The 118,245-nt window shown below is 36.8% G+C and overlaps 3 protein-coding genes and 1 long non-coding RNA gene across 15 annotated transcripts; 3 read left to right on the top strand and 1 right to left on the bottom strand.

Moving 5' to 3' along the window:
* Nucleotides 1–387: 387 nt before the first annotated feature.
* On the top strand, nt 388–17,503 carry ggt1b (gamma-glutamyltransferase 1b). The gene is made up of 13 exons (XM_051911233.1): nt 388–539; nt 2,329–2,505; nt 3,480–3,610; nt 5,400–5,489; nt 5,784–5,976; nt 6,164–6,324; nt 9,070–9,219; nt 11,671–11,807; nt 13,209–13,396; nt 15,478–15,605; nt 16,205–16,317; nt 16,408–16,521; nt 17,047–17,503. The coding sequence occupies exons 2-13, from the start codon at nt 2,333–2,335 to the stop codon at nt 17,191–17,193; spliced, it is 1,725 nt and encodes a 574-aa protein (XP_051767193.1). The 5' UTR covers nt 388–539; nt 2,329–2,332; the 3' UTR covers nt 17,194–17,503.
* A 3,729-nt stretch (nt 17,504–21,232) lies between these two features.
* On the top strand, nt 21,233–22,955 carry LOC127521285 (uncharacterized). The gene is made up of 2 exons (XR_007932318.1): nt 21,233–21,532; nt 22,009–22,955. It is a non-coding gene; the product is annotated as an uncharacterized LOC127521285 (long non-coding RNA).
* A 1,243-nt stretch (nt 22,956–24,198) lies between these two features.
* Nucleotides 24,199–51,878, bottom strand: ggt5b (gamma-glutamyltransferase 5b). The gene is made up of 12 exons (XM_051910455.1): nt 51,656–51,878; nt 34,881–35,008; nt 33,374–33,469; nt 30,920–31,130; nt 30,041–30,201; nt 29,766–29,912; nt 29,543–29,676; nt 28,928–29,109; nt 26,887–26,978; nt 26,677–26,789; nt 26,001–26,111; nt 24,199–25,803 (listed from the first exon to the last, which is right to left on the bottom strand). Exons 1-12 carry the CDS (start codon nt 51,814–51,816, stop codon nt 25,657–25,659), a joined length of 1,683 nt encoding a protein of 560 aa, XP_051766415.1. The 5' UTR covers nt 51,817–51,878; the 3' UTR covers nt 24,199–25,656.
* Nucleotides 51,879–78,881: 27,003 nt separating this feature from the next.
* cabp1b (calcium binding protein 1b) lies at nt 78,882–117,913 on the top strand. Of its 12 annotated transcripts, none has more exons than XM_051910463.1 (11): nt 81,052–81,189; nt 94,004–94,064; nt 97,108–97,144; nt 98,016–98,187; nt 106,127–106,289; nt 108,861–108,891; nt 109,997–110,140; nt 110,243–110,352; nt 112,120–112,194; nt 112,285–112,357; nt 113,764–114,885. In XM_051910463.1, the coding sequence occupies exons 5-11, from the start codon at nt 106,227–106,229 to the stop codon at nt 114,018–114,020; spliced, it is 753 nt and encodes a 250-aa protein (XP_051766423.1). In that variant the 5' UTR covers nt 81,052–81,189; nt 94,004–94,064; nt 97,108–97,144; nt 98,016–98,187; nt 106,127–106,226; the 3' UTR covers nt 114,021–114,885. The 12 variants fall into 12 exon arrangements, with proteins under 12 accessions (XP_051766417.1, XP_051766416.1, XP_051766419.1 ...); XM_051910467.1 differs by lacking the exon at nt 113,764–114,885 and adding an exon at nt 116,838–117,913 and having other exon boundaries at nt 81,064–81,189; nt 106,127–106,285; XM_051910462.1 differs by lacking the exon at nt 94,004–94,064 and having other exon boundaries at nt 81,079–81,189; nt 97,271–98,187.
* Nucleotides 117,914–118,245: the final 332 nt, after the last annotated feature.

The raw sequence follows: 118,245 nt of genomic DNA, 5'->3' as shown, positions 1-118,245 counted from the left end.
CCTATAACTTGAACAAACGTTCTATTAACGCTTTGAGGGAACCTTCCCAGAATGTTCTGAGAACATTCCCTGTTAGCTGGGATTTTGAATATAGTCCTAATTGTGTTTTTGATGTCTACATTATGTAGAACACCGATGTGGTGACTGACTAAACTTAATATAGTTAATCATTTACTAGACCTAGGCAAATCTAATAGAACATGAACAGCTTAACCATTCAAAGATTAAAGGTGTGAATACAAGTGACAGAGTAACAAAAAGCCACCTGTAGTCGTGAAACATTTGCAAAGGTTTTTTGCAAAGGTTTTGCAATTGTTTTTTTTTCAGTCTGCATGAATTTACAATCACCACAACTGTTGACCTTTTCACCAGTGTCAATAAAACAATTATGGATGATTTCACAGGGTGATTTGGTTAAAGTTTGATGTTCATGATAGTTAGACATTGAGAGCCAGAGGTTCACAGCGTTGGCTCCGTCAGCCTGAGGAAAGGAGGCTCATTCTATAGGAGACTCTACAAGAGGCCTGTGAAGTCTACAGGTAGGTGATACTCCATATACTCAAATCACAATGTACATTAAACTCATCAGTTATGAATTTAATTGAATCATCATGAGAGCTTCAACTATTTTCTCACACAAAGCAAAGCATTTTTGTATAAAAAATATTAACAGCATCCTTACTGTTGTGTCTTTTATGTTGGTACACACACTTAACTCAGAGGATCGTAATTTTTACTCTTTTGTTGCGATTTGTAGGAGGAAATAACACAATCTCTTGCTCTTTTCTCTGTGTGTGAGAAAATTCTAGTCTCTTGTGTGGTGGGTTTAATTTTGTTGGCTGCAGGCACTGCAGGTTTCTCTGAGATGTGCTGCAGTTCGTTCCCACACACAGCACAGTCTGACAGGATTTAATGTGGACAGTAGCAGAGCTTTGAAACTATGAAAAGGCGCTTTTCTGAGGAGGATTTCACTTCATACAAGCCATTTTTTATTCCAAGTTTTCAAATAATAAATGTATGAAATTTTGCTGCCTTTGGCAGGCATACATAAAGCTACATTAAGCAACAAAATGTAGAATACGAAAGAGCCAGGATGCATTTTGTAATTCTTTATATAGTACTCATTTTTTGAATCAGGGGTTGATTTACACTGGGAACCAAATAAGCATGTGTACAAATTATCGACTGAACAATTCATTACATTTTTAATATAAAAACTATACTAGAAATAGAATCAATGGAGAATCATGATTAGCTACAATTTCCTCTGAGGAATACTAACAGAGAACAATTTATTGCATGCTTTTTGAATGCATAATTGTTGCAAATATGTCTTGACTATGTATTTAGCAAGAAAGCAGAAAATGTTAGTAAGTGTATTCAATCCCCAGCTGTAAGATATGCTTTCTTATTAACTTCCTCGTATATGCATATGACAGTTATTACTGTTATACAAGTAATACCTCAGTCTTGAGGTAATAGAAGAAAATTATTGGTCAGTATTTTAAATCTTTAACACACTCTGTCAACTTGGATAATTTAGAAATTTCATCTGATCAAATAAATATATAATAAATATATAACTGAGTATCATCGGCATAACAGTAGAGACTAGATTTCTAATAAAATTACCAAGAGGCAGCATATATATTGAAAAAAGCAGAGGTCCTAAAACAGACCCTTGTGGCACTCCATCATTTACTGATGTTAACTTGGATAATTCCCTGTTTAAATAAACAAAATGGTAACAGTCAGATAGGTACGATCTAATGCCTGTCCCTGAATATCAGTGTAATTTTGTACTCGATCTAAGAGGATATCATGATCTACAGTGTCAAACACAGCACTAAGATCAAGTAAAACTAGTATTGAGATGCAGCCTTGGTCAGAAGCTAAGTCATTTGTAAGTCTGTAATGGGCCCTGAATCCTGACTGAAATTTTTCATATGCATTTGACAGTGATTACTGTATTTCTGCTTTATGAATTATGATGTGTTACATAACAGTTAGAGGCGGTTAAAGGGCACCTTTAAGCATAACTTACATTATATAATCATTGATTGCAAAAGTTAATATGACCAGGTCATGGTTATATGAGAATGCACATGATGTTATCTTATCTGTTCTCTGGGATAGTTAGTTCATGGTTTGTTTCAAATTAGCAGTTAAAACTAATCTAATCTGTTTAAAATCAGTAATTCACGTTCAGTTTGACTTGATGATGTTTGTCAAATCCATAGTTTCAGAACTCTTTGATTGCTTGCAGATAAGGTGATTTAAAAACATAAACAAGCAGTTTAACTAGACACATGTTGATGCATGTTGCAGGAAAATGGTGCAGAAGTCTACTGTGCTGGGCCTCACATTGCTGCTGCTGGCTGCAGTTGGCACGTTTTTGGCCGTATTCTTTTCCGTTCAAGGAAAGAAAGTCTCTCCTGAACCTGAAACTGGTTACTTCAAGGCAGCGGTGGCAGCAGATGCTGGGACATGCTCAGAGATCGGCAGGTTTGAGATCTGTTCTCCTTAAATGCACATTCACTTTTTGCCATCTATGAATCTTGAAGCTGAAACAAAATTAATTCATTAAAATCTCATCAGAAATTATATTACTGTATAAAACAGCAAAGGCCATATGAGGAGCACACTGTAAATATGTTTGGTTTGTTAACCTAAAAATGAACCTGTTTTATTTACGCCAGAGATTTTATTAGCTGAATCATCAACAATATATCCTCACTCACACCAACAAAAGTTATTTTCAAAGTCGGCATTAAACAGACGCTGGAATAGTCTTTTCTACACTATTGTGATGTACATCTGATTGAAACAGCTTCTCGAACAAGAAAAAAATTAGGGTGGGACTTGATTTTGTCCATTGGGAATTGATTGAGTCATTGGATGGTTTAGGTTTGCTATTGGTCGATCTCATGTGAGTGACAGGTTGCCCCTGCCCTCACGCCAGTTAACAATCTACTTGATTTAGATCTAAATTCTATTAAGTTCTATGTAAGTGAATCGAAGCACACTGATGAACATCATTTTAAAGGTCACATCAGGTAGAAAGAGATCCTTAAGATAGGCTACTAACTGCACATTTGTACTTTTTATGTTATGGAAAACTAGTTTTCTTGGACAATTTCTGACATAACTTTTATTGCAAACTAGTGCTGTCAAACGATTAATCGTGATTAATCGCATCCAAAATAAAAGTTTGTGTTTACATAATATATGTGTGTGTGTACTGTGTATATTTGTTATGTATATATAAATACTCACACATGCATGGATATATATAACAAAAATATATATTATATTTATATATAAAATATAAATAAAATTGTCGACGCACATTTTTTCACTTTTCTTGAAATATTTTTTGTGGCATTTGTCAGCAAACACTTTTTTTTGTTGTCGCATTTTGATTTAAAATGATCATACCCAGGTTTGCATGCCAAATGCCCTCTCTGTGTGCACTCCAGGGACATCCTGAAGAGAGGTGGTTCCGCTGTAGATTCTGCCATCGCTGCTCTGCTGTGCGTGGGATTGATGAATGCCCACAGCATGGGCATCGGAGGAGGGCTCTTCTTCACTATTTATGATGCCAAAACAGGTATGCAGCCACCATTACCTGTCTGATTCAACCTGACACATCAGTCTGCAGTGTCTGTGTATATGAAGAATTCATGTGCATGTTTTCTTTAAAGATCTAATTTTATTACTATTATATTTATTAGTGCTGTCAAAATGAACGCGTTAATGCGATTAATTTTTTTTCTTCAGTTTATCGCGTTAAAATATTTAACGCAATTAACGCAGCATCCGTTTTTCCCGTCATTCTTTAGCTAGCATATTAGCTATATGATGATGCTATCATTCACATTCAAGTGATATTAAACCATTCAAGCACGATAAGAGGCAAAACTGGCGGACAGACACGACTTGAGTTCTCTTTCGCGCTTGAACGGACAAAAAAACAAAACAAATAAAATTATGCCAAAATGCCAGGGTTTTTTTTCCCCGAGTATCCTCATAAGTACAGTCTTAAAGTCAAATAAAGTCTTAAATAAACGTAAAGAGTTGTGAGAAAATAGGATGCAGATCCACATCATGTGTGGCAGGTCTTAAAGTGACAGTAGGGTAATAAACTTGCTACAGTCTTCCATTAATGTTAAAGGATTAGTCCACTTTCAAATAAAAATTTCCTGATAATTTACTCACCCCCATGTCATCCAAGATGTCCATGTCCTTCTTTCTTCAGTCGAAAAGAAATTAAGGTTTTTAATGAAAACATTCCAGGATTTTTCTCCTTATAGTGGATTTCAATGGTCTCCAAACGGTTGAAGGTCAAAATTACAGTTTCAGTGCAGCTTCAAAGGGCTTTAAACGATACCAGACGAGGAATAAGGGTCTTATCTAGTGAAACGATCGGTCATTTTCTTAAAAAAAAAAATCAACATCGAGCATGTCAACATTTGTCTCTGTGTCATTGCGTCATGTCTGTAAACGAGTCCCAGCTAGTAGGCTATATCACATGTGAGACAGATCATTTATAGCCTTTTCTCACAGCAGCTGCAATTAAACTTATCATTTTGATGGCGGATTGTATGGTATGACAAATTAATGTTAGTGATAAGATCTACACAGGTAACGCTAATACACACTAAATACACATAGTCACGCAATGCTGATGTTGTTAACATTAACAATTTGAGAACAAAGTATAACAATAATAATAATTTGCTTGGTTTGACGTTTTATGAGCTAAGCGATCGTTAGATTTAATCACCTTTGGCAGCGCAATTTACTATAATGCTTTTTTCCCCTCAGCTGGTCAGAACAAAAGTGGCAGACATGTTACTTGTTCAGATGACATTTTCCGGTAAAAATTCTTATTTTGGTCATACTTCCAAGACCAAAGTACAGTATCCACACTGATGTGGTGATTGACAGCAAACATCAGATTCATCCATGCTGGGGAGTCGCACCGAGGCACAATGCACTTAAAGATAATAATTCCGCAAACAACTGCAATTGCAGGTTTCAAACAGAGATGGCAACAAAGAGGCAAGACTACGGACTGCAGCTTTAATTAAAGAACAAAAGAAAAAAGAAAATCACTCACTGCTCTTAACTCTTAACTTATTTCCTACCTGTTAAATCAAATATTTAAAATATACTGCTTTTATGTTGTTTCTACATTAATTTGGAGATTAAATGTGAAATCATTACAATATAAAAATATATTTAAAACTTTGTTAGGTTTGATTAATCGCGATTCATTACAGAAAAATGTGTGATTAATTAGTTAATTTGTTAATCGATTGACAGCACTAATATGTATGGGAGTGTATGTATGTATATATATATATATATATATTTAATTATTTATTTATTTGCAGGAAAAGTCGAAACCATCAATGCACGTGAGACAGCCCCTGCAAATGCAACCAGAGACATGTTTGGAAACAGTACAGACCTTTCCCAGAAAGGTAGTCATTAACTACATTACATAAACCGAGGAAATCATTGTTGAAACAGGATTCTCATGATGACTGGCCTTGTGATACGGTGCCAGCATGGAGAGATAAGCGTCAAAAACTATCAACTATAAACTGTATCTCAGTACAGTGTGCACATGGACATGTCACAACAACATACTGTCATCAAGTGCATTTGGTGATATTTTTTATATAGTCTGGAAATGCTGCATTTTTATTACTCAGCTTGAATTTTTCATATCTTTCAAATAAATTTCTTATCTTTCTAATAAAAATCATCTACAGGTGGTTTGTCCGTCGCTGTTCCTGGAGAGATTCGGGGGTATGAGATGGCCCATAAACGGCATGGCAAGCTTCCATGGAGAGATCTGTTTTTACCAAGCATAGAACTGGCCAGGAACGGCTTTCCTGTTGGCAGCGCACTGGCCGGTGCCATTAGATCAAACAGAAATACCATTATGAATGATAAGATGTTATGGTAAGCACAAATGGATATTATCAACCAAGATATTTACCATACAAAAAAATCTATCCATATTTTTTTTAGCCCTTTTAACAAGGTGCACTAAATAATTTTTCTTTTTATATAATGTAATGTGTGATATGTGATATCTACTTTTATACACTAGCTTTATAAATTTTCTGCGGACTGTTTGGTTTCTTAGTTCCGTGTTCTGCGATTCCACTGGAAACATCCTGCAGGAAAATGACACCATCACCTTTACAAAACTGGCAGACACTTACGAGGTCATAGCAGAGAATGGGCCAGATGCGTTCTACAACGGATCGCTCGCTGAGAACCTTGTGAGGGACATCCAAGCTGCAGGTTTTTTTTATTCGCCCATATGTCTGTCTATCCATTATTTGGAATCACCAGCTCATAAAAAATCTGGACCAGTGTTGGGGAAAGTTACTTTTAAAAGTAATGCATTACAATATTGTGTTACTCTCTTAAAAAGTAACTAATTGTGTTACTCAGTTACTTTTTATGGGAAAATGAAGTAACTTGCATTACTTATTTGAAAAAGTAACTCAGATATTTTGTTGTAAATTTAAAAGTAATGTGTTACTTCACTCGTTACTTGAAAAAAAGTAATCTGATTACATAAACTTGCGTTACTGATCTGGACAATAGACTAAATCGAAATTGTAGTTCAAATGGTGCTTTTCCACTGCATGGTATGGCTCTGTATGGGTCACTTTAAATAATACCACCTCGGGTGAGGTTCCAAGCGAGCCGTACTGATACTAAAATATGACGTTTAAACACTGCAGATCACTGATTGGTCAGAGAGAATCGTCACTACTAGGGCTGCACGATTTATCGCAATTAAACCGCACGCGATGTGGCAAAGGCTGCAATTATTTTATGCGCAGCTTGTCAGAGCTGTAGGGCTCTGTGATCAGTAGTAAATGCTTCTCCATCTGAAAGCCAGAGGGCGCTCTTGCGCAGAAACTCCAAATATGCCCTGCCGCAGAAGAAGATAACACGCGTCATATCGCTTTAGCTGAATAAACAGAAGATTGATTAAACATGACTAATAAACACACGACTGCCTTATTCTGTGTAACATCATCTCACAGAAGGACGCTCAACTGTCGTTATGAAGTGAGTGTGGAGTAAAAACATGTTATTAAATGTTGTCTTTTGTTGGGCAAGATGTTAATAAATGCTTCTCATGTCTGGAAAGATGTTTGTGTTGCTTTTTCAAATGTACATTATAAGTGACTCAAACTCGTAGTGCTTTCAGATGGATTAGCATTTGGAGCCATACTTCATTGACAAGCTGTGCATAAAAAAAATCAATCACAGCCTTTGCGGTTTCATAATCACACTAAGAATCGCGTTTAAGCGATAATCGCGTTTAAGTTCAATGTTATTTCTCGTATATCCTGCGATAAATCGAGCAGCCCTAGTCACTACCAGCATCATTGGATTTGTGACACGAGACACCAAACCAAACGGCAGTAGAGGCAGCACAACTATAACGATAAGTCTATAATCTCACCCACTTTGAAGCGGTACTAAACTGCAGTGGAAAAGCAAACCGAGCCAAAGTAAAGCGAGCCTAGCTGAGCCGTGCCGTGCCGAGCCGAATTGAGTCGTACCACGCAGTGGAAAAGGGTCCATGGAAATCTGTAAAATATGTAAACAGAAAGAAATAAAAATCAAAACTGCATTCAAAAGCAACAGTTTTTTTTATGCACACACTGCATAAATACAATTTAAATAATGTCAGTTTAAAATATATATTTACTCACTAGAACTTTTAATGTTTTGAAAGGATTTCTGAAGGACTGGAGTAATGGCTGCTGAAATATATTCAAATAGAAAACAGTATTTTAAATTGCAATAATATTATTGTTTTTACAGTATTTTTGATCAAATAAAAGTACAGCCTTGGTGAGCATAAGACTTCTTTCAAAAACATGAAAAAAATCTTCATTATTCCAAACATTTGACCGGTAATCAAACACTGCATTAATGGGTCTGTAAAAATGAAATTGCATTATCATATTTGGAGGACTGAAAACCCCTGATTTAGCCAACACAAAAGAAGTTTCTTGAAGTCTCAAGCCCTAATCCAACTCAAAATTCGATTGGTTGACTAAAATGTTGATCCAGGAATACATTCTGCACTGTAAAAAAAATGATTGTAATTTTAACTGTAAAAAATGCGACAGTAAAAACCTGTTAATTGGTTAACAGTAAGTTCCCATACTATATACGGAGAAAAACATTTCATGTAATTTTACAGTAAATAAGTACTAATTTAATAATAATAATAAAAATTTACAGTGAAAAACCGTAAACTGACATTCCCACAATTCCCTGTGTGACACCTCACATTTGATGTTTTTTTAATAATTATGTATCTTAGTTTTTTGTTATCAGTTATCTATTTGGCTTTTATGTTAAATCTTATGTTGTTAAACGAATGTTTATTGCATTATTTGAGTGTCATGTGTGTTACCATGATGGTGTTTTGTATTTGTGTGCATGACTCAGCTTCTATATATTAGTATGTAAATCAGCTTGTGGAAAAACTACTTGTGCTGAACTTTGATTCATCACGTGGTTTTCCCTTTACTACCACTATTATTATGGTGGTTGTCATTATATGTAAAATGTACAAAACAGATTTTAGTAGCAGCAGAAAAGAACTGTTGGATTACAGAATTATTCTGGCAAACACAGCTGCCAGTTTTATTTTGTAAAAATTATGTTTTTTTTTTTGTTTGTTTTTTTACAGTGTGCTATAATAAACCACATTAAGCATAGAGCCACATCTTTCATTTCATGTCAGATGTACTTGACTGCCCATATTAGTGTTTTAAAGATGCTAAGCAGTTTCTAAGCTTCTGTTGTGACTGAGGTGTTGTGGTTCATTGATTTCCAAATATTTTACAACCCACTAATTCCTGCAGTGCTGCCAATAGTCCACCCAGGCAGAGGTGTTGAAGGATGACACACAATTGGTTATTAATGACTAAATCAATAACTCAGTAGGTTTGATAAGTTGCTTAGAATCATGCGTCATATGGACGTCTGTGTCGTTGTGTTTTGCAGAGGGGATTATTACTCTGGAGGACTTGAGAGATTACAAGCCCTTGCTGGATGAAAACCCCCCCAGCGCTACCGTGGGTGAATTCACAATGGTGGCACCAAACGCTCCTGCCAGTGGCCCAGTCCTCACATTGATGCTCAACATCCTGAGCGGTAGGTGCAGAGTTTAACCACTGGACAGTCCCGGGCACTGTTTTTTTTTTTGTGCTTGAAATTGGAACATTTAATGTATAGACTACAATTTAAATAACACAGCCTAAACTAGGGTGTTTTTTAGTTGTATTTACTAAGCATAAATTTGCATCACAGAAATTTGGATTCCTGACAGCAACATAGTGTGGGACCAGATCCGGCCCACATTTGGTCCGTGTGTAATCCACATGTACCAGATGTGGACCGGATCTGGGCCGCACTATGTTACTGTATGGGTATCTACATACACAGCGTCACTATGTTGTTCTTCTTCTAAATCGTTGGTGTTTTTAGAGGCAGTTTGAATTAAATCTGTTCATCATATAAAGCGATTGTGTCTCTTCAGAAAATTTGGACTATACCACTCAATTCATATGGATTAGTTTTATGATCTTTTTTATGAACTTTTTGAAGCGTCAAATAACTAGTTGCGTAGCTGTCAATGGAGGGACAGAAATCGCTCAGATTTCATTAAAAATATCTTCATTTGTGTTCCGAAGATGAACGAAAATCTTACAGGTTTGGAACGACATGATGACAAAATTTTCATTTTTGGGTGAACTTTAAGTTTTATTTTAATTTTTAGCTTTTATTTTATTTCAGGTAACGAAAGTTTTTTTTTTATGGTTTTAGTTTCAGTTTTATAGTTCTAACTACTAACCCTGCTCACAACTGCAACTTTATATGTCACAGTGTGACTTTATATCTTACAATGTGAACTATTTTTACTCTGAGGCAGAAACAAGCTTCCATATAACCAATGTGGACCAGCATGAAAATTCACGCCGGTCTAATCTGGTCTTTTTAGTGGCGAGAGGAAGCATCCAATTGATACTGATTATACAATGACCATTAGTCAATCTTTAATGTTCTTAACCATGTCCTCATGTGGAACGGTGTCAGGGGAGGATGAGACTTCAGAACTTCCTAACTTTTTTTTTTGCCATTAGCTATTAAAATCCCTCCACCCTTCACTCCACCATGCCTGTCCTCCTGTCTCCCACACCAACACTAACGTGGGCTGTTTGCCACTAATTGGACACAAACCAAGCATGGAAAAATCTATGCAGTCAGCGTGTTCCGACCCTTTCCTTGGGGTTCCTCCAGCAGGGGATACTCTGAAGCAGCCTGTCATCTGAGATTCATCAGCTTTGCTTTCTTGCGGCGAGCTGGACATTCTCCACGGCTCTGTGTCTTGGTCTTTTTCAAACACCCACTCCGTAGCTTTACTGATGAGATACTTAGTCATTAAGTTGCTGCCAGACAGGGCAAGGCTGTCGATAAACACTGTTAGCACTTGTTTTTTTCACAATGTTGCTTTATTTATTCAGAAGTTATGAAACATCTTCCAAGCCGAAACTCTCATAATTGTTCAATTATTTCAAACAGACGTGTCTGGCATGAATGGCCGAGACAATTTGAGATGTTTTCAGACAGTAAAACTGGGTCAGTTGTCCAACATTAAAATAATAGTTGACCTAAAAATGAAAATCATGTCATCATTTACTCACTCTCATGTCATTTTCTAACCCATTTGACTTACTTTCTTTTGTGGAACACGTAATGAGATGTTTTGAAGAAAGTTCAGCAGAATTAAAGGGGTCCTATTATGCTTTTTTACATTTTCAACTTTCTGTAGTGTGTATGTTGCTGTTTGAACATGAAAAATGAAAAGTTACAAAGAACACAGTCTCCCCAAAGGGAGTTATTCTGTATCTGATATCTGGGCTGTTAAAACTCCCTAAAATGCCTTGATTGTAGTCTTGAGTTTTCCTCTGGGAATGAACACATCACAATATCCCTCATTTCAATATTCCCCCCCAAAACATACTCAAAAAAGGGGCAAAGCCTGGTTGAGTTAGTTAGTAGTCTGTTGAAACTCGCTGTTATGGTAAGAGGTGTGACATTTTCGAAACATGCTCGAAGCAGTTGACCAATCACAACACACTGGTGCAGCAGACCAGTCAGAGCACACTGTGCTTTTCGGAAGGAGGGGCTTCATAGAGACAGGAACTAAACAGAGCGTTACTGACAGACTGGGAAGAGAGGTGCTGCAACAATGTAAAATATTTGAAAAACAATGTGTTTTTTTTTTTAACATCTCGTAGACCCCAAAAACAAAATAAGGGCATAATAGGTCCCCTTTAAGAACTGAAATTTTCCATCTCATTTGTGCTTCTGCATATTCAGATTTGATAAGAAGAACACAACAGTTACATTTGACTTTCTTGACATCACAATAAAAAATATACCAATCATTTCTTCGCATAAATCTATCATCAGGCTTCTGAAGACCTTTCTATGGCAGCCATCTTGATGATTGGCAGTTCTAGCCATTCATATGACAGCAGTTTATCATGGTTGAGCAATCAATGTAGTGAATCTAACTGAGCTCTCATTCTCTTTCCTCAGGTTACAACTTTAGTCCAGACAGTGTCTCCACCACTGAAAATAAAATCCTCACCTATCATCGCATAGTCGAGGCCTTCCGGTTTGCGTATGCAAAAAGGAGCGTCTTGGGGGATCCACAATTTCTCAACATCTCTGATGTAAGTTATGAACTATGAAAGTTGTTCATTGTTGTTTTTTGGTTGCTTCAAAAAACAGAACTTTCTGTCATCATTTAGTGGTTCCAAACCTGTATATGTTTTCATTTTTAATTTTAGTTAAAGTTTTAGTAATTTCATTTGGTGTTTTCGCATTATTTCAATTACCGAAAATCATTTTTAATAGTTTTAGTTGTAATTAAAGGGTTAGTTCACCCAAAAATGAAAATAATGTCATTTATTACTCACCCTCATGCCGTTCCACACCCGTAAGACCTTTGTTAATCTTCGGAACACAAATTAAGATATTTTTGTTGAAATCCGATGGCTCCGTGAGGCCTGCATAGCCAGCAATGACACTTCCTCTCTCAAGATCCATTAATGTACTAAAAACATATTTAAATCAGTTCACGTGAGTACAGTGGTTCAATATTAATATTATAAAGCGACGAGAATATTTTTGGTGCACCAAAAAAACAAAATAACTTATATAGTGATGGCCGATTTCAAAACACTGCTTCATGAAGCTTCGGAGCGTTATGAATCAGCGTGTCGAATCAGCGGTTCGGAGCGCCAAAGTCACTTGATTTCAGCAGTTTGGCAGTTTGACATGCGATCCGAATCATGATTCGACACGCTGATTCATAACGCTCCGAAGCTTCCTGAAGCAGTGTTTTGAAATTGGCCATCATTATATAAGTTGTTATTTTGTTTTTTTTTGGCGCACCAAAAATATTCTCGTCGCTTTATAATATTAATATTGAACCACTGTACTCACATGAACTGATTTAAATATGTTTTTAGTACATTAATGGATCTTGAGAGAGGAAATGTCATTGCTGGCTATGCAGGCCTCGCTGAGCCATCGGGTTTCAACAAAAATATCTTAATTTGTGTTCCGAAGATGAACGAAGGTCTTACGGGTGTGGAACGGCATGAGGGTGAGTAATGACATTATTTTCATTTTTGGGTGAACTAACCCTTTAACCATAACAACACTGTTTTGGACTGGATCGATATTAATTTAGTTCTTTAAAATATCTAGGTTTTTAAATTACTTGATGACAGAAATTGTATTGTTGGGGTAACTGTTGTATTTAAGTTGCAGAATATCTCTAAACCAAAATGTATGATTTTAATGTAATAATTCTCACATGTATCTTCAGCAGCTGTTCAGGTTGACACAGATGGCATTGGCATATGTTAGCCTCTCTCGTTGTGATCAAAGCCTTTATTGAAACCGACATGCTGTATCTCACACTAATCACAGAGCATGAAAATAGTGCACTATTGAACGGCTCATTGTGCGTTCACTCTTTTGATCAGCTGTTCTTTCAAGCTGTAGATTATTGTGCCGCCAGCAGGGCCGCAATAATGATCTGTGATCCTCTTTCTCTCTGGCAGTTCATCCAGAACATTACCTCGAAGGGCTATGCTGACATGATACTCCAGAAGATCACAGATAATACCACTCAGCAAGAGAGCTACTATGAACCCGAGTTCTACCTTCCCAACAATCACGGCACGTCGCACGTGTCAGCAGTGGCAGAAGACGGCAGCGCGGTCGCCGCCACCAGCACCATCAACCTATAGTGAGCATTTGCCTTTTTTCTTTGCCAAGCAGATGTTTTCTCCAACATAGGCATCAAAAATTCAGTCATTATTTAGCTACAATTTACAATTTTACAATTTCAGGGGAATTATCCTATGATTGGCTTACTTAAAGTGCTCCTATTATGCTAGTGACTTTCCAGGTTACTCAGGAAGCTCCCATTTTAGGTTCCTAATTTTGTTTAGGATGTCTTCTACAATAGGTTGACATGCATCCAAGGTCAAAAAACACTTTAATTTTCTCATTGTATACATTGCAGCATCAGCTCTTTTCTCAGTGCCTGAAACCATTAAGTAAAGGATTCTGTCTCTCTAAACCCCTCCTTTCTGAGAGCCTACTCTGCTCTGATTGGTCATATGGCCCAGTCTGTTGAGATTGGTCTACCTCTTACAGTGCGTGTCGGAAACTAAAAGCCTTTTACCATTTCTGAATTTTGGCTCAGAAGGCTTCTTCAGCGCTTGTATACAGTTATACGAACAGTAAAAATGGTGTTGGTTTTACCGTGTTAATCTGAGCCCGAGTCCTCATCCATTGGAAGTGCATGCAAAGTGGAGTGCAGAAAATTTGCCGTGCAGAAAACAGCGTCTTCTCGGCGTGTCGACAACATGAAGTCTTCCAGGCCTCAGAACTACAAATCTTGAGGGTGATTCAAAGTAGATGTTGTTTGTGGGCAGCCAATGAAGACCATTTGGGCTGACATTATGCAAATTTGTTACAAAACGTAGGTTTGTGCAGAAAGTAATACTGTCTTTATACTCGTTTCAGACAGTTCAGAATCTTTTTTTTTTTTTTTTTTGGGAGACAATGGCTGCGTCCTAAAGCTTAGACAGCTGACCTGTTGCCTCGCTGCCCTATCAGGCAATGATTTTGCAGGCAACAAGGTATCTCACAAAACTGATTTCGGACAGGCTTCTGAGGTAGCATAACGGGTTACTGATCTACAGCAAAAAAGAGAGATCTTTGGTGATAATTAATCGAATGTTTAATTACTACAATAGTAATTACTAGAAATTAGGAATGCACAGATACAGATACCAGTATCGGTATCGGGCCGATACCAAGCTCATGTACTTGTACTCGTACTCGTAAAAATACCCCCGATACCAAAGACCGATACCTCACGTGACGTAACTGACAGAATTTTCCCACACAGAGACACCGGCGGCAGCAGCAGAAACAGTGTCAGCCTCAGAGGTGTGGAAATACTTCAAATTAATGATGATAACACACACATTGTGAACTGCATGCTTTCAATCACAATTCGTTATCGATTAATGAAGGCGGGATAGGCGGAATCGCGCTGAATGACACAGACCAGAAGCGCGCTCTCTCTCTTTCTTGCGCACGATCCCAGTTCTCTCAGACAGCGCGCGATCAGTTCTCCTCGCGCCTGAATGGTCAAATGCACAAATAGTTGTCAAAATGTCCATCGTGTGGAGTATCTCACGTAAATACAGTAGGTTATGGCTTAAGTGGACGTAAACATTTGGGTGAAAACCAAGAGAGAGAGAGAGAGAGAAATTAATAAATGTATAGGCATCGGTATCGGCGAGTACTATTAAAAAGTATCGGTACTTGTACTCTGTCCTTAAAAAATGGTATCGGTGCATCCCTACTAGAAATGACATCAAAAGTGGAAAATGTTGGTAAAAAACGTACATTTACGCACAAACTGACCACCAACCACAACTTTCAGATGCCATATTTATTTTTTAGCTCAATTGTCATCAAATGGAATGCATAGAATTGTGGGATTTCAAAGGCAGCGAAGGACACATCTATACTGCCTTCAAAAATTGATCAGATGAAGGTATCTCAGGAGAAAGGAAGTGAAGCTAACATTGGATTTGGATGTGCCTTGAAGCCTTCCTACCTTGGAATGTATCCTCTGAAGGCAGCATTTTTAAGATTTCGGATGCAGCCAATAACTCACTTTATCATGTACTTTGATCTTTAAAACTTTGCCGACCTTTTACATTCATAAACAGCTAAAGGTAATATACAAAAAAGCTGGGATAATCACTTTTAATATTTGTAAATGGCATCTTTCTTTTCTCCCAGTTTTGGCTCCAAGTTTATGTCAAATTCGACAGGAATTTTACTAAACAACGAGATGGATGACTTCAGTTCTCCCTTGATCACCAACAACTTTGGAGTTCCTCCATCTCCCAACAACTTCATTGTCCCACGTGAGAAAACATGATCACAGCCATTGGCAATAGCCTACTACCATACTACTCATACAGTTTGCATTGCACTTTACAGTCTTAATATCATTACTGGTGGTAAAATCACTGTAAAACGTGACTTACAGATTCTATAAAAGCAACAATATGATAAAAGAAACCACACTAGTTAGAGTAAAAATTGTTGTGTGTTATATCTCACCTTTGACTAATATAGTATTCAAAATTACTACTCTAAATGGACTACAAAATTAATACCTAAATATTGTTTGAATATTAAATAAATAATTTTAAATAGTATTTAATACAATAAATATTTTAAATGTAAATAATTTAATATATAAATATAATAATAATTATAACAATAATAATTTTGATCTTTTGAACTCGTTTGAATGTCATGAATGAGATGTTACAATAATAATATTATTTTAACATCTTTTTCTTGACTTATACAAACAAGTTTAAAAGATCAACATTTTACCTTTCCATTTTGCTGTGTTAAATAATATTTTTACAAATATTAAGCGCTATTTCAAACACAGCCATGAACTTTAGTGAAGATTTTGTTTTAATTGTTTGATAACCCTGTTGCTTCTCAGATAAAAGGCCCATGTCTTCTATGTGTCCCGCCATCCTGCTAGACAAATACAATAAAGTTAAAATGGTAGTTGGAGCCTCTGGAGGAACAAAGATCACCACAGCAGTGGCCCAGGTGCATTTTCATTTTATTGTAGTCCAGAAAGTTGTGCTGGACATAGTTCAAACCTTATCACCTCATGCATAACTGACATCTTCTGCGCAGGTGATCCTAAATGCACTTTTCTTCGAATATGACCTGAAGAAAGCGATAGAAGACCCAAGAATTCATAATCAACTCAGTCCAAACACCACGCAGGTAGAGCCTGACTTTGACAAGGTTAGTGAAGTAATACAGGTGTCATTCTAACAATATGATAAGAAATTGCTGAGGTCATGTACAACACACCTCTCATCTGTGCTGTAGGCAGTGCTGAATAGTAACTGATTCTATGTAATCTGGATTACGTAATCAGATTCCAAAAATAAAGTACTTGTAATTAGAAAAGTGTATACAGTTCAGAATACACCTTTTTATTGATTTAAAGGGTTACATATTATTCACACTGTAAATTGTCCCTATTTTTTCTTTTTTTTTTCTCTTTTAAATTTTACTTTCTAAAAAAGACTACCACTTACAGTACAGTGAACGTCCGTTTTGCAGTAGCTCTGTATATTTCTGTAGGTGTGTTTTTGAGTGTAACCACTTATCATTGGTCACATTCTACCCCAAAATGTAATTTTTGTAACAGCAATTTCTTTCAGTGTTGGACTGAAATATATCCCATATATTTTCTTGATATTTTCTTTGGTTGTTCTGAATTCACATGTTGTTTTGGCTAAGCACAACCCACTCAACCCACAGGCCATTTTGGAGGGTCTTGCCCAGAAGAACCATGTTACGGAGGTGTTGGCGTCCACAGGCGCAGTGGTTCAAGCCGTAGTGCGGTACAGTGCTGGCCTCAGCGCTGAGTCAGACCCCCGTAAGGGAGGATATGCAGCTGGGTACTGACATCCGACTCAGCGATTCAAGTCTCCAGGCCAGCTGGAGGCAATCGAGATGCTACTTCAAGACTGCACGGACACTTTCCCACTATGCTGCTCTGAAACAACCAAGTGCCTCCATCAGAGATCCAACAGGCGAATCAGCTCTGGACAAACAAAAGCTCTGTCAGTGTTGATCTCTGCACACTCCACATTCAGTCAATGAGGAGTAAAACACATTCAAATACTGCTGGCTGTTTCTTCCGATGACATCCATACAACACAATCTGTACTGACCATGGTATTTATTTCTGCAAATAAACGTGTTGTGATGCTGATTATGAGCTATTTTGCGTGTCTTCTGTCTGTACTGAGATTTAAATCCAGGCAAGAGAACATTTTTGCAAGACTTAGCGGGAGTGTCTCAGGGGAGGAAGTTTTAATCAAGCTTGTAATAAGAGCTGAAGCATGAACAAGAGTTGAAATACTCGTTTTAATGTCCCACGAGTATGTGGTCCTACCCACAGGCACCGGCCCAACATCAAGCAGCATCATTTATGCTGAAGTTGTGGGGGACAGAGAAAAATCACATAAACAGCCCTTAATTAAACTTTCAAACTTTGGTTGTACTGAACTTTAAGAAAGACCGAGGTAAAATGTGTCGCACTCTTTAATCTAACAAATTGTACATCATTTGTCACGCTAAAATATTTCAAAAAGGCCGAAATACAGCTGCCTGGCTTAGAGATGCACATCAGAAAAATGAGTGACATTTTTAATCTGACATGTAAAGAAATTTTCTACATGGCAGATCAAATAATGTAATGTAATTATTTGGCTAACGATTTACCATGAATTATTAATTGCCATTTATTTTGTCCTAAAATGGTAGCCTATCTGTGGTAAAAAGTGACTGAATTAAACATGAGCTCAGAATACAAGCTAATCATGGTGCATCATTATGCGTTGTGGGATTTTCTGGAAAAATGCTTAAAGGGTTATTTCACCCAAAAATGAAAATTCTGTCATTAATTACTCATCCTCATGTCATTCCAAACCTGTAAGACTTTGGTTCTTCTTCGGAAAACAAATGAAGATCTTTTTGATGAAATCTGAGAGCTTTCTGTCCATCCATTGACAGCCTACACAACAACCACTTTAAAGCCCCAGAATGGTAGTAAAGACAAAGTAATCCATGTGACCAGTGGTTTAACCTCAATTTTATGAAGTGACGCGAATGCTTTGTTTGCGCATGTGTCCTGGGTAATAATAATAACATAATTTACTACCTTATTTACAAAATATTAATCTCCAATTTACGTTCACGAGAGCACCATGAAGCATGTCTGACATTGTTGCGTGAATGCGCGTTGCAGATCAATATTTTGTAAATAAAAAGGTAAATGATGGGGTTTTTTTCCCCCCCAAACAAAGCACTCGCATCGCTTCATAAAACTGAGGATAAACCACTGGAGTCACATCGATTACTTTGTCTTTATTACCTTTTCTGTGGCTTTAAAGTGGTAGTTGTGTAGCTGTCAATGGAGGGACAGAAAGCTCTCAGACTTCATTAAAATATCTTCATATGTGTTCCGAAGATGAACGAATATCTTGTGTTTGGAACGACACGAGGGTCAGTAAATGATGACAGAATTTTCATTTTTGGGCGAACTAACCCTTTCAAAAAGTAAAATGCTACAAAAATGTAGAACATGTGCCCTTGAAGTGTTTTGAAAATAAGTGTACCTGCAGATGCTAATGGTTAGGTTAACCAGTTTCTCATGCTAATAGCATCCAGTCGCTAATATTACTAACTAATACCAAATCAATAATTGGTACACATCTTTCTTGTTTACAGCCATCAGACGCTAAAACACCTGAGATTTTGTGACCTATTTATCACAGTAACTCCCAGTTTTGAGGTCAGAAGCAGGATAATTCAGCCCCTGCGTTAGGAAAGCTGATTTGCACTTTACACAGAAGTTCAAAGCTTGTCGCTATTATAGCAGTTCATATCATAGCTGTTATGAAAGGTCATGTTGTGAAGTCTATTTAGATCTTGTTTTCATAGAGCAAACTCTACGCAAGTGCACAGACATGTTTTGAGCGCAGTCCCTGCCTCTTCATTTGCCAATATTTTAGCATTGTCTTGTGTTTTTCGGGGGCGTTTGTTCCCGTCGGGTGGCTTTGAGAGCTGTCGGTTCGTGCTGGTTGGAAAAGGTCAGGCTCTTTCACTGTTCCCGGCTCTCCCATAGGGGCTGACAATAAAGCCCGGTCACATGGCACTCGTCACTACAGCGACACCACAATTTACCCCAGATCACTACCCAGACTTTTAGTCTAATTTTTGAGGTGGAACACAGTTTGAAACTTTACAACCCTAGACGGTAGGTTCAGACATTGGTCTGCTAATGATTTTATGGCAGTTGAGGACAGCTGGTATCTGCTGCATTCACATCCAGACAACAAATTGCTAGTTATGGCAGATAATATTGATTTTAAAGGTTGTTCACCTGTTAAGAGGAGACATCCTTTTGAAATGAATGAGTACACTAAAAACCAAGCAGCTTTCTGAACCTGTTGCGAAATCTTTCACCTCGCACAAAATTCCAGATTGTGTTGATTCCTAAAATAAATATATTTAGCTGGGGAAAATTAATGTGAGAATAAACATGACCACACCTGGGTCCAAAATCAAATACTTCATTACTATATAGTATGCAAAAAACAGTACGCCAGGAGAGTAGTATGTCCAAATACATAGTGTTCAAAAAACAGTATAGGCGAAAAGTAACCGGAGGACCTAATACTCCCGCTGAGATTTTAAAGTGTGCATTCGATGGACATTTTACTATCCCATGAGGCCATGGGAGAGGATTTGTGAATGTCGGTGAAGCGACCCAACTGATGCTGTAGGTCACATGACAGTGACGACATGGCGGATGTAGTAGGCTACATCCAAATTTCATACATACAGGTGCTGGTCATATAATTAGAATATCATCAAAAAGTTGATTTATTTCACTAATTCCATTCAGAAAGTGAAACTTGTATATTATATTCATTCATTACACACAGACTGATATATTTCAAATGTTTATTTCTTTTAATTTTGATGATTATAACTGACAACTAAGGAAAATCCCAAATTCAGTATCTCAGAAAATTAGAATATCACTTAAGACCAATACAAAGAAAGGATTTTTAGAAATCTTGGCCAACTGAAAAGTATGAACATGAAAAGTATGAGCACGTACAGCACTCAATACTTAGTTGGGGCTCCTTTTGCCTGAATTACTGCAGCAATGCGGCGTGGCATGGAGTCGATCAGTCTGTGGCACTGCTCAGGTGTTATAAGAGCCCAGGTTGCTCTGATAGTGGCCTTCAGCTCTTCTGCATTGTTGGGTCTGGCATATCGCATCTTCCTCTTCACAATACCCCATAGATTTTCTATGGGGTTAAGGTCAGGCGAGTTTGCTGGCCAATTAAGAACAGGGATACCATGGTCCTTAAACCAAGTACTGGTAGCTTTGGCACTGTGTGCAGGTGCCAAGTCCTGTTGGAAAATGAAATCTGCATCTCCATAAAGTTGGTCAGCAGCAGGAAGCATGAAGTGCTTTAAAACTTCCTGGTATACGGCTGCGTTGACCTTGGACCTCAGAAAACACAGTGGACCAACACCAGCAGATGACATGGCACCCCAAACCATCACTGACTGTGGAAACTTTACACTGGACCTCAAGCAACGTGGATTGTGTGCCTCTCCTCTCTTCCTCCAGACTCTGGGACCCTGATTTCCAAAGGAAATGCAAAATTTACTTTCATCAGAGAACATAACTTTGGACCACTCAGCAGCAGTCCAGCTGTCTGTTGTTCAAGAGTGGCTTGACACAAGGAATGCGACAGCTGGAACCCATGTCTTGCATACATCTGTGCGTAGTGGTTCTTGAAGCACTGGCTCCAGCTGCAGTCCACTCTTTGTGAATCTCCCCCACATTTTTGAATGGGTTTTGTTTCACAATCCTCTCCAGGGTGCGGTTATCCCTATTGCTTGTACACTTTGTAACCCCCTAGAGTTTTACGCAGTGTTATACAAGTTCAGTGCAGTACTGTAGTTTTCCTGTAGGGGCCACTGTATGATCTGGTTAATAGAGACGTAAAGATTAGGAGAAGGAGACTGATCGTAGCTGGTACGCACGAGGTGATTTAGCGCTGCATTTGAAATATTATAATTATAACTTCACAAAAGTACTTTTCTGATGTTTAAATGTGTAAACTTTTCATATAAATTGCAGTATGTTCATGGGTTTCAAAAGGAAATCGAATTCACATTGATGTTGATTGAGAAGTTATTTCTGCGAACTCTGGTGAGTTTCTGCGTTAACAGAAATGTTAAGTTGATGTGTTTTAAACTGATTTAATGATAAGAAAAACAAAAGTGTATATATGTTAGTGTATGAAAAAAAACAGTCAGAGTTAAAAGATGTTTATTGAAAATGGTTTTGTATTTCAATACACCTTTTGCAAACGAAGATCAGGGAAACAGATAGATTTTATTCCTGTTAAATGTATTTTATGATGTTCCCTGTGTATATGGAGGAAAAGATGATTTAGATGTGAAAAGTGAGTATTTTGAGATGCAGATGATCAACCTGCGTGTTAAACAGAGATGTATTCGTGCGTTTATTGTGCTCACGTTTCTTGATGTTAAATTGCTAAGCTAACACATGTGAGTGAAGCCTGTGAGTAATGCTTCTGACGATTTATTTACTCATATGGAGGTTGTGACAAGCTAATGTGAATCTTAAGAGATATTAACTCTGAATTGTGTTGTTTTGTGTAGACTGTTTTTTTGTTGTTGCCCGATTCCATCCGGTGACCTGATCAACTGTGAGCTTATGTGAGCTATGGCTAGCCAGACCCTGTGATTCTGTGAAGGCCTTACTGTTTACGTTCAACTCGAACCTGTCTTCATCGAGGGATTCTTTCCAATTACAGCTAAGCTGTCATTTTACACACACTACCCGGGTAGTAGGGAAAAGAAGGCCTTATACATACATTCGTTTTATACCACTCACCAACTTGCGAAGGAACCAGGAGGACTTTTGGACATTTTCTTTTCTTTACTTTATTTTCTTCTTTCTCGGACCTTTTATGCACAACCTGGACTAAATATCGAATTTTTCCCATTCCAGCAGTGTTGTGTTGGGACGATACAGCAAAGTATTAACTTGTTTCTTCTATTATTTTTTTTTTTCTGTTTATATGTGCAATAAATGTGCTGGCTGTTACCTGCTTCATACCATTTGGCCCAAATTTCATTTTTATCCTCCCAAGAGTCGAACCTAGCCCTATACCTATTCAGAGTAATATAACATAGTGTTATACTGACAATTGTTGCCGTGTTACAACTTTTTTCTACCACATCTTTTCCTTCCCTTCACCTCTCTATTAATGTGCTTGGACACAGAGCTCTGTGAACAGCCAGCCTCTTTTGCAATGACCTTTTGTGTCTTGCCCTCCTTGTGCAAGGTGTCAATGGTCGTCTTTTGGACAACTGTCAAGTCAGCAGTCTTCCCCATGATTGTGTAGCCTACAGAACTAGACTGAGAGACCATTTAAAGGCCTTTGCAGGTGTTTTGAGTTAATTAGCTGATTAGAGTGTGGCACCAGGTGTCTTCAATCTTGAACCTTTTCACAATATTCTAATTTTCTGAGATACTAAATTTGGGATTTTCCTTAGTTGTCAGTTATAATCATCAAAATTAAAATAAATAAACATTTGAAATATATCAGTCTGTGTGTAATGAATGAATATAATATACAAGTTTCACTTTTTGAATGGAATTAGTGAAATAAATCAACTTTTTGATGATATTCCAATTATATGACCAGCACCTGTACTGCACACAGTCATACTATATAGAATGTACTTTTTTTAATGGTCATGGAGCAAGTTCCAAAACAAATGTATAGGCCTACCTATACAGTATGCCATTTCGGATGCAAGGCTTAACATTATCAAACCTGTTGTGATGTCATGACTTGACATATGCCGACCCATGTGCTTAACTGGTTGGGGGGAAATTATGTCACATTGGTAAATATTACTATTTAGTTAGGCCTATTAAATGCCATTCGGTCACTTTCATAGACCTAGATGCCATATTGAATTGAATGAAGATTAAAACGATGCTGTGAGGGATAGACTTACAAAACTGGTTTATGGTGTAGGCTACCTACTGAATTATTTTATTCATTTTTTTAGGAAAGACATTTCGTCAGCTGATCAATCGATATGAATCAATCGCTATGATGTTAACCATTCATTGAATGCACTGACTGTAGGCTATCTCTCACAGCCTCGTTGTCAAAAATAAAATATAGTGCTAGTATGGCTGGATTAATAAAAACCTATTAAACTAACACTATGTATATTTGAGCATATGAAAATAAAGTTTACGTCGTTTAATTGTGCATATATATTGTAAATAACGGATTTTATTGACCGTGTATTAAAAAGTAGACTTTACGCAGTCGCAGGCAAGCTCCCAAAGCGAAATCTCCAGAATATGCGCAGGGTTTTTTCCCACGCCAGTGGACACGTAGGCCTACCATATGGTCACAGAAGGTAGGAAACGCTCACAAGAAACACAATTATGGCAGAACTGTGCAAGAAACTAAAATTGAGGTAAGAATTTTGATTCGTGATTAAACCGAAAAAAGCACAAGAAGAGGAACGAATTCATCCCTCTGTTTGCTTCCTGCCCTACAGGTGCGTGAACGAGGATTATTTGCATGTTTTAATAATGCATATCTTCTTCCCTTCGAGGGAAAGCCGTTTGCATTCAGCTCACTGTGAACACACATAAAACTGAATTTAATCACATTACGCTTTGTGGACTATAACGTCTCCCGTGTTCATGATTTATGCACGGTCTCATTTGAGCCTGTGCCTGGAACTCGGACAGCGAGGGGTAATTCAGAAGCTTGAACCATTTTCTTCCAGAATAAAAGTCAATTAAAAGAGCCATTTAAAGACATTAGAAAGGATTTATTTTGATGTATCAAGATTTAAAATGCACTTAAATGTGATTTAGTTATATTATGTCATAGCATATTCTGTGGGACATGTTATCGAATATCCATAAACTTCCATCTCTGAATAGTTCCAATAAACAATATCAAAATAGTATAAAATACAGCAGTATATGATTGAAGTTCAACCAATATATGCTATTAAAAACGTTAAACTATATTTATAAAAATGTCATTATGGAAAATATAAAAGTGCATATGAAAAACATTCACAGGTAACAACACAATAAATGCTAAAATATTTTTGCAGTTGCAGTGTCACATTCACATTTCAATATTCTTAACAGTCTTCCCAACATTTATAATAAAAAAAACTTAGATTAAAAAATAGATTCAGTAAATTATATTTGTGTATTCAGAAACATTTCCCTTAAGTTAACTGCTATTAGTTCTCATAGGAAACAGTACTGGATGATAAGTGCTTCTTACAAAATCTGAAAATGGCAGGGACAAGCTGTCACACTTTCACTCCAGTCAATATTTTTTAGCATAGATGTATTTCTATGCTGTCAGTTTCTACATAGACACGCGCTGTATAGCTAAAAAAAAACTTGGCTACTGAAGATTTCCATATTACTGGCCAGGAAAAATAAAGATACAGTAGAAAAATCAAAGTAGACAGTCACAAAACATAAACATTTTTAGTCGGCAAAGAGGTAAATGTAAAAGGTATCATATACAAAAATATCAAACAAATAGAGTGTAATAGGAATGATGTATTTTTTTAGGCCATAACCTCAAAGACTATAGACTAACACAAGATGCGTCACTCATATTGTTTTGAATGAGAGAAAGTGCAACGCGCAATATGGCGGCCGTTAGAAGCTCCGGTTCCTATAGAAACAGTCAGACGCGCCGCCTCCAAAATGAGACACAAGAGACGCGCATTTAGGATTGATCCAGCCTGAAAAATACTGTTTTTTGTCATGATTTGAGCGTTTAGAAACAAAATTTATGAGACAGTTGTTGTCAAATTTCATTGGTGATTTCAAATATGAAATTTAATCGAAAGCTTGGCAACAACTGTCTCATAAATTTTGATATTTTTGATAAAATCCTAACCCTTTAAACAGTTGACTCTTGTTTGAACGTATCCCAGTGTGGTTTCTGAGATATTGCCCTTTCCTCCATGTGACAACTAGCCCCAGTTTCCTCTATACATACAAGACATATTCACATGCAGCCAAATCTTACAGTAATTCTCTTTTGTAAGAGTCCAACAAAAGTGGACATGGACGGAAACAACATACACCCCTGTACACAATCACCCCGTGTTTGAATTTATAGTGTCTACAGGCGTCGCTGAAAGGGAGCGCTGACCCTTTGCTTCCACCCTCACATCCTCCCGGACCTGATGAATCACCACACTAATCTCTAACAGCTGACGGCAGGGTCAGTATCCCGCCGACCTGCCTTGCTTCCTGGCGTCAGATACGGCAGTGAAGCACTGTCCTTCTTTCGATATACCGTTGACCACATTGAAAAACGGGTAAGAGAGGTTCTCCACCTTGTGTCCTAACCCCACCATCGCCTGGATAGACTGAGGAGAAAAGTACAATATGTTACTACTTAAAAAAATCACTTTTAATTAATGGTTACAAAACAATGATTATAATCAGTGACCGGGGGCATTTCCAGAGGAGGAGCAATTACAATCGGTATGGCCACACTAACAACATGCGATTAGAGTGTGATTTGTGACACATACTGTAAGAACTGAAATTCCAAAGGACTTACTTCGTTGCATTCAGGCTCAAAGGCGACGGTGTTATTGGAGCCCACAAATACTATTTTAGCAGCGATAGATTCATTAAGGTTCATCCCAAACCACAAGTGGTTCATAATGGACTGAAAGAGAAAGAGAATGCGGGGATGTTCAGGTTATTGACAGGTTATTTTCAACAGGATATCTCTGCACTGCATCTGTGGCAGTGTTCTAACAAAAATATCATTTTAAAGTCATTTTTCTAGGTGAAACAGGATATTCAACGAGAACAGGCAAAGCAAATTATTATTATTGTGAAAAAGATCACAGATTTTTTTTAGATAGTAAGACCATGGACATCCAAGAAAAAGAGAAAATAGACATTAAATAGTTGATTAAAATGTTTGTAATTTCAATAAAACAATTAAACTAAATTAGATTCCAGCTGGATATTTCTGTACTGCATCTGTGCCATTCGATCGACTGGAGGAATCATGTTGCTTTAACAAAAATATGATTTTAAAGTCAATACTGACTGTATTCTGACATTTTCCTGGATGAAATGGAATATTCAATGAGAAGAAGCTAATCAAATTATTATATTTTGTATTATAATATATTATTAAATTACTATGTAGTTTGCAAAAATAGGCTGAACATAACCCCCATAACTTGTTTAAAATCAAATGGAGTTTGACTCCAGTTTACCAGGGCCATGGCTGTGGTGATGAAAGTTCCTCCTGATCCACCAATCACAAGAGTCTTCTGCTGGGACGCAGACTGCAGGATGACAGGAGCCATCGAGGAGGGAGGCTGTTCGCCTGGAGAGAAAAAATAAAAACAGAAAACAGACAATATGGTGATGAAGTTTCAAGGCATGCAAAATGCAAGAAGATGTATTTGGTGAAGGATCTTCACCTGGTTTGATGGAATCTTTTTGGCCGCAGAAGTCAGCAAGCTCGTTGTTGAGGATGATACCCGTTTTAGGAGAGTAAACAGCTGACCCGAACCTGAAGACAGATGATTTAAAACTATTAGACTTCATAAATAGAAGATAATTTATTATTTAAATTATAAATAATATTAATATTTTTCATTTTAAAATAAAATATTAAGGGAGATATAACATACAAAGGTAAAATTTTGAAATGCAAAGGTTGGTAAGGTTAGTACTTTTGAAAATAAGTTTATTATGATAAAAAATATTGTGAAATATTACAATTTAAAATAACTTTTTGGCTTAAAAGGTCATTTATTCCTGTGATCAAAGCTGAATTTTCAGCATCATTACTCCAGTCTTCAGTGTCACATGATCCTTCAGTAATCATTCTAATAATATGCTGATATATATATATATACACAGGTGCTGGTCATATAATTAGAATATCGTGAAAAAGTTCATTTTTTTATTGTAAATTATTTAAAAAAATGAAACTTTCATACATTCTAGATTCCCTACATGTAAAGTAAAACATTTCAAAAGTTTTTTTTTTTTTAATTTGTTGATTAGAGCGTACAGCTAATGAAAGTCCAAAATCCAGTATCTCAAAATATTAGAATATTTACATTTGAGTTTCATTAAATGACCATCCCTACAGTATAAATTCCGGGTATCTTTTGTTCTTTGAAACCACACTAATGGGGAAGACTGCTGACTTGGCAATGGTCCAGGAGACAATCATTGACACCCTCCACAAAGAGAGTAAGTCACAGAAGGTCATTACTGAATGGGGTGGCTGTTTACAGAGTGATGTATCAAAGCATATTAAATGCAAAGTTGACTGGAAGGAAGAAATTGGGTAGGCAAAGGTGCACAAGCAACAGGGATGACCGCAAGCTTGAGAATACTGTCAAGTAAAGCCGATTCAAACACTTGGGAGAGCTTCACAATGAGTAGAATGAAGCCGGAGTCAGCGCATCAAGAGTCACCACACTCAGACATCTTCAGAAAAAGGACTACCAAGCTACTTCTGAACCAGAGACAATGTCAGAAGCATCTTACCTGGGCTAAGGAGAAAAAGAACTGGACAGTGAACAGTGGTCGAAAGTCCTCTTTTCAGATAAAAGTAAATTTTGCATTTCATGTTGAAATCATGGTCCCAGAGTCTGAAGGAAGACTGGAGAGGCACAGAATCCAAGCTGCTTGAAGTCTAGTGTGAAGTTTCTGAAGTCAATAATGATTTGGGGGGGCCGTGACGTCTGCTGGTGTTGGTCCATTGTGTTTTATCAAGTGCAAAGTCAATGCAGCCATCTTCCAGGAGATTTTGGAGCACTTTATGCTTCCATCTGCTGACAAGCTTTATGGAGATGCTGATTTCCTTTTCCAGCAGGACTTTAGCACCTGCCCACAGTGCAAAAACCACTTCCAAGTGGTTTGCTGACCATGATATTACTGTGCTTTATTGGCCAGCCAACATGCCTGACCTGAATCTATGGGATATTTTCAAGAGAAAGATGAGAAACAGTCGATCCAACAATAAACAGATGATCTGAAGGCTCAATAGTGCCTCAGCAGTGCCACAGGCTGATCACTTCCATGCCACACTTCACTGATGCTGTAATTTGTGCTAGGAGCAAGTCATTTGCTGTAATATGTCCTGCCGATCAAGTATTGAGTGCACAAAAGAACATACTTTAAAGAACTTGAACTTTTCTGTTTTGCAAATCCATTTTTTGATTGATCTTAGGAAATATTCTAATATTTTGAAATACTGGATTTTGGACTTTCATGAGCTGTACGCTCTAATCATCAAAATTTAAAAAAAAAACTTTTGAAATGTTTTACTTTACATGTAGGGAATCTAGAATATATGAAAGTTTCATTTTTAAAAATAATTTATAATAAAAAATGAACTTTTTGATGATATTCTAATTATATGACCAGCACCTGTGTATATATATATATATATATATATATATATATATTCACATACTATCTCTTTAAACTAAAAAACCTCACAGGTGGTTGATGGTGCTGGTGACTGACACAGCAGTGCCATCTGCTGCCATCACTGAAACATGCGTTGTGCCAAAGCGGTCGACTGATGGGGTGATGTTGTAGTAAGAGGCTTCGTGTGTAAAGCCGTCAGTGATCAGAGCCCTGATTCGCTTGATGAACTTCTCATCTGTGATGTACGTCATCTGCATTCACAGGACACAAGAAAAACATGAATAAAGTCCCATAAAAATTAATTCAGTTTAATCTGATGTTTACTTTGGTGTCGGTTTTCTTTTTTGCCAGATTTTGAATTGTTTGTTATGTTGCTAAATTAAATCAGATTCTTATCATACTTGCTTTGAATGCATGCTTAGTTAAACATTTTGATTTAATTTCAACCATTAATTGCTTGCATTTGTGTGGCCTTCACAAGAAATAACATCCGGCCCTTCATAGTATCTACTCAACCCTACACAGACGTCCAGTGATATTATGCTTACTACAGCCAAAAATAGCAAACATAACAGCAGCAATCTGAGGCACACGAGAAACTCTGATGTTGTGTAATTTTTAAATGAATGTTCCAGACACAAAAGCATGTCATTTTAATATGAGCCCAGGCACTATGGTACATACATCATCTCTGGAGCTGAAGAGGGGGTCTTTGAGGTTATGCTTTTGTCCATTTGCAAACTTTAATGCCTCTAGGTAGCGATGCAAAGTCAAGGTTTTCTGGTATCCTTTGTTGGAGGCTGGAGAAAGCCCGAACCCTGAGGAAAACAAAGGGATGCTGAATATTTATCAATAATGGCTGCTTCAGAACAGTTGCCATTTTTTGTCATCTACCACTAGACCCTACCATGCATCAGTTTCAGAATAAAGCTCAGTATCGCTCCCCCTGCTGGTGGAGGGGGGAAGTACATCTTATATTCTCCTAGTTGGACTGTCAATGCATCACTCTCTCTGACCTTAAAAGTGCTCAGGTCATCTAATGATAATGTTCCACCTGTAAAAACAAAAAATAAGCTGTGTAAACCTGCACACCTGCCAAAAAAAAGGCAAAAAAAAATGGATTTCGGAAGAACTACATCTGTTCTGATTACAGCGACTGCAGTTTGTATACAAACTACTTACTTCTCGCTTGTACATCCTGTATCAAGTCTTTGGCGATTTTTCCAGTGTAAAAGGCATCAGCTCCTTCTTTGGCGATAGTTTCCATGGTTTCTGCCAGCCGGGGAAACTTCAGGATGTCCCCTGGGCCAAAAACTGTCTTGTTCTCGTGGCAGAACAGTTTACTAGAGAACACATAGTGTATACAAAGAAATGAGCTTCTAAAACCGGACAGAAAACAACTCCCGAACTAAATGAAACAAACACAAAAGGTATGCATTGTTCATAAGCCAAACATAACCAGTTGAAACAAAATGTGATGAAACCTGGGTGAAAATTTGGATTATATTTCACCCCCAAAAAATAATAATAAAATACGTAAATGCAGAAAAGTATAAAATATTGTTTGAATTTTAATTTATTTATAAATCATGGTAGTATTTGTTGTACTGCCTCTATACTGATTAAAATGCTGTGATTTCATTATATAAACACGCTACTGCTACGATTTGTTCATGTTTTTTTAAAGAAGTCTCTTATGCTCACTAAGGCTGCATTTAATCATAATCATTATACACACACACACACACATTACATATTTAGCTGTATATATGACAGAAAATTACTTTTTAAAATAGACAAAAAAGATATTTAATAGTAAGCTGGTGATAGAATCAATGCTGCTTTGATTCATGCAGCAGAAAATATCTCTTTACACAATGTGTTATATTTCCTGTGGTTTGCCTGTGGCTATGTCATAACCTACTTCTTTGACATTGATCACTAGGAATGCAAATTCATCATACTTGTGCCTTTAAATAAACAATTACATTGAGATGTCAGTCATACCAAACAGTATGTACATGTTAGCGTGTATATGTTTGTTTGGAGAAGATACAGTACCAGAGTTCAGAGACTTGAATTAGCGTTTTAGTAAAATTTTGCTGCAAGAAATGACTGAGGTAGACTGGCATGGGGAAGCCCTCTCGTGCCAGCTTGATGGAGGGCTCGAACAGTTTGGCCCAGGGCAGCTTTCCATACAACTGATGAGCCCGTTCATAGCCACGGATTTCTCCTGGTACGCCTATCCAGTGACTTCCTGTGAGGTCCTTTGCTGGTAATTATGTACAAAAGTTTAATGTTAGGGTTAGGCAGCTATTTAAATTCTTTATCATAAGAATGAGCAATCAGGAGAGACAAATTACAAGACTTACTGTAAGTGAAACTTGTCTGAAACAAGGCTTTTATAGGAATGCTGCATGCAAAGATTTGATTAACTACTGCCAAATCAGATTATATCCATCCTTAAAATACTTTCAGTGTGGTTTCACTCTTTTACAAGTTACATAAACTACCACCTTTGGGAAAGAAACTAATCTCTTTTTTTTTGTTGTTTTTTTGGAACAAATACAAAATGCAAATATTATAGAAATACAATCATAATTATGCACGAACAGCGTGTGAACATTTAGACAACTACACATAATTCGTCAACAGTTGAATCTAGCTTTTAAGTCATTCTAGGTACATATATTTGGCAATAGTTTCCTGTCCAGGAAGTATACTTAAGAATATGAAACAAGCAAAACAAGTCCACTTAAGTACATAATTCCCCGAAGACAAAATTCCCCTCTTTTACACACAATGTTCCATTGTACTTTCCATATCTTCAATGTGATTGTTTTATTTACATAAGATGATAAGATCTAATACAATAGAAAAAAAAACACAAAATGGCATGTTTATGAAATCCAAAAATTCCATAGAAAGTTGTGTCATCGGTTACTTATACCACCTAAATTTCCTTCTTCCGTGAATCACAAAAGGAGAAGTCAGGTAGAACATCTAAGCTTGGATGGAAAGTGATTTATACAGACAAATTCCAAAAAAGCACCATTGTTTTTAATGGAAGAAAGAAAATAATGTGAGGCTGGAATAACATTAGGTTGAATACATGATGTACAGACGTGGACAAAATTGTTGGTACCCTTGATAAATATGATCAAAGATGACTGGGGGGACATCAGATTATGAAATAAATGTTTTTGTCCAAAACACATTGGCCACAATTATTGGCACCCCTAGAATTTTTTTATGAGTAAAATATCTCTCAAGTGTATTCCCATTCATAATTACATTTTTTTAGCACACCAGGGTGATCATAAAATTGTCCAGCCATGACTTCCTGTTCCACAGGAGTATAAACATGAGGAAACACAAAGGCCAAATTCCCATAATCATTTATTACAATGAGAAAAACCAAAGAATATAGTTCTGATGTGCAGCAAAAGATTGTTGAGCTTCACAAAATCGAAAGTGGCTGTAAGAAAACAGCTAAAGCATTGAAAATCCCCATTTCCAATATCAGGGCAATAATTAAGAAGTTCCAATCAACTAAAGACGTTACAAATCTGCCTGGAAGAGGACGTGTGTCTAAATCGTCCTAATGCGCGGTGGGGAGGAGAGTTTGAGTGGCCAAAGACTCTCAAGGATCACAGCTGGAGAATTGCAGAGATTAGTTGAGTCTTGAGTCTCAGAAAGCCTAAAAAAAAATGATCAAACAGCACCTACATCCCCACAAGTTGTTCGGGAGGGTTTCAAGAAAAATCCTCTGCTCTCATCCAGAAACAATCTCCCACCAGATGGGTTTGGTGCACACATGGATAAAAAGCACCCCATGCCCACGGTTAAATATACTGCTGGATCTTTAATGTTTTGGGCCGTGGTTGGATCTTCCATCAGGACAATGATCCAAAACAAACATCAAAACCAACACAAAAATGTGTCACTGAGCACAAAATGAAGCTTCTTCCATGGCCGTCCCAGTCCCCTGACCTGAACCCTAAAGAAAATGAGTGGAGTGAACTGAAGAGAAGAAGCACCAACATGGAGCTGGGAATCTGAAGGATCTGGAGAGATTCTGCATGAAGGAATGGTCTCTGATATCTTGTCAGGTGTTCTCCAAACTCATCAGGCATTATAGAAGACTCAGAGCTGTTATCTTGGCAAAAGGAGGTTGCAAAAAGTATTGAATAAAAGAGTGCCAATAATTGTGGCCAACGTGTTTTGGAGAAAAACATTTATTTCATAATGTGATTTTCCCCCCACTTTCAATTCTTTTCCTTCAATGAAAGGTTAGATTTTTGCAAATTTTATTAATTAAAGATCAAAAGGATAAACAATGCAGATTTACTTTTATAGTCATCTTTAATCATATTTATCAAGGGTACTAACAATTTTGTCCATGTCTGTAAATAATAAGTAAACGTTGGGTGAACTTTAAGACATTTCACTTCCTGTCTAAATAAACGACTAACGTGGGATGCTTTATCCTGCTTCCATGTAGTAGAGCTTTACCTGTATCCAAAGTCAGTTTTTTCGGACACTTATTCAGCAAATCCGCTTGGACACCTTTTGGGGCCGTTTCTCTTGAGCTGATGATTTTCACTTTGCCTTGAAAAACAGAGGAGTATTTAAACAGATTTATGCAGATTTTATTTTTTAAAATGATGAATCCTTGTTATTTACGCCATGTGTATCATTCTTTATCTCTTTTATGAACAGTGTTTAAACAAACTAACAGGTCAGCCTTGCTGAAAAATCAATCATTGTTGGTCACCAGCATGAGGTATGTTTTGCATGCTGGTTTGCTGGTCCACAGCGTGTGAAGTGATAGAGCTGGTAGACCAACATGTGATGTTGAGACCAGCACTATCCCAGCTAACAGGGAACATTCTCAGAACATTCTGTCAAGGTTCTCTCAAAGATATGAGCAAACATTCTTGAAGTAACATTAATAGAACATTCAGTCAGAGTTATCTGGTCTTTAATAATGTTAGCACAAAACTGTTATTTATACACCATATATGATTTTTTTTAAATGTTTTAGTTCATCTGGTTCATTCGTTGGTCATCTAATGTTCTTCAAATGTTTCAAAATGTTCAGAGAACATTCAAAAGTAATGTTCCCATAATGTTTGCAAAATGAGAAAACTGAATGTTCCCTCAATGTTAAAAAAAAAAAACAACCCTTTTTTAATATGTTTAAATAACTGGACGTTTTGAACCTAAAGGGATCGTTAGCAAAACGTTCTTAGAACATATTATGGTTACACTTTATTTCGATGGTCCACTTTAGACATTTTACTATCTATAAGTAATTTAGCAACTACATCTCAACTAATTCCCATTAGAGACTCTAGAAGGTTAGGGTTATGTATTAGGGTTAGTAAAGTGAGTTGATATGTAGTTGCAAATTTCCTTATAGTCAGTAAAATGTCTGTTGGGGGACCATCAAAATAAAGCGTTAGCAGATATTAATTAGACAGTCTACTAATAATCTAATGAGAGTTAAGGTGATGATACACGGGGCAACTTTTTGAGCGATGTTGCCGGGCAATTTTTCCAATGAGAATAGGCTACAAAATTTGATCGAAAAGTATACAGATAGAAATTTGTTCCCTATTCTCAATGGGAAAGTGCCCAAGCAACATCGCTCAAAAAGTTGCCCCGTGTATCATCACCTTTAGTTGACGTGTAATTGCTAGGTTACTTAAAGTTAGTCAAACATCTAAAGTGTACCATCGAAATAAAGTGCTACCCATATTTTTGATAGCTGGGATACCATCTCTAAATAGCATAAACAAGCCTGAACCAACAAGGAATTCCTGCTGGTTTATGCTGGATTTTTTAACAGGAAGTCTAGCTTTCCATTAAACTTCTTGAGAAATGTATTCAGCCATACCGATGATGTTTTATGACACCTCATGATGTGATTTTTACAGTAAAGCCGGCCAAAACAAACATAATTATAATACTCCAATAACTTGACAGTGCTTTTCACAATAGATATACAAAGACAAACCTGCTTTGTCCATAATGGTGAAGATGGCCCCTCCACCCAAGCCCATGCTCTGTGGGTTGACCAGTCCAGTGCAGAGCAGCGCTGCGATGGCTGCGTCCACCGCTGAGCCCCCCTGAATCAGCATGTCCCTATGAACAGAAGACATGTCTCATCATAACTTTAGCATAGGGTTACTATGTTTTCACCTCAAAATAGCAAGAAAAAAATAAGAAGTTATATTTTGCGTGATTTTTTTTTATGTTCAGTTTAGATGTTGCATTGTGCATTTTCATGACAATCACATTTCCTTCCCAAATTCTCCATACTGAATTAATGAAAATCTTCAGACACAAATCTACTGAATACTTTACCATTTAAATTATATGATTTTTCGCATTAAAGTAAGATTTTTTGAGAATCTTTGATATTACTGTAACGTTTGTGTAAGGTAAGTGTTCAGAAGAGAGTGGAAGGAGAGCAGCACATGTATGCAGACTAAAGAGCAGCTATTGTTAATGCATATTAATTGTGAATGCAAAAAAAAATTTAATTAGTTAATATTATTATTATTATTAATTATCATTTAAAAACTATTATATACACACACACACACACACACACACAGTCACATGTATGTTCTTTATATTGTTAGTTTTGTCATCAGTATCTTGTTTTTTCAGGAGTACTCTTTGGCAACGTTCCATGACAGAAAACAGGACCGAAACAGTGTTTATTTTTGTGGTGTTATCTTTTGTTTGTTTTTCCCCTTCATCACAACGGACCCCAGTCCAGTTATTATGGATGGTTTTGGCACGCATGTGATTCGTAGGAATAGTTCACTTTCAAATATAAATTTCCTGATAATTTACTCACCCCCATGTCATCCAAGATGTCCACGTCCTTCTTTCTTCAGTCGAAAAGAAATTAAGGTTTTTAATGAAAACATTCCAGGATTTTTCTCCTTATAGTGGACTTCGATGGTCTCCAAACGGTTGAAGGTCAAAATTACAGTTTCAGTGCAGCTTCAAATGGCTTTAAACGATACCAGACGAGGAATAAGGGTCTTATCTAGCGAAACGATCGGTCATTTTCTAAAAAAAAATCAAAATATACATGCTTTATAGGCACAAATGATCGCATCACAAGTGCTTCCACCAAGAACGCGACTTCGTATTCTTCAAAAAGCTTACGCTAAATGTCCTACGCCTTCCCTATTCAACTTACGAAAAAACGGAACTGGCGCCGCGTAGGACATTCCGCGTTAGCTTTTTAAAGAATATGGAATCGCGTTCTGGTGGAAGCACTTGTGGTACCATTTTTTTTTTTTTTTTTTTTTTTTTTGAAAATGACCGATCGTTTCGCTAGATAAGACCCTTAATCCTCGTCTGGTATCGTTTAAAGCCATTTGAAGCTGCACTCATACTGTAATTTCGACCTTCAACCGTTTGGAGGCAATTGAAGTCCACTATAAGGAGAATAATCCTGGAACGTTTTCGGGTCATTCTACAGAAACGTCCACTTTTGGTATGACAAAATGTCTTAAAATGTATTTCTTTTTTTAACATTTAAACTTAGACCACATTATTATATTACACTTTGACTTTATGAATACACATAAATGACAGCTTAATGATTTTTTTTTTTTATTTATTTATTTTTTTTTGTGCATTTATTTAAAGACTGCATGTACCCGTTTTTTTGTCACTGGTGTTACCTTACTTCTCTGGCATTTTTAAACGTTTTTATGAAATTTTATTTCTCAGTTTTTTCAGCACATGCAGTCAGAGTTACAGAATAATAATGATAATGCAAAAAATAAGGAGATTATGTGTTTTTTTATTTTAATCAGGTTAGTTAAAAGTGTGATTGAATGATGTTAATTCAATTGCGCAACCATGTATTTGCTATAATAATGAAAATATTTGAAAAACGGTTATAAACAAGTAATGATGCGATCCTTTACATCTTAATTCTTGAGTGTAGCAGAATTCAATGAATGTAAAATTATTACCATGTCACATATGACACATTTTATTTAATGTGACAGACAAAAAACAGTAACACCAGTGACAAAATGAATCACCAGTGACGTATACATAAGAACAAAGATCCTTATTCTTCAACTATAATTAAGAAGATGGCACTAAATTTTTACATTTGGTATACAATCAAAGACTTATCATTGACACATAGTGGAAGCAGTCAGTAAAAGATCATAAACAACATTTAAAAAATGTCTGTAAAATATGCTGTCTGTAAAGTCGCTACTTCTCAGCTGCACTCAATTTAGCCATATACCCTCAATTTAGCCACACCTGCCCAAAGGAGGATTAACAATGAGAAAGAAATAGTTAGAATCATGTAATCTTAGTGCTATTTTATGCAAAATAACTTAAAGGGTTAGTTCACCCAAAAATGAAAATTCTGTCATTTATTACTCACCCTCATGCCGTTTTACACCCGTAAGACCTTCGTTAATCTTCGGAACGCAAATTGAGATATTTTTGTTTAAATCCGATGGCTCCGTGAGGCCTACATAGGGAGCAATGACATTTCCTCTCTCAAGATACTAAAAACATATTTAAATCAGTTCATATAAGTACAGTGGTTCAATATTAATATTATAAAGCGACGAGAATATTTTTAGTGTGCCAAAAAAAAACAAAATAACGAACTCCCTATGTAGGCCTCACGGAGCCATTGGATTTAAACAAAAATATCTTAATTTGTGTTCCGAAGATCAATGAAGGTCTTACGGGTGTAAAACGGCACGAGGGTGAGTAATTAATGACAGAATTTTCATTTTTGGGTGAACTAACCCTTTAATTAATAGCTTTAAATAAAGTTTATCTATAAACGGGTAACACCAGTGACAATTTTCATGAAAAATGCATTTTACAAAATGGCTGCTGCAAGGTATCAATCCACATGTTGTCAATCATGGTATATTCACTAAATTAAGTAATTTAATCCATTTGTATTCTAGTTTTTTAAAATTCCCTAACAATAAAGTAGGTCACACCAGTGACTTCAACTAAAAGCTTCATATGAAATTATGATTTTCTAATTAAAATTTCTGATAACTGAAAAGAGATAGTGGACTTTCCATTGGCCTTTCTTAATTGATCTTCAGAAAATAGGAAGAAGGAAGTCAAGTGATGTCATCTGTGTGATTTTTTTATTTCAAAATAAGAGATTTTTGTTAAAGGTAACACCAGTGACACAACACCAGGGGACCACTACATTCATTATATATTTTATAATATTTATTCGGCATTTGGTTTTTTTAATGTTATTTAAATTATATATTTAATAGTTATGCATACATTATTGTATTTGAAATGGTAGAAAAATCTGTTTCTGAGCTCAAAATAAAGCACTTTCCCTCTGTACATGGCTGTGGGGACGAGCACTTCTGTGGTGTTTGGAATTTTTATGATTAATTAAAAAACAAATATTGCCACATTGATAGCTCAAGAAGGTTTAATTGTTCAAATAACATATTGTTTCATATTAAAATATAAAAAAATTGTAATCCTAAAGTGTTTTTCAAGTGTAATATTTCTGTAAAGTCTAGGGACAGAAAAGTGGACGTTTCTGTAGAATGACCCTTTCATCAAAAACCTTAATTTCTTTTCGACTGAAGAAAGAGGGACATGGACATCTTGGATGACATGGGGGTGAGTAAATTATCAGGAAATTTTTTTTTGAAAGTGGACTAATCCACTGCAAAGTTTAGCCATCAAGTTACATTTTTATCATTTGCACATGTTTTTGTCTTGCCAGTTTACAAATTCAAGTGATTTTAACCCATGCCTGCTTAAGAAAAGGGCAAGAGGCGAAAGAGAACTCAATTCGGTATTCACAGAATTGATTCCTATTTCACGTGCCCTTGCGTTTTAACGGACACAAACACACAAAATTATGTTAAAATACCCATTTTGGCAAGTATTACTGTAAACATAGTCGGTTATGTCTTAAGTGAACGTAAACATTCGAAAAAGAAATCAGATGTGTATCATATTAGATCCGTGCATTATGTCTTAAACTGACAGCAGCCTATACAGTAAATACCTGCTGCTGACTGTCATTCATTATGTTAATCAAACAACAAAACACAGCTTTAACAAAGATAGCCCCCCCACCCCCAATTTTTTTTTGCTGATCCGAAAAATGGTTAGATCCGTGACTTAAACGTAATATTATCCGAACCATGAGTTTTTAGTGGAGTTTTTGTACACAAAACACTGCTAATCAAGTTAAAGGTAATCTAAAATAAACTAAATTTTAACCAGGGTAAATGTAAAATTTGAGTAGTAAAATGATTTCTGCATTCAAGTGTATTTAAAAAAAAAAAACATCATTAAAGGCACAGTATGTAAGTTTCGCCGCTAGAGGTCACTTATTCAAAACAAAGGCATAGCTTGATGATGCCATGAATGAGCGTGGAATCATGGAAGTTGTCATCTTCACCTCCACAGCCAGCCGATGGAAACCAATCCGATGTGACTTGTAGAAATCATGTTCATGGATGAGTTCAGGTATTAAAGTTTTATTAACATTACTGTGGTATAAAGCAGGGCGCGGCTGGGAGCCCGGGACATTTTATGTATCAGATTTTATTGTGCTTATATGCCCCATTCAGCTGCTGCCGCTCTTTTCGCTTTGTTGTTGTTGTTTTTTTGTTTTGTTTTTTGTACAATTAAAGTTCTCCTTTTTACCTGAACTTTAATTCTAATGAAATAGCCGCAAGTGCTGAATTACTACTCATACAGGTCACTCTGACTAATTAAAATTGTGGGGTAACGCAGTGCTTTTTACCTGGTGAAAACACTCATTCCAAAAATACAATTGAGCGTGATGAAAATTATGTTATAACATTACTCTGTGCGTTTGCTCGGTGACTGGTATGAGACACTTGTTGCACATTGCAGTAAGCTAGATAAATATTAGAATATCTTGTGTTACTTGTGTTGCTAAATGGCATGCAATTAATTTTAAAATAAACAATAATACTAACCGTGTTGATCTAGATAACAATGATTAGTTTTCTTTTGATAAAGGTATCCGAACAGTTGCTCACCTGTCTAATAAAACACATAATATATTAAAGCGTAATGCAGATATGATGTCACTGACAGGTGACGCAATGACACAGGCTGTTACACTGTTTAAAACTGCTGATTTCTATGAATTTAAACATTGTTGGAACATTTGGGATAATGCAAGTACACAAGTCAACAAAATATATAACGTTCTAGTGATTTTTGGATATTTAATCCAAAAATTGTACATTGTGCCTTTACAAACTCAAAGCTTTAGGGAATGTGACACATTCACAAGCACATTTCCTGCAGATATATCCCTGTTCCTTTGTGTGTTCACGTCAATATGAAAAATCTTGAGGCAAGTCTGAGCCAGAGGAGCAGTGATACCCGAGAGCTCAATGAACCATGAGGAGTTCAAGCATTCACACACACACATACCCAAATGTGCACAATTGGGCAGAATTCTGAAAATTCATGCTTTCTAGATTATGTGTTTGTTTTTTAAGCACTGTTTTTTAAGCATTATATGGGTCAAACAGGTTGTGTCTCTGCAAGCAGCAGTGATTAATAAGGAAATCAGGGCAATATGACACAAAGGATGATCTCAGATGTCTGATTTCACAGGATGTCCTGAACATATCAAAGGAAATGTGAGATCTTTCAAAGGCAGTGATGGAAGAAACATAACATCTGAAACAAAGACAACTTCTTATAGGAGTACCACGGTCTTATATCACTGTTAAGTGATATGACATTGACCATCAATCACATAATGATGCATCACTCTTATTCATGATAATGCATATAATGTCATTGAAAGCATATTATCAGATTATCATGGTATGTGCATTAAGTCAATAATACAAGACGACAACAATTCAGTGTTTACCGTTAAATCTGATGATTGAGATTAAAGATTAGATTAGTGTTACAGTGTTAAGCTGAAGTGTTACTGTAATGTTATCCACCTACTATTGCCAGTCCTTCCAGGATTTCGTAGGACTTTTTTCTGATTTATGCGGCCTAAAATTACTGAATTTCCGGCGACTTTTATCAAAATTTGCGGCCATATTTACAGCATTTTGTGTTGTTTTGCAGTGAAAATATACAACAGACAACATTCTTTTAACATCATTATTACTTTTCTCACTTTGAGAACCATTGCAGGGCTCCAGACTTACATTTGAGGGCAGTAGCACCGGTGCCATTAAAGGGTTAGTTCACCCAAAAATGAAAATTATGTCATTAATTACTCACCCTCATGTTGTTCCACACCTGTAAGACCTTTGTTCATCTTCGGAACACAAATGAAGATATTTTTGATAAAATCCGATGGCTCAGGAAGCCTCCATTGCCAGCAAGATAATTAACACTTTCAGATGCCCAGAAAGCTACTAAAGACATATTTAAAACAGTTCATGTGACTACAGTGGTTCAACCTTAATGTTAAGCGACGAGAATACTTTTTGTGCGCCAAAAAAACCAAATAACGACTTTATTCAACAATTTCTAGTGATGGGCGATTTCAAAACACTGCTTCATAAAGCTTTGAAGCTTTACAAATCTTTTGTTTCGAATCAGTGGGTGTGGAACGACATAAGGATGAGTAATTAATGACAGAATTTTCATTTTTGGATGAACTAACACTTAGTTACTAAGTTCTAAGGTGGCACCAGCCCCTGATTTGGCAGCGCTGTGAGGGCTGACAGAAAAGTACTGAGCTTGAGGTGAGATGCAGATAATATTAACTTTTATTTTATTATTAATATATATATTAAAAATATATACTAGGGTGTGGAAATGGCTAATAAGCCAAATGTTTTGGACATCACATTAAAAATAACATACAAATTGGGCAATATTTAAAGCTTTGAAGTGCTGGAAAAAGTTGTGTGAAGCACCTGAAAGCACTCAAAAAACATTAGACCATTTCTGCCACAAGTTATTTCTGTTAGTGGCGCAATGTTTCTCATGGTTTCCAGATTACACAGCGCTGTGAAGAAAGCGCATGAATTCACCGCAGAATTAATAACATCGCTGTGAAATCTTGTGAGAAGCATTTAGGTTACATTCGTCGCAGAATTCTCTGTTAAACCACAGATATCAGATCAAACAGTTTCCACATGGGCACTGTTTGATCTGATATCTGTGGTTTAACAGAGAATTCTGCGACGATGCTTCTCACAAGATTTCACAGTGATTTCAGGGGGCGTAATTTCCACTGGGGACAGGGGGGACATGTTCCAACCACTTTTCAAAAGCCTGTTTGTGTCCATATATTATATTCACTTAAATAGTCAGGCATAGCATTAATTTAGTAATTCAAACGTAAGACAACATAAAAAATAAATAAATAAAGACGTACCTCAGTGTTCCTCCTCAGCTAAATTCAATTCGATAATCAGTTTTCACACTTTCGTGTGAAAAAAAGCGTCAAAAAATAAATATTTATTGTGCACTTTTTTAGATTCAATGAATAAAATGTGAGTTTTCACAAGTGTGCCGAAATCATTGAGCTTGTGCTGCACTGACTGACAGCTGCTGTGATTACAAAGGGAAAGCATGGTGCTCTCTTTGTGTAATTCATTCACATGAAAAGTTATTGTTTTTCATGAGATTTTGAGTACTTCATACTTCATATTGACAAATGTATTTTAAAACCTAGTGATTTTATAATGTTTAATATTTATTTAAAAGCGAAACTAAGTGAAAAACTATTACAGGAAATGGCTAATATATGCGCAAATAAATGCTACTCTGCTGCCACCTGCTGGTTATAGCGGTGATTAATGTCTTTTTTATTTTTAAATAAGTGTTTTCTATCAAATGTTGGATTTTCTACATTTTGAAACGTTCAGTTTTACAATCTCAGAAGGTTGAACAAATAATGTTTGTGGTCATCACATTAAAAATAGCATTTGAAGTGCTGGGGTCAGGCGGAAATAGCTCATATCTTTGGAAGTGCATTAACAAACTTTCTAAACGAGAAGGTATACACAGAAAACCAGTGTTGGAGCTGAACATAAATGGAAGACTTAGTACTGATAGCACTGAAATTGCCAATGAATTTAATAAATATTTTATCCAGTCTGTGGAAGAACTTGCTGTATGTTTTAAACCTGTACAGTTACCTCAACATGCAATAAAAGACACTTCCTCGTCCTTTTATATTTCTGAGGTTGATGAAAATAAGATACTTCAAATTATTAATCAATTGAATAATTCAAGGGCTAAGGATATATTTGGAATGGATACCGCATTCGTAAAAAAATATAGTGCTTGTCTGCTAAAACCCTTGGTAAATTTGATAAACTTATCTATTAGAGAAAGTAAATTCCCCTCAAATTGGAAAACTTCTATTATAACCCCAATTTTTAAGGCAGGGTCAGTTGATGAGGTTCAGAATTATAGACTCCCTGCAATTTCAAAAATTTTGGAAAAGTTGGTAGCTGAACAACTTATAAACTATCTAGAAAAACATGATCTACTTCACTCTAAACAGTTTCTCACAGAATTTATTAAGGGAGCTTTAGATAATGGTAATGTGTTTTTAGACCTTAAAAAGGCATTTGATACTGTGAATCATGAAATTCTCTTACATAAATTAAATTTGTTTAGCTTATCTCAGCAGCAATTTTGGGTCCACTGTTGTTTTCCTTATATGTCAATGATTTACCAAATTGTTGTAAGGAATCTAAATGTCAGTTATATGCAGATGATGCAGTCATTTATGTATCGGCACAGACTCCACGCTTAGCTGCAGATTAACAAATGAAACGACCGTCGTCATAGTGGCTGCAAAACAACTGTTTGACCTTGAATTGTTCAAAAACTGTCTCAATGTGTTTTTCAATTAGGAGGAAGGAAATGAATGGTTTTATAATTAAGATTATAATCAAAAGGCAATAGAGGCAGTTAACAATTTTAAATATTTAGGTGTTATTTTAGATTCTCATTTGAAGTTTGATGTGCATGTGAAGAGACTGTGTAGAACAATCAGAACAAACCTGAATTGTTTTTATATGATTAGACCACATATATCTCTAAAAGCAGCTACGTTATACATGCATGCAATGGTCTTCTCGCATTTATCTTATTGTGTGACTGTCTGGAGTCAGGTTTCTCAACTGACTATCAAACCTGTTAGATCTCTATATAAACAAACACTAAAAATTTTGGACAAGAAACCAAATATATGGCATCATTGTAATATTTTACAAAAATATAGTTTGCTTAGTTTTGAACATTTTATAAATTTGTCTCTTATTAAAATGATGTTTAAATGTGTACATAATCTTGCTCCAGAAATTATATGCCAATTAATATCAAAACAGAGTAGTAAGGGGATCACTACAAGAGGTGCAACTAATCAAAATTGCACAATACCAAAGAGAAAAACTAAATTTGCACAATCCACATTTTCAGTTCAAGGTACACTGCTTTGGAACAGCCTGCCAGCTGAACTGAAAATGCAAACAGAGTTAAACATTTTTCAAAGAAATTTAAAAAAAAAGTGGTTCAAACAAAAGCAGGTTTGTGAACACTGATGGTCATGCACAGTCTCAGCTTTTTTATTATTGTTATATTTTTTATGTTTTGTTTAGTGTTTTTTTTTTTTTGTTTTTGATTATTGTTTTACTGTTGTTAAAAAAGCCTAACTAGGGACTGGGGCTGCAATTTAGCCTTTGGCTAGAATCCTGTACGTGGAGCATCGGCTGCTTGAAATTGTAACTATGTTATACTGCATTGTCCCTGTTAAATAAACTAATAAATAATTAAATAAATGGGGGGGAAAATGCGTGTGCGAGTCTAATTACAGACACGGCATTTCTTAAACGGCCCCAATAGCTTCGTCTTTATTCCAATCAATAAAACTGCATTGACAAATTAGGTAAATGTGATAACTGCATTAAAATATGAATACAACATTAAAAAGTCAACTACTGATGGTTTTGCGTCGATGTACAGTGAGTACAGAATGATCAGCTAAAAGTTCACCGGAGCTGCGCAGCTCAAACAAGTTGACTGAATGCATGTTGCGATGACGTCACGGAGCGTGTCTAATGCTGCGTTCCAGACAGATCAGATTTTGGATTTTCCCCACCTCCTTTTAGGAAATAACGTCTGGAACGCCATTCAAAGTTTTTTTCTTTCTTTTTTTTAGACATTTGCTTACAGTTGTACTCTGAGAAATAATCCAACTCGGGGAACATCGATCAAGCCCGCCCTCAGCGAGACATGTCATTTGACATCACTTCCAAGATGTGGCGTGTCCTGCTTCCAATCAATATGAACGTAAAAACAAACTTTAACATTAGATATTAAGTTAATGTAATTTTACGTTCGTTTTTTTTTTTTTTTTTGCTTTCGTGAGCTGTTTTCAAACCGATTTTATATATTATATTCCCACGTCCAACCTTGTCTGGAACGCAGCATTAGCCCAAAATCTGCAGAAATTAAGAAAACAAGGCAAGCTCCGCTGAATATTGTGGAGTTTGCTTGATTTTGTTTTAAATTTGGCGATCGCAGAATCGCGAAATCCTGGAGGGACTGTATTACAACACAGAAGTCAAGAAAGGAATTCCCAATAGGAAAGAAATCACAAATTTTCTCTTTAATATTCCAACTGTCCCTCCTAGACAGCAAAGGGAACAAATAGAGAGCAAATTCCACTCCTACAAGTGCTCCCTCTAAGGCCGTTATGGTCTGAAAAAGCGGCGCCTTGTTTTTCCTTCGCAATCTGGCACAAGATTCCTCTCCAGAACCTTCACCCTCCCCGCTCCTCACTGCCAACCTCTACCTGATCTGTTGAGACCACAACGTTAAAGACAAACCTCTTCCACAAGTTAAAAAAAAAAAAAAATCCCTATTTTTCCATCATCATCTTCTCTGCATTTCACCTCTGCTCTAGCTTGTTTACTAATATTGCTTCTTTTTTATTTTTATCTGTTTAGGAACAGACTTAAAGTCACCATGAAATCAAAATTGACAACTCTTCAGCTTACAGCGACATCTCTTCTCTGATGATGTGTTTACTGGTGTGTGGGTGGGGCAACCTGTCAGTCACATGAGATCACAGCAATAGCAAATCATGATCCAACCATCTAATCAATTGGAGTTGAATCAACTCCACAGCAACTACATAAATTTATCCACTAACCATTTAGAAACATCCAGTTGCATTCTAAAAGTTGTAACTTCTCCCTGAGTCTCTCCATCAGTGTGCGACTCCGGTTTGAACAATGTAAGGCTGAACACTGTTACTGACAATCGTGATTCTGGCTGCGTGAGATGCTTGATCTAGGGTTAGTTCACCCAAAAATGAAATTTCTGTCATTAATTACTCACCCTCATGTTGTTCCAAGCCCATAAGACCTTCGATGATCTTCGGAACACAAATTAAGATGTTTTTCTTAAGTGAAATTCAAGAGGTTTTTTTTATCCTCAATAGAAAGCAACGAAATTACCACATTCAAGGACCAGAAAAGTAGTCAAAACATCGTTAAAATAGTCAAAGTGATTACAGTGGTTCAGCCTTGATGTTACGAAGCGACGAGACTACATTTTGTGCACAAAAACAAAACAAAAATAACGACTTTATTTAACAAATTCATCATTCAGGCCAGGACTCTTATCACACATGTGAAGTTTGGGGCAGATCAGACATTGTGTAACAGTTTTCCTGTTACTAATATATATACCAGTAGTTTTCTCCAGATGATTTACTGTTATTACTCACCTGAGCATTAGGGGGCGCTCTATTTGAGGTGAGTTGACCTATTTAAGGGAACAAAGAAGGAGAAATTGAAGGAAGTTGATTCTCTACCTGCAAAGAGAGGCTTGCCTTATGGTCATTGTGGCTTTTTTTTTTTTTTTTTACCCTGGTTGAGCAACTTCAGAGTTTTAAGCTCATCTGTAAGTAATTGTCATTGTTGTTTTTTTTTTTCTTTGGTTTGTTAACAATTCATGTTCATAGCACATGGTTATGGTTTGTTTTGGATTTTGTTTACAGAGGGTTTGTGTTCTGAGTGTATATGGATTACTTGGGGGCTTAAACAACTGAGAAGATTGGAGCTAAGAGTTAATTTCCATTTACTACTTGACTGTTACCTGTTGCTAAACAACGTTTTACTTCAAACATTGACAAAGCTCCCTGCTGGTTGAACTCTGCTGTGGATCATCTTGCCATTTAAGTACTGTTTTCTCTATTCATTTTCAACAAAGACTGAGCAAAGCTTATGGTCCTAACTGATGATCAGTGTTGGGCACGTTACTTTAAAAAAAGTAATTAGTTATAGTTACTTCTCACAAATAGTAACGGAGTTAGTAACTGAGTTACATCATTATAAAAGTAACTAATTACCAGGAAAAGTAACTATTGCGTTACTTTAAAAAAAAAAATTAAATTATGTCAAATAACTTGGATGTCCCTAATATTAAATATAAGTCTAAAAATAAATTATTCTTGACTTGTGACTCATGATCCGCTCTTGCTCACGACATGAAATTTCTCTGTGCTGTACTATGTGTTGTTAGCCATTAAAGAAAACGTAGTTTCATATTTATGTTTAAATAAGCCTATGTTATGTTTTAAATTCATTTATTTGATTATGAAAAGTGAACAGCATGAGTAAGATGCATCATAAGATGATGGAGACATGGAGTGGGTCAGACATGATTTTGACCACTTCATTAAGATTTTTTGTAGAAAGCCTTTCTTTAAAGTGAATTTCGTTTTGTAAAAATTTTATCTTATTTTTAATCAATGTTTCATCAACCAATTGCCTGGATTTAATAAGTAAGAAGCAAATATAGCAGACAATATAATCATGACATGGAGGCGCTGGCGCGATCACTGGCGCGTGAACTGGAGCGCGTCTTACAGGCTAAATGAACCGAAACTCAGCGTTTAGGCTGCTTGCCTCGCAGACATGAGAAAAATATCTATAGAAAGCTTGAAATATCTACTTTAACGAAAACGAAATGATTAAAACCGAAAAGAGATGGGCTACTCTGATTATGTAGCCTAATCCGAATGAAATGTGCATTCTCTCTCTAGGCGTGTCCAGTATGCGGAGATGAGAGTCAGCACTGTCAACTTCATCTTTGCAGCCGACACTGATTCAGAAAACATTACTTTCTTAATAAACAATTAAAATGTCTCCTTGCTGTTTTTGTCACATTCATAATCATTACTTTTGCCGGTTCTTTATGGAAAGCTTTATGCGTTCGCTATATAGCCTATATTATGTAAATGCTCATTATTATGGTTTATTCTCTCCAGTATTTAATAAATTAAATTAATATAAATGTGATTAGCCAACTAATGGCTTAAATGAACAACTACTAGTCGACTGTAAAAAAAAAAAAAAAAAACCGTATTTCCTATATTTTCGATCCAGCATGTCACAAAGGGTATTCTGGTTTGAGCTCGCGCTCCGCTCGCATGCTCTGTCACACACACACACACACACACAGAGCATCGTACATTATTATCAGTTTAAAATTATGTTTGTGTATGACTAACCCCAGCACACACCAGAGAAAAAACTTTGCAGGTCCTATGGCTGAGAGAGAGCCGATGAAAACCGCTTCAGTGAGCTCAATTATAGTAATGCGGCATTTTTTTGTCAGTAACGGTAATGGCGTTGTAACGGGAGAAAAAGTAATTCGTTTGATTACTCGTTACTGAAAAAAGTAACGCCGTTTATTTATAACGCCGTTATTCCCATCACTGGTGAGGACACTATTGTAATTGTTCAGTCAATTATTCTTCTTCTCCGAAATGAATCGCATTTTTGAGGGCCTAAACATGCTCAAACTCATGAAACTCTTTGCAGTTTTTGCCATTTACAAACGTTGTACTTTAACGAACTCCTCCTAGAGATTTTATCAGATCAACATCATATTTGGTCAGTCTAATCTAAAGGCCTTTGTGACATTAAATTGTGAAGATCTTGAGTTTTCGTTGAAGGGCGTGTCTGTGGCGGCATGACAAAATTCGATGTTTTGCCATGAAACAGGAAGTTGTTGTAACTCGGGCATACAATGTCCGATCTGCCCCAAACTTTACATGTTTTATTAGAGTCCTGGCCTGAAGACATCTACATGGCAATATTCAGTGACAGTCATAGCGCCACCTGTGGGCAACAGGAAATGACTTGTTTTACATTGTGATTAACTCCTCATAGAGATTTAATCAGATCAACATCTTATTCGGTCAGTTTAAGGCCTTAGCGATGTTAACTTGTGGCGGACTGACAAAACCGTGGCGGACTGACAAAGTCTGATGTTTGGCCATGAAAGAGAAAGCTGTTGTAACTCAGACATACATTGTCTGATCTGCCCCATCTGATCTGTGTGATAAGAGTCCTGGCCTAAAGACATCTATATGGCAATATTCAGTAAAAGTCAAAGCGCCAGGAAGTGTGACACGTCAAAATGACTTGCCATATTTCTCCTGTATTTACTCGCTTTCATGCATGTCACCCTCCACTCGCTCGCACGAGCTCAGAGATCCACTCGGTCAACTTACTGAGGTAAACGCTGCACAATTGTATCGCTTTTTACAACGTCAGACACAGGACTGTAATTAATATAATAGCCTTTTGCTTGACTATGTTATCAAACAGCTAATAATGTATTGCTAATGTTACACAAACCATGTTCGCCATCTGAGTCAGAAAGTTGCCTTATAAAAATGAGTGTCCTTAGAAACGCTTTGAAGAACTCAGAATGTCAGTGAAGAAGGGCATGTAGTTCATCATAACATCGTAATATACATCATACACCCACCATATTGCTAAATCTAACCAATTTTTCATATCAGCAGAAAAATATACCAGGATAAGCTTCTCTTGAGACTCCTCTGCTTCAGAGGGGTCATAGTTAATGATATGCTAAAGCCCGCTGGCATGTTGACATGATTGGTTACAAAGTAGTTTGTGAAGTCGCAAGCACCAGCGATTTCAAACCACGGGTTTGAGACTGTCTTTAGAACACTGCGGTTTTAAACAGAAAATACTCAGCAATGGTGTTGACTTATGAATTTGCACGTGGTTTGTCTTAAAGCATATTAAAAACACCACATAGACATATAAACAACATTAAAAGCTTAATTTTCACCACAGGGGGACTTTAAGTGTCTCCAACTAAGCAAGCCAAAAGGTGACAGTGGCAAGGAACCCAAACTCCATTTGTGACAGAAATGGAGGGGGGAAAAAAAAAAAAAAACTGGGAGAAACCAGGCTTGTCTCTTCTGGCCAGACAAACAAACAGAGATTCAAAAAGAGATTAATTTTTGTGACTTGAAATAACTGTTTATAAACATAGTATAATGAAACCTCTACATATATTTTTCTGACTCGGGGCCAATGAAAATGTTGGCAAAGCAAGAAAAAAACCTGGCAAGATCCAAATGAGCCAACAAAAAGTATTCACCTAAGCCCTGCAGGGGTTGAATACAGAAGAATAGCTTTCATTAAGCCATTGTGTCAATGATTCTGCATGGCTCGCCTTATGTGATCTGCATAATAATAATGCCAGACACAGAAAGAAAACCTCAGTCACTTTTATTTGAAGCAGACAAGAGAGAAACAAACTATTAGATAATGATGTGTCAGACTGAAGTGACTGTTGGTAACAGCAGTGTTTGTGGAGACGCAATTTTCTTTACTTCTTTAACATTCAGATGTTGATGGGTTTTTTTTTTTTTTTTTTTTTTTTTAAATCCAAAAGCTGACAAATTTCTCCTATTTCCAGGATATGCCTGGCAACTGTAACTAACTCCTTTCTGTTTCCTTTCAGAGCAGGTTAAAGTGTGACCCCAGATTAAATACTAAAGCCAAGTTCTTTGAAATACAGTCATAAAAGACTTAACACTTCGAAACAAGGAAGCATGCTGTACATTTGGCACAAAATGCAAAAAACATGAACGAAGGACAGAAAATGTGGCAATGTAGGGCTTTGTGAATCTGGTTGATCCTGTTTTGACTGGCAGGAGTTTGTCAGTTTGATCAGTGCTAAAAAAAAAGATCTTGGACATGGTTTTTTACCACATCACTTCACATTGTACCTAAATGGTACATATTAGTACTTTTTAAAAGTGCATATTAGTGCATTACCTTTTGACTTGTACCTTAGGGTACTGCCCCAGTGACAAGCGCCATAACTTTTTTTTTTCTGACAGTGCATATATAAAATTAGATTACACTTTATTGTCACTGTAATATATAAATATAAACATATATGAGCATAGTATTACATAGCCCAAATCATGTTAAAGTGCATTTATTTAATATCAAATAAGTAATAGTATATACAGAAGATGTGCTCTGGTTGTGAAGGAGGTAGAAATGTTAGACATTGATTGTAAATGTATGCAGTATATATAGATCCTTAGATCAAAATGTTCAATCCAAGTATCCAAACTCAAGCGTGTCCTGTGCACTTTGTGCAAGGCTGCATTATCTAATCTCTTAAACTGATTATCTCTCTACATTGTTCATTGTGGATCACTGTTCGAAATACTTTACAGCATTGTTTCCTAGAATTAACACTCTAGCCTATATTTAAAACAAAAGGAAAGGTGTCAACAGCATATAAATTGGTATACTTGTGGCTTAGCTTTCTATTACCTGACTTGCACTGGAGCTGTATTGTATTTAAGTGAAAGTCAATTGTGTATCAATAGAATACTGTCAATGCTGAAAGGATCAGGTCTTAATAAGCATAACTCGCATGTCTTACCTGCCGATGTCGGAGCACATGAGAGAGTCCGCAGCAACAGCAGCGTTTGTGAAGGCGCATCTCTGTTTGGTTGCTAAAAGTATACAAATGCAGATAATTGCAACAGAGCACACCAAAGCGAGTACGCACAGGCAGCAGCGTCTCGACTGAGATTTGGCCATGCTTTAATCAGCGCGTGATCAGCAGGTAGAATGAAACGCTCGCGCTGCTCACTATTACTTTCATTGCTGGGGGCGGAGAGTCTCTCGACTTTACAAGTGAGAAAGCTGTTCAAGTTCAAAAACGTATACATGAGAGATTATATTAACTGTACAGTGATAAAGGGTAAGAGAAGTACACGATTACATGTGAAGAATCAAAGTTCTTTGGGGGGGGGGGGGAAACAAGCCAGGAGAAACGTGAGTTAGGCTACTTTACCGTGATTTTTACGAAGCCAGATGCCCACTATAAAACGGTGACGACCAAAATACGGTATAAAAAACACGTTCAATAAATGTTTACATTTATTATGTTTAACCCATTTGTGGCCAAAATTTTGCTAAATGGTTTCATGCATATAGTAGTGTTAAGTGTTAATAGTGTCCTATGAGAACATGTTCTGCATTTATTTTCCCCAGGTTTTTTTTTTTCCCCTTGAAAATCATATTTGAATGTGCTGCAACGTTGCCGGTGTTCAATATGTTGTATGCACCCCCTCAATGTAAAATTTAACTAGAAGGAGAACATTTGGCATCTAACTCAAAAGCACCAGATTTATTATGTATAAAAGTCTAAGAACATTCGGTGTGAAACCAAAAAGGCTGCATCTAGCTTATAATCTCCACCCCTCTCTCTCTCTCTAAATCTCTTGAATATGAAAAAAACAACAAAGAACAAATCCCGTCTTAAAGTGGTGGAACATAAGTGCAGCCATTAAGTTGTCCCAACAGGGCAGTGTGTATCAAAAAGTTAAATGAAATTAAATACATAAAAATAAATAGAATGAAGAAAAAATTACACGGGACATGGGGGTGGGACAGTAGAGCTGTGGAAAGATTGCTCTCTCATCTCCTCCTTTAGACAGATTTATTCATTTTATTCCATTTATAGAGATGTCAGTTAAAGGGTGAAGTTACACTCTAAAAAATGCTGGGTTAAAAACAACCCAAAAAGTTGAAAATGGACAAACCCTGCAACTGGGTTGTTTTAACCCAGCGGTTGGGTTAAATGTTTGCCCAACCTGCTGGGCAGTTTTATTTAACTCAACAGTTGTTTAAAAATTACTGCATTGCTTGCTTAAAATGAACCCAAAGTATGCTGGAAATTAACCTTTATTTAAGGTTTAATAAATGAGCATTTATTAAGTTAAATGAATAATTAAACAATAGACCTAATAAATTGCTTATTAATAAATGTTAACCTTTTGATTGTCTTATGTCTGTTTTTTAATTTCCAACCTATTTTGGGTTTATTTTTTTAGTCAGCCATATAGTAATTGTTAAAAAATACTTTAAATAAAACTAAACATTTAACCCAACCGCTGGGTTAAAACGACCCAATTGCTGGGTTTGTCCATTTTCAACCCAACTTGGGTTGTTTTTAACCAATTATTTTTTAACCCAATATTCAACTATAGTTGCCGGTGGGCTAAATGGGTTAATTATTAAGATGAAAATCACAATTCTTCTGCCAAATTTATATTATTCGTTGGTTTTTGCCAAGCAACGGGATTCGGTGAATGTGCGGACACGTATGTGCATTTATCGTTGTTTACGACTTAAAACGCGTTTATCCAAGTCAAAATTAGACATATTACTACATAAATAGTATATTACATGCATAAAATTTGTAGGAAACATTAGTGGGAAACCGGAGTTGACATCTTATAGGCCTATAGCCTATATACACTAAAAATGCTGGGTTAAAAACAACACAAGTTGGGTTGAAAATGGACAAACCCAGTGAATGGGTTGTTTTAACCCAGCTGTTGGGTTGAATGTTTGCCCAACATGCTGGCCAGTTTTATTTAACCCAACTATTGTTTTAAAATTACTATGGCTGGCTTAAAATGAATCCAAAATAGGTTGGAAATTAAAAATCAGACACATAATAGAGGCAACAATAATCAAAAGACGAACATTTATTAATAAGCAATTTAATAAATGTTTATTGATTTATTATTCATTAAACTTATTAACCTGTTAGCGTACACAATAGTTTAAGAACAGCATGCGATTTACTTTTGGGTATGCCTTTTTTAGGCATTTTAGGCCAATTTTACAGGAATGCTAATGTTCATTTATTAAACATATTAACAAATGTTAATATCCAACATATTTTGGGTTAATTTTAAGCAAGCAATACAGTAATTTTTAAACAATAGTTGAGTTAAATAAAACTTCCCAGCAGGTTGGGCAAACATTTAACCCAGCTGCTGGGTTAAAACAAACCACTTGCTAGGTTTGTCCATTTTCAACCCAACTTAGGTTGTTTTTAACCCAGCATTTTTAGAGTGTATGGTAGGCCTATGTTGAGTTCTGCCTGGCTTTTTTAACATAGCATATTATTTTTTGTTTTTGTTTTAAATTCTTGAAACTAGTCTGTTAACACTGTTCCAGCTTACCAACCCTGTGTTAAATTATAACTTAAAGTCATTAATTAACAAAAGTTAAGAAATATTTTGTGACATTGAATATGTCTGTTTTCAGATTAATTGAAGCGTAAATGAAAGTCATCCACGTCTTATGTTTGTTTCGTGAGAAAGACTCAGTAATCTCGTAACCGTCTCCTCTAGAATTTCATTTCAACGATTTCTCATACTTCTCTCACATTTGCCAAGAAGAGTGAACTCACATCAATCAACTCATCACCATCTACTTATCTGTCTTTAATGATCACAACAACCATAATATTTAGAGTTGATAGGTGAGTTTGATCACAGGAGAACAAAATGAACTTTTTTGACAGATAATTGTTTTCTAGTTTGAAGCATTTTTGGTGAAAAAGGTCACAAATGTGGTTGTTGAAAGATTTCTGTTAATGCTCAGAACAAGCATGCAACCTTGACACTTCTTACAAATAAATTCGACACAGCTGCATTCCTGTCACTTCCTCAGAATCATCACAAACAATTCAAGTGTCTTTACTTCCTTTTCTCAAGAAATTATTAATATGGGCTTTCGAATTGACCCATTGTTTCATCCCACAAGATATTTCTCAAGACACAACGGTTTTCAAACGGTTCCATGTTTACATGAAGAAAACAGATAAGGTAGACACGCTTCTTTGTAATTGATCAGATTAGCCTTATAGTTTATATTAAAACATTTTTCTGTTGGATTTTTCTGTTGGATTTTTGCTGCCAAGTCTACTCTTAGGGGTTGATGAAGTATCTTTATTAAGGTTTTTAAATGAATTAGCCCTTTAACATTATTGATTTATTATGCTAGATGTAGATCAAATGACGGGGAAGAGACGAATTTGTTGAATAAAGTCGTTATTTTTGTTTTTGCACACAAAAAATATTCTTGTCGCTTCGAAACATTAAGGTTGAATGTTATGAAGTCACACTATTTTAACCATGTTTTTACATTTCTCGACCTTGAATGTGGTAATTTCGTTGCTTTCTATGGATGATAAAAAAAAAACCTCTCGGATTTCATCAAAAATATCTTAATTTATGTTCTGAAGATGAACAAAGGTCTTACGGGTGTAGAACAACATGAGGGTAAGTAATTAATGACAGAAATTTCATTTTTGGGTGAACTTACCCTTTAAGTACTCGCCCTCCAAATGCGTAAGACCTTCATTCATATTCGAAATACAAATTAAGATATTTTTGATGATATCCAAGAGTTTTTTTTTATCTCCCATAGAAAGCAACGAAATTATCATAATTTAATGACCAGAAAAGTAATGAAGAATAGTCCATGTGATTACAGTGGTTCAACCTATTCAAAATTGCAATTTCTTGATTTAAAAATAATCAAATTAAAGCAAAAAAAAAAAAAAAAAAGTAAAAATCACTCAGCCCTAGTTCTTCATATTTTTAAAATGTTCTGCACACTAAAATGGTTCTTTTAAGAACTGTTCAAGGTTCTTTGGGGAACCAAAAATGGTTCTTCTATTCGGTTAAGTCTGACGTCACGCGGCAGCGCTTCTGGGTCCAAACGCTCTATCACTATGGAAGGCCAAAAGGGCCAAAACGTGTGGAACTGATGTCTTAACACCTAATTACGTGTTAACACATAATTTCATGAGGCTGTGTTGATTTTGAGCTAATATGTCTCTATCATAGTTTCACTCCTGCAGGTCATTAGACATGGCAGGCAGAGGATAATTCCAAGGCATGGTGGGGGCTAAAGATGAAGACCGATTTTGCAGATTCAAGAGAAAGTTAAGTGAATTCAACATTTAAACTAAAGATAACTTTAAAAATGCTCCTAGTCTAAGTTGTCTTGTGAGACTGTTGAAAAGATTATTTGTGCCGTAAGAGAGAGAGACTGCTGGGGTGTCTGTCTGTTAAAGCTTAAATAAAACAAAGTAATGAGATAGGAACCAAAACATCCCAAAACATCAAAGAATTAAAATGAACGTATGTTTTGAGACTGGATAAGAGATCATGTAAAAACCTACAGAAAAAATGTGAAGTTTAAATATGTTTTTTAGATATAACACCAAAAGCAAATCTTGAAAATGAGCAGGTTCATATTCATGTGTCTAGTGTGAGTGTGTGGGTAACTGAACTATGTTTTGTATGTGTTTAGTTTGGGGAAATATTCTGTCCTCAGAGTGTGTATATGTCATTAACCTCTGGAATGAGTGTTTTATTATTACAGATGGGTTAAGTGAAATTAAACTTTACAGAAGCCGACAATTCTGATTGAATCTGGTGAAACAGAACATGGGATGAGCTTTAAGTGGATTGGTTATCCAGCTCTGTCTACTAGTGGTAATTATGACTACATTTGTCATTTATGATGTTGATTTGAATTACTCTTTGGATTAAAATGTTTAAGTATTTATGGAAAATTGGAATTGTGAAATTGATAACTGTGCCATCCATGGGTTAAAATCCCTTGTCTAAATTCAACTGAGGGTCTAAATTTAAACACTGTCAGCTATGTGTGGTCACAATGCTAAATGTAAAATGTTGTAGACATTTTAGAAACAGAGACACACTGGCTATCAAAATTATCCAGAGAGCCCAGTAACATTCACAGTATGAAAGACTGGTGGGAGAACAAAGGAGGATGGGAAGGAACTGCTAGACAAACCACTTGATAACTGTGAGAAAGTGTTGTTTGTAGATGGATCTGTTATCTGAAAACAACCATGATTTTTTTTTAACTCTTTACAAAGCATGTTCATACCACAAGAAAACAACAAACGGTGCTAATATACACACATGATGTGGTGTAATACTACCAAAAAATTATAATCATAACCTTTATCTCCATACCAAAATCCCAGATGGTCAGACAGTGATTAATCTTATAAATTGTTAAAATATTAATGTCTGTGACGCTGTGAGCACAGAGACTGTTGTGTAGACTGTATTTTAAATGTTTAACTTTTTAAAATGTTAAATGTTTCATATGAATTAATAGCGCTTATAAATGGCCGTCAAGATGGCATTCTCAATTGAAACGACCCGGGCCTTGGACCCAGAAACGGCGTGCATTACGTCACGACTTAACAAGCGGATAGCAGTGGTCGCCAAATGCATTACATTTCTCCAGTCCTTGTACTGTATTTTTGTATTTATTTTTCTGTTCTTTTTGGGAGCTACTGGGACAGTGAAAAAGGTAAATAGCCCAGATCTGTAAATGGCCATTAACAGAGGCCAGAGACGCTGAAGATGGACGAGAAGAGGAGAAAATTCTGTAGCAGACAGAGCAGCTCACTGTTCACGATGCTCGAAATGTAGGAAGAAAATATAAATATTCAATTAGGGGTAAGGGGTTATATGAGTGTATCTCTGAAAGGAATTACTGTCTTCAGAAAAGTTTAGATGGCAATGGCATTTATTTTCTTCTTACCTTTGAATAAAGCAGCTATTTATAAGCGCAGTGCTGCTTCATGCTTTTGTGTGTGTGGCATATAATTTCACAAAGATAGTCAGACCGTTCTGTTTTTGCTTTAAATCTTGAAATTAAATTTAATTCAAAAACAACTGCTCATGCAACATGTGTAGCATCTTTGTTTGGATTGTGATTAAAAAGCAGTGGATACCTCTAATTTGAAATGGCTATTTATTTTTGTTTATATTATTATTATTATTATTATTATTATTAATAAAATATATCAGCAACCAGTATCAAAATCGGCCAATTTGCTTGTAAAAATAAATCCGAATCTGAATTGGCCTTGAAAAAAATACTAAATACAATCTGGGCTGTCTTTTTCTATCAATTATTCATTTGTCAAATCAACTGATTAATGTGGTTCAGATAACATAATATTTTGAGTTTCTGTTGATTAAACCAATTGCCTTAATTGTATTAATTCAAATTTTTAATTTCTATGAATTTAAAATTTTAAGCCAGGTAACTTACCTTAAGTTAAACCAACAATTCTTTTTTTTTTTTTTACTGTATAAACCGTTTTTGACTCTAACTCTAATCTTTTTATTTTTATATAAAGTCGGCAGTGTAGGGGAATTTTACAGTTAAAGACCCAAAAGACCAGATATGATGAATGAAGACCCGGAGTCAGTTAAAAAATAAATAAATAAATCGAAGATATTTTTACTGAAGAGTAGTTTGCAGTTTCATCAGCAGAAGCCAGCGTCAAGTCTCACAAGGAGACTTCGTAGGTCGCTCTGCGTACGTTCACATTTTCACAGCAATTATACTCTACCACTAACTACATCATTACTTCAGGTTAAAATGATTCTGATTGGCTAAGAAAACTAGTCAAGATTAGGAATCTTCCACACATGGACAGATAGTGAGAAACATATCTCCATTCGTCAGGATGCTGACGAGGGGACCCTGGATTTAGGTACTGGATGTCCTTTTGGGTCATGACATTGCATCTTCAGGTCTCCAGCCAAATGCCATCTGTCCATTGATACCAATACAGGACCTACACACAGAACACTAGCGCACATACACAGATACACATGATTCACAGCTTCTTCGTGGTTGAAGTTGACCCAGTCTCCAAATATAAACAGGAACGTTTCTCAAAACATATGCTTATAACATGTACAGACAATATTCAAAATTATTTTCTAGTGTTTGACGATTAAAAGGAAAATAAGTGCTTTAACATACGTTGAAGAAGTCATTCAAATAATTTAATATTTAGAAAAATAAATGCTGATTAATAACTTAACCCTCTACCGCATGGTGTTGCCATATGGCAACATACTCTTTGTGTTCATTTTCTTGCCACTGTCTCTTGAAGAGAACATTCTCGTTTTTTTTTTTTTTTGTTGGTAAGAGAAGACCTTAGTTTAGCAAATGATGTGCTTTGGTTAAGTCACATAACATGCAATTTTTTTTCTGTGGCGCCATTTCTGACAGACTGCCGTCTCTTGTAGGCAAACTAAAATGTCAGTAACAAACAAGGACCAGTCCATGTCACATTCACAAAAAAATTGGTAACATCATCTCAGGTAAGTTATGATGACACATTCACCACTCAAAAAAAGTTTTTTTTTTTTAAATTAGTTTTTGGTAAATCGATTAAAATGTCTGTGTTGCCAAATGGCAACACTGTGCAATAATGGAATGACATTATTGTAAAAGCTTAGCTAGCTAGCAAAGGTCAGCTGCAGTCTGTTAAGCTGTAACAATAACAACATTAATGCTAGTGATATAATGTTGATTTAGTCATATGTTAAGGGCTGCCATGGCATTTGTATTATGGATTAAATCAACATCGGAGACCTGCCTGCCCACTGCCACCACAGCCAGTACTACTGAACCAGACCTACCACTGGTCTACCATGGTGTCTCAAAAAGGCAGGTGCAAGTGGCTGTAAGTGTATTGTTAGAGTGAAGTGCACCAAATGTGATGTGTACCTGTGCCTCACCTCTGAAAAATTGCTTTTTGAAGTTTTGTACAGAAAAAAGGTGAAGTTTCAAGGATTATGGGGGGTTCATGTTTTATGTCAATGTTTTATGATACATGATGAACAGTATTATATTTGTGTTTAACTGTATAAATTTGCAATTTAAATAATATTCATGAAAACTATAATGAAATTCAAAGAATATAAAGCATTATTCAACAAAAAAAATGGAATAAATAAAAGCACAAGATGTTGGAAAGTATGTATAAGGTGTTTATAATTACTGTTAACGCTTATAATAGCACCAATTGATTCAATACAAACAACATTTCTGAGGAAAAATATTAACTATATACACTTACACTTATTCTAAGTTACAGCACTTCAAGTTAAGCCATTCTAAGAAAAGAAAAAGAATCAAATATTTTTTTCTATAGGTCTATCATAATGTGTGCGGTAGAGGGTCAAGAGATCTATATTGAAGCGGCAGTGGATTCCGGAATCCACCCTTCAGCAGAAAGTTTTTATTTAATACATATTTTTAATGTATTTGTTGGACAAATCATACTGTGCAATGTGTGTGTGCGTTGTTATATGAAGAATGAAAGTAAAGTTATTGTTGCGTCCTTGGACTGAAAGCAGTTGTTTTGAGTTAGACCATTCTGTGCCTGTCACATCTGTGCATGTTCCCATGAAAAGATGCAGGCAACTGAGAGAAACAGTTAAGGTACTAGAAAGATCTGGGTTTGGATATGATTGTTCAGTTGGAGGTTGGCACAAATAATGTACAGTCAGAAGATCATTTTATGTATTACTTATCTATTTTATAGCAATTTATATATAACCTAGCATTTTATATCTTACCTAACTAGTAGTTGTGTCAACAGTGATCTATTTTAGTACTTGGAAAGCCCCAAGGTGTGTTTTGTAAACTGCGTGTTTTGTAAATCTTGGCAAAAAGAACAGTAAGGGTTAGACATGGGGTTTGATATGGTGATGAGTGATGTTCAGTATTGCCAGTTTACAGATGAAGATATGAGGTAGATATGATGATTGTAGAAACAGACACTAAGTGAAACTAGCATCTGCTGCCAAATCAAAGTTGGCTTGCGAGTTTCTTTAAAGAGTCAAAATGTTTTGCAATTTCCTGCAAACCCATTACCAATCTAAACCTCATTTGAAAACCAAACAAATTCCATATTGATCTCTCATATAATCCCACACACACAAACACATAGCTTTCAGATGGACACCTATTGTGAAAGGAATATTAGTACATTCTGTCTAAGACTCTGTCATTTACTCCCCCTCATGTCCTTACAAACCCGTATAATTAACGGGGATGATTGAGAAATGTATTTTTTTTTTTTTTTGTCACGTATGTTGACAGAAAGCAAGAAATAGATAAAAAGTCATCTGTTTGTAATGAGGGTGAGTAAATCATGGCAGTTTTTTTTTGGCGAACTATCCCTTAAAGCAATTTCACACGAGTAAGAGTGCTGTTGCACTCTGTATCATATGTGATTCAGTCAGCTCAAGACTATGATATTGCTCAGTGTTTGGAAAACTGTTTCATTATAGTTATTACATAAGCTTGTCAATCAGAGATGTCTAATCATTACTGTTCTCTTTGCCAAGACTTACAAAACACACTTTGGGGCTTTCCAAGTGCTAAAATAGGGCACTGTTGACACAACTACTAGCTAGGTAAGATATAAAATGCTCAGTATTTGGAAAACTGTTTCATTTATAGTTATTACTTAAGCTTGTCAATCAAAGAGTGAACAGCTTAGTTGACAAGGCAAGATCAACAACGCCTGATCCAAACCCTGCTTTCATTCTATTAATGATGAACTCACATCTTCAACACAAACCCTGACAAATCAGATTTCAAAGCAAAGCAGAGAGTGAAAGAGAACTGCAGGTGTAGGACTTCAACATTCAACCTTATCTATTCACAGAAAATACAGCTGATATTAGAATTGTAGCTTTAAGCTGACAGCAAACAACCTCCTTAGCACAGATAAAGAAGCCAAAATCCAGGGAGCTTAAGCTGAGGATGATAAAGAAACTTCACTTTAGGTTGAAATGCTGAGTCTGGGCTGAGTCTTACATATGAGCACAACGAGACGGTTTCTATTGAGGACAGAAGAGGGCAGTAGTGGTCTAGTAGATTCTCATAGAGGAAAGTGATACAAGAGATCTGATATATCATTTTAGAGCTCTATATTATATTACTATATGACAACTATTGTCTCATATATATATATATATATATATATATATATATATTTATTTATTTATTTTTTATTTTTTTCTTTATTTCTTCTAAGAAATTATAGGAGCAACTTAGAAGAATTGAAAGTTTATAGTTCACACAAAAATGAAAATTCCATCCGTCACTCACCCTCAAGTTGTTCCAAACCTGTATGATTTCTTCTACTTCTGTGGAACACAAAGACAATTTCAAGAAATTTTTATAGCTAAAAAGTTCCCATTGACTTCCATTATATGGACAAAAAATAATGTTATATCAACACTCTATCTTCAGCAGAAGAAAGAAATGCATACAGGTTTTGAACAACATCAGTGTCAGTAATTAAGTTTTTATTTTTAGGTGGACTATCACTTTAACTGAAAATACCTGAGATTGGTATGGTTTCTCTCCTAATTTGTACTAAAAGACACTTCAATTCTAAGATATATTATGTTTTCAAGTAGATTGAAGGGATATAGTTCAGCCAAAAATGAAAATTCGGTTACTCACCTTCAAGTTTTTCCAAACCTGTATGACTACTTCTTCTGTGGAACACAAAAGAAGACATTTTCAAGATATTTTGGTAGCTAAAAAGTTTTGGTTCCCATTGACTCCCATTATATGGACAAAAAATACAGTGCTCAGTGTAAATGAGTACACCCCCTTTGAAAAGTAACATTTTAAACAATATCTCAATGAGCACAAAAACAATTTCCAAAATGTTGACAAGACTAAGTTTTATATAGCATCTGTTTAACTTATAACATGAACGTAAGGTTAATAATATAACTTAGAGAACAAAATTTTCAGTTTTACTCAAATTAGGGTGATGCAAAAAATTTTTAGACTACAAAGCTAAATTTTAGACTACAAATGTCTAATTTAACAAGAATTGAAAGTCTAATTATTCATTACACAGGTGTCCAGCAGACAGTTGACTATAAAAAGGTGTTAAAACCCCTTCCCATTTCATGCTGTCAGCAATGGCACCACATGGAAGAGAAATGTCACAAGACCTGAGAAAGAAAATAATTTCTTTACACCAGAAAGGTGAAGGCTACAAGAGGATCAGCAAAGCTTTACTTATCAGTCAGAATAATGTAGCAAAAGTGGTACAAAAATTTTAAAAAGATGGAACTGTAACCATCTCACAGAGACGTCCAGGTCGTCCACGGAAGTTAACACCTCGACAGGAGCATCTTCTGATGAGAATGGTTGAGGAAAATCAGCATGCAAGTTCACTGCAGTTATCTAAAGAAGTAGAAAGCTAAACTGGGGTGACTATTTCCCGTGACACAATACGGCATACACTGCAGAGGAATGGCATGCATGGGTGCCGTCCACAAAAGAAGCCTCTCCTAAAGCCCAGGCACCAAAAAGCCCGCATGAGTGCTGCTGCTGTCGGGGAGCTGCATTTCATTGATGGCATCATGAATTCACAGATGTACTGCTCTATACTGAAAGAGAAGATGCTACCATCACTCCGTGCCCTCGATCGTCATGCACTTTTCCAACATGACAATGATCCTAAACACACATCTAAGGCCACTGTTGGATTTCTGAAGAAGAACAGGGTGAAAGTGATTCAGTGGCTCCTGATCTGAACCCAATCGAACACCTATGGGGAATTCTGAAGAGACAAGTTGAGCATCACAGCATCCAGTCTCTAAAAGAGGTCATTCTTGAAGAATGGAAAAAGATAGATGTTGCAAAATGTCGCCAACTTGTTCATTCCATGCCTAGATGACTTGGTGCTGTCATTAAAAATCATGGAGGCCATACAAAGTACTAGATGTAGTAGTTTTTGTTGTGGGGTGTACTCATTTTTGCATCACCCTAATTTGAGTAAAACTGAAAATCTAAGTTATATTATTAACCTTACTTTCATGTTATAAGTTAAGCAGATGTTATATTAAACTTAGTCTTGTCAACATTTTGGAAATTGTTTTTGTGTTCATTGAGATATTGTTTAAAATGTTACTTTTCAAAGGGGGTGTACTCATTTACGCTGAGCACAGTATCAACACTCTTTAAAATATCTTCAGCAGAAGAAAGAAATGCATACAGGTTTTGAACAACATCAGTGTCAGTAATTGAGTTTTTTATTTTAGGTGGACTATCCCTTTAACTGAAAATACCTGAGATCAGTATGGTTTCTCTCCTACTTTGTATTAAAAGACACTTAAGTTCTAAGATATATTATGTTTTCAAGTGTATTAAAGGGATAGTTCAGCCAAAAATGAAAATTCTCTCATCATTTACTCACCCTCATGCCATCTGTGACTTCCTTTTTTTTCAGGTAAACACAGTCAAAGATTTTCAGGAAAATAATCCCTGTGAGTCATATAATGCAAGTGAATGGGTGCCGCTTGGTTGACGCTTGAAAAACCACACAAAGCGATCGTGACGGTAATCCATATGACCCTCAGTGGATGAATCAATGTCTTCTGAAGTGGAACGACAGGTGTGTGTGAGGAAAAATTCTAATCTTTTTAACTTTTAACTGTGATTCATTGCTTCCAGTCTACTATCATACAATCATTAAAATCTTTTTGTCATTAATTTCTTGTTGGTTTCTAGGGTGTTGGGTGTTTTTAGGAGGTTGTTTACTGGCCCAAGTCATAAGAGACGTTTTGCCTGTTTTATGGCCTGTCTGAAACTCGAAATCTAGCTCTCATATTCATTAGCTTGACATAATTCACGCCGTGTACTTACATTTGTACAGAACCTGATGAAACGAGGGTGCACTAGCAGTTCAGTGGTGTTGGGTATCGCGTTCACATCATTTGCTCTAATGGTTAAACCATGAGGGGATTTGCTCCCTAATTGCTCGAGTGCAAACTGATGCCTGCACAACACACTGATATGGGCCATTGATGAAAATCGGATATCTCTCTCCTCTCTCGTTCTCCTCCAGACTCACACACAAGCACACACACACACACAGGTCATACCATATGTACCGCATGTGCTCTTTAAAAAGCAACATGGCCTAGTTCATCCTTGCTGTAAATAAACTGACCTCACCTTCAGCACAGCGTTCACCCTCAGGTAAAACACAACATGAGAATGAATCCATCTGCTCTAAACTCACATCCATTCATGATGCACTACCTGAGAAAGATAAAGTCTCTGTTTGGTGGTCTTTGAATCTCTGATCTTTTAAAGATTACATTTGTGTCTGTGCTGAGAAAAGTACTTTAACCCTGTAAAGTCTGACATATAAAATAATAGTCTAAAAAGTCTTTTTTTTTTTTTTTTTTTTTTTAAATCCAACAGTTTATTGAAACTGTAGACAAAATATTTTTTGAAAATCTAAAAAAAAAGTGTACATGTTTTTTTTTTTTTTGTTATTGAGTATTTATATATATATATATATATATATATAAAATAATAATGATACTCAATATATATACCAAAATATGCAATTTTGTTCAGTTGCTGATATTCATATAGCCAAAAAGTAAGATGGACTACTTACATAAAAATATATAAATATGCATTTTTACTATCACTCTGTCTCCCAATAAAAAAGTATGAACTTTCAATCAGATGAGAGAATCCATGTAGTAGATTGTTTTTCAGTTCTGATCATGTTTATAGTTCTGTCATGACAACTCTCGGAGTGTTTAGCATGGTAATGGAAATGACAATGTTGACATGCTTGGTCTTGGAGGAATAGATCTGCTATGCTGCTGCTGAGCAACTAAGACATGCTGCTGCTGTACAATGTAGCATACATGAATTAGCATATCTACAGGTGGAGCTGGGGAAGGAGGAGGGTTTCTGAAAGCATGCTGCAACTACTACAGGTTGAGGTTGAGCAGCGAGCTCATTGCCCACTGATATAGTGACCTACAGAGAATGATGTGATTGCAAGCAGATTGAGTTAAAGACCTATCAGCCTGTGCCATCTAGAGTTTCATGACAGAAATTTGTATGAATTAGGAATTTGCATATCAAATGATAAAGCATTAAGGAATACTTCACCCAAAATGATAATTTTGTCATTATTTACTCTTCCTTGCGTTCACTGAAAAAAAAAAAAAAAAAAAAAAAAATGTGGTAAAGTAAATGCAGCAGAATAGATTTTGTATTTTCTACAATCAGTAAGTTAGATTCAATAACAATAAATGTTAAAGGATTAGTTCACTTTCAATGAAATGAAATGAAAATTACCCCAAGCTTTACTCACCCTCAAGCTATCCTAGGTGTATATGACTTTTTTCTTTCTGATAAACATTCTCGGAGACATTTTAATAAATATCCTGACGAATCCGAGCTTTATAATGGCAGTGAGCGGGATCAACGAGTATGAGCTGAAGAAAGTGCTTCTATCCACTTCCATTCATCATAAATGTACTCCACACGGCTCCAGGGGGTTAATGAAGGCCTTCTGAAGCAGAGTAATGCGTTTGTGTAAAAAAAAAATCCATATTTAACAAGATATGAAGTAAAATATCTAGCTTCTGCCAGACCGCCTTACGTATTTAATTTACAAAGAAAGTGTAAACTGGCGTCGCGGTAGTTACACTTTTTCCGCAAGTTGAATATGGAAGCCGTAGGACGTAGCGTAAGCTTTTTGAACTGCAAGAGTTTTACACTTTCTGCGTACACTGAATATGGAATATTTTACTTCATAACTTGTTAAATATGGATTTTTTTTTTGAAGGCTTGAAGTGGATGGAAGCACTTTCTTCAGCTCATACTCGTTGGTCCCGTTCACTGCAAATAAAGCTCGGATGCGTCAGGATATTTTTTTAAATATCTCCGAGAATGTTTACCAGAAAAAAGAAAGTCATATACACCTAGGATGGCTTGAGGGTGAGTAAAGCTTGGGGTAATTTTCATTTGAAAGTGAACTAATCCTTTAAGGATACTCTACATTTGTACTAAATTATAATGTAGGATTGAAAGTATATATAACTTAGGATTGTTTGTTTAATTTGTATTGATGTATAGTATTGATTCCAAAGTAGAAAACCTTGTGCAAATTATTTGAGACTTTTTTAACAGTATAAAATTAAAACTTCTTTACACCGCAGGTGTTCCCAGCATGCACCAGGGCATAAATAATTAATGAGAATGCATTTTTTCCCCACAGTTTGCCAATGTTGTTTTGCACTGTTGGTTTTGTTGACGTTGTTGTCTGTCAAGTTTGGCAATTTGTTAGACACCTGGATTTTTCTAATTTCCAATTATTTATTGTTATCTTTATCCACTTCATTTTGTCTTTTTTGAAGCTTGAAAGCTCCAGTCAGCATTCATTATAATTGCATGAATTTCAGAATTTCTCCTTTTTTTTGCTCTATAAAACAGTCATTTGGGTTAGAGACACAATGAGGGTGAGTAAATGATGTCAGTATCTTTTTTAGGTGGTGAACTATCCCTTAAATTCTTAATTGCAGAAAGCTACCAGTTTTTGAGGCTAAATAACTGAGTGCTTTTTAACAGTTGTGATGTCGCCTTTGAGCTCCAAACTCATTAGGATTCTTTGCCTATTACAGTTATCTGTCACGAATATGGCTCCTTCGGCCCTTCCTCCGGACCACCGGAGGGAGCCATCACCGGAATACTGATCAGTTCTCATTCGGACTACGTTTCCCATGGGCCCTCACTCCTGGGACTGATTGCACACACACCTGCACCGCATCACACTCACACTATATAAGACACACTCACACACACACACATCGCGAAGTCTTGATTTGCCGAGGTGATCATTTCTGAGCGTTTTTCTGTGGACTGTTTATCTGTTACCGATTGGACTGTTTATTCCCTGCGACCCTTTGCTGCCTACCCTGATCTGTGCCTGTTTCCTGGACTGTGATTGTTTGCTGCCTGCCCTGATCCTTGCCTGTACCCTGACTCTGTTTGTCTGCCGCCTGCCCCGACCATTGCCTGTTACTGTTTATGCCTCTGCCTTTGCCCTGTCTACTCTGTAAGTACTTTTAATAAACTAGCTGCAAATGGATCCACATTCTGTCGACCCATCATTACAGAAGACTTCGCCAATCAGCGATCCAGCAGCCCTCATGCAGATTTCGTCAGAACTAACTGCCCAGGCCAACCAGCTAGCGGTGCATCAACATCAGCTTAACCGCTTAACTTCTCTTACCGAAGAACTGGTGAAAACGCTCCAAGGCCTCCGATTTAGCCCTGCTGAAATCGCCACACCGCCGCCCGTTGTTCCCGCCAATCCAGGCTTCGCGGCCTCCCCTGCGGTCAACCCTCGCCTAGCGCTCCCAGAAAAGTTCGACGGCAGTCCCGCCAGATGTAAGGGGTTCCTTCTCCAATGCTCCCTGTTCATCAACCAACAACCGTCTCTGTATCCCACCGAATCCAGTCGGATATCGTTTGTGTGTTCCCTGCTCACTGGCAAAGCACTGGATTGGGCCACCGCGGTGTGGAGAGATGACAGTCCTGCGTTCCCCACCTTCCAGGACTTCTTGCGAAGCTTTAAAGAGGTCTTCGAACATCCCGAAGGAGGCAAGAGCGTCGGCGATCAGCTATTGTCTCTCAGCCAAGGTAAACAAACAGCAGCTGAGTACGCGCTCAACTTTCGCACTCTCGCCGCTCAGACGAACTGGGTTGAGGACACATTAAAACTGCTTTTCCGAAGGGGTCTATCACTGGAATTACAAGCCGAACTCGCGTGCCGGGATGAGGGAAGCTCGCTCAACGCTTTCATCGAACTGGCCATTCACATTGACAATCTGCTACGCACCCGACGACCCGTTCGGCTATCCGCCTCAGCCGGACCCGCTTTGGAACCCATGCAACTCGGCTACACTCCGCTACTTCCCGAAGAGAGAGAAAGGAGACGACAACTACATCTGTGTCTCTACTGCGGCCAGGCCGGCCATATCAAGATTAACTGCCCCGTACGACCTCAGTCTTCCAATCCCAAAGCGGCGAGTTCTGCACCACACTCCAACTGCTTTAAAATTCCCATTCAGATTACCGTAAATGGCCAACGTCTATCCACTCACGCCTTGCTGGATTCTGGAGCCGCCGGGAACTTCATGTCTGATGCTTTCATCAAAAGTCATAACATCTCACTAACAGACTGTAATTCCCTGTTGACAGTGGAGGCGCTAGATGGGAAGCCCATCGGCGGAGGCAAAGTGATCCATATCACAGACGAACTCGCTTTACAAGTAGGGGCCCTTCACCATGAGCTCATTCGCTTCTACGTTATCCACTCACCCAACAACCCCGTGATCCTTGGTCTGCCGTGGCTCAGAACCCATAACCCACACATTTCCTGGAAGGAGGGCCAGATTGTACAATGGGACGCCAACTGCCATGCAAACTGCTTGAAACAAATCACTCCCCTGCCAGTTCAAGCCGCTGCACTCCACGATTCTGACACCGAGAAATTAAACATACCCGAAGAATACTCCGATCTGGCTGTGGCCTTCAGTAAGAACAAGTCCACCGAACTTCCTCCTCATCGCTCCGGGGACTGTGCCATCGACCTGTTGCCTGGAACCACACCTCCCAAGGGCAGGATCTTTCCCCTGTCACAACCCGAGTCAGCAGCCATGAAAGCCTACATCGAGGAGGAACTAGCCAAAGGATTTATCCGCCCGTCCACATCACCGGCAGCCTCAGGATTCTTCTTCGTCAAGAAAAAGGACGGCGGATTAAGACCTTGTATCGACTACCGTGGACTCAATGACATCACCATCAAGTTCCGGTACCCCTTACCTCTAGTTCCTCCAGCCCTCGAACAACTCAGGCAGGCCACATACTTTACCAAGTTGGACCTTCGCTGTGCGTACAACCTGATTCGCATCCGAGAAGGGGACGAATGGAAGACAGCTTTTTCCACCACCACTGGTCACTACGAGACCCTCGTCATGCCGTTCGGGCTAGCCAACAGTCCCTCTGTCTTCCAGTCCTTTATTAACGACGTCTTCCGTGACATGCTTAATCGCTGGGTCATAGTCTACATAGATGACATCCTCATCTACTCCAACTCTCTCAAGGAACATGTTCAGCACGTACGGGCGGTACTCCAAAGACTGATACAACACAAACTTTATGCAAAAGCAGAGAAATGCGAATTTCACCAAACCTCCACAACCTTTCTGGGTTACATTATCAGCCGTGAGGGCGTGGCCATGGATGACAGTAAGGTGAGGGCGGTACAGGACTGGCCACAACCTCGCACACTGAAGGAGTTACAACGGTTCCTGGGGTTTGCCAACTTCTACAGGCGATTCATACGGAACTTCAGCGGTGTTGCAGCCCCGTTAACGTCCATGACCAAGCGGCAGTCCTCACGTCTCATCTGGTCCTCTGAGGCAATACAGGCTTTCCAAGAGCTAAAGGAGCGTTTCACGTCAGCACCCATTCTCCGTCACCCAGACCCTGAACTTCCCTTCATTGTAGAAGTGGACGCCTCCAGCACGGGCATAGGGGCCGTCCTTTCTCAGCGCCAAGGTAACCCAGAGAAGATGTACCCGTGTGCTTTTTATTCCCGGAAAATGTCGGCGGCTGAACGTAATTACGATGTGGGCAATCGGGAATTACTAGCTATGAAGGCAGCACTGGAGGAGTGGCGTCACTGGCTGGAGGGAGCAAAACATCCGTTCACCATTCTCACAGACCATAAAAACCTGGAATACCTGCGTTCCGCCAAGCGTCTAAATCCACGGCAAGCTAGGTGGGCCTTGTTCTTCACGCGCTTCCAGTTCTCTGTAACTTATAGACCAGGCTCTAAGAACACCAAGGCAGACGCGCTGTCCCGGCAGCATGAGGAGGTGGAACGGACAGAAATCGCAGAGAACATATTCCCTGACACCTTACTGCTGGCTCCAGTTCAATGGGACATTATCACAGAGATCACACATGCCAACGAACAGACCACTCCTCCTCCAACATGCCCGCCGGACCGCACCTACGTCCCAGCACAGCTTCGGGACAGACTACTTCATCACGTGCACGACTTCCCAAGCTCTGGTCATCCGGGTGTTACAGCCACTCTCCATCTGCTACAAAATCAGTTCTGGTGGGACTCCATGTTATCCGACACTACCCGCTTCATCACTAACTGTACACCCTGTCAAACCACCAAGGCTTCACACCAAGCGCCAGCTGGACTGTTACAACCATTACCCATTCCTCAACGTCCCTGGTCTCACATAGCCATTGATTTTGTCACGGATCTCCCAGAATCCCAGGGCCACACCACCATACTCACAGTCATCGACCGTTTCTCAAAAGCATGCAGACTCATACCACTGGCCAAGCTACCCACAGCATTCGAAACCGCTGAGCTTCTATGCAATTATGTGTTCCGTTTCTATGGACTACCTGAGGACATTGTATCAGACAGGGGCCCACAGTTTACATCTCGAGTCTGGTCATCCTTCTTCAAGAGTCTCAATATCAACGTCAGCCTCACTTCAGGGTACCATCCAGAATCCAATGGCCAAACAGAGCGCATGAACCAAGAATTAACACGATTCTTACGCACCTACTGCCAGCGCAACCAGACTGACTGGAGCCGTTATCTGCTCTGGGCGGAGTACGCCCAAAACTCCCTACAGAAACCTGCCACTGGTGTCACGCCCTTTCAGTGCATCTTGGGCTTCCAACCTCCATTATTTCCTTGGTCTGGTGAACCATCCAATCTACCGTCTGTTACTGAATGGATGCAAAGAAGCGAAGAAACCTGGGACCAAGCTCACCATCACCTACAACGCGCCGTAAGAAGGCAGGAGATGCAGGCCAATCGTCACCGACGTCCCAATCCCCAGTACGCCGTGGGACAATGGGTTTGGCTGTCCACCAGAGACCTCCGGCTAAGACTTCCATGCAGGAAACTCAGTCCCAGGTTTGTAGGGCCCTTTCAAATTATCAAACAAATCACCCCAGTATCATTTCGTTTAGACTTGCCTGCTAATTACCGTGTCTCTCCCACTTTTCATGTTTCGCTGCTGAAATCCTCCGGGGGTCCGAGAGGGGAGCCAGAGGGAGCCGAGGTCCGCTCCCCCCCACCCTTGATGATTGAAGGCGAGGAAGCCTATCAAGTACGAGAGCTGCTCGACTCCAGGCGCCGGGGTAGGAGACTACAATACTTAGCCGACTGGGAGGGGTACGGCCCGGAGGAGCGATCCTGGGTCAATGCGGATGATATCCTGGACCCCTCACTCACAGAGGAATTTCATCGGACGCACCCGGAGAGACCGGCCCCTCGACCACGTGGTAGACCCCGGCGTCCGCTTCCTCGCGTCTGGAGCCGCTCACAGGGGGGGGGCTCTGTCACGAATATGGCTCCTTCGGCCCTTCCTCCGGACCACCGGAGGGAGCCATCACCGGAATACTGATCAGTTCTCATTCGGACTACGTTTCCCATGGGCCCTCACTCCTGGGACTGATTGCACACACACCTGCACCGCATCACACTCACACTATATAAGACACACTCACACACACACACATCGCGAAGTCTTGATTTGCCGAGGTGATCATTTCTGAGCGTTTTTCTGTGGACTGTTTATCTGTTACCGATTGGACTGTTTATTCCCTGCGACCCTTTGCTGCCTACCCTGATCTGTGCCTGTTTCCTGGACTGTGATTGTTTGCTGCCTGCCCTGATCCTTGCCTGTACCCTGACTCTGTTTGTCTGCCGCCTGCCCCGACCATTGCCTGTTACTGTTTATGCCTCTGCCTTTGCCCTGTCTACTCTGTAAGTACTTTTAATAAACTAGCTGCAAATGGATCCACATTCTGTCGACCCATCATTACATTATCACATTAAACCCAAATTGATTAATTGAAAACGAGAACCCACAGGGATGTTTCAGAAGTGCAGTATGAGTGGCTTCCATCTTTGTGCTTCCATAAATAGACTTAATAATTATTCTGTCCCCTTTGCGTCATACAAAACCCCCACCCTGCTTTCCCAGCAACAACCCTTCAGAACATGTTATGCATTTTCTTGCATTTGCATTTATTATTCCTTTTTCATTACCTATAAAAGAAACACAGTACCGGATTTGTTTTGGCTACTGCATTAACTTGTGTCTTCCTCATTAGGGGACATGTGCACTCAAACTTTTCAGCCTTGCTTTGTTTCTAAGAAGGGGAATTACATAGTGACAATCTTTAAATGCACTAGGGGGCAGACAGTTGAATTAAAATACACATAAGCCAAGTGCACATCTCTCCTCCACTCAAGCATAAATGGTTTCCAAACGTATCTTCATTCCACTGAGTCAGCCCTGAATACATGGGGGTGGGGAAAAAATAAATAAATAAATAAAATAAGTAAAAAAGTAGTATAAAATGCATTGCAGTCTAAATGGCAAGTAATGCAACAAGAAGAATATTTTGAAGCTTTAGAGTTCAAATCTGACCAATTAACCCTTGTCAATGAAAATAATAATATAATTTATATAAAAATGGAATCATAATTGAAAATGTATAATAATTTTTATGACAATCCTAATGAGGTCAAAGCAGGGTTATTATATTTAATTAAAACTAAAACCATAAAAAAACATTTTCATTAACTAAAATAAAATATATGTAAAATGTAAACTTTTTTTCAGGTAGTTGTCAAAGCAACATTTTAAATTAGTTTAACTTGATGTACTAAAATAACTAAAACTAAATCAGAAATAAAAATGAATAAAAAGCTATACAGACATGTAAAAACTATTAAAATGACAAAAACACAATACAATTATTAAAACTAACTAAAATTAAAATGAAAACAGAAAATATAAAAATAAAAACTGATTCAAAATGTTAATAAAAACTAGTATCTAAACGATAGCCCTTTCGGATAGCCCTGGCTATATTAGAAACTCCAGTGGCATTTTGGGGAGATTGGTTTACCAACACTTATGTTTTATAATGTTTAATTTATGCAACTGGGACAACTTCATAAATGTTTCAGAACTTTAATATACACTAATTTGTTTATAAAGCTCATTACCCAAGCCACACATTGTGCCTTTGTGAAGCTATTTGGCTAATGATCCCTCCATATTTGGCTGAACTCTGTGGCGCTGATGTGTTTTTTGCAGAAGCACAAGTGTACAGCGTTCAGTCCGTCCAAAACTCATGGGTCTCAAGCTGCTGGCTGTTCAATTATTAAACCATCTGATGAATGTTTCACCAGCAAACAGAGCCAATAGTCTGGGGTTAATTGAGAGGGTGAGCCCTGGCCAGATAGCTGACCGGCAACATCAGTCCTGAAAAGAACAAACACATGCAGCTTTCTGGTAAGTGGATTGGCTGTAGTGTCTCAGTTTAACACCCTGAGTTTTGTTAAGAATTTCTTAACAGTTGCTAAGGTAAACATACTGAGCATATTTCAATCCGGAAAGTCTGAAAAATTATACAAGCTGAGGGAATTGAACCATCAGATACTGTAAGATGAGCACTTGAAATTTTAGACTAAATGTTATCAAGTGGAACACCAAGTGCTTTAGTCTCAACTAGTGTTTTGACTACAGGCTCATTTACAAGAGAAAAAACTGTTTAGTATTATATACTCCTGCATTCATCATGTCCTCCTTACTGTTTGATTGACATGTCTCCAATACTCTTACCTTATCTTTCAATCGTGATATTACATACTGTGAGATAGATTTTTTTTGTTGAGTTTTTTTTTGGCCTTTTAAGTTATTTTTATTCTGCTCTTAACTTTTATTCAGCCAAAATAAAACCTTAGTGTCTTTAGTTTTAGTGTCTTTAAAGAGATAGTTCACCCAAAAATGAAAATTCTGTCATCATTTACTCACCTTCAAGTTGTTCCAAGCCTGTATGAGTTTCTTTCTTCTGCTGAACACAAAAGAAGATATTTTAAAGAATGTTGGTAACCAGACAGTTGATGTATGGAAGCTTTTTTCCGCCACTAAATAAAAAAGATAATTGTGACTTTTCATCTTTTTTGTGAGTTTACATCTCGCAATTCTTTTCTCAGAATTGTGAGATATAAACTCACAATGGCAAGTTATAAAGTTCAATTCTGAGGGAAAAAAATACTTTTTTCTCAGAATTGCTAGTTTATATCTCACAATTCTGACGATATAACATGCAATTCTGACTTTATATCACGCAATTCTGACTTTATATCTCGCAATTCTGACTTTATAACACGCAATTCTGACTTTAAATCACGCAATTCTGACTTTATCATGCAATTCTGACTTTATAACACGCAATTCTGACTTTATATCACGCAATTCTGACTTTATCATGCAATTCTGACTTTATATCTCACAATTCTGACGATATAACATGCAATTCTGACTTTATATCACGCAATTCTGACTTTATATCTCGCAATTCTGACTTTATAACACGCAATTCTGACTTTAAATCACGCAATTCTGACTTTATCATGCAATTCTGACTTTATAACACGCAATTCTGACTTTATATCACGCAATTCTGACTTTATCATGCAATTCTGACTTTATATCATGCAATTCCGACTTTATAACACGCAATTCTGACTTTATAACACGCAATTCTGACTTTATAACACGCAATTCCGACTTTATATCATGCAATTCTGACTTTATAACACGCAATTCTGACTTTATAACATGCAATTCCGACTTTATATCATGCAATTCTGACTTTATATCACGTAATTCTGACTATATCATGCAATTCTGACTTTATAACATGCAATTCTGACTTTATAACACACAATTCTGACTTTATATCATGCAATTCTGACTTTATAACATGCAATTCTGACTTTATAACACACAATTCTGACTTTATAACATGCAATTCTGACTTTATAAAACACAATTCTGACTTTATAACACACAATTCTGACTTTATATCATGCAATTCTGACTTTATAACATGCAATTCTGACTTTATAACACACAATTCTGACTTTATATCATGCAATTCTGACTTTATAACACACAATTCTGACTTTATAACATGCAATTCTGACTTTATAAAACACAATTCTGACTTTATAACACACAATTCTGACTTTATAACATGCAATTCTGACTTTATAACATGCAATTCTGACTTTATAAAACACAATTCTGACTTTATAACATGCAATTCTGACTTTATAACACACAATTCTGACTTTATATCTCGCAATTCTGACTTTATATCTCGCAATTCTGACTTTATAACACGCAATTCTGACTTTAAATCACGCAATTCTGACTTTATCATGCAATTCTGACTTTATAACACGCAATTCTGACTTTATATCACGCAATTCTGACTTTATCATGCAATTCTGACTTTATATCTCACAATTCTGACGATATAACATGCAATTCTGACTTTATATCACGCAATTCTGACTTTATATCTCGCAATTCTGACTTTATAACACGCAATTCTGACTTTAAATCACGCAATTCTGACTTTATCATGCAATTCTGACTTTATAACACGCAATTCTGACTTTATATCACGCAATTCTGACTTTATCATGCAATTCTGACTTTATATCACGCAATTCTGACTTTATCATGCAATTCTGACTTTATATCTCGCAATTCCGACTTTATAACACGCAATTCTGACTTTATAACACGCAATTCTGACTTTATAACACGCAATTCCGACTTTATATCATGCAATTCTGACTTTATAACACGCAATTCTGACTTTATAACATGCAATTCTGACTTTATAACACACAATTCTGACTTTATAACATGCAATTCTGACTTTATAACACACAATTCTGACTTTATAACACACAATTCTGACTTTATAACATGCAATTCTGACTTTATAACATGCAATTCTGACTTTATAAAACACAATTCTGACTTTATAACATGCAATTCTGACTTTATAACACACAATTCTGACTTTATATCTCGCAATTCTGACTTTATATCTCGCAATTCTGACTTTATAACACGCAATTCTGACTTTAAATCACGCAATTCTGACTTTATCATGCAATTCTGACTTTATATCACGCAATTCTGACTTTATCATGCAATTCTGACTTTATATCTCACAATTCTGACGATATAACATGCAATTCTGACTTTATATCACGCAATTCTGACTTTATATCTCGCAATTCTGACTTTATAACACGCAATTCTGACTTTAAATCACGCAATTCTGACTTTATCATGCAATTCTGACTTTATAACACGCAATTCTGACTTTATATCACGCAATTCTGACTTTATCATGCAATTCTGACTTTATATCACGCAATTCTGACTTTATCATGCAATTCTGACTTTATATCTCGCAATTCCGACTTTATAACACGCAATTCTGACTTTATAACACGCAATTCTGACTTTATAACACGCAATTCCGACTTTATATCATGCAATTCTGACTTTATAACACGCAATTCTGACTTTATAACATGCAATTCCGACTTTATATCATGCAATTCTGACTTTATATCACGTAATTCTGACTATATCATGCAATTCTGACTTTATAACATGCAATTCTGACTTTATAACACACAATTCTGACTTTATAACATGCAATTCTGACTTTATAAAACACAATTCTGACTTTATAACACACAATTCTGACTTTATATCATGCAATTCTGACTTTATAACATGCAATTCTGACTTTATATCACGTAATTCTGACTATATCACGCAATTCTGACTTTATAACATGCAATTCTGACTTTATAACACACAATTCTGACTTTATATCATGCAATTCTGACTTTATAACATGCAATTCTGACTTTATAACATGCAATTCTGACTTTATATCTTGCAATTCTGACTTTATAACATGCAATTCTGACTTTATATCTTGCAATTCTGACTTTATATCTCGCAATTCTGACTTTATAACATGCAATTCTGACTTTATATCTTGCAATTCTGACTTTATATCTCGCAATTCTGACTTTATAACACGCAATTCTGACTTTATATCTTGCAATTCTGACTTTATATCTCGCAATTCTGACTTTATAACACGCAATTCTGATTTTATAACTTGCAATTGCAAGTTTATATCACACAATTCTGAGAAAAAAGTCAGAATTGCGAGATAAAAATTCGTAATTATACCTTTTTTATCTTTTATTCAGTGGCAGAAACATGCTTTCATATTGATGGGCCCCAATGACTTGCATAGTTTTTTTTTTGTTTTTTTTTCTCCATACTATGGAAGTCAATGGGGTCATCAACTGTTTGGTTACAGACATTCTTTAAAATATCTTCTTTTGTGTTCAGCAGAAAAAAGAAACTCATACAGGTTTGGAACAACATGAGGGTGAGTAAATGAAATTTTAATTTTTGGGTGAACTATCCCTTTAAAGAGATCCGAAAAAAATCTCCCCAGCCCTCTGAAAAAGGACATAAAATTGATTTGTCGTGTGAAATTTGGCACAATTGCATTGATTGGGTAGTTTCAAAAATATTTTCAGAAACACTACGTTCAAAAATTTGGGGTCAGTAAGATTTTTTTTTTTCTTTTATTCAGCAAAGATGCAATAAATTAATCAAAACTGACACTAAAGGCATAATGTTACAAAAGATTTCTATTTCAAATAACTGCAGTTAATTTGAGCTTTCTAGTCCTCAAAGAATCCTAAAATAATGTAGCACTTTTGTATCATTTGACAGAAATATTAAGCAGCACAGCTGTTTCAACATTGATAATAATAATAAATGTTTCTTGAGCAGCAAATCAACATAATAGAATGATTTCTGAAGGATCATGTGACACTAAAGACTAGGGGAATAAGGAATAAATTGCATTTTAAAATATATTAAAATAGAAAACAGTTATTTTAAACTAATATTATTTGACTATATCACTGTTTTTCCTGTATTTTTGATTAAATAAATGCATCCTTGGATAAGAGACTTCTTTCAAAAACAGTTTTACTGATCACAAACTTTCAAACAGTAGTGTAACTGTTACAAATACTTGAGGTATTGTCCATCTACAGCAAAAATATTGCAAAACTAGGTACTATATGAGTTCAAAGCTACTTTTTTAATACTTAAAGATTTGTTTAAAGCCTCTTGCAAACACCACTGATTGTCATATAAAGTACCTGAGCCCATTTGATAAGTGTGATAAAGTAGCACATGAAAATAAGTCTGTTTTTCTGGTTACTGGAGTGTGAGATAAAAAAAACACATCTTGTTTTTTTTTTTCCTCTTTTGCTCCCTTGAATGCAAATGGGCCAGATTGAACCCTGGGGCTTTAGTGTCCCCTGCTGCAGAGAGAGAGAGGTATGAGGGGAGTATCTCTGAGAAACTAAAAATTCATCATTTTTGCTGAATAAAAAGTTGAACACAACTCAAGCGAAAGTAAGAATACCCAAAAGTCACAGTGTGTATTCCAAGAATTACAGTGAGACCAAGGGAGTCGTGTCAATCAAAAAGGAAGGAGGAAGTGATGCGGGGCAAGAGATGGTGAGATGAAGCGAAAGATGCCATCTTTCCCTGGAGCGAGTGAGACAGAGACACAGATGTCAGTGAACACAAAGTCCCAGGAGACTCTGTGGGGCAGAAGCGGCACTTTCCAACATCTCACACAGTTTACACACGCAGTGGAAAGAAGTTTTTTACTTCTTTAATTGGGTCCATATATAGTGACATAATGCACATAAGTGCTTGAACACCCTGTGCAGCTGCTCCGAGACTGAAGGAACGCAAGAAACCAGATGGGACTTTACAACGGCCCTGTTTGAACAGGAAACATCTCGTCTACTGCTCCACATCTATTATGTAGCTCACACAAAAAGTCTTACATCTGAAACAAGTCATTAAATGTGAAAGAAGTTTGAAAGATGTCACTGGTCTTATGTAAAGATGAGTACAGCCACCTCAGTTTGACTGTGATGTCCATCAAAACTCACTGTCCTTCAGAAATGGGCATTATAAGCAGTTCTGTACCCGGTACATCAGTTACAAAGATTTCAAAGGAGCGGCATGTTTTGACACATGAATATATGACTCAAAGTCAACATCCAGAATATGACTGACGTTTGCAGTTTAAGCTGTGAATAGTCTTTTTCCCCCATTGTGCACAAATAGTTTTATCTAGCAGTTTTATTTTCAGATGTTTAGGTATTTTGTGTTTTATAATGTAATTTTATGTTGTTGTTTTTTTAATATTATTAATTTTTAAGCAAAAACACCATAGTTCTTATTGTGACCTTTTCCCATAAAATGTATCTTCCACTGGGGCATGTTGTCACACAAGGTCGACGCGTGTTTAATGACCTATATTTTTTTTTTCTTGGGCGATAACGATGGAAATTACATTAACATTTTTGTAGTTAAGGCTTCAAATATTCACTGATGTAAAAGCTCCAGTCTCCCCTAATTAAAAGAGGTTGAATACAAATGTAACATTCTCATAATTTATTATCAATGTCATGTTTTTTCCCCCCGTCACTGTATTCAATTCACCTGCGCAGAAGTCACATCACACAGTCATTAATATTTTGACTGCCTTTTATTCTTCAATGGCTTCTCGAGGCAGTTTGACGTAACTTTCATCCTGTGAGAGAGAGAGCGAGAGAGATTCACTTGCTGAATTTTTGTGGTAGCGCGCGCTCAATGGGGTCACGAGGGACCGAAAAACTCTGCGCGAGCGACCTGTGCGATGCTCTCGTGCTCTATAAAGTCCTTCACTCTGCTTTCACCGGTGAGATTACAACGACACGTTTGAATATTAAGGCTTTTTGCTGCTCTATCTGACCGAACTGTAAAACTTCACGAGTTTGTGGGTGTCAATATGAGCTCCTCGCTTCCAAAAAGCGAATCCACCACATCCCTGATCAAAACGAACCGGAGAGTCCGCGCGGACCCCGCGAGTCAACGCAACGGTCACCGACACACGGGAGTCGGCGGCGGGGACTCGTGCTGGACCGAAGAGTGCGATGCCACCGCCCGCAGACCTCTTTGCCAACCGAAACACGGACGAAAAGCGGAGAAGATCCAGAATCCCCGAGGCCAGGATGGATATCATCAGGAGGATGGACTGGAACACCGCAAACCGTCACGGCACCACCACACCATTGACCCTCCGGTACAACTCCACGGGAATTCCCGCACCAGCCGGACGCCCTCCCCTTCTCCGTCCCTCTCCAAGCGCTCGGACGAAGCCGCGCTGTTCTTTGAAACGAAGGACAGGTATCGGACGGGCTCGAATCAAAGCCTCACCTCTAGTCCACCTCCAGCGCTTCAGCCCAGCAGCACGCGCGTCCACGGGAGAGCGAGCGCGTACAGCGGCGCGCTTGATGCAGACCTCCATCCCATTGTCAAATCAGTCTTTGGACAGGTAGGGTGATTACTGTACTGTATCACTAATTATAAATAAGTCATGTAGCTGATTCTTGTATCTAAGGTGACTTATTTTTAAATATGATCTCCTCAATAACATGGCAACTTAACTAATTAAATTCAACTGAGCAAGTTTCAATCCAAAAAGTGAATAATTCATAATGAGTAACAAGGTTTTAAATTGTTCTTTATTATGTGCTTCATCTCTTGTGGTCCATAGCCTACATATATGAATAAAGTGTCCATGGACATTAAGATTTTTAGGTTAAAATTTATATCATTGTAGAAAAGTTTATACATCTTTAATCACCTTTTGCCTCTGTGCTAATTCAAGATACATGGCCCTGTGGTGTGACAAAAAAAAATCTATTAATATGAGGTTATAAAAGGTGTATAAAAAACTATTTATAATCATTTAAAATAGTTTTTAGCTATTTTTAGTATGTCACATTGCAGAAGGATAACAACCAATTAATCAACTGTGAATCAGCATCACAGTGAATTGCTAAACATGACAAAATCAACAACAACAACAACAGTGTAAATCAAATTGGCAAACTGTCAAACCATAATTATTATTTATGCCTCGGTGCATGCTGGGAAGACATTGAATAAGACTGAACCATAAAACCATTGAATGCTGGGTTCACTCAGTTTCTTCATTAGGAATGCTATACCATTCATAAAAAAAGGTGTAGATTTTATTCCAAACATGTTTATATTAAGTTAACTCAAATTTGGTCAAAAGAAAATATTATTATTAAAATTGAAATGGTAAAAATAAACAAAACTCAACAGGTGGTCAGTGGAGAATTAAGTGGAAATCCACTCAGTTTAAAAGTATGAACCACTTTTTTCCCTCAGACATTTAGTGCAAAGACAAAACAAAAAATGTAATAAATTGTAAGTCACTTTAGATAAAAGTGTCAGCTAAATAACAATCATTACTGAATGTTCTCCCTTATAACCTAATGCTGCTGAATTATGGGTTATGACATCTTCATTGTGCATCACAGTGCCTCATAGAAGATGTTTTGAATGTGTAACTGGAGTGCATGTGTCTTTTGGGGATATGATCTCTCTATGATCAGATAATGATGATAAAACTGAATTATGCATGAGGATTTGAAGATTAAAGTGAAACTGAAGTCTCAGAGATGTCAGTTTGAATTCAGAGTTCAGATGGTGGTCAGAGTGGTTTATTTGACCCTGTACTGTCACATCTAAAGCCACAGCAATGTTAAATTACCGATGGATAAATGATATGCATATTAGATAGTGAAACGAGTGGAGCTGTTGTAGAAATTGTAACCGCATGATTGAAAGTGACATACATGGTGTAACCTGAGCAACATTTTTGAATCTCTGGTTACTCAGCTTTTAACGTGATATTATGTGAGATCTTTTGAGGCACTACAGAAATTTCCAGTAATGCACTTTTAAGAGTTTTTCCATATACACTCTCATGCAATGCACTGTAAGAAAAAAAAAAAACAGAAAATGTGCTGGTAATTTTCTGCTAGGACATGATCCTTTAAGTTTATGGACATTTCCTTTAACCTGAAAACACAACACAATCAAATGCATGATTCAAAATATGAGTAAAATCCCTGTGAAAAATCAATACACAAAATTCCTTCATATTAACAAAGTATATTTGCCCTTTTTTAAGGACTTTTTCATAGAGTGTGTAGTGTATCAACTATGGCATGTTCATGGATCATCATTCTCGTCCTCACTGTAATTTAATGCCACTTTCTCCTACTGCTCTATATCTCTGAAGGACAATAACTAACCATCCTTTTAATGTGCCACAGAAATAACTCCTCCAAATTCAGGTTAAAGCTTCAATAGGTCACAGACACAGAAAGGCGCACATTTGTCTAGCTATCTAAATGAGGACATGCCAGAGACTTAAATTCATTTTATATGAACTTAAACTATAACTAACCCTACACCCGGAAAGATAACTTTTAGCATTTTTAGAAATACAAACAAACAAATGAACACCTTTCGCACATCTGGGTGGTCACAGGACAAGTGTGAAGTTATAGAGCCCCTAAAGGGACATGCTTTTGCAAATTTCTCAGGGGAACAGATATGTTTTGCGAGAGAATGCAAAGTCGCTGGGAGAACGCGATAATTTTGCGAGAGAATGCAAAAGCATTGAAAGATACTTCTCCCTTCATTTAATTTTTTTTTTCCATCACCATGTCCCCTTAGAGGCTCCATATGAAGGGCAAAATAATAGAAAGAAAAGAAAAAGTTGTAGCTTGCAAATTTTTTTAAATAGCAATGTTTCAAAGACCTTGTTCTGGCTGAAACATTATTTTTACTTAAATTATGACTCATTTTTATCATTTTTAGCTTTAAGGACATTCCCAAAGTGTGATTTTGTCTGACATTTAGGGGACATTTCTGCCTTCAAAATAAAATTAAAATTAAATACTCACACACTAACAGACCTTATATATTAGTGAGGATGCAATTGTTTTCATTTTATAGGGATAGTTCACCCAAAAATGAAAATTCTGTCATTAATTATTCACCTTCATATAACCTGTAAGACTTTCGTTCATCTTTGGAACACAAATGAAGATCTTTTTGATGAAATCTGAGAGCTTTCTGTCCCTCCATAGACTGCCTTCACAACTGAAACTTTAGACTCGAGACTCGATTGCTTTATATGACGTACAGATTTAATTTAGGCTTTTACTCAAATATATAGATCTTCATTTGTGTTCCGAAGATGAACGAAAGTCTTACGGGTGTGGAACGACATGAGGGTGAGTAATTAATGACAGAATTTTACCCCTTAAAGTCACGTTTTCACTGCAGGAGCTTTCCCCAGGAACTAGGGATTTTTGGGTGGTACACGGTGTGTTTCGACCGCAGGGTCTAAATGAAATTCTGGGTAAAAATTTCCCCCTCAGAAAGTCCCTACTCATGAGGTAGTACTTTTTCAAAGTTCAGGAACATTCAGAGGTGGGATTTGGGAGCTGAACATGCCGATTTTTAAAAGTCTGTAGCGGTGCGTGCAGTAAGAGTTGTTTGCTATTCGAATCAACAATGGAGTTTAAAAATACGACCAATGAACCAACCTTGAGGATCAGGCTTTCCTACATCACCGGACTAATTTACCTAATCTTCACGGTACTTTAGACCACGATGGAAATGCAGACAGCAACAGGTCTGGGGGAAAAAACTTCCTGGGACAAATTGTTCCAGGTAATTTCGGTGGAAACGCAGCTTAGGATAATGATGAAAACATGATGTGGCCCGTTTATGAGCGTTTCAATCAGTGGGGAGCACTTCAAATGTCGATTTTTGACATGTTTCACTATATTTGTGAGAATATTTTTAAAATGTATAGCCCAAGCTAAAACAGAAACCCTTCATCAATCTGTATCTGTGCTGAAATGAAACAAAACACTGAAATACATTTTAAATGAAAGTGAAATTGTTTAATTTTTTTATGTGAAGATAAGGGGACTTATCTGAAAAGAGCATTCAGCTGTGTGTCATTATAATCAGCACAATTTTGAACTTGAATATGTGTTTGATCAATCACTATAAATGTAATAAAGGAAATCAGATTACCACAAAGCCTATTTTGGTAGCCACACATCTGATGATGTCACAAGAAGCCTATTCTAACACCAAGAATCGGTCTTTTCTGTCAGAAACTCAAGATTCAGTATTGCCAGGAACCAGGCTGAGTGGGTCCTAGTTTTGACACTTTTGCTTGGTTTCAAGTGCCTCCCAGACATCATTAGTCTTTGGCTTGAAAATGTCACACAGTCATTTTGTCACAACTCTTCAGTGTAAGACCTGTGCAAAAGTTAAAAAAGCATGCACATTTCTTAAGAGAATATTCAGCCATGACTGACGTGACACACGATTGCGATGTCGTACAATATGTTCGCGCACACATGATCTCAGCTCGTATTCAGAAAAGCCTTGCATCCTAATGTGAACGGAAACGCTGCTGTATTTATAGCGCCGCCGTGTCTATTTTTTTCCTCGTAGTGGATTGATATTCCTCAAATGCTGTGTTTCATATTTCCTTATGTAACATCAAGGCCTGCATACAATCCCTACAGAAATCATTCTCCGCCAGCAGGCGCTAAATATAGCAGCTCAAGACCTGATTAGAGAGGAGAGGGGAAAGCTGTCTTTTGTGCTGGAGTGAAAAAATTCAAATCCATTAGCTACCTGACACGTGGGGTTTGAAACCGTGAAAAAGAAGAGAGGAATCGAGCGTAGCTCATCACCCTGCCAAGACTGATCTAATGTATATCACAGAATATGGAGTCACATCTGTTTGCACATTAGTTTTAAAATGATCATCAGTGTTTAACTGATTGGTAAGTGTGATTTTAACTATAAAATCAACCAGTATTTTAAATATGCAAGCAGTGTGTTAAAAGAAGGCTACTTAAAGTTTAATTTAGCTACATAAAGAACGTATTGGTGTGAGGGCGGGGCAACCTGTCACTCACATGACATCACAGCAATATCAAACCACAACCATTCAATCAATTCCCAGTGGGCAAAATCAAGTCCTGTTCAACATTATTTCTTGTTCGAGAAGCCATTTCACTTATATACATCACAAAAAGGAAGAAAAGACTATCGCAACTTGTGTTTAATGCAGACTTTACAAAAGCACCCCATTAAACGTACTAAACTTCTGTAAGAAGGTGAGAACATATAGCACCTACCCAAAATGCTTTGCAATATGAGCAGTCAGAATTATTTACAGAGTTAAGGTGCAGTCACATTAGTGAAAATTCAGTGATATTTTGCCTGCAAAAAGAAAAAAAATGTTAATTGTTAATAGCATAGAGATGTATGAAGCACAGCTCATAAAGAAGTCATTTTCAAACCAAGCAGTTTTCTGTTGTTCAATCCAGCAAATTCACGTGCTCAACTTAAACATGAATGAAATTTGCTTAGGGAACTTTTTGGGCTTCAAGTGAAACTCAAGATTGCGTGGATACCTGTCGGAATGACTGGATTTCACCCACTAAATTTCAACGAGAAATGGTCAGTTTCACTGGACCTTTTCACTACGATACTACAATATACTAAAGAATAAGTACGCTAAACACATAAAAGTTACTTCAACTCAAAAGATGGAAGAAATGTATAGAAAATATTGATTAAAGGTGCAGTAAGCAATTTTTGGAAAACGCTGTTGAAAATTCATCGAACTGAGTAGCCAATCGGCGGTAGGGGGCGTGAAAAGGGAGATTTGAAAAAAGACTGGTGAAAATATCACTGAAAAAAAAAAGAAGGGTTAAGATTAATATTATTAATATTATTATTAATATAATAAAAGCTTTCCAGTGCTGGAGAGACTTAAGCGGGAAGGCCTGAAAATGGATGCTGAGGTTGTGTTGTTACTGCCCCATACGTGATTGGTTTTGAGTGTCATTGTTGGTCTGGAGCTGGTGTGCTGTTGCCGACTAACAACAAACTTTCTTGTATGTACTCCTGTGTACTGTATGTTCATTTATTGTGCTTCCTTGTCCTTCGTTGGTCATCTTCACTTTATTTATTCACAAAGCATTATTTTGCTGAGCTTCAACTATGATAAAGAAGACATCCACCCTTGCATTGCGTGTTTGTGCATTTCGGTGGCGGGGCAATAAAGGGAGGGTGTTTTTGTTTGGGTTGAAAATGTGTCAGAAAATGGCATAATTTACCTTTATTATAAAATTAAGTGGGGTGAACCAGAAAATGCAAAAAAAAAAAAAAAAACTTTAACATTATTTAAACATGATTAAACGTATAATATAAGTGAAAGTGTACTTCACCTTTACTATTGTTGACTTTTAGCAGATCAGATTACATTTTTTAAAATCAATTTTGTCACAGATTTCCTTGATATAACTTAATGAATTGTACACTAAAAATGCTGGGTTAAAAACAACCCAAGTTGGGTTGAAAATGGACAAACCCAGCGATTGGGTTGTTTTAACTCAGCGGTTGGGTTAAATGTTTGCCCAACCTGCTGGGCAGTTTTATTTAACCCAACTATTATTATTATTATTATTATTATTATTATTATTTTATTTAACCCAACTATGGCTCCCTTAAAATGATCCCAAAATCATAGGTTGGAAATTAAAAATCAGACACATAATTACTAGAGGCAACAATAACAATCAAAAGGTGAACATTTATTAATAAGCAATTTGATAAATGTTTATAGTTTAATTATTATTCATTAAACTTATTAATAAATGTTCATTTATTAAACATATTAATAAATGTTAATTTCCAACATACTTTGGGTTCATTTTAAGCAAGCAATACAGTAATACAATAATTGAGTTAAATAAAACTACCCAGCAGGTTGGGCAAACATTTAACCCAACCACTGGGTCAAAACAACCCAGTCGCTGGGTTTGTCCATTTTCAACCCAACTTGGGTTGTTTTTAACACAGTATTTTTTAGAGTGTAGATTTATGTTCTTGAAAATGGTATAAATGGGAACAAACTTAACCTTAATTTTACCATATGTTACTGTAAATAGGACCTACAAAAATTTCCATAATATAATCTAATGAATTGTAATATTATACTCTTGTGGATAAAATTGTATAAGAAGGTTTATTGTTGCTGATTGATATGGCATACATACTTAATGGGTAACACTTTACAATATGATCTCATTTGTTAACATTAGTTAATGCATTATTAACTCTGAGCAATATATTTTTACAGCATTTATTAACCTGAGCTTCCTTGTCAGGTTCTTTTTAGCCGCTGTGTGTCGCAGAAGTCTTGTGCTTCTGCTCACAATCTTCCTCTTTCTCTCTCTCTCTCAAGGCAGAAGAGATTAATATCCTAATGCTGGCATCACTTGACCAGACTTGCGTTCACTAACAACGAATTATGCCACTAACCCGCTTTTAGAGACATGCTGCGTACATCAAAAGCACAATTTTTTGCATCATTGTTTTCACAGTCAGATTTCAGATCGATGCCCTTGCTCTGCCAGCAGGGGCTGCCCGTCTCAGGCTCTCTGGCTGGAGTCAGAGATACGGCGCTATTTCTTCTGACAAAACGACTTTCTGTCACTCTTTGTCAAGTCGCTCGCATCCTTCCTCCCTGCTGGATCCAAACTAGGATGGAGGGATACAGGAGATGAGGATATGAAGGTGCAAGGAGGAAGAAAAAGGGGAAGCATAAGAGACCATTATGTGTTATGTAAGAAAGACACAACACTCAGTGTACGGAGGCAGGTGATGCAGAACCACTTTAGCTCTGCCTCTCACTCGCTTAGCTCCATTTGCACTCATTCTTTGGGCTTTTTCCGGAGCATTCAGTTGAACCCCGCCCTCCCTCTCCATCCCACTTGGGTCACACCGACCTTGCAAGGGTCTGAGGGGGGGAGAGATACAGAACAACAGGGAGGGCGGAAGGCAAACGGAGGGATAGTTGAAAGAATCAGGCTTAAACAGATGAGAGAAAAGAGGATATGTGAATAAGGGATACAAGCTGTGTCGTAAATTCCACGTCATTTCTGTCTTCCATACAATCTCAAAAGTCTGTGCTATTTATAGAAGCAAATGTGTGTGTTTTTTATTCGCCCATGGATTGCAGGGGAGGAAATGCAGAATTTCTAAGCCTTTCTCAGTATGTGTAGTTGAAAGAGAGAGAATAGACCTTGAAATTCCTTCCTCGGCACATCCCTGAGGAACATGTTATTGCTTAGAGATCTTTCATTGACTTTTTTTTTTTTTTTTAAATAAAAAGGTGATCCTCACAATGTTCAGGTCACATTTCACACGAAAATTAGGGAAACAATTAAATCATAAAATTATTTAAAATATTATGTTTTATAATTTTTTTTTTTTTTAAGCTTTATTTATGAGTTTTAGGACAATATTACAAAGAAAGAAAACAAAAGACAAGATCAACTTAAATAGTAATACCTGTTTTATAAAATTATGACAGAAAAACATCAATATAAAAATAATTAAATATATAAAATTTATATATATATATATATATATATATATATATATATATATATAAATGCCACAAAATCGTAATTGTCCTATAGCCAGTTTGGCAGTAGATTTCATAGTTACGTCATTGCAGCTGTGCACGCATTGTGGTGGCAGAAAAACAGCAATAACCAGTGGAACAAAATATGCAAGATCCACGGAATAAGGGAAAAAATAAGTCTTCTTGTGCTTTTGGATGTCAGAATCCGAATGCAAAAAAAGGATGGTCTTTATTTTTTAGAATATTGTTGAAGACGCGCTTTAAAGCGTAACACATTTATGATTGTAAGTCATTAAATGGACCGATTGGACTGATGAAACCTGCAATAATATTAAAGCATGAATTTGATGTAAGCAATAGATCAGCATACAGTAATATTCACATATGCATGGGCATAATGTATTATCCCTACATTTACAGCATGAATTAATATTTAAACCTATAACATTTTACATACATAACATTTAAACCTGTAATATTTTTATCTTGCAATTCTGACTTTTTCTCGCAATTGCAAGTTTATACCTCCCATTTCGGACTTTATAACACGCAGTTCATGTCACAATTCTGAGGAAAAAAAAGTCAGAAATGGGGGATATAAATGTACAATTCTGAGAAAAAATATATCTCACAATTCCAATTTTTGTTTTCAGAATTGTGAGCTATAAACTCAGTATTGCGTAAAAAAAATAGTTATGTAGTCATAATTGTGAGATATAAATGACCTTTTTTCTTTTAAATAGACTGTTAATACAGAACTGTTACTCCACCTGGTAGACTCCGCCCACAAAAAACATCATCGCTGTTTGCAAACACGCAAATGGTCTATAGGTACAGCTTTATTTTATTTTATTTATTTTTTTGTTTTGATTTTGATTTTCTTGACACATTTTGTGATATTCACCCCAAAAGAGACAAGATTCACAATTGTCAGAATATACAGGTTTGACATCACATGTCTTTGATTCTCAAGTGTGTTGTCATTTGACACCAAACCTCATTGGCAAAAAACATTTGCATTTTATGATGCTTTTGTCATACTCTTTGTTCCTATTCACTGTCATTGTTTGGAAAAGAGCAGAGACATTTTGCTAAACTTGTGATCTATGAGTTTGGAAGGACCAGTGTTGGAGAAAGTTACCTTTAAAAGTTACTCCCTAAAAAGTAACTAATTGCGTTACTTTATATGGAAAGTAATGCCTTACATTACTTTTGTGTTACTTTTTCTCATCCGGGCTGGGCTGTTTGTTTGTTTGTTTGTTTTATAACAACAAAAAAGTTTGTTTTATAACAACAAAAAAGGCCTTTACAATTTTTGGCAATTGTAAAGGCCTTTTACACCAAAAGTGAGATGAATAAGCCTCAGGCTGAAAGAAATGCAAATTCACGCCTGTACAGTAGAGGGCGCAACTCAAACAAGCCTTTCAGCTGCTGCCATTCTGGAATACAGAAGAATAGGACACAGGAGAAGTAAATGAGTAAATGTATGCTCACATTTAGTGTAGAACTAGTCTAGAATAACCATCAACGCCCTTGCACTTACTTTTGTTTTCTCTCAATATGGGTTCAATAAATGGGAATAAATGAGAAGTCAATAATCAGTCAATAAATTGGAAAACAAAGTAACTTGCGTTACTCAAGTAACTCAGATATTTAGTTGTAAATTTAATAGTTACTTTAAAAAGTAATCTGATTACATAACTCGCGTTACTTGTAATGCGTTACCCCCAACACTGACAGACCCAAAAAGTCTCCATTTGCTCTCTATTTAGTCTCATTGCTCACTATGTGAAATTCTTGCAATATTAAAAAGATCCCATTTGGGATTTTACTTTCCTATGGTCTGGGAACGTACATTCAGGCACTTTTATAAAACATTTACTAAGAACATCTATTTGTTTTAACACAAGTCCTCATAGCAACAAAACATAGCGCCACCCGACACGTTGCGGGTAACCCGAGGCGAGCACTTGACACTGAGGTATGGCAGGTGAGTGCGAAGGGTCGAAACCAGTGAAACCAGAGCTAATGAAGCGTTCGGATGGGGAAAAGAACAACACTTCCGAAGAGCTGCTACATTTTTGATGCTCTTAAAAGAAGGTGAATTAATATTTCAAGAGAAATGTCTAATTCTGCACATAAATCCGGCTCCCTTTTAAGAAACCAACATGAAATGTGTATTAAAGCCAATAACCTATTCAATACTTCCCAGCAGGTCAGCGCTCACATTTCTTTCAGAAAAGGTTTTTATGATATATTTTTTACATTTATCTTTTCTTGTAAATATTCCCAAGATCAGAGTTGTTTCTTTGATCTTTGATCTCAAACTGTATGTGTGATTGTGTAAGATGAAGCAGCAAGCTAGAGATGAACATGAACCTCTCTGCTCATCTTCCTGTCTCTCTGGCAGCCCATCGCCGTGTCCAACAGGATTATCCATGACCTCACATCTTCGTTAAAATGAAGAAGTCTTATTAACATTGCTGTCAGAATGATCCGTTTTGTGCGTGTGCGGCTCAAATGCTCGAGTTCCTGGAGCTCAAATGCAAGAGCGTGACGCCAGCAACACCAAGGTCATGGGGGGGTTGTTTCTCTTACTGATCTGCTAAATGAAAAAAGGAAAGAGTGTATGTTGCATAGTACATTTAACATTCATTCATTGAGAAGACACTTTTATCCGAAGCAACAAATGAGGAAAAACACAAACACAAGTTATTAATCATAAAAAGTTGACAGCATTGCAATATATTCTAAACAATGCACTGCAAAACAACGTTTAATTAACTTTCCAGTACAAATATGTAAACTGTCTTATATCAAGATACATTTACTTGAGAAGCAGAAGATATTATAAGACACAGTTTATTTTCTTTGAAAAAGCGAGTTTTTGCTTAAAACAATATATATCTGCCAATGGGGTAAGAAAACTAATATTTTGGTCTTGATTTATTACATTTGTACTGGGAGAACAAGATCAAAATACTAGTAGAGTAAAAAAAAAAAAAAAAATATATATATATATATATTTTTTTTTTTTTTGCCGTATATATTAGTGAAATGTGTATATAAGACACCAAACAGTATTTTCTGAATCAAAATAAAGTGCATTAGCCAATTATCATTCATATAACATTTTTAAATGTTACTACTTGTTTCAGAATGTTTAGAGAACATTCAAAAGTAACAATCCCATAATGTTTACAAAATGGAATATTCCCTTAACATTTGTATAACCAAGAAAAAAACATTTTAAAATTTTGAACATTCAGAGAATATTCATTAAAGGGAATATGAATATTCATTCACCCAAAAATGAAAATTCTGTCATCATTTACTCACCTTCATGTCGTTCCAAACCCGTAAGACTTTTATCTTCGGAACACAAATGAAGATCTTTTTGATGAAATCTGAGAGCTTTCTGTCCCTCCATAGTCTACACAACTACCATTTTGACACTTTAAAAAGTTCATAAAGAGATCATAAAACTAATCCATATTAATTAGGTGGTTTAATCCAAATTTTCTGAAAAGACTCGATCACTTTATATGATGAATAGATTTAATTTAGGCTTTTATTCACATATAAACATTCATCAACTCACACATCAGTTGTGGTAAACGGAAGCTCAAGCATGTTTGCTTGACGCATGCGAGAACCAGTGAGGTTCATTCTCGTGTGTTACGCATCACGTTTGAGCTTTAACATGTCAAGCAAGTTCGGTTGAGCTGCTTTTTATGTTGGCTGATCAATGTTTATATGTGAATAAAAGACTAAATTCAATCTGTTCATCATATAAAGCGATCAAGTCTCTTTGGACTAAACCGCTCGATTCATATGGATTCATTTGAAGCGGCAAAGTGTCATTTGCTAGGCTGTCAATGGAGGGACAGAAAGCTCTCAGATTTCATCTTACGGGTTTGGAACGACATGAGGGTGAGTAATTAATGACAGAATTTTCATTTTTGGGTGAACTGTACCTTTAATAACTTTTAAATAACTCAATGGGAATGTTAGCAATTCTTAGAACATAATTTTGTTTGCTGGGTTTCTTCCTGTCAATCATTTTACAGCTATGTATGGACTAAAATACTAGCATACTGCACACACAGTATGTATTGTGTGCTTTTTTTTTTTTTTTTTTTTAATATTATGTAAAACAGTATGCCTATGCAATACAAATAATAGTATGTTACATTGTTGTCCCTTGACCTTGATCTTGGAAATGGATACTACTATAGTTTTAGATGAGCTTTGTGTGAAATTTCTTAAATCTCGACCGTCCGATCAAATAAATAATTATATACGAGATGTTAAACGTCATGGTTGATATTATTTCAAATTTATTCATCACATTGGAACGTAGATATCATTAACTAAAACTATTAAAAACATTTTTGTTAATTGAAAGAAAGCTGAAATAAAATAAATTATAGATATTAGATGAAAACAAACTAAACAAAAATTTAAGTTTAAGTAGCGTTAAAATTAATAATAACTGGAAATAAAAACTAATCTCTTAATCCCTAAGCCCTTAATCTCCACCAGAGGGCACTCCTCCCAAGTCCTTTACCATTGCACCATAAACTACATTTCCCATAAACCTTTGCCTGGACTCAGTATTGTGATTACATCCACCTGTACATCATTATCTTGTTAACCCGGTCCATATAAGCTGTGTGTCTTTCAGTCAGTTTTGTCAGTTGTTGTCTTTATGAGGATGTAGTGTGTTTTTCCCCTTTGTTTCTGGATATCTTGTTCATGTTTGGATTATCTCTTTTTTCGTTAGATTTCTGCTTGCATATGGATCCAGCCTCTTCTCTTCCCTGCATTGACTACGTTACAATAAGGTCAAGTTAACTGCATTGATGGAATGCATCATTCAAACCTTAATACTCCTTGTGGTGTTTTTATTCAGTTTAAATCACAAAATTTAGGGCTGAATGTTTTCTGAAAAGGCCAAGTTGATTATATCAGTCAGATTGCCACACTGTGCACATAGCGTACAGTAACACCAGCTAAACAGGTTGTGACGAACCCAGAGCACTAAATCATATGTTTATTTAACCTTGACATACTCTTATAAGCTTTACAGTATTGGAAAGATGGCTTAAATCACCATGTACGGATGATTTATGCATACATGCACGCACAGTTATACGATTACGACAGTTCAAGAGCCGGTCTGAGCATGTATGGATATGTGCAAATGTGTCTGCACGTGCGCCAGTGTGTTTCTGCGCTGCTGGTGCGTGTTCTCTTGCTGAGTTGACGTTATGAGAGTGGACGGTGCCTGGCTCTGATTTCTGATGTGTTCTGAAGTTCACAATGAGCCTCCGGTGAAGAGGCTGGCTTCAACTAGATGAATCATCCTCACTAACAGAGAGAGAAAGAGCGCAAGAGATAAGCCATACATGAGTAAACCAAATAGATCAGCTGAGAATTAATCAGGAAAGTTAATTGTGCTTACAACAGAGATATTGATGGATCCAGGGGGAAATTTATGTCTTCAGCGGTCGATTTTTCGTAGCTCAGGAGTTCTTATTGAGCTGATGTTTCTCATCAAGTTCCCTAAGAGAAATTAATTGAGAAATGTATTGTAATGTTTGAAGAACGACAGACAAGGGAGGCTTCGTTCTGAACTTTTTAATCGGTACGCAGAACAACTGCAACACAAGCGCATCAGACTCACTAACTCTCCAACTGCTTCATTAACTTCCTGCCTAACCGTAGAACTGCAGGTGCAAAATAAAATAGCAATTTCAAAAACAATTATAAAGATTCTGTGCGCTACAGTATTTTACACTTTTACTAAACATTCGCTAAACATTTCACTTGCGTCTTATTCACTAACCATTGACCATATAGTTTAAACATATGCAAAATTCATCTAAAAAATTACTGCATAGTATAAAAATGAGTTATTTCAAAAGCAAACATTAGGTACCTTATTTACAAAAATCAGTGTTGCAAGACTCAATTAATAGGCTTGTTTGACTTCATGCGGCACCGCAACGATCGGCTGCCACCTGACAAAAGCAGTGCATTCTGGTTAGAAAATTTGTCTGACAAAACGAGACCAGCCACCTAGGTCAGGCCTCAGTTGCTCAAAATCAGCTGCGAAAGCCACTTTATTCTCATTGGTCAGATTCTGTGATGACAAGGATGACGTGTGTTGCGTGTTTTTCTAAGTTCCTGTATTTAACCAATCTTGATATTGAATATCTGATATTCAAAACATGGCATCCACTTCTTCAGCTACAATCAACACAAAAACCACGTGGTCTGCCATGAATGACGTTGGTTCAGCACACTACAGAAACCACAAAGTGTCCGAACTCATGGCCGTCTCTGTACTCCTTGCTGGCGAGATCTGCTGGTTGAAGGCTAGTGTAGTTCATCTCGAGCAATTCTATTGTTGCAATATTACAGCCAGGGTTGCCAGGTTTTCACAACAAAACCCACCCAATTGCTACTCAAAACTAGCGTTTTAAGGGTGGTTGCCCAATAAAAATTGTGTTCTGGGGGGTAAAATACATTACATATGTTTTTTAGCGGGATTTCCCTGGTAAATTTCTCATTCCAGGGGCTAAATATCATGTTATTTGGGGTCGCTTCAACTCACGGACATGAAAAACAACCCGTGGCAACAGTGTTAAAGTAGCCAGATTTTGCGGTAAAACCGTGGACTTGGCAACACTGATTACAGCCTGCAGAAAGGGGGCAGTAGTGATCACAGCAGCAGTGATTCATCAAATAATGATCACCTGATGAAGAGGAGCATTCTTAAAACCTGATGGCTGCATCCAAAATCACATAGGTTCTTATTTTGAATAAGTTATTATTTTGCAAACGTTAAAAAACAGTATGTTCTATATACTATGAATGTGTGTAGTATGAATGTAATCCAGACATAACAAATTCCGCCATGTTGTCATTGTCATGTGACCTACCAGCGTCAGTTACGTCGATTCGCTGCCATTCACAAATCCTTTCCCGTGGCCTTATGGGATATTAAAGTGTCCGTCGTATGCACTCTTCAGAAACTCGCCGGACGTAGTATGTCATCCGGGTACTTTTTGCCCCCCCTTTTTTCTGATGAGTACTGTAAATTCGGACATACTTCTTTTGTCACATACTGTTTTTCACCAACAATATAGTATGCCATTTTTTCGGATGCGGCCAATTACAATAAGGCAATCCAAAAACAGCACAACTACACAAAAATAAAATTAAAATAATTTACAAAAGCATCATCTTATTTATTGGGGTCTTCTAAAAACTTTAATTTCCAAAATTCCAAAATTATTTTTGAAAAAACAGAAATCAATGGCTTTGCTTTGATGCTCTTACATTTATAAATTTCCCTAAAATAAAAATATTATTCTATAAAAACTGAATGTGTACATCTTCAATTATTATACCAAAGGTTGTCATTTATAATAAACTCAGATTCCAGATTAATTGAAATTTTAAGCCAATCATACATGTCAGACCAAAAGACACTGCTGAGAAGAGCGTTATAAAAAGGCACATGTACAGATAAATCAGATGCATGTGTTGCAATGGTGGGTGTGTTTACGCTGTCATCACTTGATTTGCATAATTACTTTAGGACCCAAATGCTAAAACAATGCATGCAACATGTCCAAATAAACATCTCTATCATTTTTGATAAGGTATGCACACTTTGGGCGATACAGATAACTGATAATTACTTGAATTTAAAGCCGATAATCAGTATATTGGCCAATATTAGATATCAATCTACATTTCTAGTGGTTGAATACAAAACAAAAATATAATAATATATAATTTTTATATATACATAATATTTAATAATTTACCACCAGTACATGGACTGCAGACTTTATCTTCTTTTGTGTTCAACAGAAGAAAGAAGCTCAAACAGGTTTGGAACAACATGAGGGTGAGTAAATGATGACAAAATTTTCATTTTTGGGTGAACTATCCCTTTAAAATCACTGCTGTCTAGGAGCATCATTTAAGGTTAAAGGTCTTATTTTGTAATTTTTCTTGTTTCCTATGAACACAGAGAAATGTAGAAAGAAAAATGGTGAGGTGAGAGTGGCCTAAACAGGAAACCATTGGGTTCAGTGGGCGAGTGCCAACTCAGCAGGTGAATTCTGGGAAGGGCTTCCTGTTCTCCCCTAATAACCCACCGTGGCCTTCGGCCGGTGCTCTGCGATTTGGCAGCCTTGGCGCATCCGTGCCTGGTGCGTCACAACCTCACCTTTTCACATGCGGCTTTTGTGTTTTGACGTCCAGTCTTTGATCTGAACACTGCCCCTCGTAGCTGGGCGGCACGACTACAAGTGTGTGTATTTTTAGATCTGTAGCCCAACATCCGTATGTGTGTAATCGACTGTGTTCGTACACGCACGCTCGCGAGTGTTTTTGGATTAGTGTCTTCAGCATCTTGCTTGGGGGAAGGTGATACGCTTGTCCGTGCGAGCCTCTTTGTCTGTTTTCGCCTTGTTTGGATGGACGGTTTTAAAACTGAGCAGCTGAGAGTGAGGGAGAGAGAGAAAGAGGGAGGGAAATGAGTGGAAAAGAGAGAGTGGGGGAAACGAAGGGAGGGTGAAAGGGAGAGAGAGAGAGTGCAAGCAAGTGAACAAGCAATCTTGGCTTTTCTCTTCTGAGCAGCCCTTCACACTGAGACACATGTCTCCTTTTTCTGATCCCTCCATCCACTTCTTCTCTCCTCCCTTCCTGTCACCTTGACATCCTGCATCGCCACCCCTGGATCATCTACATCCCCTAAAATCCATCTTTCCTAGAAGATAAGCCTGCAGACCTCATCTCACCATCTGTAATCCATGCATGGAGACATGTGGATGCATGCATATGCGCGCATGCGGCCGCATTGACTCTCAAGCGCGCAAAATTAGCAGAAGGGACTTTACTATGGGAAACTGTGTTAAATCACCACTTAAGAATTTCTCCAAGAAGGTAAGATGTTCTTTCTGATAGCTAAGAGTGTGTATGTGGGGGGGTTACGGACTCGACCCAAACCTGGACTGTGTTGCACGGACTGTCAGAGATGAGTTTAATAGCCATGCTCTGAATTCCACTGAGTGTAGCTGTATACAGCACCATTATGGTAAGAAAGAAACAGAATCCGGACTGACTGAACCTTATGAAATTGTTGAGTTTATTGAGTTTTTGTATGCTAGAGAGAATTAGAAAACCTAATAAACCCTAAGAAACCAATCTGGAGTAGCAAAAAACGTTACTATGAAAAACTGACTTGTCCTGCATCAGGATGTTGGACGTTTAGTTGCCGTCTTTGACCTTGGAAGATGCTGGACATGTTCATGAATTAATATGTTTAATGATATGCTAGATCACGCTGCCTTAATGTACCAGCAACAGTGCTGGGGGTAACGCATTACAAGTAATGTGAGTTATGTAATCAGATTACTTTTTTCAAATAACTAGTAAAGTAATGCATTACTTTTAAATTTACAATGAAATATCTAAGTTACTTTTTCAAATAAGTAACGCAAGTTACTTTTTTTTCCCTATCTATTGACTGACTGCTCTCCTGTCCCCATATTGTGAGAAATCGGGAGTAAGTGCAGAGGCATTGTGTGCGCTGTCTGAACATGATGGTTATTCTACACTAGTTCTAGACAAAATGCAAGCAGGCATTTACTCATTTACTTTCTCTCCTGCGTCGTATTCTTCTGTATTCCAGAATGGCAGCAGCTAAAAGGTTTGTTTGTTTGAGCTGCGCCCTCTACTGTACAGGCGTAGATTTGCATTTCCTTCAGCATGAGACTTATTCATTTCACTTTTGGTGTGAAAGGGCCTTTACATTTGCCAAAAATAAAAAACTTTTTTGTTGTTTTAAAAACTAACAAACAAACAGCCCAGCCCAGATGAGAAAAAGTAAGGTAAAAGTAATGTAACTCATTACTTTCCATAAAAAGTAACTAAGTAACGTAATTAGTTACTTTTTTAGGGAGTAACGCAATATTGTAATGCATTACAAGTAACTTTCCCCAACACTGCGTTTAATTAGATAAAACCCTAAAGTTCTTGACAGTGACATCTAAAGTTTCTGTTCTGAAAGTGGTCAGTTCTTCTCAATTGTCTCTAGATGACTTGGAATGTGTACGCTCAAGGATTAGCGTGAGATATCATGCGCTGGCACCTGCTAAGAGCCCAATGGCACAGGTTTCTTTGGAAGAACGTATGAGCTGGCACCTTACAGACTTGGCAACAGATGGAGTGTGAAGGTCATGTGCAAATAGAGGGGAGATGCAATGCACATGTTTGCACAGACACATATGTATCATGCAACCACATTAGAGCGTGACCAGTATTGTCATAAGCTTCATGGCAAGATCTTCAGTATATGAGGCCAAATGAGAGTGCTGTGTTGTGCGTGTATACCTCAATCTTGCCCAGCAGTAGGATGCAGATTACTTTAGCCGCATGTGGTAGGAAAGGAACAGGAAGAGCGAGAAAATGAGATCTAAAGGAGAAATAAAATCAGTTTGAAGTCAACTTAAAACCCATTACGTAATCTGTATTTGCAAGTAAAAGAGGATATACAGTGAGAAAAGGTGAGACTTTTGTCAATCAGGAATTGATTGGATCGTAAAAAGTGTGCGAGTCATGTAGCTGGAGAGGAGGAGTTGAAAAAATAAAGGATTCATGACATCATCTGAATGGAGAGTCGTTTCGGAGGCGGAGCAAGTTATTATATTTTGATGAAAGATTATAATTGCTGCGCCCCAGTTCATCTACTTTTACTATGCCCTAAAAGTATGTACTCTTACTTTAGCCCCGTTTCCACCGCAGGAACTTTCCCCAGGAACTAGGGTGGTACTTGGTGTGTTTTGACCACAGGAACCAGGGTCTAAATGAAATTCCGGTTAAAAATTTCCCCCTCAGAAAGTCCCTGCTCACGAGGTAGTACTTTTTCAAAGTTCCAGAACTTTCGGGGGTGGGACTTGGGTGCTGAACATGCTGATTGGTTGAATTCACAAAGCATTTTGATTGGTTGACTCCACGCTGCATTTTATTTCAACCACCATTTTTAAAAGTCTGTTGCGGTGCATGCAGTAAGAGTTGTTCGCTATTTGAATCAACAATGGAGTTTAAAAAATACGACCGATGGACCAACGACGAGGTTCAGGATTTATTATTTATATACACAGTGTTATTTTAGTATTATTTATATACAATTACAGTTTTTATTAATATTTTGAATTAGCTTTTATTTTTATATTTTCAGTTTTTATTTTAATTTGTTACATTTTTCATCTAATATTTATATTTTATTTTATTTCAAATAACAAAAATGTTTTTAATAGTTTTCATTTTAGTTAACAATAATAACTGCAGTATACTGGCCTGTCAGTCATCTTGTCACAGTTAACATCCGCACTTCAGATAATTTAATTTACACTATTCAACAATTTTTTCAACTATATTGGAGAGGAAAGAAGTAGTTGGTCTGCCAGTCGTGGGTCTTTCATGCGGAAAACTCTCCTCATGTTTTTTGCATAATGATGCATTTAAAAGTTAATGGGCAAACATATCTTTATAGAAGTTCATAGTGTTGTTGCAGATGAATTAAATATTTTTCCATCAGGTTAAATTATTAATCACTCAAACCCCTTTACCTAAACCTGCTTAACCGGCAGCCTCGCACATCTGCCATGTTTGTAGTTTTTGAACACTTTTTATTTGTGTTTGTAGTTCTGAACCAAATCCTCCTCAAAAAAGCACAATGGGTTGTGGGCAATATTAGCCATTAGAGCGTACATGGATCTGCACTTTGAATTTCCACCAGAAATGGTAGACCATCCAGGTACTTTCAGAACACTCATTTCAACACACTGCGATTTGGGACACACTGTACATATGAATACTATTTAGGACAGTTTTTTTTTTCTTTGGAATAATGTGTGCACAATAAGACCAGGAACTTGATTCATGTTGACTCGAAGGTCATACGCTAAAGTACTAGCTAATGATTAAATAATTTGAGTGATAATTAAATAATTGATCACTATAAATGCAAACATATATGGTTTCAGAACATTTCAGTAGCTGTTTCACGATAAGCACTCTGTTTAGCTGTTAGATGACGTCGGTCTTCTCTTTGATTAACCCGTGGGTCTGTCAGTAATTGGGGAGATGCTCTTTGTGTGTTTGTGAGTTATAATCCACGTGCTTTTCACCTCCTCTGCCTGTCTGCTAATTGGTCATTATAATGTGCTGGCTGACTGGTTTCATTCTTATCCTGATTAGCCCTCCGCTAAACATGAGCAGTTTTACGTTCTCAAAACATACTAGGTTATTTGAGGATCTACTCTCATTTAATGACGTTGGTTAGCCCACATCTTCACCCTTCAATGATCCTAACAATCATGATCAGTGAGTTTCATTTATGAGAACAAGCCCATAACCACTTAATTTGCTTTTAAAATGTCTTAAGCTTAGTGTGATCATTTGTTTTTATGGCAGCAATCAAATGGCATGGCATTGTGGCAGTGTGCCGCGAGGATGAAAGTGGATGAATTATTCAGTTTGAACGATATCTGATCTTAAAGGTTCTGTCAGTTGCTGAGAGGGAAGAGAGAATAGAGGGCAAAGTCTGGAACAATGTGATTTACCCAAGTAGGACATGTTCCTGGATCAACAGCCTTTGTTGGTCTTGGAACAACATTCCTGTCAAACAACCATATCCCTAATGGTACATTTCATGCAAACTCGGATGTGGGATATTACTACCCTATATCTCTGGCTTCTGCCAACTGTGTATATATATACAGGTGCTGGTCATATAATTAGAATATCATCAAAAAGTTGATTTATTTCACTAATTCCATTCAAAAAGTGAAACTTGTATATTATATTCATTCATTACACACAGACTGATATATTTCATATGTTTATTTGTTTTAATTTTGATGATTATAACTGACAACTAAGGAAAATCCCAAATTCAGTATCTCAGAAAATTAGAATATTATTTAAGACCAATACAAAGAAAGGATTTTTAGAAATCTTGGCCAACTGAAAAGTATGAACATGAAAAGTATGAGCATGTACAGCACTCAATACTTAGTTGGGGCTCCTTTTGCCTGAATTACTGCAGCAATGCGGCGTGGCATGGAGTCGATCAGTCTGTGGCACTGCTCAGGTGTTATAATGAGCCCAGGTTGCTCTGATAGTGGCCTTCAGCTCTTCTGCATTGTTGGGTCTGGCATATCTCATCTTCCTCTTCACAATACCCCATAGATTTTCTATGGGGTTAAGGTCAGGCGAGTTTGCTGGCCAATTAAGAACAGGGATACCATGGTCCTTAAACCAGGTACTGGTAGCTTTGGCACTGTGTGCAGGTGCCAAGTCCTGTTGGAAAATGAAATCTGCATCTCCATAAAGTTGGTCAGCAGCAGGAAGCATGAAGTGCTCTAAAACTTCCTGGTATACGGCTGCGTTGACCTTGGACCTCAGAAAACACAGTGGACCAACACCAGCAGATGACATGGCACCCCAAACCATCACTGACTGTGGAAACTTTACACTGGACCTCAAGCAACGTGGATTGTGTGCCTCTCCTCTCTTTCTCCAGACTCTGGGACCCTGATTTCCAAAGGAAATGCAAAATTTACTTTCATCAGAGAACATAACTTTGGACCACTCAGCAGCAGTCCAGTCCTTTTTGTCTTTAGCACAGGCGAGACGCTTCTGACGCTGTCTGTTGTTCAAAAGTGGCTTGACACAAGGAATGCAACAACTGAAACCCATGTCTTGCATACGTCTGTGCGTAGTGGTTCTTGAAGCACTGACTCCAGCTGCAGTCCACTCTTTGTGAATCTCCCCCACATTTTTGAATGGGTTTTGTTTCACAATCCTCTCCAGGGTGCGGTTATCCCTATTGCTTGTACACTTTTTTCTACCACATCTTTTCCTTCCCTTCGCCTCTCTATTAATGTGCTTGGACACAGAGCTCTGTGAACAGCCAGCCTCTTTTGCAATGACCTTTTGTGTCTTGCCCTCCTTGTGCAAGGTGTCAATGGTCGTCTTTTGGACAACTGTCAAGTCAGCAGTCTTCCCCATGATTGTGTAGCCTACAGAACTAGACTGAGAGACCATTTAAAGGCCTTTGCAGGTGTTTTAAGTTAATTAGCTGATTAGAGTGTGGCACCAGGTGTCTTCAATATTGAACCTTTTCACAATATTCTAATTTTCTGAGATACTGAATTTGGGATTTTCCTTAGTTGTCAGTTATAATCATCAAAATTAAAAGAAATAAACATTTGAAATATATCAGTCTGTGTGTAATGAATGAATATAATATACAAGTTTCACTTTTTGAATGGAATTAGTGAAATAAATCAACTTTTTGATGATATTCTAATTATATGACCAGCACCTGTATATATATATATATATATATATATATATATATATATATATATATATATATATATATATATATATATATATATATATATATATATATATATATAAAAATTCAATTGTCTGATAAAAAAAGAAAAGAAAAAGATAATTTACTGAATTCTTGCACTTTAATATAGGAACTTTAACTCATTTGCTACATTTACATGGACACTCTTTTGTTTTTGAATGAAATCATTCCGATTGATGAATCCGAACATAGTGTTTACATGAACGCTAAATTAAATGATTGGGTTGATGTGCGCGTTTATATATCACAAGCTTCAAATCGGAATTGATTTTTTTGACATGCGCACACTGCACAAATACAGAGTTTCCCGCTGTTGGCGCATACTAAGCATCATCCTTTCATTGCTTCTTGTTCGGGTCCTAATTAGGAGACGACGAGCACATGAAGCTTTGTGCCATGCTGCTTATATTTATCAAGCAGTGAAAATGACATTTCCCCACCCAAAACAAGGTGTCTGTGGATGAGTCTGAAGCAAGGACTGGTGGGACAACTTTGTCCTACACCACTTCACAGATGATGGGTGCAAGGACAATTTTAGAATGACCCGACAAACATTTATGACACTAGGGCCCTATCAAGTAGACAAGGGAGACACATTCCTGTGTTTTAATCTGTCTCATTTGTCCTCTGTCGACCGCTTCCGTCCTTATTACTTCAAGTGGAGGGTTTATGGGCAGGTCCCTCTGTTTTTGTCAAAACACCAGTGGGAGGGTTAAATGTCGATGCGTACTAATATTACGTCAGAGTTCTGTTTCTTTTGTTGTTAGCAAACAAAGATGTTTCGGAACAAGTTGACTTAGTTTTCTTTCGACTACATCTTCTGCCCACACCGAGATGAGGCACCTGGTCTCACTAGATGGCCAACCATGATTTATTGCTTCTTTTTTGTGTTTCAAAATAAACTTTCTGCTTCAGCCCAGCAAAACTTAAATGCCATCTGACCAGCACGCTTCCCGACAACACGTCCCACAATGATAACGTATTAGGTCAGTAGGCGGTCGTAAGTGGCTGTTCGAAAGCATTCGACCACATGAGCTCCTACACTACGAAAGCAATCCGGTTTCCAGCGAATGTGTTTTTCGACTACCTCTGGAAGAGGCTAAAATTGGACAAGCTGGAAATGTTTTAGACCCCGTTTACACCTGTATTTAACGTTGTCCACTTGTGATCGGATCAACTAAAAAAAAAATATTAATACCAGGTGTAAACAGGGCCTATATTCAACAACAACAGTTTGTGCCATGTGTCATACGTCATTATACCTTTTCTACATCATCGTACATGTGCAGAATTCAGTTTTCCATCCGATAAAGTGTTTACATATCGTGCAAATTAGAAAAGGTAAGGAGGATACAAATTAGGTTATATGTATGTTTTATGAATAATTTTCTTAGACAAGTGAATTTACTAAAAAATACCAGGAAAGCTAGGTAACTAACATTCACAATATGTGAACATTCATTATTAATCTAATGCCTAATATGCTGAAAACACCTCATTGACAATTACATTATGTAAACATTCAGTTGAACGTGTCAAAATAAGACAAAGTTTATTTGCATAGCTGATCAATTCTGTCAGTTGTTTAACATTCCTATCGCAAAACAACTTTCACATATTAAATGTTTCATTTAGCTGAATTCTCAACTGAATTGTCGCTCTGTAATTCATGCTATAGCAGCCTCTGTGAACAGTAAAGCCCACCTACTTTGATTTGATTGGTCATCTCAAACATTTTGGCATTGGAGAGCGCTATTAGATCACTGAGACAGCTCATGAGAAAGTCTGTTATCTTGCTGTTGTGCAATATCCTTGCAGCATTAAAGTAAAGTTAATATCGGACAGTTATTTCACAGCTTCACTTATATATAGCTCTGGAAAAATAATACAGAGGCGGGTATGGCCATGATTTAGTTTGCAGTTTAGTTTATGCATTTTGTGCACTGTCGATGAAAAATAGCAGTAAAGCTTGCCAGAAAATACCCAATTAGCACATTTAAGAGACGGATTTGTGTGACTAAACTACATTTCCCATCATCCTCTGTAGCAGCACAAGAATGCTGAAATACATAAGACAACGATTAGAGAGAAATATGATGCTGTCAAGAAAATCAATTTTATTGCAACTAAAATCTCATAAATAGGACCTTGATCTCATAAATAGGAACTTCCCAGGAGAACCTGAATGCAAAAATGCTGCTCCAGTTGGGTAAATCACATTAAGTGCAAATTCTCAGCTCACAGAAAGATACTAAAACAGTTTTAATTAATTTTCAACCAATCACTTGACCTGACGGCTGACTGAATTGACTGACTGACCCGTCCATCCATTGTGTCGGACAGAGAACCGTGTAGTTTCTAATTGTGTCTTTACACCACGTTTCCTTTTCACTTACTTGTCCGGGGCTGTTGGGACATGATGGCTGCACTCAGGACCGGAAGCGCAGCTACAAAGCAGTGCAGTCATGTGAGGAAGGGGTGACATCTGGAGAGGCCCTCGCGGCCTTGGCTCAGAACTCAACATACATGCACAATGTGCTGGGGCCCGCCTGCATCTTCCTCCGCAAGGGCTTCGCTGAGAGCCGGAAGGCTGTACGTAAGTCTGGACATGCACATCTACACACACATATGATAATGCAAAACAAGTTCTGACTTATCTTCTCAAATTTCAGACTTCAGAAAAACACACTATATGCATTGAATTTTATATAAGGGATTAAGTATAGTCATCATCACAAAATAGTTACATTATCCTGAAAGAGTTTATTTTGCAATATCTACTGGCTGACTTTACGCTATCAAATAGATAAAAAATAATACACATTAAATATTAGTTTAAATGTATATACAAATTGACAAATTTTGTATATACAGTTTAGTTGAATTACCAGAATCAAGCATTCCAGAGATCATGAAATAAATCAAAAATATTTCGGAAATGTAATCTGTACTCCATAAAAATGGTAATCTCTAGTCAAAATACAGAGATCATCTGCAAATGGGTATTTGACATCCCTTTTCCTGTGGTGTGACATGCTATATTTTTAAACAGCATTTTGCCAGTTATTGTGTAATTATTTATGTAAACAGCTTTTATGAGCTCAATGAGAGATTACATGGAATATTTGTAGTTAAAATGGACTAATGAAGGCAAAAAGTGTTTAAAATGATGGGGATTAAGCACCTTATAAATACAGCAGTGTTTCCCTGCTGTTGAATCTTCAGCAATACAGCAAAAGAAATCATATTTTACCCGAGTTCAAAGTATGTACTGAATATGATACAATATCACAGCCTATACTGAATGTGATGACTGTGTACTGCAAAATGACAAGAAACGTCTCTATTGATTTGTCTTTGCAGGATGCAGACATAAGCAAACACAGAGTAGCCTATGTACAACCCAGAACATTGCAGTCTGATTCACGGATGAATGACTCTTATGACTCTTTTTAATGAATCAAAAACACACAGCATGACCAATGTAGTGTGATTGCCGAATGAATGACTCTTATGAGACTGTTCTTTTAATGAATCAAAAACATATAGCGTGACTAATCTGATTCACACAAAAGTGACTCTTATGAGCCGGCCCTTTTCAATGAATCAAAAACATATAGCGCAACCAAATTTTTGTGATTCCCGAAAGAGTGAATAGGAGCCGGTTCTTTTTTACTGTGTCTGATTTTCAAACAAGTGATTCTTATGAGCCAGTTCTTTTAATGGATCAAAAACATACAGCACGACAAATCTGATTCCTGAACAAGTGACTCTCATGAGCCGGTTCTTTTCAGTGGATTTAAAACATATATAGCGCAACCAAATATGTCTTGATTCCCGAAAGAGTGAATAGGAGCCGGTTCATTTTACTGAATTTACAAAAACATTCAGTGCTACCAGTGTCTGATTTCCAAACAAATGATTCTTATGAGCCAGTTCTTTGGAAGCTTGTTTCCACCACTAAATAAAAAAGGTAATTGCGACTTTTTATCTTACAATTCTGACCTTTTTTCTCAGAATTGTGAGATTTAAACACTATTGCATGTTATAAAGTCAGAAATGTGAGATATAAACACAATTCTGAGAAAAAAAGTCAAAAATGCGAGTTTATATCTCGCAATTTTGACTTTATAAGATGCGATTTTGAGTTTACATCATGCAATTCTGACTTTATAACTCGCAATTCTGACTTTTTTCTCAGAATTGTGAGATTTAAACACAATTGCGAGTTATAAAGTCAGAATTGCATGATATAAACTCGCAATTGCATCTTATAAAGTCAGAATTGCGAGATATAAACTCGCAATTGCGAGGAAAAAAAGTCAGAATTGTGAGAAAGTCGCAATTACCTTTACCTTATTTTTATTTCATGTTGGAAACAAGCTTTCATAGGTTCTTTTAATGAATAGACGAGTTACTGGTTTGAATCAGTATGACAATTTCTTCACTGAACTGAACCCATCAGAGTGGTTACCTATAATGTGTCCATATATTCACACACATACACACATATATATATATATATATATATATAGTTATGAACTATATTAATATACATAGTTTTTGAATATACATGTGCAAAATATGGTACACACTGATACAGTTTTGCAATACAGTTTGCAGACAGTCATAAAGAAGCAGCACTACGTGCTTGGGGTTTATGTATGAGCTGCAGGGATCTGCGTTCGTTAGCCTCCGCAGGGGTCTCGGGTCAGGGTCACGTGATTGAGTTCTTCTGCAGGAGCTCAGAAAGTGTTTGGAGGTGAGCCCTGTGTGTGCTTGTGTTCGAGGAGATGTGTGGAACAGGGAATGCTGGGATCAAAGAAACTAACTGCTTGAGCTGATTATGAGAGATCAATCCTGAGTTTTTGTGTGCTGTTTCAAATGACTTAATCCAAATGGGAAGATCGAATTTAAAATCCAGACATTAATTCCGTTAGAGACGGGGGGGGAAACCCATGAAAAGGTTGGGTGTATTAGTTTACATGTGCCATTGTGATCCTAATGCTGTAATAAGTTTCTCTCTGTAGCAGGAAATGGTGCGTTGAATTAAATGACTGTATTCTTCAGAGTGGGAGGAGGATACAGCTGACTTCTGGCATCAGTGGAACAAAACTGCACACATTTAAGTGGATTGTTGTTGATTACTTTGTTTATTTTGTTGCAGAACAGAGAGCTGAGACCAGAGGAAATGGATGGTAAGTTCTAGCTCACTGCTGTATATATACAGTAGAAATATATAAAGTTTGTGTTCAGTGAGATTTTCTTTTAAATAAATTTATACTGTTATTCAGCAAGGATCCATTAAATTGGTACAGAAAAGATACAGTAAAGACACAAATACATATAATTCTCCAAAAGATTTCTATTTCAAATAAATGCTGTTCTTTTGAACTTTCTATTTATTAAGGAATCCTGGAAAATGTATCATGTTTCCACAAAAATATTAAGCAGCATTTTATTAGGCTGTTTTTAACATTGATAATAATCAGAAATGTTTCTTGAGCAGCAAATCAGCATATTAGAATGATTTCTGAAGGATCATGTGACACTGAAGACTATAATGATGCTGAAAATCTGGCTTTGATATCACAGGAATAAATTGTGTCTGTGTGTGTGTGTGTGTACTTTTTACACTAGTAAAAAGGACGTGCATCTATAAAACATGGGATTAGCTAAAACTATTCTTTTGCTGCCTTGAAAACACTTGAAATGCAAATCTAGTTTTTGAATATTCAACATTCAAACCTTTAATTTCATAAGCGTCTTTCATAAAGCCTTTTAATAAGACAAAGATTATCTCACCCTCTGTTCCCTGCGAATGCATTTTAAATAGAAGCCATTCATAGTAAACATGCCGTTATTAGGTTGATTGTATGATACTAAACTAAACTGAACTAGAGTCAGTTATTAAGTGTTATTAAGTAAGAATATTAAGTGTTTTGATCACATGCATATAATTTTTGGCTTTTTCAAATTCTCACTATGAAATTTCACAGCATACTCCAATATAATGTGTCAATTCTTTCATTTTAATTTGAAGAGCTTTTACTTCATTTTGAGTAAAAAGGGTTTGCAATGGAGTATTTAGTTACAAGTGTTTTGGTCAATCGTAGACGCATTGTTGTGCTGTGTTGTAAGTGCTTTGTCTTCCAAATTGTTTTCAAAGCAGAGTGCATGAGGGAAGCATAAATGTATTATAAAATATTCTTTTTTTCATCATCTCCGACTCCCTCTCAACTGTCCTCTTTTTTTTTTTTTTTTTTTTTTTTTTTTTTCCTGACCTGGTTTCCATCTTCACAGAGCTACGAGAAGCCTTCAAAGAGTTTGATAAAGACAAAGACGGCTTCATTGGCTGCAAAGACCTGGGGAACTGCATGAGAACCATGGGATACATGCCCACTGAGATGGAGCTCATCGAACTGAGCCAGCAGATCAACATGAACCGTAAGCAACGACAAATCAACAAGTTCTGTTCAACATGAAGGTCTCTTTTTGATGCTCCCTATAGGAAGCTCACTAAGTTTTGTAACATTCTCTGTCTTATAGTCGGGGGACATGTGGATTTTGAGGACTTTGTGGAGTTGATGGGCCCCAAACTTCTGGCTGAGACGGCAGATATGATCGGAGTAAAGGAATTGAGAGACGCTTTCAAAGAGGTGAGTGAGGTAGGAATCACGATTTGGGGAAATGATCAAATTGTGATTTGTTTTTTTTTGTTTTTTTTCTTATAAAAATTGTGATTGTGATTTAAAATGCAATTTTAAAAACATTCCAGCTTTGCTGTGCTTGTTTGTATAGGGCCAGAATTTTGTGATTATATACATTATATAGTATGGCTATAAAATAATGATAATAATAATAATAATAATAATTATTATTATTATTATTATTATTATTATTATTATTATTAGTATTAGTTATATAAAAATTACTAAATAAAAATGAAATTGTTTCACTGCACAATAAAATGTGCAGTGAAGTATTTAAGAAAAGTAATATAATAATTATTTTATTTTACATTACAACAGTAAAAATTTTTTTTTTTTAAATCCAGGTTTGCTGTGCTTGTTTGTAGGGCTGCACAATTGACCAATAAAATTATTATTATTATTATTATTATTATTATTATTAATTTATAGCATTGTATAATAATAATTAGATATTATTATTATCATCATCATTTATTGTTATTATTATATAGTTCCTAAATAAAAACAAACAAAGAAATATTACTATTGTAATACTCCACTGCACAATAAAAAATTGAACATTTAAGAAAATAATATAATAATATTTTAATTTTACATTACAACTGTAAGAATCAAATAGCGATTTTTCTGATAAAAATTGTGATTGTCATTTAAAATGCAATTTTTTAACAAATCCCAGGTTTGCTGTGCTTGTTTGTAAGGCTGCACAATTTTGTCCAAAATGTTGTGATTTATATATCTGTATGGCTATAAATAATAATAATTATTGTTATTATTATATTTATGATTATAATTATTATTAATATACTATTATTATTATATAAAAATATAAAAATTACTAAATAAAAACAAAATAATAAATATCACTATTGTAATATTTCACTGCATAATAAAAATCAAGCATTTAAGAAAAATAATATGATAATAGTTATTTTATTTTCATCACAACTGTAAAAATAAATAATAAAAAGCTTATAAAAATTGTGATTGTTATTTAAAATGTGTGGTTTTTTTTTGTTTTTTTTAAATTCCAGGTCTGCTGTGCTTGCTTGATGGGCTGCACAATTTGGCCAAAATGTGGCTAGAAATAATAATAATAATAATAATAATAATAATAATAATAATAATAATAATAATAATAATAATTAAATAAAGACCATATTAAAATTACTAAAAAACAAAATAAGAAATATTACTATTGTAATACTTCGCTGTACAATGCTATTATCTTCATTTTCAAACTTTTATTTTGATGGAAAACCGCAGGGAAACATGTTGCAAACACCAGCGGATAATGAGCTGCTCGCGTGTTAAGAACACAGTGTCACGCCTCAAACTGAAACATGTAGCGCATACTGTATATTTATTTAATTAAATTGCAGCCTTTGCGATTTGATAATCGCACGCCAAATGATGATTTCGATTTTATTTCAATTAATAGTGCATCCATAATGTGAAGGGTGGCAGGTGATGCCACACAGCATAAAAATAGCTCACAAAGAAAATGGCAGAAAATTGAAAAATAAGGGGTAAATGAAGAAATAACGTTAGCAAATAACAAAAAACATGTACCATTTCTGTGTAGACTTCCTGCTTTCTTTGTAAAACATAGTAATTGCTCAAAATTGCCATTCAGAGCAGCATAATTTGGATCCAAACATGCTCAAGAACATTTAAACGTCTAAACACTCTTCTTTTGTTATCTTCTCTCAGTTTGACACCAACGGAGACGGTCAGATCAGTACAGCAGAACTAAGAGAGGCCATGAAGAAACTGCTGGGCCAGCAGGTGCTGTTATTTACCATGCTGAACCATCTGAAAGCTTTTAGCTCTCATCCAATTCTCCTTTCATCGTTTTATTGATTCTCTTTCCTTCAGGTGGGTCACAGAGATCTGGAGGACATTCTGCGGGACATCGATTTAAACGGAGACGGGCACGTCGACTTTGAAGGTGAGCAACCTTGTGTTGATTTTGCACTGTTAATTAGTAATGCTAATTTCACTGCTGCATATTGCTGCGTGAATCCGTTTATGCGGCCCAGGAGAAAAAGATCGCAATTATCTGTCCACAATAATCCAAAAAATATTAGATTCACGTTTCCTCAGTGTCTCTCATCCATATTTTGGAATCTGCAGTAAAATTTAATTATGTTAAGTGATAATGCCAGGGTTTAATCCCAAATTTAATTATCTTTTTGTTCTCAAAGTTATTAAAGTAGCAATCAACCTTTTGAAAGTACTTAAACGGGACATTTCATGAGGGAAAACAGATTTTCCTTGTGCTTTTAAAATAAAAAATACATAGACGTACTCTAATGTTCACAGCCCAAACTTCTTTCAGAGAGAAGATGGAAGAAACCTTGCCTAACATTAGTAGACTTCAGGGGAAAATGCAACGCAAAATATAGAATATGCAAAAAAACGACTGAGACAAATGATCCCTATTTTTGGATCTATTATTATATATTTTGGTGCCTCTTGCTGTGAGCCGCTGTGTCACACAGTTTAGCTGCTATTGAATCTCATCATGGTGAAGGCGGTAAAGTGACAGTAGTAGAGCTGTCAACCAGATTATCTCTTAACCACGGGATTATTTCACCTCTCAGATTAACCACGCGCAAAAAGAGCATGAAAACGGGAAGGACAAAAATAGCTAGCACTGTTATTCCAGTTGACGTCCGGAGGTGTGACAGTTGAACGTCCTCTTGCTGTATTTTGAGCTCAGGCTAACTTTGACTCATCCGAGGTCAATAGTACGTTTATTTTTTTGTGCAAAGGATTTTTATAAAGCAAGAATTTATAGAGCAGTGGTTCCCAAATGATGGGTTGTGAGCCAAAACTGGGTCACAGACAGCAAGGGAAAACAATGGCAAATGTCAAAATAATACAAGGCAACTAATAATAATAATAATCATGCTCAGTTTGGACAGCAAAATAAATAGACATATCAAGTTTAATAACAGCATTTATTCGAAATAGAAATCTTTTGTATCATTGTAAATATCTTTACTGTCACTTTTGATCAGTGTAATGTATCATTGCTCAACAAAAGTATTAATTTCTTTAAAAACCTTTATCCCAAATTGAATTGTGTGTGTGTGTGTGTGTGTGTGTGTACAGTGCCCTCTACAATTATTGGCACCCTTAGTAAATATGAGCAAAGGCAGCTGTGAAAATAAATCTTCATTGTTTATCCTTTTGCTCTTTCTTTCAAAAAATTCACAAAATTCTAACTTTTCATTGAAGTAAAACAATTGAAAATGGGGGGGGGGAGCTCATTATGAAATAAATGTTTTTCTGTAGTTCACGTTGGCCACAATTATTGCCACCCAATTATTGCTACATCCTTTTCCCAAGATAACCGCTCTAAGTCTTCTGTAATGCCTGATGAATTTGGAGAACACCTAAATCAGAGACCATTCCTTCATGCAGAATCTCTCCAGATCCTTCAGATTCCCAGCTCCATGTCGGTGCTTCTTCTCTTCAGTTCACTCCACTCATTTTCTTTAGGGTTCAGGTCAGGGGACTGGGATGGCCATGGCAGAAGCTTCATTTTGTGCTCAGTGACACATTTTTGTGTTGGTTTTGATGTTTGTTTTGGATCATTGTCCTGATGGAAGATCCAATCACGGCCCATTATAAGATTTCTAGCAGAAGCAGTCAGGTTTTGATTTTTTTTATCTGTTGGTATTTGATAGAATCCATGATACCATGTATCTGACAAGATGTCCAGGACCTCCAGCAGAAAAATAGGCCCACAACATTAAAGATCCAGCAGTATATTTAACCGTGGGCATGGGGTACTTTTTATCCATGTGTGCGCCAAACCCATCTGGTGGGTTTGCTGCCAAAAAGCTCTTGTTTTAGTTTCATCTGACCATAGAAGCCGGTCCCTTTTGAAGTTCCAGTCTTGTCTGACAACTGAATATGCTGGAGATTGTTTCTGGATGAGAGCAGAGGATTTTTCTTGAAACCCCCCCGAACAACTGTTTGATCATTTTTTTTAGGCTTTCTGAGACTCAAGACTCAACTAATCTCTGCAATTCTCCAGCTGTGATCCTTGGAGAGTCTTTGGCCACTCAAACTTTCCTCCTCCATGCATTAGGACGATTTAGACACACGTCCTCTTCCAGGCAGATTTGTAACATCTTTAGTTGATTGGAACTTCTTAATTATTGCCCTGATGGTGGAAATGGGGATTATCAATGCGTTAGCTTTTTTCTTATAGCCATTTTCTATTTTGTGAAGCTCAATCTTTTGCTGCACATCAAAACTATATTCTTTGGTTTTTCTCATTGCAATAAATGATTATGAGAATTTGGCCTTTGTGTTTCCTCATGTTTATACTCCTGTGGAACAGGAAGTCATGGCTGGACAATTTCATATTCATGATCACCCTGGTATGCTAAAAATGTAAATATGAATGGGAATATACTTCAGAGATATTTTACTTATAAGAATTTCTAGGGGTGCCAATAATTGTGGCTGACATGTATTGAAGAAAAACATTTATTTCATAATGTGAGTTTCCCCCCCACTTTCAATTGTTTTACTTCAATGAAAGGTTAGAACTTTGTGAATTTTTTGAATGAAATATCAAAAGGATAAACAATGTAGATTTATTTTCACAGCCGCCTTTGCTCATATTTACTAAGGGTGCCAATAATTGTGGAGGGCACTGTATGTATGTATGTGTGTGTGTGTGTGTGTATATATATATATATATATATATATATATATATATAATCTCGTGATTCTCTTTTGAATCGATTCTGAGCTTAGTTTTTAACAGCAGATGGCTCTACATGCTTAGAAACAGCCGTACTCTGCTTGCTTCGAATTCCTTACACACACCACTTGAACCTTCTATAAACTAATCATTCATAAATTTTGAAAAGGTTGAAGTGAATTACAAGGGTGTTTGCAGTGGGCCGTTTACATTGATCTTGCGTCATAAAAGCATTCTGAGGTGCAAATCAGTGTTGCCAGATTGGAAAAGTTCAAGTATCGTACCAGAAGCTCAAAATTATCGTATTTGGAAGAAAATTATTGTACATGACTTTTCTTTATATATTATGATCTGAGCTGCTGTATAGATAAATTAACTAAATTAATAACTAATGATTTTTTTTAAACGGAATGACTCAGTACTGAACTTATTTAAGCTGAACAGTCACACTGTTTTCTTCTAGAGCTGCTGTACAGCCAAAATTATGTTCCCTCTATCATTGTAAAGCTACTTTAACACAATCTGCATTGTAAAGAGCGATTTATAAATAAATGTGACTTGACGAGTCAAACGTACAGAATACAGCTATTTATCTAGACCAACAACTTTTTGACACGACCTGCAAATTACCACAATAGATAAATAACTAGGCGTACCTTAGTCGGAAACAACTGACCTAACTTAGCACCGTGGCAGGAACGTTAACTTGTGCTCGTGAGAGAGAGTCGTTCTCCACGATGATTGGCCGAGAAAACGTAACGTGAGATGAGATGGACGTTGACGTAGGATCCACAGCTAGATCAATGGCTGTGTCTGAAATCGCCCCCTATACCCTTAAATAGGGCACTATTTAAGGGGACAGCCATTTGTAGTGGTGTCCGAAACCATAGTGGACGATGTTGAGTGCACTCATTCAATCCCACAATGCACCGCAATAACGAGTGTACAACCGATGCACGCTCAACGGCTAGAGAATACCCATAATGCACTGTGAGAGTCGCACGCTGAATGAATTCCCGCGTCTCGCCAGGAGATGGCACCCGCAGCTGAATCAATCATCCATTTTCCAAACCGAACGGGTCCAGCATTATCATACAGGTATAAATTCCTTTTTAAAAGGTTTGAACATGCTAGTTCAACATAAATATTCATTACTACTGGAGCTGCCAGTTTGCTACATTTCAAAAGATTATTAAACAGCAGCACAAACACAGCAACTGAGTATAAGCCCTATGATTACAACGACCATCATTTGAAGTGTCACAAAATTCTGAAATTATCGTACATTATGGGTATTCATTATTGATCGTACATCGTACAGAGGTTAAAATTATCGATAATTATCGTACGTCTGGAAACACTGGTGCAAATACTTTTTCTGACTCAGGCGAACGCATGAGCATTCTTCTTCGTGAGCATTTGAGTGTGTGGTTAAAAACTAGCCTAGAGCGCCATCTGCTGTTAAAAACTAAGCTCAGAATCGATTCAAGAGAGAATTGCAATGCATTCAGAAAATCTCAGAATCGATCTATTAATCGAGATTAATCATTTTTTTTGTCCCAGCCCTAGTATGTGTTTTTTTTTTTTTTTTTTATATATATATATAATATATATATACACGCACACACAGTTTATAGGACCTGTTGTTAAATTGAGTATTTCAGTGTTAAATTAAACCAATTTCTGGTCTTTCTTCCTTCAGAATTTGTGCGAATGATGTCTCGCTAGAGGAAAGGTGGACAAACCACATCAAAAACTGGATGTCCTGTGCTCCGACATAGGAAGAGGAGGATAGAGGAGGTGAAGAGGAGAGGAAAGATTATGAGGAAATGGGAGCAGCCTCACAAGAGGAACTTCTGGAATATAACCTCTGACCTCAAACTACAAATGAAAGAGCTGCACTATAACCCTCCATGACAGCTTTCATGAAGCCCAGAAGCCAACAATGGGAATGAGAGGATGCCTCACTAATACTGTGATATATATTTGTGTAACAGGGTTTTTTACCCCATAAAAAGCCTGCGAGGGGTCTGATGCAAAAACCGCCCCGAGAGCAACCTTTCAAAAGAGCGTGTGATCAAACTGCTCAGCTAATAAGCATCAGAATATCCAGTACTATAATTTACTGGCATCTCACACCTGACAGTAGGGTGCATCAAATTGCAATAACATTGCTGTTTCTTTAAGCTATTTATTAATATTTGTAAACTGTAGAGAGATGAGTGTGTATAGTTTCCCTTTAAAAGACTCTGGCTGTTTTACAGTAGCCTATGATATATTAGATTATCACAAAGATTTTATTTTATATATCAATGTACTGGGAAATGCTGGAAATCTTTGCTATCAATCATTTGCTATTTATTGTATACATTGGACCTATGCACTACTGTATGTCTGGACATATTTTTTGAAATGTTGAGAAAGATTTGCCATAAAGAACTGCCCTTGTTTGCACATTGTCTTGCATGAATGCTAGTGCTGATGCAATTATGAGTCAACACAGCGGAGTAGCCTACCGTAAGCATACTTTGTGTAGTTTTGTCCTGTATTTAAATGTTGTGAGTTCAGTTAACAGATGAGCGTCTTTTGACCTTAATTCACTATTTGAGAGAGTGTGTGTGTGTGTGTGTGTGTGTGTGTGTGTGAGAGAGAGAGAGAGATTGGATTTTGTTGTATCTTATTTGTGTGATTTCAAGTTTGTCTTAACTGAGTTATTCTATGCATGCCAAAACGACTTTTTGTAGAGTGTAGATTTCATTAAAGAGTTGTGCAATCAAAGAGTTCGTTTTTAACTTGTATTCCTCAAACACCAAGACTAAACAATGGTAATGACCCACATGTAACATCGCAAACAGACACATTTTATAACAAAGGATAAGTCATACATATATAGACAGTGCAATCCATTTTTGTTGTTAGAATATATTTTATTTCAAATGCAATCAACTAGTTACTCCGAGCCACGTGTTTGTGTTACCTGATTAGGCGTATAGTAGAGTTCCAGCTCCAGCATCTGGCCAGAGATGGTTCTGCAGTATGTCAGGCATGTATTTCAACCTTAGACTTATTTAAGACTTATGAATGTCAATTTCACAATGCTCTCAGTAATA

This window comes from Ctenopharyngodon idella, chromosome 10 (assembly GCF_019924925.1).
Source record: "Ctenopharyngodon idella isolate HZGC_01 chromosome 10, HZGC01, whole genome shotgun sequence".
NCBI classification, from domain to species: domain Eukaryota; kingdom Metazoa; phylum Chordata; class Actinopteri; order Cypriniformes; family Xenocyprididae; genus Ctenopharyngodon; species Ctenopharyngodon idella.
This window is presented reverse-complemented; position numbering and strand designations above follow the sequence as displayed.

What these genes read in the sequence shown, in the direction of transcription:
- ggt1b (XM_051911233.1), top strand. Translation starts at nt 2,333, where the DNA reads ATGGTGCAGAAGTCTACTGTGCTGGGCCTCACATTGCTGCTGCTGGCT. An exon ending in TACAGACCTTTCCCAGAAAG is followed by an intron (nt 5,490 to 5,783) that starts GTAGTCATTAAC and finishes AATCATCTACAG; the next exon opens with GTGGTTTGTCCGTCGCTGTT. An exon ending in ACCAGCACCATCAACCTATA is followed by an intron (nt 13,397 to 15,477) that starts GTGAGCATTTGC and finishes CTTTTCTCCCAG; the next exon opens with TTTTGGCTCCAAGTTTATGT.
- ggt5b (XM_051910455.1), bottom strand. Translation starts at nt 51,816, where the DNA reads ATGGCCAAATCTCAGTCGAGACGCTGCTGCCTGTGCGTACTCGCTTTG. An exon ending in AAAACTGACTTTGGATACAG is followed by an intron (nt 31,131 to 33,373) that starts GTAAAGCTCTAC and finishes CATAATTACCAG; the next exon opens with CAAAGGACCTCACAGGAAGT. An exon ending in ACAGGATGTACAAGCGAGAA is followed by an intron (nt 29,913 to 30,040) that starts GTAAGTAGTTTG and finishes TTGTTTTTACAG; the next exon opens with GTGGAACATTATCATTAGAT.
- cabp1b (XM_051910456.1), top strand. Translation starts at nt 80,644, where the DNA reads ATGAGCTCCTCGCTTCCAAAAAGCGAATCCACCACATCCCTGATCAAA. An exon ending in TGAGAGACGCTTTCAAAGAG is followed by an intron (nt 110,353 to 112,119) that starts GTGAGTGAGGTA and finishes ATCTTCTCTCAG; the next exon opens with TTTGACACCAACGGAGACGG. An exon ending in AGAAACTGCTGGGCCAGCAG is followed by an intron (nt 112,195 to 112,284) that starts GTGCTGTTATTT and finishes TCTTTCCTTCAG; the next exon opens with GTGGGTCACAGAGATCTGGA.